At 43.6% G+C, this 114,250-nt stretch overlaps 3 protein-coding genes across 7 annotated transcripts; all 3 read right to left on the reverse strand.

The window, feature by feature from the left end:
- Positions 1-2,559: 2,559 nt before the first annotated feature.
- On the reverse strand, positions 2,560-104,295 carry ripor1 (RHO family interacting cell polarization regulator 1). 5 transcript variants are annotated; one of them, XM_083763595.1, is made up of 26 exons: positions 104,179-104,295; positions 43,642-43,765; positions 39,285-39,428; positions 38,577-38,655; positions 38,174-38,197; positions 37,917-37,970; positions 31,500-31,649; positions 30,865-30,928; positions 29,611-29,654; positions 29,198-29,323; positions 27,734-27,882; positions 26,694-26,826; positions 25,491-25,622; positions 20,494-20,619; positions 18,205-18,365; positions 16,820-17,595; positions 14,427-14,566; positions 12,279-12,406; positions 11,204-11,324; positions 10,443-10,578; positions 9,498-9,659; positions 8,467-8,625; positions 7,491-7,687; positions 5,974-6,057; positions 3,627-3,717; positions 2,560-2,720 (listed from the first exon to the last, which is right to left on the reverse strand). In XM_083763595.1, the coding sequence occupies exons 2-26, from the start codon at positions 43,737-43,739 to the stop codon at positions 2,623-2,625; spliced, it is 3,576 nt and encodes a 1,191-aa protein (XP_083619721.1). In that variant the 5' UTR covers positions 43,740-43,765; positions 104,179-104,295; the 3' UTR covers positions 2,560-2,622. The 5 variants fall into 5 exon arrangements, with proteins under 5 accessions (XP_083619721.1, XP_083619720.1, XP_083619719.1 ...); XM_083763594.1 differs by lacking the exon at positions 104,179-104,295 and adding an exon at positions 83,025-83,689; XM_083763593.1 differs by lacking the exon at positions 104,179-104,295 and adding an exon at positions 55,223-55,767.
- A 2,570-nt stretch (positions 104,296-106,865) lies between these two features.
- LOC310858015 (serine/threonine-protein kinase OSR1-like) lies at positions 106,866-108,425 on the reverse strand (the record flags this gene model as incomplete). Its single annotated transcript, XM_083764062.1, has 1 exon — positions 106,866-108,425. One exon carries the CDS (start codon positions 108,423-108,425, stop codon positions 106,866-106,868), a length of 1,560 nt encoding a protein of 519 aa, XP_083620188.1.
- A 2,812-nt stretch (positions 108,426-111,237) lies between these two features.
- On the reverse strand, positions 111,238-112,362 carry LOC310858016 (serine/threonine-protein kinase OSR1-like; the record flags this gene model as incomplete). Its single annotated transcript, XM_083764063.1, has 1 exon — positions 111,238-112,362. The coding sequence occupies one exon, from the start codon at positions 112,360-112,362 to the stop codon at positions 111,238-111,240; it is 1,125 nt and encodes a 374-aa protein (XP_083620189.1).
- Between the last annotated feature and the right edge of the window lie 1,888 nt (positions 112,363-114,250).

The following is a 114,250-nucleotide window of genomic DNA, read 5'->3' on the forward strand; positions in this document are numbered from 1 at the left end:
GCCTGAACACTACAACAATCCGGCCAAATTCTGTCTATGGTTTCATCCAGTGAGACCTGTTTATCTACTCCACAAAGGCAACCCCTTCCACAGGTGTCTGTAACCATACAAATGTTAAACTGTTCAAATACCCCCACAGTATTATCAAATTCTTATGTCATCATATCAGTGGTACAGTGTCACAGAAAGTGGTGTCTTCATCAATTGTCAGCCAAAATCTGAATGAGCAAAACTTGATACAAATGGTTTATGTCATGTGTATTAATAATAAAAAGAGGCATCATAGCCATAATCATATAAAATAAATGATAAATTTACATATTAAGATTGCTGTAAAAATGCAAACAGAATGTATACAATACATTACAATTACATAACATGTACAAATCCAGTGGAGTATAGAAATAATATATGTATATTTCCATAAAGAAAGTGGCTATGTCATTATAGTACAGAACAATGGCACTGAATGGCTTGAAACGTTTTCGCATACAAGTCAATGGGACATTTCATCAGGCAGGAATAACAATCGGATCGCTTTAAAAACCATCGTAGTCAAAAGCACAAGTAGTAGGTTAATGAGTTTAAGGCTTTTAGCTGACTGGCCTTCTAGCTGACATTTTAAAGATCAAGAATTATCAGCCAAGGATGTTGGTCTTTTGCTTTGACATTGAGTGCAAGGCAATCCGAGTAATATAAGCTCACTATCTTAATACTGCTTTTGACTATCTGCAATTGTGTGATGTTGCAGAGCAATTCAAACTGAATACTGTTTCCTATGCAATAGGACGCCATATACACATCATCCATCAACAATCTGCCATAATTAAATCAAATTTGAAAATGTCTGACTGTCATTTTGCTTATTTGAAACACCCTGTTGGTTATTGCTCCATTGTAGATTCATAGAGACAGAGGCAGGAGGGAGGGAGTATGTGAAGAGGAGTAAAGGGGAACTCCAGGATAGTTTTTAAGTTTATTTTATCACTATTAACTATAAAGGAAGAATTCAATTGTGACATAACTATTTGATAATGTCCCACTGGAAATGGGAGCACGGGCTTGATCGACGATCGTAGAAAGGAATAAATGGTTGCACTATTTTTCAATTGAATATTGTCCCACTTTAAATGGGTGCAAGGGCTTCACCGTAGAAAGGAATAAATGGTTGCATGCATTCACTCCCCAGTCCTGTTCCGTGTGACAGAAACTCACTGGCCTGCTAGTCAGTACTAGCCCACTAGGAGCCAGTATTTGTCACAAAATGGCAGCCACTCGTCAGTATAAATAGAACTAGAGACCATTATCCCAAAGAATTGGGACCTTATCAGACACCAGCATGTAAATGTATAAACGGAATAAAGGAATTAAAACTCCTATTGGATGACACAAGTAAGCCGGTATGCACAGAAAGAAGAACATTTAACTCCTATTAACATCCTTAAACATTACCTCTCAACTACAGTACCATCTTTACAACGGAACTATCCAGGTGCATTGTGCTGCTATTCCTTCCACACATTACGGTGAATGCTTTCCGACATGGGTGCAGACTGCAGGTCATGAAGCAGACTGGTTATCAGTGAAGACCGATAACCGAGATCAAATCCCAGTCCTCTCTACTCTACTTGTTGTGATTGTTGCTAAATAAACTGAGACTCCATGGCAACAGGTCTTTAGAATATCTTTAGAACATCACCTATGGTGAAGTCAAGGAGGGTGCCACTGGCCCAGGCCGTAGCGTAACGGTCTGGGCACCGGACTGGTAATCCAGTCGCAGTGTGCCGCGGGTTCGACTCCCGGACCCGACACGGCCTTTACTGCATGTCATCCCCCCATCTCTCTCCCGTTTCCTGTCAGCCTACTGTCTGTCCCTTCAAAAATCAATAAAAGGCGTAAGCCGCAAAAAAATATCTTAAAAAAAAAAAAAAGAAAAGGAGGGTGCCACTACCTTTTTTAAAGGTATATGAAGCAGTGACAGTGACACCTTGGCCAAAATGAGTTGTCTCTACTACTATCCTATTTAACGTGAATGCATGCAGCGATCAAATGACCAAAAGTACATTTCACAGTCACACCGATAGAAAAGCCCTTGTTCCTTAAAAAACATTTTTTGGGGGATGTGAGAACCCTTTCCCTTTCCTCTCCATTCATTTATCCCTCCCATCTCTGATCCATTCGTCAGTTCCGCCCTCCATCTTTCCAGATAAGGCATTAAAATTCAGAAACCTTCCTGGCATCGACATAATGCAGTAGTTACCACATGTTTTATATACACAAGTGTGTGTGTGTGTGCTTGACTGAAATATGCCCAGTGTTAATCTCCTACAGTATCTCCTCTTTGCCCCCTGGGAAAATATTATTGCACCCTCTTTAACAGTGTAAAACATACAACTTGTGTTTCTGTATGTTACAAATATGTTACAATTATGTGCTGCAAGTGTGTAATGGCAGATTCAAGGAGTATATCATGGCATACCACAATATAAACTTTAGAAACTTTGTAGCGTGTGTGTGTGTGTGTGTGTGTGTGTGTGTGTGTGTGTGTGTGTGTGTGTGTGTGTGTGTGTGTGTGTGTGTGCGTGCGTGCGCATGTGTGTGTGTGTGTGTGTGTGTGTTATATTAGAAGGCTGTGCTGGCCATGCTTCCAGGAGCAAAGAGTCTTGGTAATCCATCCTGAGAGGTTTCTACGTGTCTGTGGGCCATCTTCCCCTCTTCACCTATTCAGCATGAATTAACAAATGAATGAATGAATGAATGAATGAATGAATGAATGAATGAATGAATGAATGAATGAATGAACGAATGAACGAACAAACAAACAAACAAACAAACAAAAGGGATTGTGACATTAAAAAAAAGGTTTTGGAATTGTTCTTGTTTTTTTTAGGTTTTCTAATCTCAATTGCACCCAAAAAACATGAACTTTTAACATTCAGTAGATTTTCTGTGATCTGGGGTTTTCTGGCTCAAACAGGTGCTGTGATTTGCCGGCAGTAAGTGACATCACTTACTGCAAATCCCATATATGTCAATGGGATTTGCCAGCAGATGCCACTGTTTCACTGTGTTGCCCGTTTTCAATGTAGCTCAAAAGGCCCAAAAAACCCCAAAGAAAACTTCAGACCACAGGAAATCCACTGAATGTTCAAAGTTCAGGTTTTTTGGGTGTAATTGAGGTCATAAAACCTAAAAGAAAAAAGAAAAATAAATGAAAATTAATGTCATAAAACCTTTAATAAATTAATGGGAAAAATGAATTCTCATTTGTTTCACATCACATGATTCATGTGTTGTATGTCTGGCAAATGTATGGGGGATTTCATGTCAGTCGACTACTGACATTCTTTATGGGGAATAAATGAAGGAATGAATAATCAAATCAATGATTTCAAAGGGCACGTTTTGCCACCGCATGGAAAACCATTCATTTAATGAGTGATTTGATAAACAAATGAATGACAGAAAAAATATTGTAACAATTGATCATAGTAGGATCAACATTATTATTATTATTTTTGCATAAGCTTACGATACTGTGAAAGTTGTAAAACTATATACACTTTTAACATAATGTTTGGAGTATTTATTGTGCACATCAGACCTAATATTATTATGATTCTTACCCAACACTAACAGAGCTTGTTTGGCTGCATCCCGGACCTCCTCCTTGTCTGTTCTACACAGATACACCAGCTGGTCAATGCTTTCCTTGGCCTGGAACAAAGTACAGACACAGGTAGTTACTTTGGGGAAGGTCCCATAATAACAAGCCATGGGTTATTGCTGCATGTAACTCATTAGGACTGAGACCAGATTCTACAAAATGACTTCTAAATCATGACAGTTTTCTGAAGTGGTTCTCAAACAACTATTTCATGTCAAGGACCCCAAAAACTATATGTAATTGGCCGCCGACCCCTATCTGAAAATATGTTGTTCCATGGATCTACAAGAAGCGGAATTTGAGTTAAAAACATTCACTGTGAAAGAATATATTCAAAGATTTGCGCTACATTTTCACTATTTAAAAAAATACTAGCATATCTACAAGCTCGTAGCGCTATGTAGATCTGCTATGTTTCAATAGCTAAAGTATAACATAATGACTTAAAACACCAAAAGGGGTTCCCGTCCTGAATGGGTTAAAGGACAACTTTGTTCTTTTGTTTTTCAACCAAGGTTCATGTTTTAGGTTATTAGACATTGTAAGGTACTAAGGCTGCCATACTGTGTGCCATAGGCTCAATCGTCAGTTTGTCACCTCCCCCTTCACATCCAATAGAGTAAAGAAATCAGTGTAAAATTGAGTAAAAAATAAAATAATACATATTTAGCCACTTGTCCAAAAAAATCACACACATCTTTTACTTTCTCTAATAAAACTAAAACATGGACCTTGGTTGCAGTATACAACTTGCTTTGTCAGACAGACCTGCAAAATTAATGTCCCAATAACATGTTCCCTTCAGTATTTCTCTTGGCAGTGTGTTAAGTTCTAACACACTCAAAATTGAGTGATTAAATTCATCATGGAATAATGTAAATTCTCACAGTCTCATTGAAACCGATGCAAATTAACATCTTTGAGTAAGTTGCCACACCCTATCTCTCAAGTTAAAGGGACACTTCACCCTTTTTGCAAAAAAATATATGTTAATGACGTTTAGAAGCTTTAGAACACTTTCCTGGGGGTCTTTATGTATGTAATATGTGGTTTTAGATATTTTACATTGTAGCAGTGAGCCTGTTGTCTCTGATGTCATGGACACTGGGCTCACTTCCTTCCTGGACTACATGTTGTCTCAGTAAGACAGCTCTCCCCCTATCCGCAAGGAGGAGCAGTGCACCAAAGAATTATGGGAATTGTAGTCCAGGAAGGTAGTGAGACCAGTGTCCATGACATCAGAGACAACAGGCTCACTGCTACAATCTAAAATAACTAAAACCACATATTACACACATAAATACCCCCAGGAAAGTGATCTAAAGCTTCTAAACGTCATTAACATATATTTTTTTGCAAAAAGGGTGAAGTGTCCCTTTAATGGTTGGGAAACAACGCAGTACTTCCAACGACCTGTGCTAGTGTATTTTTTACCTTGTAAACCTGATTCTAAGACAGCCAGTCAGTTTACACACACACAAATGTGTCCCCGCTGTTCCAGTGCGTGAATCTCGTTTGCGTCAGAGCATAGGCATGGTAACGCCCCGCCTGCCTGTGATTGGCCTGCCGACACTGCCCGTCTTCACTGTCCTCCGAGACGTGAGGTTAGTCCGTGGTGAGATTGAGAAGTAAATAATACAAGAGAATAACAGCTTGGCACGCATGACAGAATGCAGCCTTGTAACTAACTAACTAACTAACTAACTAACTAACTAACTAACTAACTAACTAACTAACTAACTACTTTTTTTTGTAGAAGAGGCAAACTAATATTGTTTATGCCGTTTGCTTTGATTGAATAATTGATTGAACACGTACGTTGTACTATGATTTGATTTGGGTGTGTTCTAAATAAAGTGTTAGTGTTGATTATCGTGTATTAATCTAATTACCGGTATAGTAAACTATAGTAAACTTAATACATTAAAAAGGATAAAGATGAAGGGAAAATAGACCTTTTTATTATAGTACAATAATGTTTCAAGTTTACACATACAAACAAATTACACAATAATCAACACAAACACTTTGTTTTATAACACACCCAAATCAAATCATATTACGGCGTGCATGTTCAATCAATTAATATTTCCCACCACGGAGTAACCTCGCATCAGACTATCCAGCAGGACAGTCAAGACGGGCAGTGTGGGTAGGCCAATCACAGGCAGGCGGGCGTTACCATGTCTCTGCCATGCCTATGCTCGGACGCAAACCAGATTCACACTATTCCAGTAGACCAGTACACATATATCAAGACACTGGTAACTGACACACATGAGTGTTACAATATGAGGTATTTGTACCTTAAGACAAGCCAGGGCCTTGCATCCACACACTCTTGTCTCCACATTCTCATTTTCCAACAGCTCCAGACAGCTCACCAAAGCCTGGACATACAGGGAAAATGTGCTTCATGTTAATTCCATTTTATAATCCAATTTGAGGCCTGTGTCCATTTTAAGTACACTCTCTATCAATGGACACTGGATAGCTTTGATGTCTGTAGTCATGTGTCTCTTGACTCTGGGCAGAAACTCAGTAAAATATATGTGCATGACATTTAGCTCAATTCATTCTTCAGAGGAAGAATATAGAAGCAAACGTTCAGTCATTTATGTGCCTCCACAAAGCGTGGAAATGCACACAGTTGAGACCAGTTCAGTTCTCATATTTGATGTGCATATAGAAAATGTTTGTCCTTTCATATCTTCGTTTGTCATTTACCACAGGGCACTGGACTCTCTCTCATTGTTATATTGATTCGATTCGATTCGATTCGATTCGATTCGATTCGATTCGATTCGATTCGATTCGATTCGATTCGATTCGATTCGATTCGATTCGATTCAATTCAATTCAATTCAATTCAATTCAATTCAATTGGCATGAGAAAACATATGTTTACAATGTCAAAATATAATAAAAAAAACAGTTGGGGAAAGTATATACAGTTCATATAGCATTGTAACAGAGCTATGTCACATTGCGTCATTACATATATGTTACAGGGCATAAAGCTTTTTCAAATAAATAGCAGCAATCTTTTGCAGTCATATTGGAACAATTAGCCCCCCCCCCCCCCAAAAAAAAAGCCTCAGATTTAAAATGTGTTTAAAGGTAGCTCTGCTGTTTATACACAGCATTTTGCGTTGAACTAATTTGTTTAGAAATCCATGTCGTATACACACCGCATCTCCACTCGCCCCGAAAATAGCTGATCTGCTATTTTCGCAATTTTTGTCCAAAAGTGCCCTCTTACGGGGTTTCCGCCCCTGCCTCTCTGACACTCTCTGCTCGGTACAGATACTGTTCAAGTGTTCAACACGTTGATGGGCCATTAACGAGCCTCATTGATTGTGAATAGGCCGAGGCTTACATTCCAAATAGACAGAGGTGTTGGTCATTAACGATCCTGCTTGAGTCCTTACAATGCATTGTCTGACACGAAATAACATCTTCTTGGGGCAAGGTGTCAGGGACCATCAGTGATTTAGGGAACCCCTGATGTAGGCTACTGAAATCTGTTTCAACTCCCCAAAGCAGTACTGAGCTAACTTGGGTAGCCACTCAGTGAGTGGGCAGAGTCTGGAGTATTGAGCCATAGTAGTAGTAGTGTAGTAGCCATAATCTAACAGAATATAATTTTCCGTAAATCAAATGGACCTCTAGCCAGTCTAGCGAATGGACCCCAGGTTGTGAAACCCTAGTTCACAACTTAAAATTGACTTTTCTGCATCACTGTCACCCAAAACTAACTAACTAAGTACTACAGTTTGTCAGTTTGGAGGTATGTGTCACCACATGTGTCCCGGTCTCTCACCCTCTCTCTGTGTCGCGGCTGGTCGGCCAGGCTTCGCAGCAGAGAGCTAGCAGAGGCAGACACCTTCCCTCGGGGGTCCTTCAGTAACTTAGCGACAGCATGAAGCCCGTTCCTTTTCAGACTGCACTCTGGGGGGCGCCGGAGAGCGCGCACCAACACTTCCTGGTCACATGACGAAAGGCTCTGGACCAACCAGACTGCCGGAAGGGAACAGAACACATTGGGTCATTATTTGTTATTACATTATTAACTCATTTAGACCTGCAGTCGATTCTACAAATGTCTTCGAAATCCCTGACAGTTTTCTGAAAGACCCATGTTTTCTATATCAGTGGTTCTCAAACTATTTCATGTCAAGGAGTGCCAGAATTGTATGTATTTCTTCGCCGATCCCCATCTGAAAATATGTTGTTCCAGGGACCTCCCAGAAGCAAATATTTGAGTAAAAAATGTTCGCTGTGAAAGAATATATTTGGAGATACAGGCCATTGGAAGCAGCACATAGAGTGCAGAAGTGGATGCGTGTGCATCTTAAGAATGGCCGTGGCCACTGTCACACTTAAACTTTACACTGGGATGCTAACAAGAGACAGCTATCGATGCAAAACATGGATTAAAGAATATAAAGCCTAGAAAACGAAGGCTACGCTGTTACCAGACTAAAGTTAATCAACGCTTCTGGCGGGCTCCGTGTTAACTGGGGTTGCAAACGGCTGATTCGGTCTGGCTTATTAGCTAGGCTAGGGTTGCATGTGACCAGCATAATGCTGGTCATTCCCACTTTGCTTAGATAAGCTGTGTCAAACACATTTGAGGTTGGACTATGAGTCAGACTGGTCAATATGTGACTACATTTTCAGGCCATACTTTGGTACTTTTACTGAAGTAAATTTTGAATTCCAGACTTTTACTTGTAAACATAACAATGTGTGTGTGTGTGTGTGTGTGTGTGTGTGTGTGCGTGCGCGTATCGTACCCTCCTCCGCCAGCTCAACAACGTGCGTGTCGACCTCACTGACTCCCTCTGCCTCCAGGTAGCTCCAGAACTGGAACACCGTCACCATCACTTCCTCTCTGTTGAGGCCGCGGCGTGGCAATCGTCTCTCCAACACCCTCTCCACCATGCTCAGGAACACTGGACACACACACACACACACACACACACACACACACACACACACACACACACACACACACACACACACACACACACACACACACACACACACAGTCAATACACATAGGCACTCACTCACGCATGCATGCGCACACACACAGCAACTGTGCATAACTTTAATGGAGTGGCTCACCCAAAAAAAAATCATTATTATTCATTATTATATAAAATTATTATTCATTATTATTATTATTATTATTACACACCCCATGAAACCTCAAATTCATTGGGGATTAATTATTTGATGACCGTCGGGAGGTACTCAATTGGGAGTCTCCAAGTGACCAAATGACCTGGTCATCAAATAATTAGCTCAGTAATGCGACAAAACCAAAAGAGATATCCATGAATAGTACAAGGCTTCATGGGGTGTGTAGAACATAAGTTTTCCTTTAACAAAACATGTATTCATTAGATCACCACCTAAACATACTAACTACTGACAATGCCAAACACCCCAAACTAATCAAATGCAGTGTGGGTAGGGCTGTCACGATCACAAATATAAGTTGACGATTAATTGTCACACTAATAATTGAGATTAACGATTAAAATGTGTTTTTGGCATCAGACATTGGAACATATCAATAAAGAAATTCATTCTGTTTCGGCTTTTAGGCTTCGTAATCAAAATTGCACAGGGAAGATATGTCAAATATTCAAAGAAATGACTGGCGATTTTATAAAATAAATAAATAGCAGATCTACAAGCTCACAACAAGCTTGTCGATCAGCAATTTCTTGTAGATCAGCAATTTCAGCTTTTTTCTAATGTTTAATTGAACACTTTTCAACATGGAAAGCGACTATGAGGATTCTGAGCCGTATACCCGTGTCACTCAGGCTGGTGGTCCTCTCGGGTAGTTTAGTGAGGTAGAGTCGTGCCAGTGCAACCACGAAGGCCTCTGCGGACACGCTGTACACGCTGGCAGCGCCCACGCACTTCTGCCACAGCGACACGGCCCCCTGGCACTGCTCCAGCTGGGGGACGACTGGGACACAGATAGAGGAGGATGGAGAGGGTGCAGGGGCAGGCAGAGAGGAGGACAGAGGAATGGACAGAGGGAGACTCATCATTTGTCAGCCTTCTGATTGGTCCCTGACTGACAGAGAGCAGGACAGAGGAATGGACAGAGGGAGATTCATCATTTGTCAGCCTTCTGATTGGTCCCTGACTGACTAACCAGCAGGCTCTTTCTGCCTTGTTCCGCCCGGGTTACGCCTTGTTTATGTTGAATTTGCTGACACCAAGTTTAAAATAAGAATTGAATGCACAGAATATAAATACCAAGCAACTGAAAAACACGTCATTTCAATGGTAGTGGATGGAGAGAGAGGACTTTTTGTCCAACCACAAAATGGCAACCAATGGGTGCGAAGAGGGGCACAACCACGGGCGGGACTTGACAAAGGGTGAATTAATTAACTTTTGTCACAAAGACAAAAAAAGAAAGAAAGAAAGATGGTAATTACTTGAGTTACAACTGCACTTTGATCTCTTTCCCCCCCCCCCCGTGGCCCCATCCAAATATCTTTGTCAAAAATATGTACAGTATGTTGTGAGCTTGTAGATTTGCTCTGACCCCTGCTCTGCTTTGGATGTATGCATGGCATGTATGTGTGAACAGCAGTGTTGTAGCCTATGGGTTTTTTCAGACGGTATACCCTAATTATTCCCTGCGCGACATGCTCACGTACAGGCTATAGACGCCTTAACAGACAACGTCACAGACAGAATAGGGGACGAGGTCGATGGCCTCCCATCCCATCCATACCTTCATCAGGCTTTGTGACCTGTGTGAGGCCTTCCTTGGTGATTCGTCGGATGATCTCCAGTACTCTGGCCTCTCGCAGCAGTCTGTCCAGAGCGTACATCTCTCCACAGCGCAGAGGCCCAAAGGTACCCAGACACTACAGGTACAAGTACAACACATCACAGTACTTTACAAAGGTACCCAGAGTCCAGACACTACAGGTACAAGTACAACAAATCACAGTACTTTACAAAGGTACCCAGACACTACAGGTACAAGTACAACACATCACAGTACTTTACAAAGGTACCCAGCCACTACAGGTACAAGTACAACACATCACAGTACTTTACAAAGGTACCCAGACACTACAGGTACAAGTACAACACATCACAGTACTTTACAAAGGTACCCAGCCACTACAGGTACAAGTACAACACATCACAGTACCTTTTTATTTGTGCAAATATTAAAAATACAAAAAGTCTCTGCAGATCGAACTTAAATTATTCTTAAACATCCGCATTGCTTAATTTACAAGAAGTCTACACAATTAGAGAATGTAAAATAATTGTTATTTCGATCAACGTTTGCCTGTTATCTCTGCTATGGCTATCACTTCAATACAGCATGATCTTGGACAAGCCCTCTCTGCGCTTGTTGTCCTATCCTTTTAGCATCATTGTATAATCCTACCACTGTACAATCTGCAAACTGTTAATTAAGTATTCAATCAATAAACCAGTGACTTCCACATTGCGTTGACTTCTCTTATGTCTCACCAGGAGTTGAGAGCTGCAGTTCTTGAGGTGGACCACCAGGGCGGAGTCTAGAGCAGTGCAGCCAGTGGTGAGAGGGGAGGTGTTGGAGGTGGGCGTGTCCCAGCCCCTCTCCCGCTGAGCACTGGGAACACAATGGTCATCACAACTTAGAACAAATCATGGTAATAGGTAATAATAATTTAATAATAATAATAATAATAATAATAATAATAAAGTATTACAATAACTTTGTCCCTCCCTAAAATAAGATTATGGGGTTTTGTCCAGTCCTACATTCTATATATATGGACATCATCATCAACTATTCAGTGAAACTAATTCTTTATAAAAGACAAATAGTAAAATGTTGACAGTGTTTTACATTTTAGTTATAGAGGGAAATTATAATGCATTAAGGCAAAGCTTATTAGCCAGGGATCCTTTTAACAACGTGTGTGCTATGTTCCTCTTCCTAGCTTTTTCAGTTGCAAGGCAAGGTACCACCACTAGATGGAAGCAAACCATCACATTAGAAATTAAAGTACTATTCCCTTACAAATATGTATGTACTGTGGACTGTGGTGGCCAGTATTAATATGTAGAAATGACATAGTTACGTACGTATGTGTTATATTAACACAAATCACATTCTTAAATCACAAAACTCACTGTACATACACAACAGTCACCAGTCTGAGAATCTTTTTTTATTTATTTTTATCCCACTTGACTCAGGTCAAGCCTGGGGCCTTGAAATTAACCCATTCTGAACGGGCACCCATTTTGGTGTCAGCATCATGTCGTGCTTTAGCTTTTGAAAAACAGCAGATCTACAAGCTCATAGCGCGCCACCGAGTGGCGCGCTACGAGCTTGTAGGTCTGCTATTTTTGAAAAATCGAAGAACGACTGATTTTTTTTAGAATCTGATCTCAGGTCAGAATGGGTTTAATCAGACCAGTGTGTGTCCAGTGGAAACCTCGTATGAATCTGATCTCAGGTCAGAATGGGCTAATGGGGGTCCGCAGGGCTAATGAGGGTCCTTGACATGAAAACGTTTGAGAACCACTGCTCTATAAAAATGGCCATTTCACTGACCTGGTCTTTCTACTTGTCTTATGTCCATCCTCCTCTTCCTCGTCGGAGCTGTTGAGGAAGTCAAAGCTTCCCAGAGCTGTTTCCACCGTGAGGCTGGCCACGCTGGGTGACCGGCTTTGGCTGCCACCCTGCACGCGCGCGCGCACACACACACACACACACACACACACACACACACACACACACACACACACACACACACACACACACACACACACACACACACACACACACACACACACACACACACACACACACACACACACACAGAGGAAACATGGATTTCATCAATGATATACAGCAATCATTTGACATTGGCACTAGTAGCCTACTCTTGTATAGGTAGGGGGCGATTTTGGTTCCCAAAGAATAATAAAGAATAATAATAATAAAATGTTTACAAGCGTTTTGATTGGTCGGTTGAGAATTGGGCCCTGTCTGAGTCAGTGGGGAGAGACTCCGGTATGCCTCAAAGGATCTGCAACACTTCTCTTTTTATCCACTGACTGACGCATCTTATAGCCGACTCTGGAGAAGGTCAAATTTACCTCAGGAAGAGGCAGGAAAGTCCCCCACCCTATTCCTGCACCCCAGGGGAACGAGGCTTTCCGGGAAGCTCAGTTCCCTCCCTCACTTGTTCTGGCCTGCCTCTGTTTCTGTCCAGGACAGACCACCCTCTCGAGGTATTTTATCTGTCTTGGTCAATAGACAGACACAAATAGGACAGGAAGTTGATCCAGATCACTCCAGTAAAGAGGAGTCTTAACTACTGGGCTAGAGTCACGTTCACTTTCACATTACATCCAGTAAGGAGGAGTCTTAACTACTGGGCTAGAGTCACGTTCACTTTCACATTACATCAAGTAAGGAGGAGTCTTAACTACTGGGCTAGAGTCACGTTCACTTTCACATTACTCAAGCACTAAAGCTTTAATTGACCAGCAGATGAAGAATAAATTATAATTTTTAATACATTAACTCACTTGGCGCAGATACCGCCTTTAGACGCCTCCCGGTCCAAACACCCTCTGTTCGCCTTTTGACGCCTATTTTAACCCATTCTGACCGGGCACCCATTTTGGTGTCAGCATCATGTTATGCTTTAGCTATTTAAAAATAGCAGATCTACAAGCTCATATCGCGCCACCGAGTGGCGCGATACGAGCTTGTAGGTCTGCTATTTTTGAAAAATCGAAGAGCGACTGACATTTTTAGAATCTGATCTCAGGTCAGAATGGGTTCATCAGACCAGTGTGTGTCCGGCGGAAACCTCGTATGAATCTGATCTCAGGTCAGAATGGGTTAAGTTCAATTGATTACGGTTCACAACGGTGTCATAACATAAAATTCCGCTGGCTTATGCCATCTATGGGGACGCAATGTTTTGAATCATAATAATCATAATCTTCTTTTTGGCTCAAAACAAGCTTGATTTGAGGCTTATTTCTCTAAACGATATGATCCCCGGTTACAAAATGTATGTTTTGGGTGAAATAAATAATATATGAACCCTGGTTACAAAATGCATGTTTTGGGTGAAATAAATAATATATGATCCCCGGTTACAAAATGTATGTTTTGGGTGAAATAGAAAAAAATTGCGGCGCCCGTTATGGTGCGTTATCCGTTCAAATCAAATTGATAAGAAACGTGACGGGAAGGTTGGATAGCGGAAACGTCTGTCATTCGATATTATAAAGAATAAAACCTAAAATGCCGTCTTGGTGTTTGTGCGACCCGTTGCCTTTCTTAAAGATATTTTTTTGTGGCTTACGCCTTTATTGATTTTTTTTTTAAGGGATAGAAAGTAGGCTGACAGGAAACGGGAGAGAGATGGGGGGATGACATGCGGTAAAGGCCGTGTCGGGTCCGGGAGTCGAACCCGCGGCACACCGCGACTGGATCACCAGTCCGGTGCCCAGACCGTTACGCTACGGCCTGGGCCCCCGTTGCCTTTCTTACAATGTTGAATAGCCAAGGCTCAAATCTGAAATGACAGTTTTAATGGGTTGAGATGGCAATTTCACTTCCATGTCAAAAGTAGAATATGCTAAATACTCGTAAGTATATAGATGGCCTGTAACAGCACTATTGTTTTTAGTACATGAAACCCAACTCCAAACAAAGCCTCCCCCTCTATCTTCTCACCTTCAACGTAGCTTGCAGCAGCCTCACTTCTTGCTCCAGGAGCTGCAGCTCAGGGAACTGTCCTCTGCAGTCGTCCAGAGATGAAATGACCGCTGCCAAGGCCTCTTCCACGCCGCTGTCCACCGACACCTCCTCACCTACTGATTGAGTGAATATACTTTATTAACCCATTTAGACCTGAGGACGATTCTACAAATGTCTTCTAAATCCTGACAGTTTTCTGAAAAACTCGGTGCCGCACTATGAGCTTGTAGATCTGCTATTTTTCAACTGCTAAAGTATAACACAATGCTTAGAAAACCAAAAGGGGTTCCCGTCCTCCTGAATGGGAAACAGTTTGCAGAAAAGAACACAAGGTCTTTCTTAAAACCCAAGAAAGCCCATGGCTTGTTTCCATTGGGGGTCCTTCATTTGACTTTGACTTTTTACTGGGGGCCAGGTTCAAATTGCAGCCACGCATGGGTGCTCTTTGAGGGCGGTTTTAAAGGAGAGTAAGGATTCACATTCCTTTACCACTGTTGGCAGGGTGTTCCACATTGTTTTGGCATAGGAGCGAAGTGAATTTAATCCCTTGTTTGAGCCAAATCTGGGTTGAACGTGATTAGTGGTGGCGTTGTGATTGCGGACGGCGTTGACGTTTAGGAAGTAGTATGTCAGGTACATGGGTGTCTTAGTGGTGTAACGCAGTGGTTTATAAAGTGGGGTCCGGGGACCCCCAGGGGTCCTTCAGGGAGTTCCAGGGGGTCCCCAGCTAAATCATAATTAGGAACCAAATGGACCCTTATGGGTCTGTAACGCAGCGAGTGTACAAATAGAACCAAATGGACCCTAACAGGTCCATTTGGTTCCATTTGTACACTCTCAGAGTTAAATTAACTTTGATTTTACACTATACATTGGGGTCCCAGAGAAATGCCATGAAATGGGGGTCCGTAGCCTAATTCAGGTAAAACCTGGTTTATAACGCATTATGAACACACTTATAAGATATTATAATCTTCTCATAAACATGTATAATTATATTTATAAGCGCTGATAAATAATCATTATACTTTATAAGCTTAATCATAACACAGTATAAACTTTATTAATGACTTATAATATCAAGTATTATAATACTTCATAACTTGCTATGTATTCCATGTTTATAACGCATTATAAAAAAATATTATAAGACAACATAACAAAATTAATATCGACATCTGTCCAATACTTTGACACGGAGGGGGGTGAAATTATGACAGGCAGTTACTGCAGTCAAAAAAACACTTTGTTTGAAATAGACACTCATGCTTTCTAAGTGATTTGGGGCCCTAAGGATGAACAAAATGAATATCAACATCCTAATACTGTCCAATAATGAGTCTAGATAAGGAGAGGGTGAAAATATGACCCCCCAGTCAAAAAACACTTTGTGTTTGAAATAGACACTCATACTTTCTAAGGTGTGATGTGGGGCCCTTAACCCATTCTGACCTGAGATCAGATTCATACAAGGTTTCCACTGGACACACACTGGTCTGATTAACCCATTCTGACCTGAGATCAGATTCTAGAAATGTCAGTCGCTCTTCGATTTTTCAAAAATAGCAGACCTACAAGCTCGTATCGCGCCACTCGGTGGCGCGATATGAGCTTGTAGATCTGCTATTTTTCAATAGCTAAAGCATAACATGATGCTAACACCAAAATGGGTGCCCGGTCAGAATGGGTTAAGGATGAATACAAAATGAATATCAACATCATAATACTTCGATACGGAGGGGGGTGAAATTATGACAGGCAATTACTGCAGTAATCCTTTTTTTTTATAAATAAAAGAATGCGTGAAATAGACACTCGTGCTTTCTAATGTGTAATTTGTGGCCCTAAAGATGGATAAAAATTTAGGTAACACTTGCAATGCATCCCAAATAAGCTTTTTAATGTGTGATGATAAGGTTCATGATTATTTTTATAATCATGAACCTTTTTCATTACATAATGCGTTATAAACATGGGATACCCAATGGAGAGTGACGCCGCTACGTGGCGGCCATCTTATTCGGTGCAGCTCGCTCACTCATACCATTGTCTATGGGGCATGTACTTTTAAAAAGAACAGTTTGGTTTGTTACAAACGTCAGAGACGTCCGCATACTTATATGCTTTTATATGACGTTCATATAAAATATAACATTAAGCAAATAAGCTTCCTGAATCAGCCACGTTGATGACGCTTGTAATAAACCAACCCGTTTGTAAATCCGTCAAGAGTTGAGCGAGTCATGAGTATTTTTGTTTGAGCTGCCATAAGATTATACTGTACTGTAGCACCTCAGCAAGATGGCTGTCAGAGACTCTGCCTTGAGCCGTCTAGCCTTTATATATGTGTACTCTATGGTGTGACGTACCTTCTCCGTGCTCTGAACACGATTCGTGCTCAGGCCTCTCCTCGGCCTCCACCACCACGCGGTGGGCCACGTAAGCCCCGTCCTCAGTGCTCTGTGAGAGCGCGCTGGGCTGTGAGAGCGCGCTGGGCTGTGAGAGCGAGCTGGGCTGTGAGAGCGCGCTGGGCTGTGAGGGCGCGCTGGGCTGTGAGAGCGCGCTGGGCTGTGAGAGCGCGCTGGGCTGTGAGAGCGCGCTGGGCTGTGAGAGCGCGCTGGGCTGTGAGAGTATGTCAGTGCTCTGTGAACGCATGTCAGTGCTCTGTGAGAGCGCGTTACGGTCCACACTCTCCTCCACTCCCTCCCTGTGATCTTCGGTAACTTCAACCACAGCCGCGTGACAATCCGACACGTCGTCCTTTGCGTCGTCCACCCTGACGACGACAACGCCCTTTGGCGACGCTGCTTCTTCGTCCGCGGCGACGGAGATCTGCGGCGTTTCGGGCGTTCCCGCGGGCGATTCCGTTGCAATGTCAACGACCGAGACGGCGGCGGCGGATTCCGCCAAAGACGAGACCTCGGACGATTCCGCCGCGGCGGCGGGCCTGTCCGTCAGAGTGCAGACGCCGTCGGCGCTGCTCTCGCTGATGTGGCTCAGTGAGCGTGAGTACGAGCGAGAGGCCAGGCCGTTGTTGTGCACGCTGGCGCCACCTGCTGGTACGGACGACAGTTTCCCAGAGTCCTCTTCTTCCTCTTGTCTGGGTGTTGCTGTCACGGTCACGACTGGAAGCTCCTCTTCCTCCCTTTAAATACATCAATAATAAATAGCAATACAACTTTATTTATATAGCACCTTTCAAAATTGCAATTACAATGTGCTTTACACATTCAAATAGGAATATAAGCAGCAGAAGACATTGCAATAAACAGCAATATAATAAACAGCAGCAAAATAAAAATAACAGCAGCAAAAATCAACAAAATTAATACAAAGTATTAATAGGAGTACGCTTGATCTGCAAGGGCAGTGTGTTCCAGAGTGTAGGCGCTATCAACACATTAATTAATCATTAATCAAACAAGCTATGGATATATGGAGCGTTTCAGATACACTTTTAGTAAAAAGTAAAAATAAGTCCAAGACTTGCTTTGCGTTAAATAAAATGTATAAGGCAGTCTACTCTTTCAATCAAATATGTATCACAATGTTTGTGACCAAAAATATTGATAATCAATAGCTTGAGAAAGCTTGTGAAAAACCAAATAAAAACGCCTGGGGTTCACAAGGAGGGGAAACACTGATTTAATTAATGGATATCTGCCTGTTCTGATGAAGATTAATTGCACTTGTTATCTGACAACAATGACACAAATTAAAATGAAACAAAAAGAGTAGAAATAAAATAAAACACCTGAGCTCCTCTGCGTGCTGTTCTGTTACAGTGGTGTAGACTTTGTGGGAGGACTTTGGCGTTGAGGAGGCGGAGTCTCTGGGACTGAACGCGATGTCAACCGGAGGCGTGGGACTTCCTGTTGCAGCCGGCTGCAATTCTGGGGTCACCACCGCCGATGGCTTCAGAGGGAGGCAGACACACATGAAATCTTCTTACTTGAGAAAACGTTATTTTTTTCATTCATTTGTAGGCTACTCTGTCTGACAAAGGAGTCGCGGTGAGCGGTCTATCTATGGTCGTTATGCAAAGTGCGTAGCCGTAGCCTAGTGATGATCTATTGTTATATAGCCTACACACACCAAGCTGCTAGTGAGGCACAGTAGTTAACACATTATTACCAACAGAGAGAGCACTCCTGCTCCGATACCACTGAACAAGACATGAGATCATACATAATACACATTCATTTGTGTAGGACACTAAAGCCCAGACCACAATGATATGCGGTCTGGGAAACCGCACTTTCGAAACCCTATATATTTGGTTTGCCTGGAGTGCCGCAGCGGCAGGACTCTACACTACTGACGTTTCTGTTTTTACTTTACATCACATATTTCCGCTGAAAATAACCGACAAGCTCACAATGTGTCACGTTGCAACGCATTGTGAGCTTGTAGAGCTGCTATTTTCTGCCAAAAGTTTTCCCCGCAACAGGGATGCTGGGGTTTAAGTAGTTATATCAAGCAGAGACGATTGGACATCAGAGATGACCACAGAGGGAGAGACGGAGCGGAGTAGAGAGATAGGACATCGGAGGTGACCACAGACCACACTGCAATACACACAGCTCTGACCCACCTGGAACTCACCAACACCTATGTAAGAATGCTGTTCATCGACTTATCACCTTGGCATCAGTACTTCACTCTGCAACTGGATTCTGGCCTTTCTGACCAACAGACCTCAGTCTGTCAGGTTAGAGTAGACAACCACACCTCCTCCACCCTGACACTGAACACTGGCACACCACAGGGCTGTGTGCTCTGTCCTCTCCTCTACTCCCTCTTCACCCACGCAACAACCTGGCTCTCAACACCACAAAGACAAAGGAACTCATTGTGGACTACAGGAGAGATGGTGGAGCGGGTGTCCAGATTCAAGTTCCTGGGTGTCCACCTCTCTGAGGACCTCTCATGGGCTCTCAACTGCTCCATCCTGTACAAGAAGGCGCAGCAGCGTCTGTACTTCCTGAGGAGACTGAGGAAGGCTCACCTGTCTCCACGGATCCTAGTGAACTTTTACCGCTGCACCATTGAGAGCATATTAACCAGCTGCATCTCAGTGTGGTATAACAGCTGCACAGTATCTGACCGGAAAGGCCCTGCAACGGGTAGTCAAGACTGCCCAATATGTCATCGGCACACAACTCCCCTCCATTGAGGACCTACAGCGCCGGAGATGTCTGCGTAGGGCGAGAGGTATTGTGAAAGACCCCTCTGATCCAAACCACAGACTCTTTTCCCTTCTCTCCTCTGGGGGGCGCTACAGAACTATTGGCTCCCGCTGTCAGGAACAGCTTCTTTCCTGTTGATGTCTCTCTGCTGAACTCTGACCCCCCCCCCAAGGACATTGAACTCTGACTCATGCTTATATTCAGTAGCATGTTAGAGAGTGTGGGTATGTGTGGGGTGGGTGTGCATACTGTATATATGCTATATTTGCCTTACTTGCACTGTACAGTTATTTCTTCTCGTGTACTTACCCAGATTATGCTTGGTTCTCCCATCATACTCATTACTATTTATTCTATTTATTATTCTGTATACATTACTGTACATATTGTACATTTTTCTGTATTTATTCTCTCATCTACTGCATTACTGTATTGCACTTCTGGCTAGACGCCACTCTTCATGTCATTGTCAAAGTATTTGTGTACAATGTGCAGTGACAATAACCAATTCTGACCGGGCACCCATTTTGGTGTCAGCATCATGTTATGCTTTAGCTATTTAAAAATAGCAGATCTACAAGCTCATACCGAGTGGCGCGATACGAGCTTGTAGGTCTGCTATTTTTGAAAAATCGAAGAACGACTGACATTTTTTTAAATCTGATCTCAGGTCCGAATGGGTTCATCAGACCAGTGTGTGTCCGGCGGAAACCTCGTATGAATCTGATCTCAGGTCAGAATGGGTTAAATGTAATCTAATCTAAAAAGAGGGAGGGACAGAGGGGAGTAGAGAGATGAGACAGTAGGGAAGAGTAGAGCATCAGAGCAGAAGACAAAGGGATATAGTTTGTTACCTTGTGTTGTGAAGAGTTGCGCAGTCCTCCCACAGACAACTGAGGACTGGAGGAATCATCCGACGACTCCGACGAGTTAGACCACGCTGTTCCGTTCTCCAGCTCTTCATGACGACGGAGCATGTTCTACAGAGAGAAGTGTCAAGATGAAGCATGTTCTACACTACAGAGAGGAATGTTTAAAGGGATTGTGACATAAAAAAAAAGGTTTTGGAATTGTTCTTATTTCTTTTAGGTTTTCTAATCTCAATTGCACCCAAAAAACATGAACTTTTAACATTCAGTAGATTTTCTGTGATCTGGGGTTTTCTGGCTCAAACAGGTGCTCTGATTTGCTGGCAGTTTGTGATGTAAGAGCCTGCAAATCCCATATATGTCAATGGGATTTGCCAGCAGATGTCACTGTTTTCACTGTGTTGCCTGTTTTCATTGTAGTTCAAAAGGCTTCCAAACCCCAAAGAAAACTTCAGACCACAGAAAATCCACTGAATGTTCAAAGTTCAGGTTTTTTGGGTGTAATTGAGGTCATAAAACCTAAAAGAAAAAAGAAAAAGAAAAATAAATGAAAATGAATGTCATAAAACCTTTAAAGTCCCGTAAAAGTAGGGACGAGGGACACATGGACAGGTCAGAAGACTGGTGGTGACACCAACATGAATTAAGATAACTTAATTAACTTGAATGTTTGCATATGGAGGACCCCCAAATTGATATGCTTTTGTCCACCACTGACCCCCATCTGAAAATATGTTGTGCCAGGGAAGAAAATAATTGTGTTAAATAATTCTCAATTAATGTCCCGGATGGCTGTCGTATCCACTATCCATCTAGGCACATATAGGCTGCTAGTGCCGCCTGACAGCGTGTCGCGGGTTCGACCCCCGATCGCGACGACCGGTGCTGCGAGTCACTCCCCATCTTTCTCTCCTCATTTCCTGTCAGTCTATACTGACTAGTCCGCTTGCCCAAATGTGCTGACCTCAACACATTTGTGATGACGGCTATGGCCGTTTTTAGCCCAACAAGTGTTTTTTTTGTGTAAAACTAATGCTTGGAATGGATTCAGCATCATGAACAACCCTAGTTTCACACGTCACTAATGAGCCTTTTTGCAGTTTCACTGTACAAGCCGCTTGTACTTGGCTTAATCTTTGAGACAAGCATATGCTACTGGCAGGATCAACCAGGTAGGCCTCCTGTTTCCTTCCTTCCTATCTTGAGTGTGTACAGGGTTTGATGAGGGCCCAGGTAGGGGTTCTCAGGGGATGTTGAGAACTCTAGTTTTCGCCGGCAGGCCCGTCTAGACGAGTTCCAAATTTGAATGGACAGGTATCAGTCAAAAGGGAGACATTGACGAGGAAGGATGGATGGGGAAGGATCAACATATGGAATGCCAGAACAGGTTCTGACATAAATCCATATATGGAGAAGTTTAGGTTTAGGGTTTTAGGTTTGAGGTCAGATCATGTAGAGTTGCTGGCCAATATTGATGACATCAGGGATCTTATGGGCTTAACTGCGACAGCAGGTCGCATTTACTATGACATCAGGGTCTCCACATCCCCATCCCTGATGATGTCACATGATGTCACGAGACCTGGGCACCATATATGGTGCCTGACACACTGACGGGAAATGCACGATTCCATAGTTAACTGGTGTACACACATTTTTTTGACTAGAACTATCAATGAAGGCAGAGAAAGGCCCCAAAATATCTTTAACAAAAATCTCAATTATCAAAAAAACATTTTCAATACTTTTCTAGCAACATCTAACTATTTTTGATTGCCAAAGTATAAAATACGGATAAAGTGGTTGAAATGATTGTGTTGTTATATTAACTAAGAACCACTGACACTGTCTCATCAAGATGACTGCCTGACTGTACAAACAACAGCATGGAAACTCCTGAATATTGTTAAAGCGCAAATAACATGCATTTTAAAACTGCTTTTAATATTTAATAATCATATTGTCTATGTCCCTCAAAGTTATTTCTAATGGTTTGAGCCTCAATCACCACTCTGATATAACCAGGCCTTGTCAATTCTTTCTGGACTTTGAAAGCAGTTTTAGCTGCAGTACCACACTGTCCTGAGGTGGAGAGGGTGCTGATATGCAGATTATTTAATATTTGAGTCATTATAATACTCATGCTAGATAAAACCAGGCTTGTTTCCATTCCATGCCAGCTTGGAAAATCAACAATGGTGGACATTGTAAACAAAGTGGAAATGCAAATTTGCAACTGAAGACTGAAGAAAAGGAGGAATTATACAAAGTAGGGTGACATTGATGACATCACGATGAGACCAAAATCAGTCGAGCTGTTTCTGAGAGCAATTTCCATTAAAACACCCATATGATATGAAAGCCTGATTGTTAAAAATTGGTTATTTGTGGGGATAGAAAACACACATTGGAGCCCCAAAAACACAAAAGAAATTAAAAAAGTTGAATTTTATGTTATAGGTCCTTTAATAAACCTTAAGCATTGATTATTTCTCACCTAAAATATAAGAGGAGTTTTTGTTGGACCGTCTGTGTGAAATAGAGTTTGTTGTGTGCGCAGTGAATTGTGTAGATGCCACTAATGGCTTTACACTGTGGGTAAGATCTATTCACCACAATAGGCAAAATCATTTAAATATAATTATTATCTAGCATAATATATAATTCACAAAGCATATTAGGCATAAACATGAGTCTCTGTGGCCTGACTTCGAGTATCGTGCCACTACTTGTGTCATGATCATTTTGGCTGTCACGGCCAGGGAAATGAGTTGACAGGAACAGGAAGTCAACAAGCCCCATCCACCACCATCTCTCCTGTTCCAGGGACGGGGCCTAGTGTCTGATAAAGCCGTCAGTTTTGGCAACAAGCCTCGACAGACTGTCAGCTAGTGAGCTAATATTAGCCAAACTAACAAAGCCCAAAATGCTCGCACAATTAGTCAACTAACAGCCCCTCTGGTCAGCTCACGCTGTGGACACACTCCTACTCCCTTAACCCATTCTGAACGGGCACCCATTTTGGTGTCGGCATCATGTTGTGCTTTAGCTATTTAAAAATAGCAGATCTACAAGCTCATATCGCGCCACCGAGTGGCGCGATACGAGCTTGTAGGTCTGCTATTTTTTGAAAAATCGAAGAGCGACTGACATTTTTTAGAATCTGATCTCAGGTCAGAATGGGTCCATCAGACCAGTGTGTGTCCAGCGGAAACCTCGTTATGAATCTGATCTCAGGTCAGAATGGGTTAATTATCTCCTCTGGAAGCCACAGCCGTGGGCTCTGATCCGTCAATTATCACCCGGGCGACAGACTCTGGAACTGAATCCTTTCAGCAGCGTTCACTCATGCTAAATTGCTGAGTTAGGTTCTATCAACGCACAGCGAATGGCATAGATTCAGGGGGTTATTGACCATTCTGAAATTGGAAACCCAGAAGACAATTACAATCTGTCATTGGACTCACTTGGCTCTCTTGCAAATAACGAATAGATGGTCTTCTTAATTGTCTTATCTTAACCCATTCTGACCTGAGATCAGATTCATACGAGGTTTCCGCCGGACACACACTGGTCTGATGAACCCATTCTGACCTGAGATCAGATTCTAAAAATGTCAGTCGCTCTTCGATTTTTCAAAAAATAGCAGACCTACAAGCTCGTATCGCGACACTCGGTGGCGCGATATGAGCTTGTAGATCTGCTATTTTTAAATAGCTAAAGCATAACATGATGCTGACACCAAAATGGGTGCCCGTTCAGAATGGGTTAATTATCTCCTCTGGAAGCCACAGCCGTGGGCTCTGATCCGTCAATTATCACCCGGTCGACAGACTATGGAACTGAATCCTTTCAGCAGCATTCACTCATGCTAAATTGCTGAGTTAGGTTCTATCAACGCACAGCGAATGGCATAGATTCAGGGGGTTATTGACCATTCTGAAATTGGAACCCAGAAGACAATTACAATCTGTCATTGGACTCACTGGCTCTCTTACAAATAACTAATAGATGGTCTTCTTAATTGTCTTATCTTAGCCCATTCTGACCTGAGATCAGATTCATACGAGGTTTCCGCCGGACACACACTGGTCTGATGAAACCCATTCTGACCTGAGATCAGATTCTAAAAATGTCAGTCGCTCTTCGATTTTTCAAAAAATAGCAGACCTACAAGCTCGTATCGCGACACTCGGTGGCGCGATATGAGCTTGTGGATCTGCTATTTTTCAATAGCTAAAGCATAACATGATGCTGACAGCAAAATGGGTGCCCGGTCAGAATGGGTTAACCTGGCATACACCCTGCTGCCTGGAGCCTTCCCTGGTTCTGTACCGTTCTGCCTCAGTGACTGGCGACTTCAGATATTGCGCACGGTCAACCAACTGGAACTTGCCTTCGTACCAGTATTCAGTTAAGTAAAAAACCTCGCTGAGTAGGCCCACTTCATATTCGTATAAAGTCTACCCTATCCAGGACAAACCTTGTATTTCCATTGTATGTTCTCTCATACAGGTCTTTTGTGAACTTGGAACTAATTCAGAGAGAATGTTTTGTCAATACAAAGATGCATGTTGCAAGTATTCCTCAAAGTGGACTTGGTGACAGGCGGTGACTCTACAGCACATGCATAGTTCTAAAAAAAAAGAAAGAAAGAAAAAAGTTTCTGTTTCATGTTGTTGGACACAGATGATTCTACTGTATTGGGTTTCGCTAAATCACGTTCAGTTTTGTCCATGTTCAAAATCCCCAACAAGAAAACATCACAACTTCCTAAATAGGATTCTGGTTAGTAGTACACGTTACTAACTTATTACACAAGGATCTAGATCATTCCCAACACAACTTACTGCAATGGCTAGTTCCACAGTGGGTAGTTCTACAGGATTCTATTGTAGGTCTTAGGTTCTGTAAAACTCAGTGGGTATAGTTCAATAGGCTGGCAGACTCTCTAAACCTCTACTCTAATAATCACAACTTACGGCAGTGTGCGGCCGAGCACGAGCAGGGGTGTGGACGACACACGAGCAACTGTGGCTCAGAGCGTCTCGGTCTCGGAACACAAACATCAATGTCCAGCACCGTTGGCCAATGGTCAAGCTCCGTGGCAGCGACTGCACGGCACACACAGCCAATGAACAGCCATGGGGGAACAAACAGGAACGGGAGTAGTTAGGAAGGAAGATGGAAGGTTGTTGGTGATTCTAACGAAACACCACCTCCAGCTGGATGTTGTAGATGTAGCCTGGGGCAGCAGGACCCAAGAGTTTTCACCAAGAATGTCATCTAATTGCTCCAAGCTATTAGGAACCCACAGGAAAATGGATGGCTCTTCCTTCCCTTCCTTTGGCAGGTTCTGCACAGTCTTGCAGAACATGCTAAACTAACATGTCGCTGCTCGTACACTGTCCTGTATGAGTGAGTGACAAATCAATGGCTGAAATATGAATCCCTAAGGTACAGTATGTGTATATTCACACTGGATACGGTAACAAACCCACAGTTTTTATCTCCACATACAATCAAACGTACTTCATAATCTCACTAAAGCCACTATTATACAAGCGTGTGTGTATGTGTGTGTGTGTGTGTGTCTGTCTGTGTTTATGCTTGAGAAACCATAAAAAAATGGTTTACAGTTATACTACCAAGTTTAACGGTAGTTTATGGCAGCATTATGCAAAGAGAGGATACTGTAACTGTGTGTGTGCAGGGGCACTTCACCGCCATTATAAACGTGTCTGTACTGTACTGGGCTTCTATCGATGCGAACGCCGTTTAATTGGGAAACTCACCAACAGCAAACGTAGTAGCTTATATAACTGTACCTATAACAAACAATAACTGTCCTAAAGTTTCTTGGGAATATGAATGAGGTTTATGACTTTGTGACACTAGATAGGAACGTATCGATCGCAACGTAGAATCACAATATGATTGGAATTGGCACCCTAGATATCGAGATCAAATCGGGCGGTAAGTGAATCGTTCCACCCCTATCAGCAACCCGCACTAACCGAATGGTAGAGAGAGAGAGAGAGAGAGAGAGAGAGAGAGGAGAGAGAGAGAGAGAGAGAGAGAGAGAGAGAGAGGGAGGAGAGAGAGAGAGAGAGAGAGAGAGAGAGAGAGAGAGAGAGAGAGAGAGAGAGAGAGAGTGAAGGGTGGGCAGTGGGGGTCTCACGTACATAGAATGCCTGTTCCCGTAGTGACGGGGTGTCGGGCGGACTCTGGTTGAAGACCGTCGAGAATCTCTTGTTGACCGTCGGAACTTTGTTGACCGTGCTCGCCAGCGACGTCTGGTCGTCCTTATCAAATGGACTGAGAGGGGGGGGGGGGGGGGGGGCAGGTTCAGGGAAAGGAGTGTGCAGGGATAAAGAAATATATCAATGTATATAGTTAACCCATTCTGACCTGAGATCAGATTCATACGAGGTTTCCACTGGACAACACACTGGTCTGATTAAAGTGAAGAAAATACAATTTGTGTGGTCTGCCAGATGGTAGAAAGTAACTGAATAAAAATGAATGAATGAATGAACGAACGAATGAATGAATGAATGACTGGACGAATGAATGAATGAACGAATGAATGCGTGAAAAGAAACAAATGAATTAGTGTGGTTGGCCAAAGGGCAACCACACCAATAAATATTGTTGTCAGTTTATTGTATGCTTCTACAGTATAACGTCTGACATCATGTGGGGGATTGTTGGTCTGTGGGGTTTTCCATTGTTCCATTATTATGAAGTATGACATATGACATCAGCATCTCCACTTATATAAATGCGTGTGATAAAGAGTCAAATCTATTATAAGAGGCAAACACACTTGCAATTGCTAATTGAGTCATTCTAGTTGTGATTGTAGTTGACATATATACCAGTGGTTTTCAACCCTTTTCATATCAAGGCCCATTCATTTATTTGGAATTTGAGCCACGGACCACCATTTGATGACATTTAGCCTCTCAAACCCAAAACTTTGAACACGGTATTTATCATAGGATAATATTTTGTCCATGCTGTATTGATCTTGGTACCATTAGGAGAGACCAGACAAAATAATAATTCTTCAAATTAAACCAAATGGACCCGTAAGGGTCATTTTAGACCAATAATATAAGGGTCTGTTTGGTTACAAACTCTCCATTTAGCACCTGGAACCCCCTCACGGACCACTGGTTGAAAACCACTGACTGAACAGATAAAATGATGCAGTACTCACTTCCACGTGACCTCCAGACTTAATTTAATTGTCCCCAGGTCGTTAATGTCCACAGCCACAGTCTGGGGCAGAGCGGCAAACAGGTCCTTGGTCTCGCACGACACGCTCCCCACGACCACGTGATTGGCCAAGCTCTTCAGCTCCGTCACCTGGGGGACCACAGAAACTATTAGAGACTTTTACAGCACCTGCTGCTCGTTTGGTTGATTTCAAATGGCATCTCGTTCTCTACGACGTCGTCACCGATTTGAGAGGGAATGGAAGACAATGGAATGACATATAACCACAACAAGAGAGGGGTCATGTCGTTTTGAATCACAGCCTATGATGCACTTCCCATTGCAGTCATAACTGCAGCATCACTCCCAATCTTCCGCCGTAGCCTGAAAACCCACCTTTTCAGACTCCATCATGGCCCATAGCACTTACCCTAACCCCTTAGATAGCATTTCTGTTGGCTTAGATAGCATTTGACACAGACTTATAGCATGTTATGTAGACAGCACTATAATTGTATTGTATATAGTCATAGCACGCCATAGTACATATGTATAGCATAGTAGTAAATATGTATAGTTTATATGTATAGTGCATGTATAGTTTCATTATATAGATATTCCACTGTTACTTTCTTAGCTTACGCATGTTTCATGATAAATGTTTTTATGTGATGTATTCCCATGCTTTTGTTCTTGCTTAAATGTAAGTCGCTCTGGATTAAGAGCGTCTGCTAAATGCCTAAATTGTAAATTGTAAATTGTATGAGAAGCTCTTGTTTACCTTGGTTTCAGCTATAAGCAATTTGTGCTAATAACCCGGATGAGCGGACGCTGGACATTCGGTTGATCGGTTCGAACACACAGCGTGCCCTTCCACTTAAAAATAATATACTCTCTGTGGACACAGCCCATACAAGGCATTCCCATATAAACATACAGTAATTAGATGGCATGGCATTAAAATATTTACTGTATTGGTAATTCTCTACACTTTACAAACTTATGTGTACACACTGACACACACACTTGACTTGACACACTTTACGCTTTACACTAATTTATTTATATGTTTGCACTCATATTATACCTTGTTTTTCCTTGTACCTTGTTTCCCCCCATTATATATATTTTTTGTTTGTTTTTGTTTTTATTTTTTTTAGGATTGCACCCAAAAAACATGACATTTTAACATTCAGTAGATTTTCTGTGGTCTGGGGTTTTCTGGCTCAAACAAGTGCTCTGATTTGCCTGTGGAGAGTGAGGTAAGACTTCACAAATCCCATATTATGACATAGGGATTTTCCAGCAGATGTCACTGTTGAGGGATTTTTCCTGTTTTCATTGCAGCTCAAAAGGCTTCAGAACACACAGAGAAAACCCCCAGGCCACCGAAAATCCACAGCTAAAGTATAACATAATGCTTAAAACACCAAAAGGGGTTCCCGTCCGGGAGACAGACACTCACCTTGATAGAGAGGAACTCTGTGATGAGAGGTAGAAAGACCATGTCTTCACTGTCCCAAACCTGCTTGGCGTTCAGCTCTATTCTTCCTCTGAGTTTCCACCTCTGTCGGCCATACTTCATAAAAATCTGCACGCGCGCGCGCGCACACACACAAACACGCACACACACACACACACACACACACACACACACACACACACACACACACACACACACACACACACACACACACACACACACACACACACACACACACACACACACACACACACACACACACACACACACATTATGGGCTGGGCTCTATTTTCGTCCATGCTAAACCCCTTATCCCTAAATTACTTTGCCATTTTTTTACAATTTTTTACAGAGAGAGAGAGAGAGAGAGAGAGAGAGGGGTAGCACCAACCAACCTCATATTGGTCTCCGGCACACAGCCTAGCAAATCCAGCCAGACCTGTAGGACAGAGAGAGACAGACGGTCACACATATCAACATTGCTCTCATAAATTACATGGTAGCCCTGATCAATATAGCGGCCCATAGCCACTTGAACCCTATAGCAAGCAAACTCCCTTTCTGGGCATGAAATAAAATGGCATACAATGATTGTAGATCGGCTATTCTCTGCAAAGATGTGTGGTGTAATAGGAAATTAAAAAAGTGTTGTACCCTGCCCTTTGTTTCTTCTTTCTAATTATTTGATCGGCCCAAAACATTGAGTTTATTGTCATGATTTGTCACAACAATAGTTGGCTTTGTCCGAGGCTTGAAATGTCTTAAAAGTTAAAATACAGTAAATACTTTTTGAAACGTCTATGGGAAAAATGTATGGGGAATTGTCTTCTGGGCCTGTCGTCGTCATGAAAGGGGGGCAGGACTGCGACGCTCTGTAGGGTTTACAGTAAGTCGTTAAAGAATAGCTAACCAATCGAGGAGAACAGGAGATTGTAGAGGAGAGGAGGAGGGCAGGGGGCAGTGTTGAGTTTGACAGCACATTTTGATGTAGTTTTAGTCCGTTTTTTGAATAAAATGTCATTTAGTTTTTGTCACATTGTAGTCATCTGAAAAGTTTTAGTGTAGTTTTAGTTGATATACAGTTGATCAGTATGTTGATCAGTATGTTGATGGCGTCATAATGGCAGATTTTACACTCGCATGCTGAAAATAGCTGATCTGCATTGTGAGCTTGTAGATCATTTATTTTCCGAGCAAACACCAAACATGAAATGACTTGTCTTTTAGTTCTACTGGATCTCTTCTCCACTAGTCGCTCCCTAACATTTAGTCTAGTTTTTGTTTTTTGTTTTTGTTGATGAAATTGTCAATACATTTAGTCTTAGTTTTAGTCAACATAGCTTAGTTTTTATTTACCGGTAGTAGTCGGCACACATTTTTTGTCCGTTTTTAGTCGACAAAATGAACACTAGGATGGTGGGGGGAGGAGAGGAGGACAACATTAATCGAGAGAAGGAGACGGACAGGGATAGAGAAGGGGAGACTACAGGGAACTGGAGGGAAGAAGTGGAGAGGTGGAGGAGGAGGACATACCGATTATAACTCCATATCAAGACAGGAATGAGAGAGGTAGTGTGCGTGTGTGTGTTGGGGGGGGGGGGGGGAGACAGATGAGTGAATTCTTCAGCCCTCCTTCATTCCTTCCTTACCTTTCATCTTCAGATGAAACTCCCCCAGCTGGTTCTCCAGCTCGCTCTCCAACACACACATGTTCTGGAGGGGAAGGTGTAGCAGAGGAAACCATTACAATGTAAACATGCACAACTTAGTATCAACACCGCAATGTTTAGGTTTTCACATCGATGGAATGAAAGCGATAGCCCGCACGAACGCACACACGCACGGCACACACACGTGCACGCACGCGCACGCACGCACAGAGAGCACCTGTAATGTGTCAGGTTACATTCCTATATTTTCTCTTTGAAATGGAGCTCTACACCTGTCTGTTTGTGTCTGTTTCTATCTCCAAATCACCCCATCCCTTATTTCCCCCTGTTCCACTTCACCTCCTGCCCGCACTTCACCTCCTAAAAATGTCCAAGATCTTCCAAGGAGAAAACTAGAAATGCAGTCTGTCGAGCTGCCAACTTGCGCTTTGCACACAAGTTGGCCATGGCCGAGCGACGCCACAAACATACCGAGCCAATACAATCAACTGTAGATTTAGTCGACTAAAATCTCATGATATTTAGTCGACTAAAACTAGACTAACACTAAAACATTCCAGGTGACTAAAATCAACACTGCTCTGTATGCACAGTACCAGCTCCTCTCTCCTTACCTCTGTGTATTCCTTGTATCCTTTGTTGGCTTCGGACAGACTCTCCCTGGCCTCCTTGCTGCCAGGCGAGGCCGTGTAGGCCTTCACCATCTTGTTGGCTCCATCTCGGAGTCTTCTCTGCAGACAGTACGCGTCGTAGAGCTCCTCGATCTGAACACATTTACGGTAAATAGTTAAGTACAGTAAGCAGATGAATACCAGTAAGAAGCATCCGCCTGGGTGACAGCAGACTGCTGGGCGAGCGCTGGCGCTTTGGCATGGGGGTGCAGGCAGGCCCGGCGCCACGAAAAACACGAACGAGCGAGCCAAAACTCGGTCATGACTCGCACACACATGCACGCACGCACGGTGCTCGTTGGTGGAGCCCATCTCTTTCCCAACCTGTAAAAAGGGATTATGCGCTGTGCCAGCAACTCCATGCAAGTGGATGGGAGGGGAAATCCGGTGCCGTCTCTGCCCAGGGCCCACAACATTTGGGAGGTTCGACAACAGCCAATTGGAATGGAATCTGCAAGATGGGACCTATACGTCATGATCAGGAGACTCCAGTGAGGTAATGCGTCAAGATGAGGAGAAGAGGACATGAGGAGACTTTAGGCTGCAGCAGTCCACCTCTGTTAACCTCCCTGTGTCGTGATAACATTATTACTCTGCCTGTAAATGGTCGCTTTCATATAGTTTTCGTTGTCCCCTCTTTCAACTAGACCGGTGCCCTGGCTGTAGAGCACCGTGTCGGTAACGATGGAAGTTGGGGAGCCATGTCCCACCCCGGCTATGCAATACCCGTTGTAGAGTACCCGTTCCACCCATGTGTTTGTGTCCCTTTTACTCAACTATTCTGCCAAGAAGGAGAACGGTAGCCTAGATACTACAAACTGTACAGGAAATGCAGGAAACCTATGTCAATTAGTTTCCCGAGAAATGTAACGCTATTATCTATATCTGTACATAGCTATTGTGTCCGTCCTTTGGCCGTCCGGCCTGGTGGAGACAATTATGTAACGATTGCACAGAATTCAAAACACTAAAAATAAATAAAGTGCTTTACAAAACAAGAGAGCTTTTAACAGCTTCTTAAAAACAATCCACTAATTCTGCATTTCTTGGTACTAAAGGGAAGACGGTTCTGGTACAGGTATGTTAATTCTAGTGGCTGAGATGGCATTATAGTGAGCTGGTTCCACCTTAGCAAAAGGTTCCGTTTTTACACTCAGAGTTAAGCTAACTCAAGCCCACCACACACAGCCGCCTCCATTATTTTCAATGAACCTATCGCACACCGGCTGCGTCCGACGCGCGCTGGCACGCGGTCACGCCTCGCCTGCCGCGCCGATGCACCGCTGTTCTATTTTCCAGGCGTTGCCGCGCGGCCTCCACCCGGCTATCCGTGGGTGTGGCAATGGAATATAGTCAACAAAACTCCCCAGCCGCGTGGTAGCGCGCCGCGTCCTGTTGGTGTTGTGCCGATACTGTGCCGCGGCGGTACGCGCGGCGGTCGCAGGCGGTGTGTGTCGGGCTTAACTCCCGTGTTTGCTGCATAGACATGCAAGGACAAAGCAAAGAACGATTAAAAGAGTTGTCAAAGCACGTCGACATTGCTTTCAACGATAATTCATCAGTGTCCCACAATTGAGCGGACTTGTTCATAACATCATATCAAATTCAATATTTTAAGAAGTTGTGAGAATAGCAGATCTGCAAGCTCTGATCACTTGTTTGGGGGCACGGTGAGACAGCATATTTCTCTTCTGGGTCTCGAGTCTCTTGACTTGAGCTAATTAACATTTGGGAACCAGTGCGTTTAGAGGGTGGGGAGCTTTCTGACGACTGCATTATATGTCACTGTGCCTGCTGGGACTCTGATGACCTCAGAGAAGTTAGCGCTGCCAGAACCCACAGCAGGCTCAGCTCAGCTGACTGCAATGCAGTCAAATCAAACAGGGCAGTGCTATAGTCCTTTATTACTGGCATGCAGGGCTTTGGTGCAGTATGAAAGAAGAGAAATATAAAACTGCTAAGCGGGGGGGTTTCACTCACATGTTTTGTTTTTCTATATAGGCCTATTTAACCCATTTAGACCTGAGATCAGATTCTACAAATGTCTTCTAAATCATGACAGTTTTCAGTGGCTCTCAAACTATTTCATGTCATGGCCGCCGACCCCCATCTGAAAATATGATGTTCCAGGGACCCCCCCCCACCCCATCTGAAAATATGATGTTCCAGGAACCCCCCCCCCCCCCAGGAAGAAAAGATTTGAGCTAAAAATGTACACTCTGAAAGAACATATAATCAAAGATTTGTACCCCATTTTCACGATTTTTCAAACATAGCAGATCTACAAGCTTGATTGCCGTGCGATGAGCTTGTAGATCTGCTATTTTTCAATAGCTAAAGTATAACCTAATGCTTAAAACACCTAAAGGAATATTCCCGTCCTCCTGAATGGGTTAATGTAATATTGGATGGCTTCATTTTAGCTCGCTAGCATTGACGCTATTTATTTAGCATTAATGATGGATGCCCAGACAGGATATGAGTCCAGTGTGTGCTGCATTGAAACCGACTCGGCAGTCTGTAGTTGGCTCTGTGTCCAGCAGGAGGCAGTATATGGGTTAACTGGAGTATTTCTAATTCCCAATACTTTTACTTCTACTCCACTCCATCTCGGATCCAAATATTGTACTTTTACACAATGTGTCTCGATGCGACACATTGTGAGCTTGCAGATCTGCTATTTTCAAAAGATTTAGATACATTTGAAAACGGGACATTCTGCATAATGATTACTTTTACTTTTGGTACTTTAAGTACATTTTGGTGCCTATATTTTTGTACTTTTACTCAAGTACATTTTGAATTCTGGTTAAACATTTGAGTACTGGTTTTAGCTAACGATTCATACTTAATTATTAATAAATATTAAATACGAACTGATAGTGATATCATTATCACTATTGTCTACGGCGATACAAAATGGTGAAAAAATGTGGATCATCATGCACACCAGTTTAGAAATATATGTATGTATGTGTGTGCGTACGTGGGTGTGTGCATGTGACTATGAGTGTGTGAATGCACATGCTCACATGTTTATTTTGGACAGGGACTATTCTATTAGATTTCTACTCCCCTTGAATGTGAATACATTTTGTTTATAGGCCAGTACATGTACATCACACTGTGTGTGCATGTGTGTGTGTGTGTGTGTGTGTGTGTGTGCGTGCGTGCGTGCGTGCGTGCGTGCGTGCGTGTGTGTGTGTGTGTGTGCGTGCATGCGTGCGTGCGTGCGTGTCTTTCTGAATCAGCACACTGTCAAGGCAAGGCTTTCACTTGTAATATTAATATCATGCACTACAGCATGTCAGGTAGACAGCACGCACACGCTCGCGCACACACACACACACACACACACACACACACACACACACACACACACACACACACACACACACACACACACAGCACTCTATCTTCCTCTTTCTGTCTCCAAATGTTTTAGGATGCCAGGTGCAGCCGTACGAATGACCCCTGGGCATTTCTCAGAATCAAATGGAAAGACAGCACAGACAGCAGCTATATACTATACTGTATGTCTACTATTATATGAATGCGGGAACATTACTTCCACTCCATGTATCTGCTTTCTCAGGTCAGAGGACCTGGGGAAAGCCCCGCTCCAGCACCAAGTGTTATTGTTGTGAAGCACTTTGTGACTGATGTCTGTGAAATGTGCTCTATAAATAAAATGTACTTACTACTTACCATCCTACTTTGCATGCACGCACGCACACACACGTCACACACGCACACGCACATGCACACACACACACACACACACACACACACACACACACACACACACACACACACACACACACACACACACACACACACACACACACACACACACACACACACTCTCTGACCAGCACAGTCACAGTCACGCAGTAACATCCCATGATCCCTTACAGCAGGGTTTCCAGGGGTGTCGCAGAATACTTTGATAATATGTCACTTTGTAAAACGGCCCTGCGTTGCACTGTCACCAAAGATAGCAGATCTACAAGCTCACACCGGCTTGTAGAGCTGGTATTTTTGGCTAATTCCCCCCCAGAACAGGGAAGCTGGGGTTCATTTGCTTAAACGTCAAATATGAAGTTATTTACATTCAATCTTTCCTACTGGAAACTGATCCCTGCATGTTTTCCTCGTGACATAGCCTACTGTAAATGGTGCATTGATATAGCATTTATCCAAAGCGCTTTACATATAGATCGTGCATAATATTCACCCATTCACACACATTCACACACCAATGGCGGAGGAAACCACGCGAGGCACCAACCTGCACATCGGGAGAAATTCAAAGTCTTGCTCAAGGACACTTTGACACTAACTCTAGGCGGGGAGCCCAGGATCGAATCTGACCACTCTACCCCTGATCCATTGCCACCCTACTGTATCTTAGGGGAGAAATTGACATATTTACGAACCGCAATATGACATAAATAATGGGTCACACACACCAAGACTCCATTTCAGTCATTTATTCTTGCATTTTGGACATGAGACAAACGTTTCGGCTATCCAGCCTTCATCAATGTCAACGATGAAGGCTGATAGTCCTTGTCAATATTTAGAAGACGTTCTTTTTAATCGGCCTCAGGTCTAAATGGGCTAATTTACATTGCACAGGGTTCATTTCATGGGGTCTGCACTCTGCAGCCCAGGATAATAGAATCCACTATGTAATGATGTATGTGGGAGAGGGGAAAAAAGGAAGAGAGATGAGGTAAAAACCTCTGCAATGCCTACCTTCTGCTAGGACAACCCAAGGACTTATCACTCTCTCACGTACGCACACACGCACACACACGCACACGCACACACACACACACACACACACACACACACACACACACACACACACACACACACACACACACACACACACACACACACACACACACACACACAGGGAGCAGTCAGAGAGACGCCACAACTCTCCAGGGAGGTAATGAGGAAAATGGAGAGTTTTAGACTAATAAACAGAGAACAGGCATTTAAAGCTGTACTGCTTGGGGAGCACATAAGCTTTTACCGTCCATCTGAGTGCAGTTAGTAATACCCCAGTGCCTGGTCTCGTTTCATCTCCTAACTGGTCACCCAGTCACCCAGTTCAACTGTACCCATTGCCTGCTCGAGGTGGCTAAAGAAATGGTATCTAAAAATAGGGTGAAGCAGCTTTCTGCTTCTACGGGCCAACGGCCTGGAATAAACTCCCACGGCACCGTAGACAGGCAGCCTCTGTAGACCGCTTTAAAACCAGTGGTGTCATACTTGTAGAACGCAGTACCACGCTGTGGTACCAGTATTTTTTGTTATGTGCATGCGCAGGGACGGAACGGTACCGTGCCGAATCAAATGGCTAGTACTTTGCATAACAACAGGACAGCTTTAACTGTTTACGTGAGTGCACGTAGCCTATACGGTAAGCATGCACACTTACAGCAGTAGGCTACGGCTCCAGTAGGCTACTGCTGCTGTGTGGTGTTCTGTACACAAGTAGAATGCCTCCTCCTCCAGCAAAGAACAGATTCATTCGTCCAAAGCTAATGTTTTTGTTACGCTAGTGTGCAGTAAAGATGTTTGTCTGACTATTTTAAGTCTACTTTCGTGTTTGTGTCTAAAACTCTCATACATTATTTAACAATAGGCGTATGACGTGACGTCATTAAAACACTGTGGTACCAGTAATATTGATAAACTTTGAGAACCACTTCCTAGTCTATGGCTGCTTTCTCATTGGACGCTGAATAGATAGATAATTAATTTAACTATCATTATCTATGGCTGTGTGCCGTGTTCCCTATTACAAACGTTCCTGTCTTTTTTTTTTACGACTCAACTCTTCCAATCTGGTCCCTGCTCTGGGATGTGATGTAGGGAAGGGCTTCCTTATTGTTGTGGAGCAGAAAAACTAGGTCAACAGATGGTCATTTCCTGCTTCTCGGCCAATCGGCTCATCAGGTTCTGACATACTGGAGGAGGGGGGGGGGGGGGGTTATCCAAAGGGGAAGTTCATAAAGACAGCAAACAAACCAACACACACACACACACACACACACACGGACACACGGACACACGCATGCACAGTAATCTTGTCCATACCGGGTAGATGGGGAAAGTGTCTCAAATTGATCTTCTAAATGAGAGTGTGTGCTCAAGTTCAATAACGTGATATAAGAACAAGCTTTTGTTTTGTGATGTTTGAGTTCCTGACGTCAGTAGTCGTGACCGGACGAACTCCCCCATGTACGTTCTCATATAATGCAGGTTGCAACGAGGTATCACTATCCATTCGGCTTGACATTCCATGATTTTTGGAGTGTTAAACAACAAGTGAAGTCTTACCTTGCTGAGGTGGAACTCCAGTCGTCTCATGAACCTCTCCGTCACCTTGACTTGCTGTCAAGAGTGAAGGCAGAGACAAAGGGTTAATCACACATTAAACATTGGGTTCATGTTCTACTGCTATACTGCCTACTGGTTGGTCACATCTCCAAGTACTGTTACTGGTTATCACAAGGGTTCTCAACCTGGGGGGTCCCCAGATTATAAAAAAAATAAAATTAAATGTGAGTGTCATGAGTTCATAAGGGTGAGCCTACCTTGTCCAGTTCATAAAGGAACCCCTGAGGAGACGAGAAACATCAAACTATCAGTTATATATTATTGCACTGTAGTATATTATCTACTACATACATTGCGTTAGACAACAGTTACTTCAGCACGATAAAGTATACATTTGTTTTGCTGCTACAATTACATTTTCCTAGCACACACACTAGCTCTGTATTCTACTATTTGTTATAATTTACAAAATAAGTGATAAAAAAAAGATTTATCTGAAAGTAGTAGTACTTCAGTATTTCTAAACAGAATGACGTACAGTGCATTTGGACGCCTGCCAATCGTGACCTTTTACAGAGACAAATGTGCACTGGAATGGAATGATTTATTCTAACACGGACCGGTGGTCCGTCACTTTGGATGAAATCTGAGGGAACGCACCAGTCGTGAGTTTCTCTTGGATTCTTTCATCTGTCTGTTGAGACTGTCCAGCTCCAGCTGGTGACCATGGAGATAAGACCTAAGAGGGGGGGGGGGGGGGGGGGGCAGGTAGATAGTACAGAATATATAAATGTCAATCAATAGTCGAAACTCTTCGAAGGTTATTAAAGACGAGATTAATAAATCGCCGCTGCACTTCCTTTCATGTGTGGTAACTTCACATGACTTAAAGGGACACTTCACCCTTTTTGCAAAATAATATATGTTAATGATGTTTAGAAGCTTTAGGACACTTTCCTGGGGGTCTTTATGTGTGTAATATGTGGTTTTAGCTATTTTAGATTGTAGCAGTGAGCACAGTGTCTCTGATGTCATGGACACTGGTCTCACTACCTTCCTGGACTACAATTCCCACAATGTTTTGGTGCGATAGGGGGAAAGCTGTCTTACTGAGACAACATGTAGTCCAGGAAGGAAGTGAGCCCAGTGTCCATGACATCAGAGACACCGGGCTCACTGCTACAATCTAAAATATCTAAAACCACATATTACACACATAAAGACCCCCAGGAAAGTGATCTAAAGCTTCTAAACGTCATTAACATATATGTTTTTGCAAAAAGGGTGAAGTGTCCCTTTAATGTCTGCCAGCGTGACCCAGTACTGTATCTCCTTGTTATGTTGAAGTTGGGGTTAGTGTATACTTACTGCAGTCCTTTCTTCAGAGCTTCATAGACCTCGTCCAGACGCTCAGGTTGGGGGACTTTGGACGGCGAGTTGGACATGTTGAACATCCTGCTAGCTCTGCTGGGCTTCCTGGTCAGACCGGGAGTGTTGAACACCGAGAGGTTCCTGCAGAGATAAGACGTGATATAGCCTCGCGTTGCCCAGACTGTTGCCTCTCGCAACTTCCAAATGCTTCCGTCATACAGTCTTGGAGCAACGGAAGCTCCATAAAGCGGAAGTGGAGCCTCCTCCCCACTTTCTGTTTCGTCTTTAGAGACGCGCACATTTTCCCGTGATATAAATCAAAATCATCTAAGCATATATAGCTTGCTGCTTATCAGAAATGGAAATGGAAAAAATAAGCTTTCATATTTTTCACATTTTTCAATATATTTTGGTGAACGGAAATGGCAGCTTCCTTAAAGAACCACTTCACCACTTTTCAACCTGTCTTCATATAATAGGTCCTCACTAATAATCATGAAAAAATGGCGCAATTTATTTCTACTCGGTCTGTGTCTCATAGGAGGGCTGTGGGCAGTTCAGAAACCGTCTTCCAGTGACATCATCGATGGGGAATACAAGCTAATAGAAACTACAGGCTTTCTATCCCTGAAAAGTTGCAATGCGAAAATGGAAGCCATCGTTCTCACGATAATGAAAATCTAAACATTTTTGTAAAAAGATCTTGTTTAAAAAAAAGTCTGCCTAATGATGATGTCACTGGAAGACGGTTTCTAAACTGCCCACAGCCCTCCTATGAGACACAGACTGAGTAGAAAAAAATGGTGCCATTTTATCATGATTATTAGTGAGGACCTATTATATAAAGATAGGTTGAAAAGTGGTGAAGTGGTCCTTTAATCGGATTTCAGGAGGTGTAGTTCCAGACTCTATAGAGCATTCGGAGATTGCGGAATATAGTCGTCTGGCTATACGTGAGGCTACATGACATGCCCCGCTGTGTTGATGATATCATTCATGTTGTCATCTCTGTCGCCAGGATAATGGCGAGCACAAACATTTGTTATGTCACTGTTGCCATTGTTGTCATCGTTGTCATAATGACATAATCAGTCCCCTGCTATAGTGTTTTCTTGTTTCTCGCACGCACGCACGCACGCACGCACGCACGCACGCACGCACGCACGTCCACAAATGTTTGTGGTTCTCATCTCACTCCCAACCCCTCCCAATCTCACTCCCAATCTTCCGCCGTAGCCTGAAAACCCACCTTTTCAGACTCCATCATGGCCCATAGCACTTACACTAACCCCTTAGATAGCATTTCTGTTGGCTTAGATAGCATTTGACACAGACTTATAGCATGTTATGTAGACAGCACTATAATTGTATTGTATATAGTTATAGCACGCCATAGTACATATGTATAGCATAGTAGTAAATATGTATAGTTTATATGTATAGTGTATGTATAGTTTCATTATATAGATATTCCACTGTTACTTTCTTAGCTTACGCATGTTTCATGATATTGATAAATGCTTTTATGTGATGTATTCCCATGCTTTTGTTCTTGCTTAAATGTAAGTCGCTCTGGATTAAGAGCGTCTGCTAAATGCCTAAATTGTAAATTGTACTGTCTTCCTTTCTTAGTAACACTAAAGTAGAGATACAGTAGGGCTCTATGGATGATCCATGTTGGTCGGCTATAGTTGGATAGTCAGCATTGTCACTCGTCGGTCTGGTTGGCATCGTCATGTTTCCCAGAGGATATCCCCAACAACTCCTTGGGTCCAAACGGTTGCAAAGAGTTGCATGGTGACCCTTTGGTGGACATTATCGCACCGCATGGGACAACGTTAAAACAGTCCCGACCCTTTCGTGTGGTTAGGGCTTTACTGATCTACTCCGTAGCTTACAACAAACAAACAAACAAACATAACACTAGCAGAGAATAAGCAGGGCTTTTAAACTCTTTGTTTTTTCTGAATCCACACTGCACAGGGGGTGCGCACGCTTATACGACATACCATAGGCGACATGCAGAAAACAATCGGATTACGGTTGGCGAACACATGCGTTAAGGTTGGCGACCGGATTAAGGTTGGCGAACACACGCGTTAAGGTTGGCGAACATGCGCTGCTCCGTGCTTGCGGTTATGGTTGGGTTAGGGTTTGAGGTAGGTTGTCGTTGTCGGACCAATAGTATGACGAAACTAAAGCCTGTACCCACAGCACAGACATGACATTATAGTCATTAGTCATTCTAGAGAACGGCATCATCACCAACATTTAGCCACCAGCCCTGTGCCCTACTGACAGAGTGCATGAATCATGAACTACACAGCAGCAACATCAATACGCTGTCAGACTATACACAATGGCTGCTGACGAGGGGGAGAGAGAGAGAGAGAGAGAGAGAGAGAGAGAGAGAGAAGGAGAGAGAGAGAGAGAGAGACAGAGAGAGAGAGAGAGTCTGACTTTCTAATATTCTGTCCAATCCGTCACTCTCGTAATTGGCTCATCTAATCAGAGTTGGTGTATTGAGCGCTTGTGTGCACGTCTCTCTCTCTCTGTCTGTGTGTGTGTGTGTGTGTGTGTGTGTGGGGGGGGGGGGGGGGTCCTCATAACCACTATCTTAAAGTGAGAAGATTACACATGAGCCTGTCCTATAATTCGAAAACAGACCATGGATGTTTAACTAGTTGTCATCAATAACTACTGCCTGGTCTCTCGTGTTACACTCCATCTCTGTAAGTCGTTGCCTGTCATAAATAATGAATTTGTCTCTCCTTAATCTGACAGCGACTCTAAAAATTTTGGGAATTGGAATAGGCCAAAAATATGTCAAATCTAAAGTAAAAATAAACTTTACATTTTTCTACGTTTTATTTGTGTACTCATCTCATTCAGTAGTCATTCAGTTGTGAAAACAGACACTTGGAGAAAAAAAAAGAGTATGGACTATTAACTCAACCCCCACCAGCAGGGGGCGCCGATAGTTCAGCAACCACCACCGATAGTTCAGCAACCAAAACCACCTTCACCAGCAATGGTGAAGGAGAAGCGTTCATATTTTAGATGCTCGGTCACGGGGAAGAGCTATTGGGCCACTAAACACAGTCGCTTTGTTTATCCAGCGCGATTTGAAATGGAATATGAAATGGAAAAAGAGGCCTAGGAAGGCCTCATCCACCACCTTGCTCTGTTTTCAATGCATTGTGCCTGAAGGGGAAGCAATCGAACACGGAGCTGCCGCTCGAGGGGAGCTTTGGCCAGCGGTAAACCAACTTTCGCCGTTGATCTTCAAGCTCACGAGCTTGTAGGTCTGCTATTTTTGAAAAATCGACATAAAAACATATAGCTTTTTCAGAAAACTGTCAGGATGTAGAGGGACATTTTTAGAATCTGATCTCAGGTCAAAATGGGTTAAAGGTGTCGTTGGTGGTGCGGGATCTCATTAAAAAGGCGTTAAAGAAGTCCTTAGCCAAGAATGAGTTAACAGGCTTTGGGCCAAGAGGACCCTAGGGCTTTTTTTTCTCCATCGTGGTCCTCTGCATAATATCGGAATCGGTCAGAATCGGTATCGGCAGATATGACCCTGCAAATAATCGGAGATCGGATATCGGTCATAAATTTCATAATCGTGCACCCCTACATACGAATCCTGTCATAATGCCGTGTGACACTTCACATGCATGCTGACAGAATACTGTCTCATTTTAGATTGGAACCACTTTCACCATATTACATGCTTTAGCTCAGTGGTTCCCAAAGTGGGGTCCGGGGACCCCCAGGGGTCCTTGAAGGAGTTCCAGGGGGTCCCCAGCTAAATGATAGTTAGGAACCAAATGGACCCTTATGGGTCTGTAACTCAGAGAGTGTACAAATGGATGTAAATGGACCCGCACGGGTCCATGTGGTTCCATTTGTACACTCTCAGAGTTAAATTAAGAATTTTACATAAACACACACACACACACACACACACACACACACACACACACACACGCATGCACTCATGTTTCTTTCTTTGAGCTTCAGAGGCAGGAAAATATGATCAACAAAAAATAATACAAACACACACACACACACACACACACACACACACACCACTGTTTGTAGAACTACATCTGACAGGATGTCCTGCAAACTATGTGTATTCCCACAGTGTGTGTGTGTGTGTGTGTGTGTGTGTGTGTGTGTGTGTGTGTGTGTGTGTGTGTGTATGTGTGTATGTGTGTATGTGCGCGTGCGTGCGTGCGTGCATGCGTGCGTGCGTGCGTGTGTGCGTTCATTCGTGCGTGCGTGTGTGCGTTCGTGCGTGCGTGCGTGCGTGCGTTCGTGCGTGCGTGCGTGCGTGCGTGCGACATACCTGTATGGTTTGTCGTAAGAATTGACCCCGGCGAAGCTCTGGCTCCTAGTGATGGACCTGGAGGCAGTGCGCCTGGACGGGCGAACCGACAGGGACATGGTGGACAGAGCACGGGACGGACTCCCTGAGGGGAAGACAAACGGGAAGGAAGACATGTTAGTGGCCGTGGTCGCGCACACACACACACACAGCCAAGGAGGACGGCTCAGAAATAGCAGGCACAAGCCTTCAGCACTATACTGTACGAGCTGGCGCTGCTGAGACCAGTACAGTGTACACAAAGTGTGTCGACACCAGAGGGCTGGACTGCGGGGTTTGTGCAGACGACGCATGGTTAATGTTAAACAGGAAAGGCTAAACAGTACAACACTAGTTGGGGCCCACGGACAGCTCTGTATAGGGGAGGGTCAAGGGAAGAGCAGATAGAGATGTGGTGGGTGAATGAGGGAAAAATGTTGCACTGTTGGAGAGGAGACCAACTCGGGTCAAACCATTTTGTTTATGTGTTTATTTTAGAGCCCCATTAGTCACTGCCTCAGCAGAGACTTTGTATTGACCGCAGAGAGCCAGCTTATATCCCCTACATAGGCGCCATTCTACTACCGTCAATACAGCCCGATACAAGGAGAGGAGGGGCAAAGACGTTTTAGAGCAGCAGCCGACATGTGTTAGGTTTCACAACAAGCGGTGACATGGCTGGCGCGACGCGATCAGAAATCACTGTTTACATCTGAAACGCCGGGGCGGTTTGGACTAAAACAACAACTTCGGAGTATTTCTCGGAGAAAACAAGCAACGAAGAAACGACAATGAGTGGATCCTTACGGGAGGCGCGCGCATTGTTCCTCGCGATGGGAAGAACGTAGGCGCTGTCTAGCAGCCTGGGCAGCACGGAAGGTTATTGGTTGATTGATTCATTCATTCGCAGTTTGCAGAATTACAGTACATTTCAAGTACAACTCAAATACAACGACTGTTTACAGTGAGTGGACGACACCATAAAGCATTACACTTGTTTACATTAGGGCCCACCATTTTCAATTCATCAAAACATTTAGAGACGTACGAATGTACACAACTATATAGTCAAAACAGGAAATCATCATAGAGGAGGTAAAAAGGGAAAAGAGACATATACAGTGAGGGGGAAAAGGGGTGGGTGGAGGATATATGCATGATATATGCATGAGTACAGTACATTCACTGTACGGTTCAGTACAGTGGTGGATAACGTATAGTATCAAATTAAAATGATGACGCATCACACCCCCCCCCCCCCCCCCCCTCCACTCTCTTCCTTGTTCCCTCAAGCTCTGTTTTTTCTCTCTTCCTGAGCAGCAAGGTCAAGTGGAGGGAAAAACCAAGTGGGAAAGCATGTGTATACATGCACGCACACACACACACACACACACACACACACACACACACACACACTGTCACACACACACACACACACACACACACTCACACACACACACACACACACACACACACACACACACACACACACACACACACACACACACACACACACACATATAGAGACAACTACAACAATATCTATATCTGTGACACCCACAGACATGTGATAGCATGAGGCTAGGGAGAGGAGGAGAGAGGAAGCTGGGACGTGAGCAGAGAGAGTGGGCGCGTGAGTGAGAGAGTATAAGAGATAGAGATGGACACGGAAACAACTTAACGAGAAAAGTTGTAAGCTACACAATATCATGGCCGCAAACACGAAATAAATGAGTCACGTCTGAAATATCACGTCAAATTATGAATTACCCATCCAGAAAAAAAGTACTGGTTCTACCAATTGGCGCGCTGGCTGGCTGGCTGGCTGGCTGGCTGGCTGGCTGGCTGGCTGGCTGGCTGGCTGACTGACTGACTGACTGACTGACTAAACTATGAAACTATCTTGAACCAAGACATGGAGGATGCTAGTAATAGTGTAGAGTTCTGACGTCACTAATTCATCCCCCCGGGTCGCGGACGTTTTCCTCTAGGGAGAATAACATTGGGTCATCTTAGAATTGTCTCATTATAGGAATTGTGGTCCAAAAATAAAGTGCAAAATTTTTCTCAAATTTCCGAAAATGTGTGGGTCCTTTTCATTGTTTTTCAAAGATAATCTTTAATTGGTCCAAAAATAAGGATGTGGTAACATTAGTGTCTTCTACATCAGACTTTGGTGCACTATACTAGCACATTAAACCGGCTGTAGCGTCATAAAGTGTCATTATCACTTGGCTCTTGGTGATGACACTTTATGATGCTATGATGCTTCACTTTGTACTGTACTTGGTTGGCTACTCATGCTCATGCTATGTTGTCCTATGCTATGTTGTCAATTGTCTGTTGCTGTTTTTTGTACTGTTTTTACGTTTCAAACCTCTACGAACTGCTGTAAATCAAATTGCCATCCAGGGATATTAATAAAGAACTTGAACTTTATAAGGTCCGCTTTTCAGAAGACAACTGATTCAGAAGAACACCAGCACTACCAGTGTGTGACTATGCTGTGTACTGTATGTATGTGTGTGTGATTTAGCTGATTGTCAGACACACACACACACACACACACACACACACACACACACACACACACACACACACGCACACACACGCACACACACACACGCACACACACGCACGCATGCATGCTTTAAGTCTAGAGATTAAATGGTGGCCTGGGAATTACACAGAGACTTAAAACTCAAGCAGGGTCTGTTGGGGACAGTACACTCTGTTGTCTCTCTGATTGCTCTCATTATTGGTACAAGTGTCTCTATCTGAAGATAAAGTTGCTGTTGTGACTAAGAAACAGAGTTAGACAGTAGACAGTACCACACGTGCACGCGCACACGCACACACACAGATAATAAAAATAGCAGATGTACAAGCGAGATTGTAGATTTGCCAACACAAAAATATAAAATGACACAAGAGATGCTTTCCCGGTATTAAAGGGCTCGTCTTTGTTAAAAAAAAAGGCTGACATTTAGATGGAAGAATCCATTGTTACTGGCCAGCAGCATTTATCCTGATTTGATGTCATTCTCACTGTGTGTGATGGCCTCCTGACTTGTCTGTTCAGCAAGATGATTTGTTAAGCCCACTTCCTCTCACAGGGAGGACGAGGAAGCAAGCTCAGCATCCCAGCGCTAGAAGCAGATATAAAAGGAATACAATCACCCGCAGATTTAACCCATTCAGACCCGAGGACGGAAGTTTGTCACCTCATAGCTCTTAACCACTTTAAGTTAACCATTATTTTATACTTTAGCTATTGAAAAATAGCAGATCTACAAGCTCGTAGTGCGGCAGCTTGTAGATCTGCTATTTTTGAACGATCGTGAAAATGTGGCGCACATGTTTGAATATATATTCTTTCAGAGCGAACGTTTTTAACTCATATCTTTGCTTCTGGGAGGTCCTCATGGAACAACATATTCAGATGGATGTCGGCGGCCACATACTGTACTTTTTGGGCTCCTGGACATGGAATACTTTGAGCACCACTGACTGACATACAGTAGAAACATACTGTAGGTCAGAATCAGTTCTCAGGTCTCACAATCTTTAAACTTTGTGAGCTTATAGAGATTGTAACATTTACTTTTTCACAGATGGTTAAACACAGTTAAACACAGTGCTGCATGGCGCGGCGTTTACCTTCTTACAACTAATGTCATGTCGTAACGGTGGTAGGCTCCCATCTCTAGTACCCGGGATTCATGCAGTTATATTTATCCACAGCAAAACAATGAGCTATTAAATCCACTGATAACCGTCTCTGCTCGTCCAAGACAGACACACAGCATTTCTCCATGGTGTGCTGCTGGTGTATACGCTGAATTCAAACAGGCAAAAAGAACCCTTGTGTAAATGTGGAGAAAGGTGAAGCAGGTTGAATGCAGAGGAGGTTTGGCAGCTTTTCACGCCGTGGAGTCACATGACATGAAGAATTCACGTTTGGCAAAGTATAACGGCATATTCCAAGGAGATATACAGAACTGTCAGAACCTCTTGTCTAATGGAAGTGACACAGCACAGAGTTATATAACTAGATTCACTACCGGTAAATTGAGCTAGGCTGTGCCAGAGACGGAGTTACGACAACTCTGTTCACTTCATGGGGCCGCCAGTCCAATGGCTTGGTCCTCTACATAGACTTCTATTGGCGAAGAGCATTGCGAATAGTGACAACGTCCTGGACCGGAAGTTGGCAGAATGCACTGGACTCAGCTTTAATGATTCATTTTAGATCGTTTTTGAGTGGTGCAGCGGCAATGTGTGTCCCTATGTGTGTCTGTCCGTGTAGGGTACCAACTGGTGACAAAGTGGCGCTGCTGAGCTTCACACTGTGTGCACAGGTGCATGATGGGAAGCTGAGTTTTTAGCAGCCATGTGGCGTTGTTGAGCTTCACATGTGCACAGGTGCATGATGGGAAGCTGGGTTTTTAGCAGCCATTGCATGATTCCGGGTGTGACAGTACAGTACAGTACAGTACAGTACAGTACAGTACAGTACAGTACAGTACAGTACAGTACAGTACAGTACAGTACAGTACAGTACAGTACAGTACAGTACAGTACAGTACAGTACAGTACAGTACAGTACAGGCCAGCCCCCTGGGCGCGTTCCTGGGGGTCCGACTCTGGACGTTCCGGGGACCCCCCCTGGGACCCCCACACAGTAACAGTAACTATAACAATAAAAGTATAGTAACATAAACATTATAGAGACTGTAGTTGTTACTGTACAATACTTTCATTCCGGGGCGGGAACCCCTTTTGGTGTTTTAACTATGTTATACTTTAGCTATTGAAAAATAGCAGATCTACAAGCTCGTAGCGCGCCACCGAGTGGCGCGCTACGAGCTTGTAGGTCTGCTATTAAAAAAAAATATCGAAGAACGACTTGACATAGAAACATAGCTTTTTCAGAAAACTGTCAGGATGTGGAAGATATTTTTAGAATCTGATCTCAGGTCAAAACAGTTGGCATGTTGCACACATTCCTAAAATTGCTCCGCCCTGCATGAACAGCGCTCGAGTGCTCAGTTTTCTGCCCCCTCAATGTCGTAACTCTGTCTTACTCTATGGCTCTGGGCTGTACTAGGCACCATGATGATGCAACCCCTTCTCTTATAGAGAAGGCGTAGCCGTAGACAAATGTTCTTAATGGTGCCATGGTTAGACAATATGGTAGAACTGTGGTTTTCAACCCTTTTCACATCAAGGTCCATTATTTATTCAGCATTTGAGCCACGGACCACCATTTGATGACATTTAGCCTCTCAGACCCAAAACGTGGGTATAACTTTAGTTGTCATTGAACAGGCTTTGGCACAATTCCATGCTGTATTGATGTGGTACCATAGATAGGAGACAACAGGCAAACGTTGATCAAAATAGCAATTCTTCTACATTCTCTAATTGTGTAGACTTCTTGTAAATTAACCCATTCTGACCTGAGATCAGATTAAAAAAATGTCTATTACATCCTGACAGCTTCATTATTAACCCATTCTGACCTGAGATCAGATTCTAAAAGTGTCTTAGATTTTTCAAAAATAGCAGACCTACAAGCTCGTATCGCGCCACTCGGTGGCGCGATATGAGCTTATAGATCTGCTATTTTTAAATAGCTAAAGCATAACATGATGCTGACACCAAAATGGGTGCCCGGTCAGAATGGTTTAAGTAATGCAGATGTTTGACAATACTTTTACTCTTCGGTGCATGAAACGAGGTTTGACTTTTTCACTCTCAAGAGATAAAGATCTATAAGGGGTCCATTTGGTTAGCAACTCTCCCATTATTTAGCCGGGGACCACCTGGAACCCCCTCAAGGACCACTGTTTGAAAACCACTGAAGTAGAACATCAAAGAGTTTCAAAATCCGTCGCCAGCATTACCGCCGTCCGCCAGATTGTTTAACCTCATTGTTAAAAAAAGGTGCATTCAGATAATACCCACACCATAGGAAACGTCACGCTCCGGCAGGAAGTCAGATGCTATTGGTTGTTTTAAGAGGAAGTCCAACAAAGGAAGACAGTCCAGGGGACTAAACGCCATCTGGCTGAAATATCCAAGAGAGTGAAAGGTCAAAGGTCAGATATGAGAAAACGCCCATTCCCGTTAATCTATTCAGGAAACTGCCATGATTTAGAAGACATTATTGTTGTAGAATCTGGTGTCCAGTCCAAATGGGTTAAATTAACGTAACGTAAATAACGTAGCGCTGTGTGGAAACCACAGGATTATAGTCATGCATGGGTGAGCCAAACTACCCATCAAGTGCATTACTTCCAAAGAATCCATGCTCACACCTACTGTACACATATATCGCTCTGAATGTCTCCATTCATGAGATATGACCCGTTTATGTAAGTTTGACATGACCTTTGACCTTGTCAATCCAAAAATCTATCACCTCTTCAGGGCAGCATATATACTGGTCATTCCCACCAAGCTCACACACACACACACACACACACACACACACACACACACACACACAGAGTAAGAACAATTGTGATTGATCTAAGGTGTGGTATTTCTTGGTCTGTCTTGATGGATATTTCTGACAGCATGTAGCCCTCGTTTACTGACAGTACTTACTTACTTTAATGTCAGTTTAACTCAATAAATATTGTTGTTTCTTTACAACAAGTCATTTAGTTATTTTCCCCAATAAGGCCTTGTTCACGTTAAGCTTTAATAAAAGCCTCTCACATATTCCACATTTCCAGCTGAATAAACAGAATAATAAACGGTTACATTATTACCAAGAGAACGTCCGGGCGACAATATTATAGTGTTGTGTATTGCTCCACAAACAAAACAAAAATAAAGGGCACAACTCTAAAACACATAGTAGGAGGCTACACACAGTGAAATCCAGAGTGGTTCTTTAACTCAAACAGCCTTTAACTCAATCACAGGAAAGTAAACACAGGGACCATGCAGCAGCAACAGCAACACCAACCTGGTCCAGGCGTGTCCGTGTCTTGGTGTGTGTCAGTGTCCCACGACAGACAGATGGCTGGCAGTCGACACATCTCTACTTCCGGCCCAGCCACGACCGTCCACCTAAGGTCAGGTCTGTGCTAGTACACTCGCTACCCTGACAGACGCCCGCCATCTTGTTATGGGTCCACAAACTCTCACGCAGCTGTCCAAATAGTCAGTTGCTCAAATCAGTGAGTTACTTAGTTGTTCCAGGTCAAATACAAATCAGTGAGTTACTTAGTCACTAGTTCCAAGTCAAATACAAATCAGTGAGTTACTTAGTCAACAGTTCCAGGTCAAATACAAATCAGTGAGTTACTTAGTCACTAGTTCCAAGTCAAATACAAATCAATGAGTAACTTAGTCACTAGTTCCAAGTCAAATACAAATCAGTGAGTTACACTACACTACAGAGCTCAAGAACCTGATGTTAGACAGGAGATTGCGGAGGGCAGCGATCACTCTCGCAGTAACTAACTTAGTCAGTTGTTTCCGACTTCCAAGTCAAATGCAAATCAGTGAATTAATTCTTAGTTAACAGTTCCAAGTCAAATCCAAATCAGTGAGTCACTTAGTCAATATAGTTCCAAGTCGCTATTCGGGCATTTATTCAGCCGCTCTTCCCTCGTACCTCCGCTCGGTCAAAGTTACATTAACGACGACATGTCATCATTTCCGTCGTGGTTCTGGTCCGTTCTGTTCTGCTGTGCTACTTGGTTCCGTCCCGGTCTAGAAGCTGCATTATATCCGCTCCCTCGCCTGGTCCAGTAGGCTACTGCATAATGACTGAAGCCCACTTATGACAGAGGTGGTCCGCTCAATGGAAAGCTGAAGCCGGGCCAACAGAGAGTCAGAGATCACACCATCATCTCCACTGCTACCACTGATGCTCTCATCATGTAAACACATCATCCGTATGGCTCCGTGCCACTCACTCCTCCCCCACTCAATCTTCCACACGCTTCTGTGTGTGTGTGTGTGTGTGTGTGTGTGTGTGTGTGTGTGTGTGTGTGTGTGTGTGTGTGTGTGTGTGTGTGTGTGTGTGTGTGTGTGTGTGTGTGTTAGTGTGTGTGTGCCAGTTACACCACACCTATTGTTTGGTACAGTCTGGCCTCTCTCCAGGCCGTTCTAGAACACAGAGGCCTGTATAGGGCCATGTGCACACACACACACACACACACACACACACACACACACACCTACATGTCACCAGCACACACACATACACACGCGCACACGCGTCACCAGCACACACACGCACACACAGACACGTGTACCAATTGTTAATTTTGACAACAAAGTTTGTAGTTTTAGTCAACTAAATTTCATAGGCTTTTAGACTAAATCTACATTTGTTTTTGCCAGGCCTTGATGGCGTCGTAATGGCACATTTTACACAAATTGTCAGCTTGTAGATCTGCTATTTTCAGAGCACAACCAGAACATACAATGACTCGTCTTTTAGTTCTACTGGATCTCTTCTCCACTATGCCCTCCCTAACATTTTAGTATATAATTGTCAGTATATTCAGTTGTAGTTTTGATCATCATGGCTTAGTTTTTACTTTATATTTCCTTTTTATTCAGTTTTCGTCAGTGAAAAAAGGTAGTCGAGTAACATTTCTCCCTCATACGGGCCACTCCTTAGCATTGGGCAATGTGTAGTCCACGTCAGGGGTGGGAAACTTTGACGATGGAAAGGGTATAGTTCCACATTCACTCCAGAGGGCCACTAACTATAGTTCCACAATCACTCCAGAGGGCCACTATAGTTCCACACTCACTCCAGAGAGCCACTATAGTTCCACACTCACTCCAGAGAGCCACTATAGTTCCACACTCACTCCAGAGGGGCCACATTGCACAATGTCGTAGCAAAAATAGCCGATCTACATACAAGCTCAAAACGCGTGAAGGTGGGGGCTGCATGTGGCCCTCGGGCCGCCAGTTGCCCATGTATGGTCCACGTCACATCAAAGTGTGTTTGTGTACAGTGTGTGCAGTACAGTAGAACAGTATGTCTGGATTTGATGGGTGACTCCCGATTATTACCCCACTCCCTCCCATTAAGTGCTCTACTGCTTCGGCTATATAACCAGCCACTGCTGTGGAAACCCCACACGTTGCATACATGACTTAACGCCTTTAACACCAAGCATTAGCATTTAACAGCCATTCGGATTGTTGGGAGTCAGTGAGTTATGAATCATCATGTCCTAATAGTGTAAATAATGCACCCATATACTGTAAGAGTCATGGTGAAGCAGGGCAACCAAACACATTCAGAGGTATCCAGGGAGGCATTTGCTCTCAGCTCACATTAACTAATTAAGACATGAGGTCGTTTCGACAAATATCTTCTAAATCCTAAAGTGTTGTTGTTCAGTGGTTCTCAAAACGTGTTCATGTCAAGGACCCCCAAAATGATATGTATCTGGCCGCCTATCCCCCATCCCCCAAATTGAGGGCGCGTTCGGAAATAGCGCACTGAGAGCAATGCAAACTAATGGGTGAGTGCGCTCCGGTGTGGTGTTTCCAACGCGTGGTGGTACAACAATTTTGGCACTTTTAATTACTTCTAATTGCTGCCAATAAAGTATTCTATAGATCGATCCAGTCTCACGCAGTGGCACTAGACACAAGCAGGTATAAACACAAGACAGGTGCTGCTAATGATCATCTGTCAAAATAACATCTACAGTTATATGCAGTCCAGTGTCAATGACCCCTGTAAAGAGGGGCATAAAATCACACCTGTGTGAAGTGAGTGTTGCAACTCTGTGTGGGGGTCACATAGCTCTGTAAGGGAGTGGTGTCTGTTTCATACAGACGCCATGCCTGTGTGTCTGTTTCATACAGACGCCATGTCTGTGTGTCTGTTTCATACAGACACCAGGCCTGTATGTCTGTTTCATACAGACGCCAGGCCTGTGTGTCTGTTTCATACAGACGCCATGCCTGTTTCATACAGACGCCATGCCTGTGTGTCTGTTTCATACAGACACCAGGCCTGTGTGTCTGTTTCATACAGACGCCAGGCCTGTGTGTCTGTTTCATACAGACGCCAGGCCTGTGTGTCTGTTTCATACAGACACCAGGCCTGTGTGTCTGTTTCATACAGACGCCAGGCCTGTGTGTCTGTTTCATACAGACACCAGGCCTGTGTGTCTGTTTCATACAGACACCAGGCCTGTGTGTCTGTTTCATACAGACGCCATGTCTGTGTGTCTGTTTCATACAGACGCCAGGCCTGTGTGTCTGTTTCATACAGACACCAGGCCTGTGTGTCTGTTTCATACAGACACCAGGCCTGTGTGTCTGTTTCATACAGGCAACGCAGTATTGTTTCTTTCACATTTTCTTGCTCTTTGTTTCATAACAGCCTTTATAGGAGGAGGAAACAGGGAGGGGAGTAACATCCTGCTACGACAGGGCAGTGCCAGGAAGAGCCTACTTCAGCTGTATGGCTGTACTGACTAATAGCAGTAATACTTCAGCAGCTGTACTGACTAACAGAAATACTGAAATAATACTTCAGCAGCTGTACTGACTAACAGAAATACTGAAATAATACTTCAGCAGCTGTACTGACTAACAGAAATACTGAAATAATACTTCAGCAGCTGTACTGACTAACATAAATACTGAAATAATACTTCAGCAGCTGTACTGACTAACAGAAATACTGAAATAATACTTCAGCAGCTGTACTGACTAACAGAAATACTGAAAGCCAACAACAACGTGGACCTATTCAAGGAATAGCCTATACATTTCATGACCTATTGTCCCACTTTAATGGAAGAATTTACAGTCAGGGAACATAAGTTCACAAATAGACCTCACATAGATGCACACACACACACACACACACACACACACACACACACACACACACACACACACACACACACACACACACACACACACACACACACACACACACACACACACACAATCATTGTGGACACAGCTCAAGGCATAATACTCTTAGCATTACATGTAACACTCAAGGCACTCGTGAATAACTAAATACCCCCCCCCCCCTCCCACACACACACACACACACACACACACACCTGCAACATAAGTGATACGACACACTGCCCTATAGGCTATAATGAGATAGCAACAAAAACATGCTCCTAACTTGACGTAATAACACCCCCACACACACACACACACACACACACACACACACACACACACACACACACACAGTCACACACACTGCCTATAGCACTACTCCTGCCACCAGTAAAATCACTGTTCATTTTAACTCTGAAATGGAACCAAATGTACACTCTCAGAGTTAAATTAAGATTGATATCTGCCTTAGTAGAGTGTAGTCAAACACATAAGAAGAAGAACAACAATGAAGAGGCAGATAGGTAGAAGTGAGAGGTGTGAGTGATACCTCCATAGTAAGAACGGTCTAATAACAGCAATGAGCAGGCAGAAAGTAGAGGGGTGAATGATACCTCCATAGTAAAAACAGTCTAATAACAGCAACGAGCACTGCAGGCAGAAAGGTAGAAGTGAGAGGGGTGAATGATACCTCCATAGCCACTGTACATCACAGCTGTGTGTGTTGTAGTCCAAACCAAAGGGTTCCTCCGTCCTCGGTATGGACTCTAGTGTCTACACCACCCCAATCCAAACGAACGACAGCTTCCTCGTTCGGCCTGGCCGGCGCCAGCAGTTAGGAACTGAACAGACTGACCGTGGAAAAAGACGCACGCTCGCGACTTCCCTGTAGACACACTGAATCCTGGGAAAACGGAACTGGGGTCTTTCGTTCGAGTTTAAACTTTGTGGTCTTTCCTCTCCCTCCCTTTCACCAATGTCTCAGTGTACTTCTGTCTGTCTGTCTGTCTCTCTCTTTCTGTGTTTCTTCTGTGCCTCCTAGACAACACTGTTGTTTCTCTTGGATGGAGTGTTTAGTCCGGCCCGGGATCCCCCCTTCTCCCTTACCCAACACACTGAGACGGAGAGGGGAGAGGAAACGAGGGGAGAGGACAGGACAGGAAAAGAGAGGAGAGGAACAGAGAGCAGGGGGGAGAGGATGAACCTAGGCTGTTTGTATGAATCTATGCTGTCTTTTAACTCATTTTGTTCCGTTTTTCTGCGACTGCTTGCAGTTGGAAATATAAATGACAAGTAAAGCAATCTCGAGGAGAGGAGGAGAAAAGAGGGGAGAGGAGAGGAGAGGGAGTGTAGTCTGCCAGGAAAAGGGGTACTCCTCCCTCCCTCCCTCCCTTCCTTTCCTCTACTCAGCTGACATCACATCATCTTCCTGACACTCCCTCTCTCTGTCGAACCAAGGTATTGTTTCGGGCAACACGCACGCACGCACACATGCACGCACACACGCACGCACGCACGCACACATGCCTGCATGCACGCACACAAACTCAAACACACACGCACACAATGTAGGGCGATTCTCCATTGTTTTGCTCCATACACAGTTAAATCCAGTGTGTGATTTTGCGGTGTATAAGGAACAGAATGCTGTGGAATATCTTAGTGAATCATTATGAGGAAGGCCATAGGGATATGAAGATAAACACTGAGGTCTAATTCTGGAACTGACAAAAATGAAAGAGCCTTGTGGACTGTTCCCGGCACGCACGCACGCTGAAAAAACCTATGTTTCTATATCAGTGGTTCTCAAACACACCCCGACATTATACGGAAATTGGCCGCCGACCCCCATCTGAAAATATGTTGCTCCATGCTTCAAACACCGAAAGGTGTTCCCGTCCTGAATGAAAGGTTCTACCTTCTAACGCCAAGCAACAACACCAATCATTTGCATGACAGAGAATGTTTGTTTTAGTTCCAAGACTTGCCGGCTAAAACATGTTGCACAAAACAAGTTCGCAACCATTCAAAGAATGATGACGAAACTAGAAGTGCTACAACTTTCTTTGACACCCGCAGGCAAATTAACTGTAGCCAAGTGAAGATACCATTCATAGTTCTCACCGTCGTAGATTTATTTAAACATCTTCCTCTTCGCCTGATTTACAACAACTCACACCTCTCCCTATTCTTCTTGTTTCTCTTTTGACTGGTGGAACTTTACAGATTGAAAGAGGATAACTCAAGCTCTCCGTACAGCTGCAATGTTGGAGAGTTTGACTTGTTTAATACAACTAGTCCTTACCCGTTGTGAGATATTTGCCCCCCCTTGTGGCCGTGAAGGGTACTGCGCCTGGGTGCGTTTGTAATTGACTAATAAATAAATTAATAATCATTAATGTGTCAAATCGAAAAAAAAGGGCTTCGTTACGCCCTCCATATGCATATGGTCAATGCCTGTGTGAAAAGTGGGAGTGATTGGTGCAGGCAGTAAGGAGTTACGGCACTGTTTCTGACACACAGACACACGGACAGACACACGGACAGACATTCGGTTAATTATAGTATGATTAGATACAGGACTTTTCTGTTTGGATGCATGGGCTGTCAATGGGAAGTTGCACCTATAGTTAGCACCTTGCTGGCAAGATGGATGCGGTCTGCATATGGACAATTACTTGCACACGCGCACACACGCGCACGAACGCACAGACCTTTTACTTAGGTGAATAGCTATTCCTGTAATGCACTAAGAGACTATAGCACTGCCAGAAAACATTGGCCTGTACTGTAATTTCCACGATGGATTTGTGCATGTGTGGTTTGGTCGGCAAAGCATGTGTGCACGAACACAATCTCTACAGCGGTATGCATGTGAGCATGATGTGTCCAGGACAGGTACAGTATGTCTGTGCATGCCTGTGTCATTCTGCTATATTCATAAATTATTATGTGCAGGCGTCTTTTATACTAGTGTAACCGGTGTATAGGCTGTCTCTCTCTGCGTTGTGTGGAATGGACAGACGGACCCAGAACTCTCTTTGGAAACAACGATTTATTCTGACAAGGAATGATCACAGACACGTCTCCACCTTAGTTCCTAATGCTTTAAGGACTCCTCTCTCGTTCCATGCGGAAATACAGAAGCAAGAGCGACAGTAACACAACACATAATACTACGTAACATACCTGACAAGGAATGATCACAGACACGTCTCCACCTTGGTTCCTAATGCAAGGACTCCTCTCTAAACAGAGTTGAACAAACACTGTATGAATAATTTAACCCATTCTGAACGGGCACCCATTTTGGTGTCAGCATCATGTTATGCTTTAACTATTGAAAAACAGCAGATCTACAAGCTCATATCGCGAGCGACTGACATTTTTAGAATCTGATCTCAGGTCAGAATGGGTTCATCAGGACCAGTGTGTGTCCGGCGGAAACCTCGTATGAATCTGATCTCAGGTCAGAATGGGTTAACAAGTGCAATGCGTATGTTGTTATACAGAGAACAACAAAGACACCCACCTCGTTCCATGCGGAAATACAGGAGGAAGAGGTGGAGGTGTGGCACGGCACCAAAGGTGTGGCATGGTGTGGCATGATGGAACTTGGTTCCATTTATACTCTCTCAATTTGTACTCTCTCAGAGTTAAATGAACATTGATTTTACAATATAAATTGGGGTCCCAGAGATAGAAATGCCATTAAAGGGGGGTCCGTATAGACTAATGGATGTCAAACTGGGGGTCCTTGAAATTAAACGGGTTGAGAATCACTGCTAGAGCCGTAAAAGTTTTGACATGCATTTAAGGCTATGGACCGGTTGGACCCCCATTCAACGGCATTTATATCTCTGAGATGCCAATTTATATTGTATTTAACTCTGAGAGTGTACAAATGTATAGTACATTTGTACACTCTCAGAGCTACAGACCCAAACAGGGGGCTGATGACGTGAGGGTGAAATGTCAAAGCCAGGCATTAGCTCTTCGTCACAGGAAACTATTAAAAAGAGGTTATGGAGCTGCACAGAGGTCCGAGGAAGGAGAGGTACGTGAAGCTGTCCTCAATTCACTGAACACAGCTTTTATCTCACCAACCTAACATAACACCCATGACTACCCGCACGCACGCACACACGCACAAGAACAATGTCCATCAGCCTAAAGAAATTTGACCGTGATGCTGACAAAGAAAAAGCCATGACTTGTTGGACACCAGTTTAAACACCACCATGGACATTAAACCACCATGGACATTAAAAGCAGGCACAGCTAATGTATTAAGAGCTTAGTTTATACCTTTCTCCACACGCAGACACTGCAACATTATAGATTCACCAACAAGCAGCAAAGACATAATGGAAAATGCAGATGGTTTACTTTAAGTGGTACTGAATTTGCAGCTCGTGCAAAGCCAATTAATCGTAGCGTATATGCCAGGAGACAGTTTCATCCCATCCCTCGAGAGGGACAAAGAATACCGCGAAGAAGACGTTTTGGGGCTCTGCTGAGGATATGACGTCCACTTCTTCCACTACACATTCTGCTGTTTGTTTACACATTCCTCAGAGCTGTGGAAAGGGCAGGAAGGACTCTCCGTGCAAACCACGGAAGGAGTTGTCCCTCCGCCATGAATGTTTTGGACTCCACACAGAGAGTTGCTGACATAAACAGCTGCGATGGATTGCCCAATATTGTACCAGTATAAAGACGCCTGAGGGGCGAGAAGCGTGCACGGATCGGCCTGGGTGACAGCAGACTGCTGGGCGCGCGCTGGCGCTTTGGAATGGGGGGGGTCAGATCAACATATCCGCCTGGGTGACAGCAGACTGCTGGGCCTACTGCCGGGCAAGGCTGCATTAAATGGACAGGTATCAGTCAAAAGGGAGACATCGAAGAGGAGGGATGGATGGGGAAGTATCAACATATGGATGTCAGAACAGGTCAGCTCCATATATGGAGATCTAAGGGTTTGAAGTCAGATGTAGAGTTGCTGGCCAATATTGACGATATCAGGGATCTCCATATATGGGCTTAACCCATTCTGACCTGAGATCAGATTCATACGAGTTTTCCGCTGGACACACACTGGGTCTGATGAACCCATTCTGACCTGAGATCAGATTCTAAAAATGTCAGTCGTTCTTCGATTTTTCAAAAAATAGCAGACCTACAAGCTCGTATCGCGCCACTCGGTGGCGCGATATGAGCTTGTAGATCTGCTATTTTTCAATAGATAAAGCATAACATGATGCTAATACCAAAATGGGTGCCCGGTCAGAATGGGTTATACTCTCTCAATTTGTACTCTCTCAGAGTTAAATGAACATTGATTTTACAATATAAATTGGGGTCCCAGAGATAGAAATGCCATTAAAGGGGGGTCCGTATAGACTAATGGATGTCAAACTGGGGGTCCTTGAAATTAAACGGGTTGAGAATCACTGCTAGAGCCGTAAAAGTTTTGACATGCATTTAAGGCTATGGACCGGTTGGACCCCCATTCAACGGCATTTATATCTCTGAGATGCCAATTTATATTGTATTTAACTCTGAGAGTGTACAAATGTATAGTACATTTGTACACTCTCAGAGTTACAGACCCAAACAGGGGGCTGATGACGTGAGGGTGAAATGTCAAAGCCAGGCATTAGCTCTTCGTCACATGGAAACTATTAAAAAGAGGTTATGGAGCTGCACAGAGGTCCGAGGAAGGAGAGGTACGTGAAGCTGTCCTCAATTCACTGAACACAGCTTTTATCTCACCAACCTAACATAACACCCATGACTACCCGCACGCACGCACACACGCACAAGAACAATGTCCATCAGCCTAAAGAAATTTGACCGTGATGCTGACAAAGAAAAAGCCATGACTTGTTGGACACCAGTTTAAACACCACCATGGACATTAAACCACCATGGACATTAAAAGCAGGCACAGCTAATGTATTAAGAGCTTAGTTTATACCTTTCTCCACACGCAGACACTGCAACATTATAGATTCACCAACAAGCAGCAAAGACATAATGGAAAATGCAGATGGTTTACTTTAAGTGGTACTGAATTTGCAGCTCGTGCAAAGCCAATTAATCGTAGCGTATATGCCAGGAGACAGTTTCATCCCATCCCTCGAGAGGGACAAAGAATACCGCGAAGAAGACGTTTTGGGGCTCTGCTGAGGATATGACGTCCACTTCTTCCACTACACATTCTGCTGTTTGTTTACACATTCCAGAGCTGTGGGAAGGGCAGGAAGGAGGACTCTCCGTGCAAATCACGGAAGGAGTTGTCCCTCCGCCATGAATGTTTTGGACTCCACACAGAGAGTTGCTGACATAAACAGCTGCGATGGATGGGCCCAATATTGTACCAGTATAAGACGCCTGAGGGGGGCGAGAAGCGTGCACGGATCGGCCTGGGTGACAGCAGACTGCTGGGCGCGCGCTGGCGCTTTGGAATGGGGGGGGTCAGATCAACATATCCGCCTGGGTGACAGCAGACTGCTGGGCCTACTGCCGGGCAAGGCTGCATTAACCCATTCTGACCTGAGATCAGATTCATACGAGGTTTCCGCCGGACACACACTGGGTCTGATGAACCCATTCTCACCTGAGATCAGATTCTAAAACATGTCAGTCGTTCTTCGATTTTTCAAAAAATAGCAGACCTACAAGCTCGTATCGCGCCACTCGGTGGCGCGATATGAGCTTGTAGATCTGCTATTTTTCAATAGCTAAAGCATAACATGATGCTGACACCAGAATGGGTGCCCGGTCAGAATGGGTTAAATGGACAGGTATCAGTCAAAAGGGAGACATCGAAGAGGAGGGATGGATGGGGAAGGATCAACATATGGATGTCAGAACAGGTCAGCTCCATATATGGAGATCTAAGGGTTTGAAGTCAGATGTAGAGTTGCTGGCCAATATTGACGATATCAGGGATCTCCATATATGGGCTTAACCCATTCTGACCTGAGATCAGATTCATACGAGTTTTCCGCTGGACACACACTGGGTCTGATGAACCCATTCTGACCTGAGATCAGATTCTAAAAATGTCAGTCGTTCTTCGATTTTTCAAAAAATAGCAGACCTACAAGCTCGTATCGCGCCACTCTGTGGCGCGATATGAGCTTGTAGATCTGCTATTTTTAAATAGCTAAAGCATAACATGATGCCAACACCAAAATGGGTGCCCGTTCAGAATGGGTTAAATGGACAGGTATCAGTCAAAAGGGAGACATCGAAGAGGAGGGATGGATGGGGAAGGATCAACATATGAATGTCAGAACAGGTCAGCTCCATATAATGGGTTAAGGGTTTGAGGTCAGATGTAGAGTTGCTGGCCAATATTGACGATATCAGGGATCTCCATATATGGGCTTAATATTGATGACATCAGAGATCTCCATCCACATGCCCGACCAACCAACCAACCAACCAACACACTGACGGGAAATGCACCATTACATAGTTAACAGCGACCTTCGGTTGCAATCTGTGAAGCTCAGGACAGGACTGTATTAGTTGCTGCAATATAAATCTAGAGGAAAACGTACGTACACACACATACACACACACACACACACACACACACACAGGTTATCTCCTTTTCACGTGTCTGTATGGTTTTTGCATGCATGCATGCACGCTCGCACGCACACAAGCGAAGTCCCACCATCACATTCACCCATTTTGGTGTCGGCATCATGTTATGCTTTAGCTATTGAAAAATAGCAGATCTACAAGCTCATATCGCGCCACCGAGTGGCGCGATACGAGCTTGTAGGTCTGCTATTTTTGAAAAATCGAAGAGCGACTGACATTTTTAGAATCTGATCTGTGGTCAGAATGGGTTAAATGGTGGAGCTCTACAGCTGCAGTTTACTACACTCCTCAGGCCATCAATCAGCATCAACCCCTTTCCTCCTTACAAGTTCAAGGCAAGCTACAAATCCTAAGAACATGTGTGTGCGCAGAAGCACTCACACCCACACACACTCACACCCACACACACACACACACACACACACACACACACACACACACACACACACACACACACACACTCACACCCACACACACACACACCCACACACACTCACACCCACACACACACACACACCCACACACCCACACACACCCACACACACTCACACACACACACACACACACACACACACACACACACACACACACACACACACACACACACAAATGCACAATTGCACGCACGCACTCACGCACACAGTCAAGCGCAGGGGACACATTCCTTCCATTCCCATCATGCCACACTATCAGTTCAGGTTTGTTTTTCTTTTGGTCCTGTATCTTATTCCTCTTTTCTTTCTGTAAGGGATAATATATGGCTAGGTGGTCAGTCGGGAGATAATTCACCCGCAATCAGCTGAAGCCAATGTGGCTAATCACCCTGCCCGGCTGTGCCCGCCAACCAAATCTGCTCGGTTGTGTTGTGAGAAGTGAGAAGCTGTAGTGTAGAGGGTGTCTAGTTGATGCCATTCTAGTAGATTACTACTTTGGTTGGTCCCCCCTCTCCATTTCTATGTTTGTGTTTGGACGTTGTAATGGCCCAATTGTTTTGCTGTGAAATACAGTGCTGTGATCAACTTTTAATATTAACAGCAGGGCTGTCCGTCTATACTGTACACACACACACACACACACACACACACACACACACACACCAAAAGGTGTCAATTAAACAAAGGGAGGGATATTTCACGGAGTGTACCTATGTTCCCCAGGTTCTATGTTCCCCACCATACAAAAAAGGTTCTTTGTTCCCCACTTAAAAACCTAACCTAGTCATTTTAGTAATTCTAGTAAGACTAAAAGTATTTTAGCAACTTAGTCTTATAGTGTTTCTTTTAGTAGCAAATTCTGACTTAAAGGGGCATTCCACTCAACATTTTACTGTGTCATTAATATACCTTAGAGCTGAAATAATAAAAAAGTCCCCCCCAGTCTGTGTTTCCTAGAACTAGAGGTCTGAAAAAAATCATTAACATGGTGAATCACATCTTGATGATGTCATCATGATGTGATTCACCATGTTAATGATTTCTTTTCATACTTACAGTTCTAGGAAACACAGAATGGTGGGACTTCTTTTTATTATTCCCACACAACAGCTCTAAGGTATATTAATGACATAGTAAAATGTTGAAAATGAGTGCAATGCCCCTTTCAGCTCAGTCTTTGAACAATCCATTGAACTTTAGGCCTGCCTAGGCTACTTCAACTATCTAGTCTTAGCCAACAAAGATGGCAAAAACAAACATTCTTTGTTCTGTACGTACTTATACATACAATTGTATAGTACAAAACACTGAAGTCATTAAACCAGAAACCTATAACGCTAACCCTAAACCCTAAGGTACAGCAAGTGGGGAACATAGAACCTGGGGAACATAGAACCTGGGGAACATAGAACCTGGGGAACATAGAACCTGGGGAACATAGGGATGACCCCATATTTCACCAGAGGCCACACGTCCCACTCTTCCTTTGCCTCAGCTGTCTCTCTGCCTTTGCACATTCCTCCATCACTCCTAGGTTCTGACTATGGCAGGAATTTCATAAAGCACAAACAAGGCCCCAGGAGGAAACCAACAAACATTCAACACAATACAGTTACACGCACAAGCACACTTTGTGTGCAGCACTCACACGCATGAACCAACACACACCTATGAACCAACACACACACACACACACACACACACACACACAACATGCATAATAAAGAATTATACATGCACATGTTGTGCGTGAGAGGGGGAAATAAATGAGTTTGGAAATATTGAGAGAGGGATACACACAACAGCCGGGGCGAGAGGGGTGGGTACTGGGTAGAGAGAGAGAGGGGTGGGTACTGGGTAGAGAGAGGGGTGAGTACTGGGTAGAGAGAGGGGTGGGTACTGGGTAGAGAGAGGGGTGGGTACTGGGTAGAGAGAGGGGGTGGGTACTGGGTAGAGAGAGGGGTGGGTACTGGGTAGAGAGAGGGGTGGGTACTGGGTAGAGAGAGAGAGGGGTGGGTACTGGGTAGAGAGAGGGGTGGGTACTGGGTAGAGAGAGAGGGGTGGGTACTGGGTAGAGAGAGGGGTGGGTACTGGGTAGAGAGAGGGGTGGGTACTGGGTAGAGAGAGAGGGGGGTGGGTACTGGGTAGAGAGAGGGGTGGGTACTGGGTAGAGAGAGAGGGGGGTGGGTACTGGGTAGAGAGAGGGGTGGGTACTGGGTAGAGAGAGGGGTGGGTACTGGGTAGAGAGAGGGGTGGGTACTGGGTAGAGAGAGGGGTGGGTACTGGGTAGAGAGAGGGGTGGGTACTGGGTAGAGAGAGAGGGGGGGTACTGGGTAGAGAGAGGGGTGGGTACTGGGTAGAGAGAGGGGTGGGTACTGGGTAGAGAGAGAGGGGTGGGTACTGGGTAGAGAGAGGGGTGGGTACTGGGTAGAGAGAGGGGTGGGTACTGGGTAGAGAGAGGGGTGGGTACTGGGTAGAGAGAGGGGTGAGTACTGGGTAGAGAGAGAGGTGGGTACTGGGTAGGGAGAGGGGTGGGTACTGGGTAGAGAGAGAGGGGTGGGTACTGGGTAGAGAGAGGGGTGGGTACTGGGTAGAGAGAGGGGGTGGGTACTGGGTAGAGAGAGGGGTGGGTACTGGGTAGAGAGAGGGGTGAGTACTGGGTAGAGAGAGGGGTGGGTACTGGGTAGAGAGAGGGGTGGGTACTGGGTAGAGAGAGAGGGGTGGGTACTGGGTAGAGAGAGAGGTGGGTACTGGGTAGAGAGAGAGGTGGGTACTGGGTAGAGAGAGGGGTGGGTACTGGGTAGAGAGAGAGGGGTGGGTACTGGGTAGAGAGAGGGGTGGGTACTGGGTAGAGAGAGGGGTGGGTACTGGGTAGAGAGAGAGGTGGGTACTGGGTAGAGAGAGAGGGGTGGGTACTGGGTAGAGAGAGAGGGGTGGGTACTGGGTAGAGAGAGGGGTGGGTACTGGGTAGAGAGAGAGGTGGGTACTGGGTAGAGAGAGAGGTGGGTACTGGGTAGAGAGAGAGGTGGGTACTGGGTAGAGAGAGGGGTGGGTACTGGGTAGAGAGAGGGGTGGGTACTGGGTAGAGAGAGAGGGGTGGGTACTGGGTAGAGAGAGAGGGGTGGGTACTGGGTAGAGAGAGGGGTGGGTACTGGGTAGAGAGAGGGGTGGGTACTGGGTAGAGAGAGGGGTGGGTACTGGGTAGAGAGAGAGGGGTGGGTACTGGGTAGAGAGAGAGGGGTGGGTACTGGGTAGAGAGAGGGGTGGGTACTGGGTAGAGAGAGAGGGGTGGGTACTGGGTAGGGAGAGGGGTGGGTACTGGGTAGAGAGAGAGGGGTGGGTACTGGGTAGAGAGAGAGGGGTGGGTACTGGGTAGAGAGAGAGGGGTGGGTACTGGGTAGAGAGAGAGAGGGGTGGGTACTGGGTAGAGAGAGGGGTGGGTACTGGGTAGAGAGAGGGGTGGGTACTGGGTAGAGAGAGGGGTGGGTACTGGGTGGAGAGAGAAGGAATTTCATAAACCGTGAAATCCCTAAAGCCTCATTAGGAGACTTGGAGAGGCTGGCACAGTCCGAATCCAACACAAAAAGAAAGAACGGCATCATGCAGCACTGTCTGTAACTGTATAACTGCACATTGGTAGACCAGGATTTTGACTTAAGATATATGACTTTTGACTTACTATTACTTTGAATTCCCCTCTGGCTGTCTAGCTCGGTGGGATCCCTATAAACCTTTAGCTCGAGACCCAATAGAGCAGTGGTTCCCAAACGTAATCACGTCAAGGACCCCCAAATTGACACTAATTAGCCCACGGACCCCCATTTAAGAAAAATATGCCCCCATAAGCAGCATAGCTCATAGCGCGGCACCGATCTGCTATAATGTATAACACAATGCTTACAACACCAGGGTTCCTGTCCAGAATGGGATATTAAACAGAGATATGGCCACTGCGACAGCAGAGTGTGAGAGTGAGAGCACCCAGCCTCTGCTACAGCTGCAGAGCTACGATAAGACACAGGCCGACCCAGCTGTATTATGCTGTTAATTTATGTTCTTCCCATTGAGATGTGTTGAGTGCTTACAGCTTAACATGTCATGTGTGTATCTCCATGTGTGTGTTGCGTTTGTGCGTGTGCCGTGTGGGCGTGTGTGTGTGTGTGTGTGTGTGTGTGTGTTCGTGCGTGCGTGCGCGTGCTTGCCTAGCCTATTCTTGTCTCTCCATATGTGTAAGTGCATTCGTGCGTGTGTTGTTGTATATCTAGAGGTGTGTCTGCATGTCTGCCATATCGGGCCTTGTGTCATAGTGATTATAAGCATGAATACCAACAATATTAGGTTGCAGCATGAACTATGAATCCATCTCGTCGTTGACAGGAGGAATCCAGTCTGATCCGTAAGACGTCAATCTATCTTAGCTACTGTCTTTATGTTTAAAAATGCTTTGGCCTTTCAGTAAAAGCCCCATTGCATGATATTGGATAACAGGTATTTCCTGTCAAGGATAACCCAACAGTTTTTGTCTGATCTGAATCACAATGTGAACTGTTTAAATCCTGAAGACCCTCACGCCACACACCACTTCATAAGTGAGTGAAATACTACGTATTTTAATTTAATAATTGTCTTTATAGAATTATAAAATGTTAATCCATAATTATATGTGTCTCATCAACGTAGCTGAGTATAGTGTGACCTGACTGACAGGGGTGGTTCCAACTTCCCAAACCTTTTTAGTGGCGCAAAAATGTATGGGACAAAATCTATAGTGTAAATAGACAATCTACAACAAGCTCACAGTGTAGATCTGCTATTTGCAATACTTCTTAAAAGTTTTTATTTTGTTATTTATGTATGGAATTTATTTTATTTTTTAATGTATTTAAGGAATTACAAGAAAGTAATGTGGATTAAGACCTATAAGAAGACCTGGCAGACAATATAGTGACATGAAAGCCCTCAGCATCGAACATGAGGTGGCCATGGACCGTTCCCAGCAGACTTTAAACCGATGGTGATTTGAATTTATTCATAACATTTAATGACTTTATTTAGGAAAATCTTGAAATAAAATAAGAAAATAGAAAGAAAAAAAAGTATTTACTCGTTTGAGAAACACTGCTTTACTGTATATACATTGCATTTGGTTTGGTATACAGCAGGTGACTTCAATCAAATCAACATCCAGAGCCACTCAGCTACTGTATAAATGACTGGCAAGCAGCCACTGTGCTGGTAGAACATTCCTGTGTTGGACTCGTGTAACACACTAGTCCTAGCACCACATGACCGTGTGTGTGTGTGTGTGTGTGTGTGTGTGTGTGTGTGTGTGTGTGTGTGTGTGTGTGTGTGTGTGTGTGTGTGTGTGTGTGTGTGTGTGTGTGTGTATGCGTCTGTAAACCCCAGCTGGCCAATAAGCAGCTTAACTGTCACTATATAGTGCTCAGTTCACTAGCTCATTGTAGGCTACTCACAAGCATTAGCCTGCTTAATATGGGTTGGGTTCAAATCAGTTCAGAAAGCTTCAGCACAGAAAAAGAAAGTCCACAGATACAAATTCTTGCAATTTGTTTGGAATTTGCCCATTTAACCTTGTAACATGTACGCACGCATGCGCACACGAACACGCACACGCACATGCACACGCACAGTCGCACACACACATTAAAGTTCTAAGACTGATATTGAGCTAAAGTCTAGCTAGCCTATTTAATTGAATCTACAGCAATCACATAAGCAGGTTTATTACCAGAACTACTGTACTACTGTCAAACAAGCCCAAATTGATTAAATCAATGAATTACCGGGGGGTGGGCCCATGCCTGGGGGGAGGGGGGGTTACGGGGTAGGGACATGTCCGGGGAGAGGGGTGGGTTAGGGGGGGTGAGCCCATGCTGAAGTTGTACTCCAGGCATTGTGTGTCAATAGGTTAACCCCTCACACAGGATAAGCTGCTAGAAGGACAGGCGAAGGGTTACACACACAGACCACATTTGAACCTTGACATTAAGCTTCAGGCGGAGACTATAGAGGCACTATAGCTCCTGTAGAGGTCTTTGCCATTACACCACGACATGATGTAACATGATTCAGACGTCTGATGCCATTCGTTTAACACATAATGGAACAAAATATTTTCAGATGGGGTCTGCGGACGATATTTCCATATAACTTCGGGGGTCCTTGACCACTGACATAGAAAACCGTCAGACATTTCTATAGAATCTGGTCTCAGTTCTCAACGGGTTAAAAGAGTGGGTGGTGTTCTTCTCTGTACAAGCTCCCAATGCTTTGCCATCTCAAAGTGCCTCCTGTTACAGCGCGCCGTCGGTAAGCTCCTTGGCTTTAACGTTGAACGCGAGCGAGGTTGTTCTCCTGACACCATTGTGTCAGTGGACTCATGACCTCATCTGTCTCTGTAGGCCCACCATAATATGGAGCTGTGCGTGGAGGAGAGGTCACAGCACACAGCCTTGATATGGTTTTAAAGTTAAACCCTTTTCATTTCAAGGCCCATGATTCATTCGGACCACCGTTTGATGAGATTTAGCCTCTCCGACCCAAAACTAAAGAATATGTTGTCATTGTTGGATGTTCTTCTTTCCACAATTCCATACAGTATTGATGTTGTACTAGGAGAGATAGCAGGCAAACGATCGTGATGACAATTATTTCACACTCTCTAATTGTTTAGACTTCTTAACAATAATGGAAATCTTGAGACCGTAAAAATGAAACCAAACGGTTACAAGGTGAAGCCTGGCCTACTCGACCAAGTCAAGATTGGCTGCCCCTAAGCCAATAGTATACTCTGAAACGCTGCCTAAGCCAATGGGAGTCTGCGGCGCGCTAGACATGGAGGGTTTTTCTTTCTCGCCCCTACTCTCACTGGTTAATGGATATATTAATATCAGATTAGGTTAAGAAAAGCTCTGATCTGGAATTCTCCTTTAAGGGTCAGAGGGTGAAACATAATGACATGATGCTGCCCATTCTCACCACCAGGTGGCAGCCCGTCAGGACTCAGTAGCCAGTATATGACGAGATGAGATCTCTGAGCTTTGCCGGGACAGCAGTGGCTCAGGGGTAGAGCGGCTGCTTGGGAACCAGTTCGATCCCGCACGCTCCCCCAGAGTTAGTGTCGAAGTCTCCTTGAGCAAGACACTGAACCCCTAATTGCTCCTGATGTGCAGGTTGGTGCATTGCATGGTTACCTCCACCATCGGTGTGTGAATGTGTGTGTGAATAGGTGAATGTAATGCACAATCTATGTAAAGGGCCTTGGATAAAGGCGCTATATAAATGCACCATGTACCATTCTTTTGTGTCAAGCTTGGCAGGAAACTGCTGTGGTGGTGAAGGCAGAGTCTTGCCGAGCAGTAGTCCACAAACGGCATTCTCTCACACAGCTGTTCCTCAATTCCAGTGTGAGAGCTTATAGTATGTGAAGAGCCATGGCAATTGCATCATCTGTTTTGCTATTGCAATCTGTCCAGTGTGGCAGGCAGCCAGTTCATAATCATTCATTATACGATCATGAATATGATGGTGGCTACTGGCCCTTGTCAAACCAACCCCTTTTGGTGTTTTAAGAATTATGCTATACTTTGAGCTGTTGAAAAATAGCAGATCTACAAGCTCATAGCACGGCACTGAGTGCCGCGTTACGAGCTTGTAGATCTGTATTCTTTCAGAGCGAACGTCTTTAACTCAAATCTTTGCTTCTGGGGGGTGCCTGAAACAACATATTTTCAGATGGGGTTGGCAGCCAAATACATATAATTCTGGGGGTCCTTGACATGAAAAGGTTTGAGGCTTCACTGACATAGAAACTGAAAACTGTCATGTTTTAGAAGCCTTTTTTTTTATCGGCCCCATGTCAAAATGGGTTAAGATCTGTGAGCTGATTGAACCTTGATCAAATAACTAACTACAATGCCTCTTTCAAGGCACACACAGTACACACTTTGTACTGATATTGAGTTTTTGAGTTATTGGTTATGGCAGCAATATGGTTGTTTTGTTTGTAGCAGCAACAATATTGTTATTTCAATAAGCGGCCTAAAGCAGTAGAGTAGAGGTTGCCGAGTGTAATCAAGTTACTACTTTTGTCATGTGAGAGTCAAGCCATGGCAATGTCCACTAGTCAACTGGTATGTTAGCAAGCAGCTGCACATACACACGCAAACACGCAATTCAACAGAGCTTTATATGAGAAAACATGCATTCACATCGCCAAAGCAAGTGTCAAAAGTTAAAACATAAAAACTATTAAAGAAAAGAAAAGGGGAAAGTACAGTATATATGTACAGTAGGCAGGGTACGGCATTGTATTTAAACAGAGCTATGTCATATTGCAATGTTATATATATATATATATATATATATATCGGTACAGATATATGGGTCCTCATGGGTGGTTGTAATACATAATTGGCTCGTTCGCAAACACACAATAGATCATGTTGGGTCAGGACAGGTCATAAAGCAGAGCTGAACCACTGACCCTAATCTGTAATATCTTTAATCTATATATGCAAGAGGATAACCTGGGTAACCTTAACCTACAGTATAACCTATACCTCAGAGATGATATGGGTCCTGACCAGGGGGGCAGTCAGCCAGATATTTCGTGAAGCCTCATTTGAAATCGGTAGTTCATATAATGGCCTGTTGTGGCGCTGGACTGGACCCAAAAAGCCCCATAGCTCCATAGAGGCCCATGTATTTTGGCCCAACTTCACCTAGACTGTATTACCTTAATAAACATGGTCATGAATACTTTCTTCTTCCAGTCACTAGTTTAAAGTCTCATTTCTAATGTCATAATATTCTTTTTGGAAAATTATGGCCCCATTAATTAAAAAAATGACCATAAAGAAAAAAAAACATCGCGTATGTTCAGAGGGGCGTGGCTACCGTTACAGTCTATGATCGGGATTCCCCTCCCACTCGAGTCAAAATAAAAACCAACGGAGAAGAAGGGGGGAAGTCCCGCCTCGTTGTCTGGGCAGCCAATGGCCAGCTGGTCCAAAACGGAGCCAGCCAATGGCCAGCTGGTACCAAATGGATCTAGAAAGATGGCGACTTACAATGCAGGAATAACAGGCTTCATTTTACGTCCATGTTAGACCCGGCGAACGCTTTGTCCATATTTTTTACAGTCTATGGTCCTGACTTAACCTATACCTGACCATGTGTAAAAGATGGACAAAGCACCAGCCAGGTACAGTCACGCAAATACGAAATAACACAAAACCAGCATCCCTAGAGCGTCTGAGTCCCACCCATGACGAGCGGCCCGGAAGAGAATTTCCCATTAATTTATCTTTCTAATTATTTGTTCGGCCCAAAATAATTGTGTTTATTGTTATGATTTGTCACCATCCGAGTTGGCTTTGTCCGAGGTCTTTGAATAAATACTTTCTGAAACGTCTATGAGGGAAATTAATTGGAAATTCTCTTCCGGGCCACTCGTCGTCATGAAAGGGGGCGGGACCGCGACACTCTATTCTGGGGGGAACATTCACCAAAAAGAGACGATCTACAAGCTCACAACATGAGACCTGCTATATTTGGTGATTGGTATACTGCTACTGCAGACTGAAAAAGAACGCACCAAGTAAAAGTGCAAGCGACATTGACGAATTCCAAATATTATCAAAGTATATTTTTTTCTCAAAGCGGGTGCCACCGGCACCCTCCATTAAGGAACACGGAATCGCACCAACCCTCACATAAAACTAGCAGGCGGTAACAGTCACGGTCCTTCAGCTACTTTAGCGTGGGGCTTAAATGATAAATATAATGTCTCCTTCTCACCCAGCAGGGACATGGACTCATTAAAAGATACTTTTAGCTCTTTGTTGTAATGTAGGTGATAGAATCAGAAAATAGACTTGACCCTTTCTGGGTCTGGTTTAGGGTTCGAAATTAATGTTTGTGGCCCGGACGGCTGCTGAGCCAGGCTGACGACCTTTGCCGCGTGTCTATGTCTGCCCCCCCATATCTCTCCCCGTTCCCTGTCAGTATACTTTCAGCCTGTCGGTAAAGGCAGAAAAAGCCCCAAAGAAATAAAAATAAAATAATTTAACCCATTTAGGCCTGACCTCGAAATCGAAAAGAAAGTTTTCTGAAATAAATATTTTCACGATTTTTCAAAAATAGCAGACCAACAAGCTCGTAGACACGCTATGAGCTTGTAGATCTGCTATTTTTCAAAAGCTAAATTATAACATAATGTTTAAAACACCAAAAGGGGTTCCCGCCACAAAATGGGTTAAAATAAATGTTTTACTGACTCGGTCGAATCTTATCACAGATTTTGAAACTCTACTACACAACTGACTTCTTTACAGTAAGCCTGACTGAAGTTATTTCTATGACCCCTCACGTTTATGTGCAGTTGTGCACACAATAATCCCATAACTGGGATTAATGTAGATCATACTTTTACTGAAATTAATCCAACCACGGTGTGCTTTTGAAAAGGGTCAGCAGTAATTGAGTCACCGTTAGCGGACTAAACATGCCAGACCACCAGTGTGGTGCTTTAAGTACAGGGTGTACTATTCTATAACACCACACACACACACACACACACACACACACACACACACACACACACACACACACACACACACACACACACACACACACACACACACACACACCGTCTTCACGGAGTGCAGAAAAACAGCAGCAACAACATACAGTGGTCTTTATGTTCCCTTCAGGAATTAAAGGACTTTGGGGACAAATTTGCACGCACACACATACACGCAAATACATTATGAATTAACCACTTATAAGAGTATATATGAGTATATACACCACTGGTATATACTACTGTATATATACTACTATACTACTATATAGTGTACTGTACCCTACTTCGGCAAAAACTAACCAATCTACAAAATTCAACTCGTCACAAGCTTGTACTGTAGATCTGCTAGAGGAAGCACATGCATAAAGTGAGTGGCAAAGTGAGTTTGACATCGTTTAACGTTGTTCAACTTGCAATCATAAGGGGACTTTTCTGTTTGGATGTATGTGCTGTCAAGGCCATAAAGTATTTTTTTTTTGCCACTCAGTAGGTGTTCCCGCATTACTTCCGGGTATGATTATGATGTCACGGCACGCGCATATCCTCAATTTTTTGCCAAATGTTTGCCCCAAAAATGGGGGTTTGTGTGGTCTTGAATACACTACTAGGGCACTACACCGTCACCATAACATAACACCTCAGTGAACAAGGTATACAGCTGCATTATTTGCCAACAAACTCACTTTGTCGTGCTCTGTGTATACATAGAGCTGACAGTTGTTCTCAACCGATGGATTTATTTCGCGGTGGAGTTTGACGTGACATTCTCTCTCATAGAAATATCAACGCTGGTATATTGCTTTGACAAAAACAAACACATTCATTTGTGGCACCCGATGAAATAAGAGCCTCTCATTTCCTCCTACAGTATCCCATCCTACAGTATCCCCCCCCCCCCCCCCTCTCTCTCTGTCTCTCTCTCTCTCTCTCTCCCATAAATAGAAGGTTTAATGAGTAGGTGCTAGATGTGTGGTAGCCACGAGTGGGAGGCATTGACAAGATAAATATCTGCCATACATCATGCCACTTCCTCAATCTACTTAACCGTTGACGTCGACAACCGTTGATGACAACTGACGACAACCGTTGTACTTTACTCCTACTCCACTACATATGAGGAAAATAATGTTAACTAATTGATCGTCAACTACAAAAATTGTAATTGTGACAAAGAAGTGCACAAAATAAACAAAGCATTTTGTCCGTTTTTCCATTTTGACCACCATGAAGCCTGAATCTGACCAATCGTGACATGTGTTTGTGGTGTCGTCGTGTGGTTGTTGAGGTCCCGCACCGTGCGACTTTAGATTTCTGCGTTGATTAATAATCTGTGCAGCTGCTAAACTCTGCTGCACTTTGTTCTGCTGAGGCTTTTTGTGAGATTAGACGTTTACCCCCGAAAATAGGCGCTCTACAAGCAGCACAACGCGCCGCTTCGCGCCCCATTGCAAGCTTGTAGATTGGCTATTTTCACTACTTACTTCTTAAACATTTGTTTTGTAATATATGGAATTTGTTAGATTTTTCTTTCTTAACGAAATTACTGAAAAGAATCACTGAATTTGTTTATAATTCATTAAAGGACCTATAACATAAAATTAAACTTTTTCAATTTCTTTTGTGTTTTTGGGGCTCCCATATCTGTTTTCTATTCCCACAAATAACCAATTTTGAACAATCAGGCTTTCATGTCATATTGGTGTTTTAATGGAAATTGCTCTCAGAAACATCTCAACTGATTTTGGTCTCATCGTGATGTCATCAATGTCACCCTACTTATATAATTCCTCCTTTTCTTCAGTCTTCAGTTCCAAATTAGCATTTCCACTTTGTTTACAATGTCCACCATTGTTGATTTTCCAAACTGGCATGGAATGGAAACAAGCCTGGGTTTATCTAGCATCAGTATTATAATGACTCAAATATTAAATAATCTGCATATCAGCACCCTCTCCACCTCAGGACAGTGTGGTACTGCAGCTAAAACTGCTTTCAAAGTCCAGAAAGGCCTGGTTATATCAGAGTAGTGATTGAGGCTCAAACCATTAGAAATAAGTTTGAGGGACATAGACAATATGATATTAAATATTAAAAGCAGTTTTAAAATGCATGTTATTTGCGCTTTAACATTTTTGTTTTGTTTTGAAATATAAATTATTAAAAACAAAATGTAGGAAACATAAAACCCAGTGTTTTGGGAAGCAGTGATTTTAACTTTTAGAGCCGATTTCATTCCAACATACACACAGGGTTCACTCTCAGAGAGAAAGCAGAATGCAAGGTCAGGAAAGGTCTACAGTATGTTCTCTCTAGATTTATGGGTTGGTTGGAGCGGATCTGCGTATGTACTGTGTGTGTGTGTGTGTGTGTGTGTGTGTGTGTGTGTGTGTGTGTGTGTGTGTGTGTGTGTGTGTGTGTGTGTGTGTGTGTGTGTGTGTGTGTGTGTGTGTGTTCTAGCAGTGGCCTGTAGTGAGTGAGTCATCCAGTGCAGCTGCTGCTCTCTAATAACAGACTTGCTACTGCAATAATCATACAGTATATATGCAACGCATGCACACGCACGCACGCACGCACGCACGCACGCACGCACGCACGCACGCACGCACGCACGCACGCACACATTGTACAGTGACAACTAAAGTTTCTGTAATGTTCTGCTATTACTAAAAACACAATCTAAAATAAAGGGATTTAAGATCAGAACAAGCATTCATTATTATGCAAATTAACCATAAGAATATTCGGTTATTTCTTGACGGTCGGCTAACCGGCTATCCGGTCACCAGTCGACATCCCTAGTCAGTATAAGTGTATAGTATGTACTTACTATTGGGCCTATCCGGTCACCAGTCGACATCCCTAGTCAGTATAAGTGTATAGTGTGTACTTACTACTGGCTTCGTTCTAACCACTATCACTAAAGTCAAACTCATCAACTCTTTTTGTAATTAATAGTCAGGACTGCTATGCATGTTTTCATGTGTGCAGTGTGCATATATACATTATTTGTGTAATTGCTGTAGTAGTGCATGTACTGTACTGACTGTGTACACTTGTTATTATATCATTTGTGCACTTGTAGAGTGTGTGTGTGTGTGTGTGTGTGTGTGTGTGTGTGTGTGTGTGTGTGTGTGTGTGCGTGCGTGTGCGGAGTGTGTGTGTGTGTGTGTGTGTGTGTGTGGGGGGGGGGGGGGTGCGCCCGTGCGTGTGTGTGTGCTAATTGGCTGTCCATTTCTTACAGGAAGTCCAGTCAACGAGGGGAAGTCATTAACTTCAGAGCAGAAGGTGTGTGTGTGTGTGTGTGTGTGTGTGTGTGTGTGTGTGTGTGTGTGTGTGTGTGTGTGTGTGTGTGTGTGCGTGTGTGTGTGTGTGTGTGCGTGCGTGTGTGTGTGTGTGTGTGCGTGCGTGTGTGTGTACAGGAGAGAAAAGAGGGGCCCAAGGCAGTCTATGAAGCAGACTGCATACTGATTACAGAATGTCAGGCCTCCACTGCCAGGCCAGAGAGCTGCTTTATGTAGTGGCGTGCACGCACACACGCACGCACGCACTCACACACACATGCACGCACCCATGCACGTGCGTACACACACACACATCCTTGGAGGATGAACACAAATGCAACAGTACACACACAAACATTCATGTACTTGACGTGTGATTTGCATCTCTCTAAAACCATTTAAGAACCTGGACACATGCACGCATGCACGCACGCACGCACGCACGCACGCACGCACGCACTAACATCAGTAAACACAAAATGGTTCCTCTGGACTAGTGCAATGACCTACACAGATTTCTTACTTGGGTTCATTCCCATCTGTTTCAAATAGCCCACAGCTCAGGTGGACAACAGGTCTCCTACCTAGAAGGGCTCAGCTGGAGCCGAGACATTACGACAGGGAAGGCTGTTGCTACTGGTTTCCACAGGCCTCACACCACTGGTGGTTCCAACTCCAAGCCCCCATAGCGGCTGGTGAACGCTGAAGTCGCCCAACCCTACTGGCCAAAGCTGGAACTGCAGGCGGGCGGTTTTGCTCGCGCTAGATGCACGAGCAAAAGAGCGTGCAGCTGTGGTTTAACACAGAGTGCTCGTTCATGAATCGATTCAGGTGCGTTCAGGCGAGATAGCACTTCCGCATTTTGGTGCCCAAATCGAGAAGACGTGGAAGTAGAGCGTTCTTCCGAGTCCTTCAAATGCCAGTGAGCAACTTCCATTGAAATGAATAGTGGGGTCCGGGGCTGTCCACTCTCTAGTTTGTATGTAATTCTATGGGTGGTTCAGTTGCATGTGACAGCTTTTCTTTCACAAGGCAATTAATGCTGCCCACTGCTCAGTGCTCACCCAGCTGTGAAGTGAACACATCATCATCACAGCGTGCAAATCTCATATATCTGAACAGCAGTGGTGGAAAAAGTACTCGCATGTTTTACTTAAGTAAAAGTGTCAATACTGCAATATAGAAATACTCTGTTACAAGTAAAAGTCTACAAGCTCAAGATCTATTTTTTTTTAATCGTGAAAATGTGGCGCAAATCTTTGAATATATATTCTTTCAGAGCGAACGTTTTTAACTCAAATCTTTGCTTGTGGGAGTCCTTCACATGAAATAGTTTGAGAACCACTGACATAGAAACATACGTTTTTCAGAAAATTGTCATGATTAGAAGATATTTGTAGAATCGACCTCAGGTCTAAATGTACTTAAAGGAGAATTCCATACTAAAAGGCTTTCTTACCTTTCTTTGTAGTTGTTACGTCCCCACCAAAGAGGTCCAGGTGTTATTTTGTGCAAAAGCTCCTTATTGGCTATTTCCCCTACCATAAGCCCTACATGAATTGCATTGAATTGAATGGGAATTGAATGGGGCCATGGGGTGTTGTGCTAATTCGCTTATTCCCATCGCTCAAAATTATAATTTCTTTGTATATATCCTCTCTTCATAATGTAAATAATATCCCAAGCGGCACACTTTACTACTTCTTTCGATGGAAATAAGCGAATTAGCATAACACCCCATAGCCCCATTCAATTCCCGTCCAATGCAATGCAATTCATTGAGGGCTTATGGTAGGGAAAATAGCCAATAAGGAGTTTTTGCACAAAAAAACACCTGGACCTCTTTGGTGGGGACGTAACAACTACAAAGAAAGGTAAGAAAGATAAGAAAGCATTCTAGCATGGAATTCTCCTTTAAAGTACCAGAAGTAAAAGTAAAAGCATTAAATAATGAGTCAGGTTTGATGAATCATGGCTCTGAAGGGTAGCAGATTTACAATCTCTCAACATGTCATGCTGCAATGCATTGTGGGCTTGTACTGTAGATCAGCTAAAAATAATAAATATATATTTTAAATATAAAACTTGATTCCCCCCCACCCCCCATGTTCTAATTTTGTGCCATCCAAGTTCCAACGAAGCTTTGAATATTGCATTTCTTTGGGTCAGCCCTAGGAAACATATAACAGAACATAATTACAGAACAGAATAGAGTTTGTCTTGGGCACAGACGTCAACTGAAAAAGCAATTCTTTACGCCTGAATGGGTGAAATCCTGAACAAAAAAATGGATAAGTAGATGGTTGAGAAATCTCCTCCCACTCTGCCTATCCATTTCATATAGCCTGTCCATGTTGACGTGATCATTAGCTGAATTAGGCCTTCTGACAGCCCTGCATTGATCTAGTTAGCCCTCACTGGCACAATGCAGCTACTGTTCATGTCGCGCTGCGTGTGCTCGTGCGTGCGTGCGTGCGTGCGTGCGTGCGTGCGTGCGTGTGTGTGTGTGTGTGTGCGCGCACGTGTGTGTGAACGTGCGTGTGTGTGAACGTGCGTGTGTATGCGCTAGTGTTGGGAACTGTTTTCCCACAGTCAGGTGGAGGGAGCAGGTTGTGTGAAACTGTGAACTAATGTCATTTTGTCACCCAAAGACCAAAATCAGAACGAAACATCATGGCAGGAGACCAAAAAGACTAAACTATTTCATAACAACTGACCAATAGAACTGGATTTCTTTGGGGTGATATTAATGAGTACTATAGATGAATAACAGTCCAAGTCCAAAATGTATTCTGACCCCTCCAAGAAAAGGCCTATAGTTGTCCTGACCCCTTATCCATCATTTATACATTATCCCATTCTGACCTGAGATCAGATTCATACGAGGTTTCCGCCGGACACACACTGGTCTGATGAACCCATTCTGACCTGAGATCAGATTCTAAAAAAATGTCAGTCGTTCTTCGATTTTTCAAAAATAGCAGACCTACAAGCTCGTATCGCGCCACTCGGTGGCGCGATATGAGCTTGTAGATCTGCTATTTTTCAATAGCTAAAGCACAACATGATGCCAACACCAAAATGGGTGCCCGTTCAGAATGGGTTATGGATAATGAGTGTGGACTCATTTGACGGCACCTGTCAGCAGGGAGTGTTGGGTGGGAGGAGTAGGACAGGGGCTCTACATCTTCCCGGTGGGGGCTCCTCGCTGGCAGGTGAGCCAGTATGACACAACAGTTACAGCAGGGGAGAAACGTGTGTGAGGGGAGGAATTCATTGGCATACCAACTAAAATTGGCTAGAGCAATTGCAACCACAATTGCAGAAAGTAATATTGTATTAACAGATTCAACATACTCTGCCATACAGATTGGTCAAAGTAACATTCTATTCACTAAAAAACAAGAACCGATCAATTATCAGTTAATTACCAGTGGCTGACTTATATCTCCGAGGGATGACTTCCGCACACCCGGTTCAATTTTATAGGAGGTGTGTATAGGTCCTGGCAGAACAGCAAACGTTTTAAGGAAAGGAGGAGGAGACCCGCACACCGCCACTTGCTGGTTCAAGAAGTTTATTTTAAGAGTAGTAGCAGTAGTAGTAGTAGTAGTTTCGGCCTTCTTCAGGCAAGATGTGTTAATTGTCTCCGCGCGCACAATCGTAGCACTAAAGGTTTTCAAAGAGATATACCTGCCAGATGAGTATAGGATACAAAGGCTGAAAGGCTTGCACGCTCTACCGCAACGGCCAATCAGCTGTCCACTAATAGTTCTCAGGTCTTGTTTTTGTCCTCTCTTTTTTCTTATTGTATGGATTTTGGCCAGGCCAGAAATGGATTTGGACAGGCCTCTGCCCTCCCCTTACTGGTGCAAAACTGAGTAGTAAAAATGGGGATGCTCTGCTTCGCTGCTTGCGTGACCGTTTAGACTATGGCATTGAACGTGTCTGTTTGCGTCCCCCCTCTATGGGTTGCGTAGAAAGGCAGCCAATTAGAACTCAGTCAGCGGGTGTCAGTATGACTACTGACTAGCATGTCAAAGTTTTCATGGGTATTCATAGACCAGTGCTTTTCAAGCCACTGGTAAAAAGTTAAATAGCGTAGCTTTAATCACTTTAATCACTAATCGGTTCATGTCAGAGGCTTCTGTCATTGAAAATTACTTAGAGTAGACTGTCGGTATAATGTGATTGCAATTTATAAAACCAACCATGCATTACATCCGGATGCTCAAATATTGCATTCCTTAGTCGGCTATGAAAACAACACTGACCCCCCCCCCCCCCCTCCCAAACAAAAAAGGATGGCCTGTTTTCTCCCCCTGGGGAACTAATAAAGTGCAATCCCATGATCCTAGGAGAAGTAGAGGGACGGCGATTGTATATTAAGAATGAATAGCCAGTTTATCCCACACAGGTCCATCCTAAAACTAAACATCCTGTCCCGTGTCTCGTCAGAATAATTACCTTCAAACCTGTACGCTTGGAGTGTTGTCCTCGTTTTACCTCGCATAAAATGATTGGCAGGCATATCTGACTTGAAATCTTTGCGGCATAGCTAGGCTTCTGTGGGTGGGGGGATAATAATCAGCGTAGCTAACGCACACACTTGAAGTTCATCTGAGAAATGCTTAGATGTGTTGAACTAAGGATTAAAAATAGAATGCTCGTGCCCGGCAGGGGAGAAGGGAGGGGGGGGGGGGGGGTCAGACAGAGTACACTATTCCATATTCTTTTTCACAGTTGGACCTATAATATAAATTCAACACTGAGATATGAGAGAGAGAGAGAGAGAGAGAGAGAGAGAGAGATTGCCTCTACTGTCTAGTAGTGCTTTGTCAGTACTAGACGTACACAGTAAACACAGCTAAATCAATCAATCAATTATATTATTTTAAAATGTGCAGTTATTAAAACATTACACAGTTTGACAAACAACAGGTGATAAATCAAGCTAACATACGTCTGATTGGTTTGATTGATTGGATGATGGATTGAATACTTCATTTTAGCAGTTTGCAACAACACAAAAAGGCGAAAGGAAAAGTACAGTTTGATACAAGGTCTAGCTGCTAAGAGGATTTTAAACCCAACAAAGCCTATGGCTTGTTTCCATTGGTGTCCTTTTTGAGTGGTGCAACCACTCCAAGGAACAGCAATGTCCGTGTTCACCTACGTATGTGTTCACCAATGTGTCCGTGTGACGTTAATGAGCACGAGTATGACTATTAGTACCAGTAGGGGCGCTGCTGTGCCAGAAACCGAGATAGAGAGAGTGCTGCACTGTTGTCTGCTAATGAGAGAAAGAGAGAGAGGGGGGGGGGGTGACTTGCACCACTCTTTTTTGTACTCAATCAAAAATCACAATATGCACGCAGTATATAAGCATGCAGTATAGGCACGCAGTATACGCAGTATACGCACGCACGTGTGTGCTCAGAGCCTCTGCCTGATGGCCTTAAAAGTCTAATATCTCCCCCGGTCCAGAGGGATATCCCTTTGGTCTAGTGGTTAAGATGTTGGACGCGGGAGGCCCGAGTTCGAACCCCGGGCGTTACATTGGTGCAGTGACCCGGATCGGGTTTCCCCGGAGGTCAAAAGGGAGGTGAGTGTAGCAGAGTGGCTCAGAGCCTCTGCCCGATGGTCTCAAAAAGTCTAATATCTCCCCTGGTCCAGAGGGATATCCCTTTGGTCTAGTGGTTAAGATGTTGGACTTTCACACGGGAGGCCTGAGTTAGAATCCCGGGGCGTTACACACGCACGCACACACACACACACACACACCCCTCCCAAGTACATACATTATCTAACACTCAATTAATCATATGAATAATATCCCATGTTTGTCTAGCTGCCAGTATGTATCGTTTTCCTAAATATTTCAATATTCCAAAAAAAAGAATGGCTCCGATACAAAGTGCTGCCTTGCATGTGACACAGCATGACTAGGAGATGGAGACAGGCTGACTGAATGTGCGTGCGTGCGTTGTTCGTGCACAGTAGTACACTGAACAATATCATAGGTTACTAGTCATCACTCATCAGACCATCATGTAAATCAGCAATCACTCATAACCGCACCTCCAGTCCCTTGCATGAGTCACAACATATTCACACACACTCACACACACACACACACACACGCACACGCACACGCACACGCATGCACCCACTTCGCACGCACGCACGCACACGCTGCTGCTGGGGTTCAAAAGTTATCCTGCATAATAGCAGCGTTCAACGCACACACGCACTCGCCTCTGGTCATTCCAGCTCGCAAATTGTCCCGCATTGCATGCAAACAAAACCTTCTGACAGAAGTCAAAGACAGTAGCCCAAATAAATTAGTTGTGTTTCCCAGTAGCCAACTGTAGGCTAGGCTTAGGCTATTATGTGTCACCTGCTGCTCAAGACGATGCAGGCTGTTAAAATGGTATACTGTCGGATAAAACGACACAAATTAGTGAGTATAAAGGCTATTAGGTTTAACAGAAGTATGCATTTAATAGATACAAAGACTGTAAAAAGAAAATTGAAGCAACATACATGATTCTGGCGGTGTGTGTGACTGTGAGGCTTATCTCTCTCTCTCTCTCTCTCTCTCTCTCTCTCTCTCTGTAGCCAAATCTGTCCTTGATCCGAGACGGATCGAGCAGCAACCCAAGCCAGTGCAGTGTCTGTCCCGTGTAGATAGAAGCGTATTCCTCGGCGTTGGTTGTTTGTTCACTCACTCAATAATATATATCCTCCACTTCCACTCAGTCCGTGGAAATATGTGTGACTGACAATTCTCTCTTCTTAATGCACGGTCGTCCCAGTTTCTCTGTCTCACTTTCTCTCGGTTCCCCGGAGGGGGCGAGCAGAGAACAGAACAGAGAACAGTGCAGACTGACTCTGATTGACTCCAAGCCAACCTCCCTCCGTCCTCCTCCAGAAATAAACCAAGCTCACAGTGATGCGACCGACGGTCGGACGGACCACGGACGCACAAAACCGCACCGTGTCCAGTGTATCGACCGACACAGAGAAATAGTATAGCCTGCCTGACCGGTAGGCAAGGCAAATACAGTAGGCTACTGTCTGGAAGACAAATAACACGTTATCGATACAAAAAAGGGAAATATTATAGCCTCCATTCCATTCATCGATTTGCGAATGTCTACGCAATCCTTTGACAAAACAAATAACGGTTCCGTTTAGTAAATCACTGGATGCGCCACGCGTGCGTCTTGCACTGTACTGCTCGTTCAGTTCAGTCACACAATCTCTCTCTCTCTCTCTCTCTCAGAGGGAGGAGGGGTGCAAGGAAGGTGACAGGGCAGATCATGGGGGAAGGGATAGCGAAGAAGGGGTGCTCTCTGATTTTGGACGCTAAAGTTGAATGCATATGCTTTACAAATTAATGAATCACAAAGTCTATTTTGCAAATGCAAGGACCCCGATTGATATGGTCTGGAATCCATAATAACACCCATCTGAAAAAGGTTTTGACAGGGACCCCCAGAAGAGAAGATTCATGTTAAAAGTAAACATTATCAAAATGAATGTCCCAATGTTTTATTAAAATTAAATAGCAGATGCATAGCCTATAAAGCGAAAGGAGCTTGTAGATCTGCTGTTTTGAATAGCCTACGTATAAATGGATAAAGTGGTGAAAAGGACTGTGATGATATTGATAATAATAATATTGATAATTTTGCTGCATGGGACTGCACTTTGGAGAGCCACTGGGTCTAACCAACCGCAGTGTGCCTGCATGCTCTTGTTCTAATCTAAAACCTCCCCATGGTAGCCTATATGGCCTGATGTCAGCTGAGTATTTACCACTCATTTACTCACCTGTGATAATCTGTTCATTATTATATGTTCTCTTCACATTTTGTGAAGAATGAAGCCTCATTTTGTTAACTTCATCATTAATCACAATGTTTGTGTTCATTACGTCTGGCCTTGGAAATGTGGCTTTTTACAGTTAAGATATCTGTAACATTGACATGTCATTATAACAGTATCCTCAACAAATCCCCCTTTTTGTGACACCTCTGTGTGGCAGGTGCAGTGGTTAGTAGTCACCCAAGTGTGTTTATAGGGTTGGACTATAGGAGACTAACATTGTGAGTCTATAATCAGAGGTGTAATTGTGACTATCATTGTACAATTTCCGGGAAAAAAAATAGGAAAAATTGTGGATCTACAAACTTGTAGATAAACTATTTTCAGTATTTATTTGGGGTTTGAAAATGTTCGCCTTCCAAAAATATGGATGCCACATTGAAAGTGGTTAATAAATGAATGGTGTTGGTGTAACAGAGTTTAGTGGGTTCCACTTGCTCCATCAGTAATGACATTTCTTATTGGTCTAGTGGGCGGCACCTCGTTGAATAACACTGGTGTCCACGTTTAGAGTGGTGTCAGACTGACATGAGACATGCCCATGGTAAGATGTGTTCCTCAGCACACTATATTTTCAACAAGAGTCTGTATGTTTACTGTGATGAATACTAGTTGTTCTAAACATGCTAAATGTACCAACATGAAGTGGCGATGTTTTGTACATGTTTTCAATTCATTATTTTGACATACTAAACTGTAAACTCTTTATAAAAACATGCTCTTGGTCACTCTTGGTTAATTCTGTTATAGACGTGCTGAGGATTGGGTGTGTTACACAGACAGAAACTGACCAGATACGTCTGTGTATTTACCAGGTACATTGTGTTGTTATTTCCTTGAAATCTGTATTGTATGTTTATTGAGTGGTGTCAGTCTAACATGAGACATGCCCATGACGTGCTGAGGATTGGGTGTGTTACACAGACAGAAACTGACCAGATACGTCTGTGTATTTTACCAGATTAAAAACTGTCAACAAAGAGAGAAGTCGTCCGGAACTTCATTATTCCACAACACAACGCAGATCACACGTTACATTGGTCGTGTTGCATACAATAAAAGGCTAATCTAAAAATTATAACATGTCACATGTAGAGTCCAGAGGGAAGCACGCACATCTATACAAACGTATTCAGGAGCTGAACAAAAACATACATGCATACAGGACTTACGAAAGGAAGTATGCACACTGTTCTACAGCTCTCCGGTATAATTTATTAGAACAACGTTTCGTCTTCTTCAGGTATGATATGACTTCCTTTCTATAGTCAAAACATGTAGATGGACGGGCTACGATGAAATCAGATTAGTCTACTAAAAGAGTTTCAGAGTTGTGGACAATAAATATGCATAGAACAACTGAATTTGAGGTTAAATGTGAACACAACACCCCTGATGACCCAAAAGACACCCCTGTCAATAATGTGTGCCTGTGTGCGCATAGTCATTTATTTTCCATTAAGCGGTCGACACCATGAGTTGAGTGCTTATAGTGATAACATGTGGAGGCTTAATTAGCCTATAGACTGATGAGGTGTACACTTAACTGCATGGGCTAACCAACAGACTACCTTTATTGACATGGCACATAATATTTACACTGCTAAATAAATACACAATTAAATGAAGAAATGTGTAATAAACTTTGTAATACATTTTCTAACTGTATTTATAGTTCATATCTGCTCTGTAAACAGTAGGTAGGCCTATTGTGTCGATGCGGAGGAGTACTCTCTCATCCTTTCCAAGCAAAGCCTGTCTTTCTGCCTTTCCACCTGACTCAGATTGATTCTCTCCCTTTAAGCCTGTAACTCCCTTTCCTGGCATAAACAAAGACGTATATACACACGTACACACCAAATGTAGTGCAAGACTGTCCTATGACAAAGTTTAAAAAAGGGCGTAAGTGGTTAATAGTATATTGACAAAAGTTAAAATCACTAATGCATGCATTAAATCACGTTAGCTCCTTCCCTCTCTTTTTCACAGATAGACACATTCTTTCACTCAAACACATTATCTGTGTGAAACACTTTCACACAGACACACACACACACACACGTGCACGCGCACACAGCGAGGCATCAGGGTAAGTGTGTGTGACAGTAACAAAGGCAGGGCACGCTAAGATGAATAGCCAGTTACCAAGACAACCCTGCCCGAGTGATGTCATGCGTTGGCAGAGAAAGGGAGAGCATACACGGCTGTCTGTCCACGTGAGCAAGTATATATACTTAAAAAGTTTGTCTAGGAAAAAGAGAGAATGTGTGAGAGAGTGAGAGACAGTGTCACTACAGCTCTAGCAATACACCACCAACAACCATTTTGGGAAAACCTTCTGAGAAAATAACACATCTACAAGGTCACATATTGTGAGCATATAGATTGGCTGTTTCTAGTAGTGAAATGTTTTTCTTAGTTAAGTAAATGTATCAATACTGCACTGTAGAAATACCCTGTTACAAGTAAATGCCCGGAATTCAACATTTACTTGAGTAAAAGTACAAAAGTATTGGCATCAAAAAGTGTACTTAAAAGTACCAAAATGTACTCATTATGCAGAATGTCCCAATTCAAGTTTTCAAGAAGCCTGAGGAAGGTCGCAAGACCGAAACGTTGCTCTCTTTTAAAAATAAATGCTCTTGAACCTAGCAAGTGGCGGTGTGCGGGTGTCCCTTCTTTCTCCTATGTTGTATGCCTCGTCACCATCGCACCTGCTCCAAATTGCCTACCGGGTTTCGGAAGTCATCTCTCTATACGTTTTCAAATGTAAAACAATTCATCTTTTGAATATAGACGATCTACCGAGCTATTTTCAAATGGCCGAAATGTATATAGGGCTGAAGTAGTTAGGGTAAATGTTTTGTAATAATAATCCCAATCTACAAATTAACTAGTAACTAAAGTTTTCAAATAGTGGAGTAAAAGTACAATATTTGGAACTGAGATGTACTGTAGAGGAGTAGAAGTAAAAGTATTGTAAATGGGAAATACTCAAGTAAAGTACAAATACCCCAATATTGTACTTACAGTACTTAAGTAAATGTACTTTAGTTACTTTCGACCACTGGCTGTTTCCAGCTAAGATAATTTATTTAATGTAGATTGTTGGTTCACTCACATAGAGCCCTGAGGTATACCTTCATACGCATAATTTTAGCATCATTGTAAAATTGTACCACAATCCACTGTACTTTATGGTATGTGGTGTTTGTAATTCAACATGTTGTTCTGACATGTTGTTTCTTTGCAAATGTGACTAACAGCAACACCAATTATTAGTACTGTTTGGTGCATTATGTGCATGGTGTGTGTGTGTGTGTGTGTGTGTGTGTGTGTGTGTGTGTGTGTGTGTGTGTGTGTGTGTGTGTGTGTGTGTGTGTGTGTGTGTGTGTGTGTGTGTGTGTGTGTGTGTGTGTGTGTGTAGGATGGCTGACATACATTTTGACTTATTTAGTAGTATTTGGGTATTCATGTAATTCCCTGTATTTATGTATATAAGCCACCTATAGAGCTGTGGAGAAGATTCATTAATTAAGATTCATTATAGAATTGCAATAATCTTTCAATAATGTAACTATGTAATTTGATACATCTTTTGGAGGAGGGGGGTATCAATTTGACAAACAAATTATTCTTTGTCAAAGAATATCCCGAATTCAATGACATTCTGTCATTGAATGTTTTGATGAGTAGAAGGACCCAAATGGAAACAAGCCATAGGCTTTCTTGGGGTTAAATCCTCTTAGCAGACCTTGCATCAAACTGTAAATGGTAAATGGTGCATTTATACAACGCCTTAATCCAAGGCGCTTTACATAAATTGTGCATTACATTAACCCATTCACGCACCGATGGCAGATGAAAGCATGCAAGGCACCAACCTGCACATCGGGAGCAATGGTAATTGCTCAAGGACACTTCGACACTAACTCTGGGAGAGTCCGGGATCTAACTGGGAACCTTCCTGTGCTTAGTAATAAAGCAATCATTCAATCAATCAATCAATCAATCTAAGGTACATTCAAATTACGCAGTTTAGCTACTGCTAATCTGACTTTATTATCAATTCACTGTATGCACACACTGGTCCCTGACCTGAAGCAGAGAGAGAATGGGAGGCTGCCATACATATGCCAGACCACACATGATTCTACCCTAAACAAATCATGATATATGGACTTCTAATTGCCCCCTTTGTTCAGGTTTCTAGGGCAATTTCCAGGCTGAAAACAATGCAGGAGATGCATTGTTGCAAGGGTGTGTATGCGTGTGACGTGTGTGTGTGACGTGTGTGTGTGTGTGTGTGTGTGTGTGTGTGTGTGTGTGTGTGTGTGTGTGTGTGTGTGTGTGTGTGTGTGTGTGTGTGTTTTATGTGGGTCACTGATTACATTGATGGTGCTAGTCTAGTCTAGTCTGCCTTCCTGGATTGGTTAGCCTATATGGCCCTATTAAGTTAGCCTCGTCTTTCAAAGAGAAAAAAAATACTAGTGTTACAGCATTTTGAAATGTAATTGTATGCCCAGTAAAGTAAAACATTTCCCCATGAGTTAAATCTCTTCACTAGGCATTTCATACATATCGTTGTACCGGTACATTGCATTACATGTCTATTTCGGTTGTCTATTTCTTTTCAGTAACGATGGAAGTTGGAGATCCACACCTATGCCATACCCGTTGTATACCGTGTCAGAGTACCTGTTCATTCCATCTGTATGTGTCCCTTTTATGATTTCTGTATCTGTCTCTCTGTGTCCCTTTATTCCTATATATGGAGTTCTGTGTCAGGCATGCCAAAGTAGTGCGTTAGTGATGTCAGAACAAGCCAGCTCCATATATACGGAGCAGGGCAGGGTCCCTGTCCAGAGCACCGGGCAGAGGAGGCCTTTTGGGTGGTTCTGGACAACCGTGGGTCCGACCGACTCGACACCGGGCACTGCACTCCCTGCGGGGGGTGTGGAACGCGTGTGTCGAATTTGAAGTCGGCGGGGCAAACGGTTCTCCAGTTACGTGGATTACAGATGTTCACACGTACAGAAGTACGCACAGACAGACAGAGACGTGGTGCGTCAACGCAGTATCCTTTTCCAGTTGACCTCTGTGTGGCTTCACCTTTGACACACAGCCACCCCCCCCCCCCCCCCCCCACCACGGCCCTCACTGTCACTGGATCCAGCCTGAACCTCCTTATGGACATGGGATGTACATATTGTGCGCATGTGTGTGTGCCTATGCGTGCGTGTGTGTGTGTGTGCGTGTGCGTGTGCGTGTGTGCGCGTGTGCGTGTGTGTGCGTGTGCGTTCAGTCACAGATCAAAGCAACAAAAACACACATGGCATGTTCACAGGGTCAGGGGTCAAGTGCTTCACCAGGTGTCACATATTGCAAGGAATCTCTCACTCTCTCTTTCTCATCTTTACCTTTATTATTGTCCTTGTTTCTTCCTCAATTTATTTGATCCGTCTTCTTTTCTGGGCCCTCTTGTTGTCGCTAAGCTACGGTAGTTAGATTGTACGTAGTGGTGGAAAGTAACTAAGTACATTAACTTATGTACTTACATGTACTGTACATAAGTACGATTTTGAGGTATTTGTACATTACTTCCACTAATCCACTCCACTACACCTCAGACTCAGAGGCAAATATTACTTTGTAGATGTTGTTACAAAAAGATACAGTAACCACTTCAGCCCTATATAACTACAAGCTCACAATGAGTACTTTTACTTTCGGTAATGTAAGTACATTTTGAATTTCCGGACTTTTACTTATTGTCTATATTGCAGTATTAACACTTTTACTTACGTACTTACGCACCACTGGTTGTATGTATAATATGATGCAACAGACAGATTATGTTACATTTTGAGCAGGTTTCTTAAAACAACTCTGCCCGTGGCCCTCATCCCTCTCTGCCCACAAGTCTCTGGCTCTCTCTCTGGGTGGAGACAGAGCATGAATGTATTTATAAACATGCACGGTCTCTCTCTTTCCACTCGCTTTCTTTTTTAATCATTCCATCTCTCATTCTCCCACTCACTTCCTGCAGAGCGAGAGTTCACGTCTTCCTTAGAAACAAAGCAAAGCAAGGAAGGAAAAGAAAGAAAGAACGCGCATACAAAGCTTTTGCACTGCATGCGATTGATGTTTATTCCATATTCTGTAAAACACACTGTAAAGTGTGTTATAAATTACATTTATTATAATAATAATAATGATGTATTATTATTATTATTATATATGACCTACTTCATGTACAAAGAGAAGAACCTTAAATGCTAAAAGAAATCTTTATGAAAAACAAATGATGTCGTATTATAATCGGGGACTAGACTATTTGACATTCAATGTTCTTTTTCCACAAATGAGTCTTGAAAAATGGGGGTTGTCTTATAATCAGAGTAGTCTTAGATTCGGCGCAATACGGTATAATGGCAAAAGATTGTGGTGTTACAGCTTTGTCTACACACATTACGGTACTTAATTCTATATACAGTAGGCCTATCAAAATCCTTGATTATGCTGTCTAAAATCAAAATCTTTGATTATGCAGGCTAAAATCAAAATCTTTGATTATGCAGGCTAAAATCAAAATCTTTGATTATGCAAGCTAAAATCCTTGATTTGAAATATGCTGTGTTTTATTGCAAAATAGGCATGAAGTTTGCGCAGAAATATGCGATTATGCAGCATTTTTGAAAAAAAAGTTTTACCCCTGCATAATCTGTGACATTTTGGCTGATTACCGCGGAGAATTCAGTGATTGCATAATGGAATTTGTTTTGGAGGGTCTATAAAATTGAGATAGAGGGCAGAGAGAGAGAGAGATGGCTGGTCAAAGCAGGGTCAAGCCACAGTTCAGCTCCAGGTGGCTGACCGTCAAGTCGACTACATATACACAGCCCGACCTCACAGAACCAGAGGAGGAGGAGAGAGGAAGATAGGGTAATGATCACAGAACAAAGGCCATGAAGGAAGACAAGAGAGAGAGTGGGAAGATGCAAAAGGGTGAGAAAAATAAAAGTATGAAAGGCAGAAGGAAAGAAAGTGGAATACGAATGAACAAGAGGCCAAAGGGGGGGGGGGGGGGGGGGGGGCATTCTGTTCTGTGGCCAGATAGAAAGACAACAGCGGACAGACAGAGGCCAGTCTTAGGGACACAAAGGGCCAGGGGGGTCCATTGTCCTCTGGGTTGGTCAGTTGTTTCGTAGGAATGGCAGCACGAGACGGAAATGTATATTACAACCCATATACTGTATAGGTCTAGGGGTACGTGGTAAAGTATTGCAACATAGATGGCAAGTGAAGTTTGTTTTATGACTGGCCCTTAATAGGCTATTTTTGTCACGTACAAGTTCACATGAATTGAAAGGATTTCAAACCTAAATGAAAATGAACAACAGTGGGGCAATGGGGCAACTCGCACTGGCTCATGTTGTAATAAAAGGGTTACAACATGCATGCTACCACACACTGGCTACTCTGACTCACCTGAGCAAAAGGTGGTAGTTACAACTAGAAAAAAGTGCCCTTCTGGGCACAGGTCTCCACCAGGAGGATAGGACTGTGTGTGATGTTTGGCAAGTAATATAAACATGTTTTGTGTGTGTGTGTGTGTGTGTGTGTGTGTGTGTGTGTGACGCGACTTGGCCTGTTGTAGCGCCACCATGACACTGATTTTAAAAGTGGCATTTCTTCCTCAGCCTAGTGGGAATATGCATGCACAGTTTCACCGCAATCAGACGCATGCTTGAGGAGTTTTGGCGATTTGCACAAAATGAGTACAAAGCGGGCTACTCCTGAAAACTTTAGAAGCCAATCGTAGCCAATCAGGGTGGATTATGAGAAATCAAATAAACCCTTCTTGATCACATGACTATGGAGAGCATGTGTACAGATTTGCGTGAAATATGGATAAAACCTGAAGGAGTAATATTATGAAATGTGTTTTACATATGTCGGCCTCCTGGTGTGAATGTGAAAAATTCCAGGCAAAGGTTTTTCCTTGGCCTCTAGGGAGTGTGCATACTGCCAGACTCGGACTACCGGCCAAGGTGCCTGGACCGCTGAGCCACGGCCCAGGCCACGTGCACAATTTCACGGAAATCACACGATGTGTTCATGATTTGCAGCATTTTGTTTGAAACTGAGCACTCCTGCGAACTTTGGAAGCCAAAATTAGCCAATCAGGAATGGATGGAGTCTGAAAAATCTGAAAGACCCGTTTCGTTGAATGGCTCTAGGTCTAGAGAGACTGTGTACCAATTTGCGTGATGTTTGGACAAAATCTGTAGGTGTACTAAAATTGTTTTGCACAAAGCGGCCTCCTGGTGGCGCTATAAGAGGCCAATGTGAAAACCTTGGGGCAGAGGTTCAGCTGTGGCATTCAGGGAGTGTGTGTGCAGACTGCAGAGTATGGCTGCGATCAAGCCAACTACAAACTCTCACTGTTTGATAATTATCCCTGTAACATCCAAATCAATTTCTACTTGAAAAAAAGAGATTTCAACCTTACTACTACTTTTTAGTTTTACTACTAGTATTTATCAGAGGAAATGATGAACAAAAAAATAAATATGTGTTATGTCAATTCTATGCACATTTATAATAATTATTAAAATAATAATAATTAATTAATAATTTACATTTGGGGGATATCTTTCACAATAACGAATAAAACATATATAAAGTGATTAATTCAAATAAAAATGTTACCAAGAAGCATTGTTGGGGCTTACAGGGTTTTAAGCACAGCATGTGTTCAACACTGAATCAAGAGGCAACTGAGGACACACCAAACCTTTAGTGGACCAACAGTATTGACATTTGACAACCAGCTCTCTGGACAGCATGCAACACAGTACTGGTAAACTGTGACACACTGCCAAGGAGCTTTCTGTATATCATACTATAAACGAGCGAATGTCTGTCTGTCTGTCTGTCTGTCTGTCTGTCTGTCTGTCTGTCTGTCTGTCTGTCTGTCAGAAACAAACACTTATCTCCTCATTGCCTGCACCAATCGCTCCCACCTTTCACACAGGCATTGACCATAATAATATGGAGGTCTTAACGAAGCCATTTTTCCAATAAGATTAATAATGAATTTATTAGTGAATAAAAACCTGTTTATTTGTCCGTGGTCTATCTCCGACCGAGCCACACTATTAGCACACATCTCTCCATGCCAAAATAAATCTGCACGCTCCCACAATCCAGCTAGGCTACTTTTTACCGACGCAGCTGTCGTATTTACTGTACAGATATTGTTTTTACATCACCCATTTATATGAAATTATAATCCAACCCAGGGCGCAGTACCCCCCGCGGCCACCAGGGGGGTACTGAACAACTCATCTCCCCATAAATGCAATTACTACACTACTAACATGACAATGACTGTTTGAGACTTTCAGTTCTATGTATGACTATGATGTACTGTTTTTCCATTTCCAGTGAACAAGTCTATATTAAAGCAATTCTTCCTCAAAATACATATATCAATAATATGATATATTACATCACATTACCCACACTGTACATTTGGGAATACCTGTGCGACAGCCCATACTTTCTGTGCTGCATGTCAAACTGGGGTCTTTCATACTTTTCAAATGGGGGTCTGTGGGCTAATAAGTGTACATTTTACAGTCCTTGCCATGAAAACATTTCCCTACCATGCATTTATACAAATATTTTCATGTTATAGTGCTGTTTCTATTCACACAAAAAAGACACAAATATATTATACAAGTTAAAATGAAGAGCAATTAAATATATTTATGGGGGGCAATAGTCCATACAACGGGTAAGGACTATGTATATTAATACAATAAACAAGCAAAAGGGCATTGCCTGACCATGGATCACACCAAAGGACCTGCAACATGACTGAGGAACACGTTCCACTTCAAATCATATTTATCCAACTGATTATTCATCTTAAAGGATAACCTCTCCAAAGCAGCCACAATACCAAGCTATCAATGGTATACTTATGATTGTACTGCAGCATTTTCTTGCAAAAGAAACTACAGTAGCCTACTAATTAGCCTACTTTTGTGCCCAACCTAACTTCCCAAGACCATCTGTAAACAATTCCCCGTTCCCCCCTATCAGTAATGTGATCTATTACAACACATTACCCACACTGAACATCATTTGCTGTTCATATATTCAGAACGGGTAAGGACTAGTATATATAATAGAACCCCAATCATACTAGATCTGGACTTGTTAGCCTTGAGCCTTGAGCTTAAAGGACACCCATTTTCAGGTAAAACGGTACCATTTTTCCCCTACTTGGTCTGTGTCTCATTGTAGTGCTGTGGAAACTTCAGAAAACCACCTAGCCTACCAGCAACATCATCGTTAGGCAGTTTTTGTTTGTATCGTTTCGTTTTAAGAAAAAATAAAAAATATATCGATTTTACGCGAGAACTGTGGCTTCCATTATATAGCATGCCAACTTTCCAAGAATAGAAAGCCAACTGTTTCTATTGGCTTGGATTCCCCATCAGTGATGTCACTGGTAGGCGCCACTGTGTGTTTCTGAACTGTCCACAGGTCTCCACTGAGACACAGGGTAAGTAGACAAACATGGTACCATTTTACAATGAACATTAGTGAGGAGGACCAATTGTATGATGAAGATAAGGTTGAAAATGAGTGAAGTTGTCCTTTAACAGACTCATTCTCTACCCTAAAGGTTTTCAAACATGCCCAAGCATACCAAATTAAGGGCAAGTCAAAATACATTCATACAAAATAGCATCTATAAATTATATGGGTTATCACTTATCACTCTGTACATTTTAGTTACTAATGCCAAATAAAGTTTAACCACTTGATGCCTATTCCATATTACGTACACAAATTAAAACAGATATAGCAGATCAATAAGCTCTTTGATCTTCAAGCTCGTAGATCAGCTATCTTCGTTATTTTGAAATTGAGAAAGTAAATTCTAATTCTAATGACATGCCCAATGTCCAAAATAGGGACACCAGGTTGAGTGTTTAAAATATGACTTAGGCCAGGGAACCTGAGGGAGGGCATATTTAAACACTAAGCCCAAGTATGTTGACAATGATTACACACACACACACACACACACACACACACACACACACACACACACACACACCTCTCTCTTCTTCTCTTTCCGTCGTCACTTGTCACCTACAGCAGGGGTTCTTAACATGGGGGTCGCGACGCCTCAGGGGGTCGCACTTTCCTAAAATGATTATATCTGGCCTTCAGTAATAGTTGAAGAAACGCATTTAGAGGGTTTGGTCCACTCCAGCGAAGTGAATAAGACTGGCTGGAGGAGGCTGGCGGAGGGGAACAGACGCAGAAACCAACTAGAACTATGGGTTATTTCTTTATCTCATTAGGGTTAAATTAAAGTCACACTGTCCGATGGAGCATAGATTCAGGTAATTCAGGATTCTGCTGCTGTGTAAGCTGACATTTGGCTGTGTGGTTACTGGTTATGGCTGTGTTCAAGTGATGTTTTACTTTACCAATTTTGTCCAAACTCCCCTTAGTAAATACTGCCCCCCTGTGGAAAAAACCCAGAACGTCTACAGAGTAGAATGGCTGCTGTATGAGCCAGTGGAAAGGCTGAGTTTAAATGGCATGCTATGGCACAAATGTTGCGGAGACGACTATGGCAAGAAAGGAAATCAACCAGGTGCTCAGTGGAGTGGAGACTATAGAACAAGAAAGAAGAGGGGTGATCCGAGCACTACAAAAAGGTAAAAAGAGAGGGTGGATATCCACCCTCTCTTTTAACCTGATTTTACATATGTAAAACTTTAAAAAGCAAACATGTTTCAAGTCCTGCTTACATAGCCGGGGAGCCACAGGCCCAAAAGCTCAAGGAATAGAGATTAACCTGTGATGTCATGACATACTTTTTATTTGTGTTTGTTCTATTCACTTGGTCATTAAGGTCCACATAATTAGAGGTCTGCTCTTTTGTATACCACATTCGGGCAATTCGGCCATAGCCACCCACTTGCCCAAATGTGCTGACCTCATCACATTTGTGATGACAGCTATGGCTGTTTTTAGGCCAAGGGATGGAATGGATTCAGAATCATGAAAACCCCCTAGTTTGACATGTCACATATGCTACTTGAAGCATGATGAAATTTGCCTTATATTAGTTGTCTATGGTGTGGTATTGGTACTTGTATGAAATGGATACTTTATTTGCTAAGGGATTCAGCTTTATAATCATAGCAGTGATTCAGTGAAACAAAACAAAATAGTTTGGGAAGCAAGTTTTGGTAACTCAGTAAATTGTACAGGACAATATTATCATTTCAACAACAATCGTGCATGTGCAAAAACACACACACACACACACACACACACACACACACACACACACACACACACACACACACACACACACACACACACACACACACACACACACACACACACACACACACACAGTATAGTACAGTATTACTGTACATCATTGATTCGTAGGACATACAGAGACAGACAAGCAGACCGGATGTGTGTGGCACCACAGTGCCCCCCTGGCCACAGGAAGTGACTCTGTGAGCAGGGTGAGTGCACAGGAAGTAGTGACCTCTCTCTTCCTGTCTTTGTGCTGTCATTAGTACCACAGTATCTGTTCACAAAAGAGTCCGTAGACTCAGCATTTTTAGTACTGACACTGAATGCTACGGTCTGCTACGGTTTTAGCAGTATAGTCCATGTAGCAAACGTTCTGACCATTCAATTAAACTTGACGATTTTAGGGCTGGGGCGGTATGGATTTATAAAGAAATTGGTTCATATTGGTATAATCGTTTTGTTTCTTTTGGTATAACTAGAGCGGTGCCCGTGGGGCCTCTACAGCGGTGCCTGTTGGGCACTGGCCAAGTTGGAAATGCATGGCCCACCCAGATATTATGTCTGTGTCCCTTTTATGCCCATATATCTATGGAGTTCTTTGTCAGCCCCAAATATGGAGTATATGCAGACGTCATAATGATGTCAGAACAGGCCAGCTCCATATATGGACCCTGGGCTTGGGGCCCTGTCCAGAGCCTGGGCAGAGGCCTTATTTGGGCGGTTATGGACAACCGTGTGTCCGACCGACTCGACACCGGCCATTGCACCCCCTGTGGTGGTGTGGAACGTGTGTGTCGAATTTGAAGTCGCTGGGACAAACGGTTCTCGAGTTACGTGGATTACACACAGACAGACAGACCGTACAGAGACTTGGTGCATTTATAGATAGATAGAAGATAATCGTGTGGTATGTTAAAAAAATATTTGTAACTTGTAGCTCGACTAGCGAGAATAAAGTAATTGATTCACATTATGTGGGGAACAAAAAAAGCGATGACAAGTCTTCGGCGGCTCTTCGCATATCAGGCTTTCCTCTGAGGTGGATGCTCTAGTCTAGTGCTACCATTAGGCCTGCCCGACTTTCCACTTGCACATTTCACTCCCAAACTACATATTTTAACAAAAAGATATCATAACATCTGATGGGAGAATTGCCATGAAACTCTCTGAGAATATGCATGCACCTGAAGGTGCCCCTACCTACCGATTGAAATGTTTGCACTATCCGCACACACTATCTCAAGATCTAATGGGAAGACTGTCATGAAACATAATGCACTTACTGATACAATATGGCTTTTCCTCTAGTCTAGCACCACACATAGGCCAACCTTTCTAATCTGAAGAAGAGCAGTGTGCTTGAAACATGTGAACCAAATCTTTCTTCGATTATTTTTTCAACTTCTCTAAATAATTGCACACAAGTTACCTCAAAATGGCGTACACTGCCATCATGAGACTGTACTTTCCTTTTCTTTTTCTTTTTTACTTTTAGGCCTAGTTGTTTGTGAATAATACTATTTTGAGAGAGAGGACTTGGGGTGTTCCGTTCGGTCCAGGGGATAAAATACTTTTGTAAAAAGTTGATGCATTCAAATGATAAAAATGTTAATAAAATGCTTTGAAAACTATATTTGTTTTCATGAATGTAGCCTGTGATAGTGAGGAAGGAAGGAAAACTAATCTTAACCCATGGAATGATGCATGAACCGGCCACCACTATTGAGTCAGGTGGGTCTATGATCCCCAGGTTAATTGCTAATAATCAGGATGGTGGTCCCTGGCTCAAAATCACTTGAAAAACCCAGCTATAGTCTATATGCCAACCAATATCATCAGAACTGCCTTTCATTTGAAAAGTAGCTATATTCCGCCAGCGACCCGGTCGTGGTCGTAATGACAAAATGTTAGACTTCAAGTCTAACATCACACACACACACACACACACACACACACACACACACACCCCCCCCCCCCCCCACACACACACACAGACACACACACACACACACACACACACCTCCTCTGTCTCATTCTCGCCAGGGAAACAGGAAGTGGATTGTCTGTGGTCCAGTTACCCAGAAATCCCTGCAACATCTGTATCAATAGAGGCTTCCTCTATCTGTTCCAATCACTATCTCTCACACACTTTATTACAATGGATGCTGCTCTGCCAATTCTCCTTAACTCCTGTTCTTGTACTGTGAAATGCACATGTTCTTTGTCCAGAGAACAGGGGTGGAAAAAGTCCTCACAACATTTTACTTAACCCATTTAGACCAGATTCAAAAAATGTCTTCTAAATCATGACAGTTTTCTGAAAAAACTATGTTTCTATATCAGTGGTTTTCAAACTATTTCATGTCAAGGACCCCAAAAATTATATGTAATTGGCCGACGACCCCATCTGAAAATGTTGTTAAATATGTTGTTAAAAACGTTCTGAAAAGAATACCGTATATTCAAAATTTGGGCCACATTTTCAAGATTTTTTCAATAAAATAGCAGATCTACAAGCTCGTGCCGTGGCACTCGGTTTAAAGTTTAAAAATAATGCTTAAAACACCAAATGGGTTCCAGTCAATACTGCAATGTAAAAGTGCGGAATTCAAAATGCACTTGAGTAGAAGTACAAAAGTGTATGAATGAATAAGTGTATGAATGAATAAGTGTATGAATGAATAAGTGTATAAATGAATAAGTGTATGAATGAATAAGTGTATGAATGAATAAGTGTATAAATGAATAAGTGTATGAATGAATAAGTGTATGAATGAATAAGTGTATGAATGAATAAGTGTATGAATGTATAAAAATCTTTTGAAAATACCCATCTACAAGCTCACAATGCGCCACAAGAGCTTGTATGTATATCGGCTATTTTCAAATGCCCGAAATGTGTATAATCGGAAATGCTCAAGTAAAGTACAAATACCTCAAAATGGTACAGACGTACAGTAGACCTACTTTAAGTAAATGTACTTAGTTACCAGTGACCACTGGTCCAGACAGCAGTCCAAGAACCAACCACACAAAACCAGAACCCATGATAGTTACCTGGCAACAACAAGATAGACCTCTTTACGGACCTCTTCTCTCTATTCAACCCAAAGATAATCTATTTGAACTGGGGACCCCCAGAATATTTCCTTTTTATTTTACTCAGTTCCACAGATAAAGACTGTGAAAAATAGCATCTACTGTACAAGCTCACAGCGCCTTGCAAGGCGAGCCGAGCTTATATATCGGCTATTTTCACATTTTCATTGGGAAATGTTTTTATAGCATAATTTGTTGATTTACTTGTGATGCCTTTTCTTTTCTTTCTATTTTTAAGCATTAAAAAGGTCTTAAAAGTCCTTAAATTGTCACTTCATTGTCATCTGGGCACTCCACAAAATCATGTCGGGACGCCCCTGGGGGTCCCAATCCACAGGTTGAGAACCACTGATCTATATGGGCCAAACATTGCTGTTTGTTATGTGTCGATGTTGTCACATTTGCGCACATAGTCACTTTATTTCATGCTAAAAACAAATGGCAATTCTTCACAAAACATTATGCCTGCCTTGTCAGAGGTAAGATTTGTGGATGCTTAACCATAAAACCAGGTAATGTTTTACAGTTTCACTTGGTTCATTTACTCTTATAGGCTAACAGCTGAAAGATCAATAGACTGGTAGCAGGAGAAGAATGGACACTTTCTGTTTCTCTCCTGTGTATTCATCCAGCCTTTGCGTTCCTGCAGGTTCCTTATCTTCGTCTGTTTGCTTACACAGGGACTACAGCATGCTCTTGATTTTTCCTACTACTGACTGAGCTATCTCACGCTGTTCATGTCCACAAACACACTGACCGCGTCTCGATTCATCTCACTCTCGCCGTCTTGCTATTAACGGCCTGCCGCCCCCCGCCCCCCATATGCCCGTGAACAGAGCAAACATTCCAAAGCTGACCCGTGGAATGGCCCCGATAGCTAGTGTGTTTGGGCAAGGTGGGAAGCATTGTGTGTGTGCATGTAGGTAATAAAGAAGGCTATTAACTTGAGCCCGTTCAAAGCAACTTCCAAATGGACATGGAAATGTTTCCCAACACCGTGCTGGCTAGAGCTGCGGCGCCTTTGCTCTGCATAGAAAAATAACAGTATGTGTCAAGAGGAAATATTGATCAATGTGTCCAGATTTAACAAGAAGGAATGTAAGCAGGTGAATTTGTGTCATAAAATGAACCTGGTGACAACCCAGTACAGGCATACTGATTGAGCTTGTCTTACACAAAAGCTTCTTATAATATAGAATGTAAAAAAAAAAATCACATCTGTGTGAAGTGACTAAGTGAGGGGCACTCTTATCATCATACATCACATTGCATGCTCAATAATCAAATCATCGGCCCAGGCCGTAGCGTAACGGTCTGGGCACCGGACTGGTAATCCAGTCGCAGTGTGCCGCGGGTTCGACTCCCGGACCCGACACGGCCTTTACTGCATGTCATCCCCCCATCTCTCTCCCGTTTCCTGTCAGCCTACTGTCTGTCCCTTCAAAAATCAATAAAAGGCGTAAGCCGCAAAAAAATATCTTAAAAAAAATAATAATAATCAAATCATCACTTTTGGCGTCTTCACTTTTCCGCCCTCACTTTTATCTTCAATATACATACTTTGCTCAGGCAATCAAATCATCACTATGGGGTGATCAGCCAATCACAAGACAATGTTTGTGTTCACGCAAATCCGGAAAGCTGGGCCTATAAGAGGGGCTAGTGGCCCCTCAAAAATATATAATTAATGTGCATGTCAAAGACAAGCTCACACGTCCTGTTACAAGGAAAGTATGCGTTCCACGCAACACAATATACACCCTGTGACGCTGAGCCTTTTTAAGCATTATGTTATACTATAGCTATTGCAAAATAGCAGATCTACAAGCTCATAGCCGGCACTGAGTGCCGAGCCACGAGCTTGTAGATCTGCTATTTTTGAAATATCGTGAAAATGTGGCACAAATTTTTGAATATATATTCTTTCAGAGCGAACGTTTTTAACTCAAAAATTTGCTTCTGGGGGGTCCCTGCCTGGAACAACATTTTTCAGGTGGGGGTCCACGGCCAAATACAGATAATTCTGGGGGTCCTTGACATGAAAAAGTTTGAGCACCACCACTGACATAGAAAACCTTTAGGATTTAGAAGACTTGGACCAAATGGACCCGTATTTATTTGTACACTCGAGTTATGGCGGTCCTTGAAAATAAATTGCCTGAGAACCGCTGTCCTATACTGCACTCCTAATAGTAAATCAGTGTCATACATTCGGTAGAAAATCTGGAGACTGGCATTCAGGACTGGGAAAATAAGAATTATAATGGTGTGTAAAAAATAAAAATCTAGAATTTGCCACAGACAAGGCCACGTATTACATATTGATGACCCCTGGTTGTGAGTGTGACTCGGGGCTTGACACTAACAGTTGCACGATTGCCCGGGGCAAGTTTAAAAAAAATGGTCGGGCAGGTGAAGGTTGCTACCGGGTGTGCAAGTGTGAATTTTGAGTGGCCATACAACCGTCTTAGTTTGCTATTGTCTTGAATGTGGTCATTGCGCTCCGCCTCCGCATCTTCCCCTGCTTTCTATCTCTCTCCCTGCCTCTCTCCCAAGAACAACTATATGAAGAGAGCTACCTCTAATGTTCTTATTGTTAAAATAAAATGCTAGTATTTACATAACTTGATTGTTTACTGTAGCCGATTCCTGTGACTTAAACAAAAACTTAGTTTTCAACTGGGAAGGGAAACGTTTCAAGAATGCAAGTAGAAAGTAAAATAAAATAAATTAAAATGAACAGTAATGCAAAATTTACGTCGCCATGAGCTTAGGGCAAGTAGAACATGACCTGCACTTGCCCGACGGGCAACTGAAACCTTAGTGTCAACCCCACTGTTCTCTGGCATGTAATACGTTGCAAGGCAACATATGAACTGTTGTTGCATAGCAACAAAAAGAGAGGTGAAGGGGAATGCAGAGCTGGGCTGTGGATAACGGTTCACCACTCTCTACACCAAGAGTAAAACTTGGCAGCCAAAACACAACAAACTTACACATGGAATTACAGAGGTATATGTAAAATATATATATATTATATATATATATATATATATATATATATATAGAAAAAAGCTTCATTTTTGCACGTGTCAGGGCCTACAGCTGTGCCAAATTGACATGAGGAGATAAAAAAGAGAAGATGAATGAGCAAGAACAGAAAATGGGAGGCGGAGGTGAAATAGCTAAAACAAGACAGGGAATGTCTCTGGCTGGTGCACCCAGCACCTCCCTACTGCAAGACACAGTGGTTATCAACCTGTGGGTCGGTACCCCACTGTGACATGACAATGTATAAGGACTTTCAATACCTTTTTAATACCTAAAAAAAGGGGGGGGGGGGGGGGAGGTAAAACCATTACTGCATCAACAGGAATCCACAAACTGCACTATTAAAACTAGTCAAACATTGGCCAAAGTGTCAAATAATATAAGAAATAGTAAAAAGTTGTGAAAATAGCCGATCTACAAGCTCTGACCGCCTCTCGTGCGAACTTGTGAGGCGTTGTGAGCTTGTAGATCGGCTATTTTCACAATATTTATCTGTGGAACTGTCACACTCAATGCCTCAACTCCAATGTTGTCAACGAAAGTACTGCACTGACTGAATGAATGAAGAGTATGCCACAAAAACTGGCCAACTAATCACAATTGACCCACTCTGACTTGGACTGGACCCACATTCCACTTTACTAAGTTTCAAGTGCGTGTGATGGTGATATAGACCTGCCAGCAGCCTACTACACCTACTAGGACAACCAAACACAACAATTTCCCAGCAGGCTAATCATTAAGCACCACCGTGGGACCATAGCACCCACTGAACCACAACACAGACCTGAAATAGAACATACCTATGAGAGAATATCTCACACTTTGATGATACTTGATATTTATATTGGGCTCAAATTTAGGCAATATAGTCAAGCAATTCAGAATACAGAAATACTGGAATATATACTGTAGTCGTTGATATTAAAAATGTAATAGCCTAGTAGCCTACTCCAGCTCATCTGTGTGAATGCATTGAATTGTGATCATCTCTGCAGGTCTCCAGTCCGGACCATATAGTGTAATTAGTGTTTAAACCAAAATAATTTCTCCCCATGCAGGTTATAAAAATTGTCACAGAGTAAATATTGACTAGCATACTTTAGCTTATTCCCAATCTGTGCCATGATACATTTCTTTGACAAAACTAAAGACTAAGCTAAAATCACAATAACAAACTAAATCCATGTAAAATGAGATCAACAAGAACATCCCATAGCAGGGCAGGCCTAATAGTCTCAAAAAAGACAGAAAGAAAGGGAATGCACAATGTAAACATTACCTTTTGCCTTATGTCGAGAAAGAAAAGAGAGACGTGGTGGGGTCGAGACAATCCCTGACTGTAGATTTCACTTCACTTCATGACATCCAATGTTATGTGACTTGTTCCAGCTGCGCCTCAAAGGAAAGCAGCTCGCGCTGTTCTGAATGCAGGAACGCGCGGTGCCGGTGCGTGCGCACGGGCTGTCCTCAGAGCCTTTACAGTCTAGTAAGACAGAGTTACGCAAAGTCTCAAACTCCGTTCTCTTCATGGGGCCAGTCCAATGTCGGCTCCCCTACATAGACTTCTATTGAGAATGGGGACAACAAATAGGGACAAGTCCTGGACCGGAAGTAGGCAGAAATGCATTGGACTCAGGCACCAGCCCAGCTTTAATGATCTTAAATCCCTTTATTTTAGATTGTTTTTTAGTAATAGTACAACATAAACATTGCAGAGACTTTAGTTGTCACTGTACAATACTTTAAAACAGGCATGTTGCACACATGCCTAAAATTGCTCTTATTTGCGCCTCCCTCGTTGAAAACAATGAATTTCAAACTCCAGCTTGTCCCAGTTCAGGCTGCATGAACAGCGCTCGAGCGCTCGGTTTCTGCCCCCTCAATATCGTAACTCTCTGGAATGGTCCTCCTGTGCCATTATACAGTATATGTTCTAAGGCTTTTATGATTGATTGAAATATTTATTAACAGTTTGCAGAAATTCAGAATTACAGTACATTTCAAGCACAACTCAATACTGTTAACTGTGAGTGGACGACCCAATACAGCACACTTGTTTACAAGAGGGTCCACCTTGTTCAATTCATCAAAACATTTAGAGACGTACAAATATACACTTCTATAGCCAAAGAACAGAACAGGAATTCATCATAAAGGAGGTAAAAAGGGAAAATAAACATATACAATACAGTGAGGGGACAAAGATCGGTGGGAGGTTGGGGGGTGATTCAGATTTTACGAATCTTGTGGACCAGACCCATTGCTAGATGCTGTACTCTGTTGTCATTCAACCCTATAAGCCATTCCAGCCTGTCAAAGTGGGCAGGGGTGAGGTGGGTTCGGGGAGTGAGGTCAAGTATAGGAGCCTGACCAGTTTGTTTTGGGAAGCCTGTAGCCTTGTTTAAAGGGCCTTTGAGGTGCTGTGGTACCAAGAGGTGCATGCATACTTGCATAGTCAAAGAAACCCTGTTAGGGTCTTCAAGGTGTCCATTTGGTTTGAATTTTTACGCTCTTAAGAGTTAAATTATCATTAAACATCTGCATTACTTTACAAGAAGTCTACACGGGTAGGCTAATGTAGAAGAATTGTTATTTTGATCATCGTTTGCCTGTTTTATCTCTCCTCATGGTACCATTATTACCAACATCAATACAGCATGGAATTGTGTACAAAATCGTATCCTTCCAACGATAACATGGATGATCATCAATATATGTTATATTGTATTAGCATACTCTACCAAGATTGTATAAGACTTTATCGTATACCATGCCGATTGTATAGGTTTTATTGTATTAACATACTCTATCATGTAGGTAGCAACCATCCACAGATATATATATATATATATAATATATACATAGAGAGAGAGAGAGAGAGAGAGAGAGAGAGAGAGAGAGAGAGAGAGAGAGAGAGAGAGAGAGAGAGAGCGAGAGAGAGAGAGAGAGAGAATTATTGATCCAGGGGAACTCACCAGAGCACAGCTGTTAAGCCAGCACAGCTGTTAAGCTACAGATACAGAGTATCTAAAAGCACTGTTATTATAACAATATTCCATAATATAAACCTGTAGAATAGCCTCGACTATATGCAGAACAGCAAACACAAAGTCGTCACAGTACAACTGTGTACACACACAGTACTAAAGCCTGCACTGCATGCAGAACAAAACAAACACATTCAGTGTCCATCGAGTGGACACTACATAGACTCTCCCCTGATCGGATGAAATTATGAAAGTGTTTACTGAAGAGCTAGAGAGACGGGGAGAACCTTGTAACTGAATAGCAAAGATTACTAGTGGAATATAAAGCTATTCAACACTTATTTCAACAAAGATATAAAAGACCAAAGGCTCGATTGGTTATCTAAACGTGAACCACGACCCGCTGCAATGGTGTCCAAGCACAAGCAGGACTTAAACAGAGTTTTTCCAACGCAAGCGATTCACAAGGTGACGGAGTACTAAATGGTGGAAGAGAATCAATGAGGAGCTATAGACACCAGGTTATCCGGTTTGTAAAGGCCAGATACTCTGAGAATTACTGAGAGGGGCTATAGCCACCAGGGTATCTGGTTTGTAAATGCCAGATACTCTGCGAATCAATGAGAGGAGCTATAACCACCAGGGTATCTGTTTTGTAAAGGCCAGATACTCTGGCTAGTACATGATAAGCTCCTGCTGAGAGGTTTGAGGATCATCCTGGGATCTCTAAACCGGAAATCCCCTCTCATTTTATATCCATAAATGGGGACTTCGCCTCATAAATTGGCAAACATTCAGGAAAACAAAAACGAAAAGAAGACAAGTATGGACAAATCCATGTAGCAGAGCCCTGAAGTGCAGGTGTAGCTAAACAGTGCTGCTGTGTAAAGCTGCGCTTAATGGTATGCCGCAGCCACAACCAGGGCACCCCCTCTGTGGATATGTCTATAGACCCCTGGGGTCTAAGTATATGGGGTTTTTACGTGTCTTTTGCAATGAAGAGCATAGCAAATCCCACAAGTTTGACATCATCAGCTATTTCAGCCTCATCCAAGTCTGATACCAGTTGGAAGGTCACGGTTTTGTTGCTCTCAGGATCATCAATGATCTTTTGCAAAGTGGCAGCAACAATGGCTACGTCATCACCATCGACCAGACCTTCTGACACCAACTCCTGAGCCACCCCGTCAGCCGAGTCTCTGCCAGCCATGAACTTAAATCTGATGTCATTGAGTTCCTTCTTTAGATTCCGCATCCTCAGCACAAGGCTGATGGGGACATTGGCTTTTGATTCTGCCGGATCCCATGCAGCCTGTGGTATAGCCTCTTCACCTGCCTGGTCAGCATTCACAGTGCTCCACTGGGCTGGAGCAGATTGCTGCAGATCTGGGGTGTCACCTGTGGGTGGAAAAATCTCCTCATTCACATTCATATTCACTCCGTAGTCCTTCACCCTGGGTGACCGCAGAGCCGCCACAGCGGCCTTACCCTCATCACTCTCCTCATCCAGCTCATCATCGCTGCACTCCCACTGGCCGTCCTCCGTCTTGTGGAGATGACCACTGGACCCAGGCACACGACGCACCGGTCTTGCTCGGTCTGACATCGTCGGTCCCATCTGCAGAAGCTTCTCCTCCAAGTATTCATTGTTCCTGGCGTTCTTTGTGAAGAACTTGTGCTTTAACAATTCAGCAGCAGTAGGCCTGTCCTCCGGGACTTTCTGTAAACACAGGGAAATCATCTTCCTGAAAGACTTGCCATATTTCTTGACAATCTTCTTGTCTGTGATACCCGTCTCCAGGCAGGGAGGGTCATTCTGCAGCGTTAGCATAAGCACCTTCAAGGGTGGGTATTTGTGGTACGGCGCGGTTCCAGTGGCGAGTTCAATAGCTACAATACCAAAACTCCAGATGTCAACTTTGGAGTCGTAACCCCGCAGCTGCTCCATGACCTCTGGGGCCATCCAGCAAGGAGTACCCACAAATGTTTTCCTTGTGTTTCTAGTCTTGTCTCCGGCGGCTTCTAAGAAGGCACTCACACCAAAGTCTGCAATTTGCACCGTGCCATCGTCGCCAAGTAGAATATTTCCAGCCTTCACATCCCTGTGAATCTGACCATTTTTATGCAGGTATTCCAGCCCTTCCAACACTTCTTTCAGGATGGTGGCAATGCAGGCCTCGTCCATCACGCCGTTTTTGTGTTCACCACGCAAGATGGTATGCTTGATAATGTCCAACACAGAGCCACCAGTGAGTAGCTTCATCACTAACCACAATTCATTCTTCACCACAAAGGAGGTATAATAAGAGACAATGTTTCGATGGTGGCACTGACTCAAAGCTTGGCTCTCCTTCAGAAGTTCGTCCATGCTGGTCTGACACATTTCCAGGTTGATACGCTTGATGGCCACCGGCTCCTTTTTGGGCACACAGTACGCTGCTTGGACCACAGCTGTGGCACCGTTCCCAATCACTTCTTTGAGAACATAATCATCTTTGTTGATTGGCCAGGAGTGGGAGGAGCTGTGGTCCTCTGCCATACTTTTAAGTTCAGGTTGGTTGTTTCAATGACAATGTTATATAGTCAGCTTGGTGCTGTGTGTTACTGAACTCCACCGACCGGCTATATATGGCCTACAATACTACAGTGATGTCATGCATGCCTTGCCCATTGCCTATGTAGGCCGTGCACCACAGTGATGTCATGAATGCCACACCCAAGTGGCCAACTGTGGTACTGCAGGTTTGGACCCAAAGTATTAACAAGTAAATTGGGCTCGACTCACGGCGCTTGTGCATGGAGGTAGTTCATGAAGTAGGGCATAAAGAGGGAACTAATGTGCATGATGCATAGAGTTTTAATATATCTAGAGGGTGGACAACCCCGTCCCCAGCTATTCATTTAAATGGAAGTTGCTCAGTGGCATTTGAAGGACCCGGAAGAACACTCTACTAATTTTCTCGATTTAGACACCAAACATCTGGTGTACAAAATGTGGAAGTGTTAACTCGCCTTAACACACCTGAATCGATTCATGAACGAGCGCTCTGTGTTAAACCACAGCTGCTATACTCTCTATCTAGGAAAACAGCCTGCAGTTCCAGCTTTAGCCAGTAGCTTAACGCAGGTTCAATATATTTCCCAGCCGCTCTGGGGACTTGTCGTGATGTCATCAATCCCATCGACCTGAAGCAATTCACTTATTTAACCCATTTTGGACTGAGGCCGATTCTAAAAACACCTTCTAAATCCTGACCTAAGTTTTCTGAAAACTTCAAATATTTATATAGCAGCATCAAAAATATGTTTTTTTAATACTGTACATACTGTAAAGAACGCCAAAAGGGGTCCCCGTTAAAACACCAAAGGGGGTTCCCGCCCAGAATGGGTTATGGAACAATTCCAGCTGGTAGATCTGTCACATGGGAGGAAAGGTGGAGCCAAATCTGCAACTGAATGCATTGAGCCAGGTGGACCACCTTATGAACAAACATTACTTCTGAATGACTGTGACCTCCATAAAATAATCGGCCCAGGAAAATAACAGTTTTTCGATGTGCACACTATAATTCTATTGAGGTATCTAAAGAGCACGGGGTATGGATGGCAATACTGTCAGTCATTGACACCCTGTCGACCAGTTCCCTGATACTGAGGAGCCAGAAATAGTTACTCTCACACCCGGGAATGAATGTAGGACGTCCCAAAATGCAGGAAATCAGCCACAGGCTTAGTCTTTACTTAGAAACCTTAAACGCAGGACGGCAAACGAACAGTAAACAATAATCCAGGAACCAAACACAGGACAGAACACAACCTAAATACACATCCAAGTCCAATTACAAACACGGTCTAGTGCTGGGTTGCTCAGGCGGAACCAATCTCTCACATCAGGCCACACAGGGAGGGGAGGAGGAGAATATTACCGGGGAACAATGGAGGAGACATGAGGGAAGCGACTCAGGCATGGCACGCTTCTGGGCACGGAGCGCGGAAAGGCTGGATGAAATTCATTGAAATTAGTGGCTGGGGGACTTTCTGCATCTCCTCCAGATATAACAAAGCACATTGCATGGATGCACCTGGGACGTATCCTTTGTGATGTATCCCATGGCCATCAGGGTTTCGGGTCTCTCGAACATCATACCCCTCACTCAGGCGACGCAACCGGGGTGATCAGGCCCCGACTTACTTCCCAGTAGCTACCCTCGATCAGTCCCATTAGGCAAAGACCAGAGCCACACAATCCGTTGGAACTACTCGAGAACTACTCTGCCAGAGCTGCAGGGAGGTACGCTTCTGGCGTATGGAAGGACTAGGCTCTGTGGGTTGACTCCTGTCTGGGCCCCTCCTACGTCTCACCAGGTCCACCCCTGCTCTCACCAGGCCCAGGACCTGTGCGTTGCACCAGAGTCCCAGCACCAGACACTTCATTCAGGAGTGGTGGATTCCTAAGCCGCAATGGTTCCGCAAACTCCACCCGAGCAAGAAGGTGGTGCTGCGGGCTCCACTTGCAGCTTAAATGGCCCTCCTAAAGGCCTCACCGAGGGTTTGTTGGGCTTCCTCCTCACGGAGGACACAGGCTGGGGCGCTAACCCATACTGCTCACCCGGGTGCCATCTACATTCCGACTGTCACTCATCTCTCTGGTGGTCACCAGACTATATACCTGGTTGTCACATAGTCTATTCCTATGAGTCACTATAAATAGAAGAACTATAACAAGACACATCGCATGGATGCACCTGGGACGTATCCTCAGTGATGTATCCCAAGGACATCGGGTCTCTCGAACATCATACCCCTCACTCGGGCGACCTAGCCGGGGTGAAGTCCCGACTTACATCCCAGTAGCTACCCTCGATCAGTCCCATTAGGGCCGTTGGAACTACTCCAGAACTACTCTGCCAGGGCTGGGAGATATAATATATAATATAGCTCAGTGACAACACCAGTGATGTCATGTCATGAATTCCACATACACCGCCACGCATAGTGCTTCACAATGTACAAAAGGTAGAAAACTGTTGTTCCATGATGTTATCGCTAGGGACACATGCATCAGTGAGCAGGAACTGTGGACGGCAATGAAGGACCGGATGGTCTGGCGTGGCATTGTGAAATCCATGATCTCAACCGCAGTCGAAAAGTGATGATGACAATGTACATTACTTTCACCCATTGTCACACACATTCACTTCACACACTTCAAGCTCACAAGGCATTGCAACGCAAAATAAAAATTGTGAGCTTGTACAAGTGTCTTGTACAACGAAGAGCTGACATCATTCACAGCTCCCAATGGGTTGGAGCAGATGGCTGCAGATCTGGGGTGTCATCTGTGGGTGGGATTAAATCTCCACATTCATATTCACTCCGTCGTCCCCCACCCTGGGTGACCGCAGAGCCGCCACAGCAGCCTTCCCCTTATCACTCTCCTCGTCCAGCTCATCGTCACTGAACTCCCACTGGCCGTCCTCCGTTTTGTGGAGATGACCGCTGGACCCAGGCACACGACGCACCGGTTTTGCGCGGTCTGACATCGTCGGTCCCATCTGCAGAAGCTTCTCCTCCAAGTATTCATTGTTCCTGGCGTTCTTCGTGAAGAACTTGTGCTTTAACAATTCAGCAGCAGTAGGCCTGTCCTCCGGGACTTTCTGTAAACACAGGGAAATCATTTTCCTGAAAGACTTGCCATATTTCTTGACCATATTCATATCCGTGATCCCTGTTTCCAGGCATGGAGGGTCGTTCTGCAGCGTTAGCATCAGCACCTTCAAGGGTGGGTATTTGTGGTACGGCGCGGTTCCAGTGGCGAGTTCAATGGCTGTAATACCGAAACTCCATATGTCAACTTTGAAGTCGTAACCCCGCAGCTGCTCCATGACCTCTGGGGCCATCCAGCAAGGAGTACCCACAAATGTTTTCCTCGTGTTTCTGGTCTTGTCTCGGGCAGCTTCTAAAAAGGCACTCACACCAAAGTCTGCAATTTGCACCGTGCCATCGTCACCAAGAAGAATATTTCCAGCCTTCACATCCCTGTGAATCTGACCATTTTTATGCAGGTATTCCAGCCCTTCCAACACTTCTTTCAGGATGGTGGCAATGCAGGCCTCGTCCATCACGCCGTTCTTGTGTTCACCGCGCAAGATGGTATGCTTGATAATGTCCAACACAGAGCCACCAGTGTGTAGCTTCATCACTAACCACAATTCATTCTTTACCACAAAGGAGGTATAATAAGAGACAATGTTTCGATGGTGGCACTGACTCAAAGCTTGGCTCTCCTTCAGAAGTTCGTCCATGCTGGTCTGACACTTTTCCAGGTTGATACGCTTGATGGCCACCGGCTCCTTTCTGGGCACACAGTATGCTGCTTGGACCACAGCTGTGGCACCGCTCCCAATCACTTCTTTGAGATCGTAATCATCTTTGTTTATTGGCCAGGAGTGGGAGGAGCTGTGGTCCTCTGGCATACTTTTAAATTCAAGTTGGTTATTTCATTGATAATGCTACTGAGATCCGCCGACCAGCTATATATGGCTTACAATACCACAATGATGTCATGCATGCCCTAGGATGCATAACGAGGGGCAGCGCACTAATGTGCATGCCCATGGGCCCATGACGTCATCAAACCCATCGACCCAAACCAAGGAACTTATTTAAGAAGGAACAGTTCCAACCTGGTAGATCTATGGGGAAGAAAGCAGAAGGCTCGAATTGAATGTTCAACTGAATGCATCGAAGTCTATGAGAGCTAGGTGGACCAGCTTATTAACAAACACTACTTTTCACTTATCACTTTTCACTTTTCAAGCAATGAGTGAAAAGTGATCATCACTTTTCACTCATCACTTGAAAAGTGAAAAGTGGTTAGTGATGATCACTTTTCACTGTGAAATGTGAAATCAGTTCACAAAGTGAAACTCCGGCAACACGGGAGAAATCCATGAAGAACTCTCGTTTTTAACAGGAGATTTAAGACGTTTTTAACTCATGTCATCATGTCAACGTCGCAACACAAATAATACAAACTATGAAAAACTATATCACATTATCAAATGAATTAGTGTTGTATAAAGTACTGAACTTTATTCCTACAAAATCACGACTGTACATTCACAGTGAATGAGTTGTTTCCGACCAGAAGCTTTCCGGCGGCCCAAACTGAACGCGGAAGTGTTGGCTGCATAGAGCCCATTGGAAGTACTCCTGGAACTATTGCTCATACACATTTCCCCACAGCTCCCCCCTATGACCAAACTTTGTCATTTTATCAACAGAAAATGGATGACCATGGTTCAACTACACAAAGCACCATATATTATATTCTCCATACACTACATTTCAGTGTTAAATATTCAACCATAGTTTCAACCAATATTATATATATAATTTTTGTGCCTACTGTCAGCTGTCCAGCAGTCCAAATATTATTAAAATAAATATCAGGGCCCAGGCCGTAGCGTAACGGTCTGGGCACCGGACTGGTAATCCAGTCGCAGTGTGCCGCGGGTTCGACTCCCGGACCCGACACGGCCTTTACTGCATGTCATCCCCCCATCTCTCTCCCGTTTCCTGTCAGCCTACTGTCTGTCCCTTCAAAAATCAATAAAAGGCGTAAGCCGCAAAAAAAATCTTAAAAAAAAAATATATATATATCAGAATGGTAGACCTTAGGCCTACCATACCAGGCCGGTAGACCTGAGGCCTACCATACCAGGCCTGAGGCCTACCATTGCGTGGCACATCTATGCACGGAATGGCTATGTTCACAGGCTTCTGTGTGCGGTCTAGAGGGCATCTGAGCATGTTCGGCACTACAAGTCTTACACTAAATGCGTTCGGGAAACCCAGCCATTAAAATTTCCCATTCACAAAAGTCACTTGTCCGGAGCACGAGCACACAAATACATTTTAATTCAACTAACTATAAGTTGTTTTTGGTGAATACATGTTTGAATATTAGTTGAATATTCTCAGTTTACAAGTTAATAGCGAATGTCTGTGATCTAGCATACATTTCATGTATTCCAAATACACAGCCAGATCCGCGCAGTTAGCAGATTGACCTTGTTGGCATTTAAACTTGTATCACTGCGTGTGCAGTGTGCACTCACCCAATAATTAATTCCTAAGGCTTGGAGTCGTTTTGGGGACTAGTTCCATTTGAAAGTTCTGGCAGAAAACGTATATTTTGTAAAATATCTCTGCTTTTCCACGAGCTGCACACAAACGGCATTCTCTCTGGCGAGGGGCCATGAGTGCACGACTGAACATATCAAAACTTCCTTTAGGAAGCACAACTGTATGGGCCACATAAAAATAGGTGGTGTGATCAATTACCACCTGTCAATTGTG

This window comes from Protomyctophum parallelum, assembly GCF_964188405.1.
Source record: "Protomyctophum parallelum genome assembly, chromosome: 4".
NCBI lineage: Eukaryota > Metazoa > Chordata > Actinopteri > Myctophiformes > Myctophidae > Protomyctophum > Protomyctophum parallelum.

Bases quoted from the DNA above. Each gene is read 5' to 3' on its own strand.
- ripor1 (XM_083763592.1), bottom strand. From the start codon at position 50,714: ATGTGTCGACTGCCAGCCATCTGTCTGTCGTGGGACACTGACACACAC. The intron at 39,429-43,641 runs GTATGTCGCACG...TTATCTCTGCAG, and splicing joins TCTTACGACAAACCATACAG to GAACCTCTCGGTGTTCAACA. The intron at 12,407-14,426 runs GTGAGAAGATAG...GCGCGCGTGCAG, and splicing joins TGCTGCAAGCTACGTTGAAG to GGTGGCAGCCAAAGCCGGTC.